This window comes from Chelon labrosus, assembly GCF_963514085.1.
Source record: "Chelon labrosus genome assembly, chromosome: 12".
NCBI lineage: Eukaryota > Metazoa > Chordata > Actinopteri > Mugiliformes > Mugilidae > Chelon > Chelon labrosus.
In genome coordinates, this window is record NC_140345.1 from 9,758,001 (window position 1) to 9,899,627 (window position 141,627).

At 41.8% G+C, this 141,627-nt stretch overlaps 10 protein-coding genes across 11 annotated transcripts; 2 read left to right on the forward strand and 8 right to left on the reverse strand.

The window, feature by feature from the left end:
* Positions 1 to 11,412: 11,412 nt before the first annotated feature.
* On the forward strand, positions 11,413 to 12,546 carry uts2r3 (urotensin-2 receptor 3; the record flags this gene model as incomplete). Its single annotated transcript, XM_084556688.1, has 1 exon — positions 11,413 to 12,546. The coding sequence occupies one exon, from the start codon at positions 11,413 to 11,415 to the stop codon at positions 12,544 to 12,546; it is 1,134 nt and encodes a 377-aa protein (XP_084412814.1).
* Positions 12,547 to 19,596: 7,050 nt separating this feature from the next.
* On the forward strand, positions 19,597 to 27,257 carry khdc4 (KH domain containing 4, pre-mRNA splicing factor). The gene is made up of 14 exons (XM_084557489.1): positions 19,597 to 19,725; positions 20,136 to 20,331; positions 21,494 to 21,622; positions 21,719 to 21,798; positions 21,891 to 21,943; positions 22,040 to 22,218; positions 22,700 to 22,911; positions 23,032 to 23,092; positions 23,798 to 23,858; positions 24,026 to 24,300; positions 24,638 to 24,781; positions 25,281 to 25,390; positions 25,487 to 25,572; positions 26,466 to 27,257. Exons 1-14 carry the CDS (start codon positions 19,697 to 19,699, stop codon positions 26,696 to 26,698), a joined length of 1,848 nt encoding a protein of 615 aa, XP_084413615.1. The 5' UTR covers positions 19,597 to 19,696; the 3' UTR covers positions 26,699 to 27,257.
* A 265-nt stretch (positions 27,258 to 27,522) lies between these two features.
* LOC311496729 (NADH dehydrogenase [ubiquinone] flavoprotein 1, mitochondrial-like) lies at positions 27,523 to 31,555 on the reverse strand. Its single transcript, XM_084556689.1, has 10 exons — positions 31,123 to 31,555; positions 30,373 to 30,455; positions 30,125 to 30,295; positions 29,861 to 30,044; positions 29,581 to 29,770; positions 29,247 to 29,459; positions 28,986 to 29,152; positions 28,815 to 28,896; positions 27,749 to 27,894; positions 27,523 to 27,661 (listed from the first exon to the last, which is right to left on the reverse strand). The coding sequence occupies exons 1-10, from the start codon at positions 31,204 to 31,206 to the stop codon at positions 27,566 to 27,568; spliced, it is 1,416 nt and encodes a 471-aa protein (XP_084412815.1). The 5' UTR covers positions 31,207 to 31,555; the 3' UTR covers positions 27,523 to 27,565.
* Positions 31,556 to 32,380: 825 nt separating this feature from the next.
* zbtb7b (zinc finger and BTB domain containing 7B) lies at positions 32,381 to 64,314 on the reverse strand. 2 transcript variants are annotated; one of them, XM_084557937.1, is made up of 4 exons: positions 63,946 to 64,314; positions 62,097 to 62,195; positions 35,557 to 36,635; positions 32,381 to 35,447 (listed from the first exon to the last, which is right to left on the reverse strand). In XM_084557937.1, the coding sequence occupies exons 3-4, from the start codon at positions 36,627 to 36,629 to the stop codon at positions 34,817 to 34,819; spliced, it is 1,704 nt and encodes a 567-aa protein (XP_084414063.1). In that variant the 5' UTR covers positions 36,630 to 36,635; positions 62,097 to 62,195; positions 63,946 to 64,314; the 3' UTR covers positions 32,381 to 34,816. The 2 variants fall into 2 exon arrangements, with proteins under 2 accessions (XP_084414063.1, XP_084414064.1); XM_084557938.1 differs by lacking the exons at positions 62,097 to 62,195; positions 63,946 to 64,314 and adding an exon at positions 38,134 to 38,640.
* A 5,154-nt stretch (positions 64,315 to 69,468) lies between these two features.
* Positions 69,469 to 82,707, reverse strand: LOC311497257 (potassium/sodium hyperpolarization-activated cyclic nucleotide-gated channel 4; the record flags this gene model as incomplete). The annotated part of the gene is made up of 9 exons (XM_084557490.1): positions 69,469 to 71,966; positions 72,357 to 72,521; positions 72,732 to 72,972; positions 73,149 to 73,295; positions 74,088 to 74,306; positions 75,248 to 75,409; positions 75,588 to 75,801; positions 76,155 to 76,361; positions 82,034 to 82,707. 9 exons carry the CDS (start codon positions 82,705 to 82,707, stop codon positions 69,469 to 69,471), a joined length of 4,527 nt encoding a protein of 1,508 aa, XP_084413616.1.
* Positions 82,708 to 85,799: 3,092 nt separating this feature from the next.
* On the reverse strand, positions 85,800 to 93,765 carry pklr (pyruvate kinase L/R; the record flags this gene model as incomplete). The annotated part of the gene is made up of 11 exons (XM_084556690.1): positions 93,290 to 93,765; positions 92,304 to 92,395; positions 92,077 to 92,208; positions 91,224 to 91,410; positions 90,558 to 90,831; positions 89,685 to 89,835; positions 88,735 to 88,887; positions 88,459 to 88,625; positions 87,403 to 87,469; positions 86,025 to 86,139; positions 85,800 to 85,906 (listed from the first exon to the last, which is right to left on the reverse strand). The coding sequence occupies exons 1-11, from the start codon at positions 93,447 to 93,449 to the stop codon at positions 85,800 to 85,802; spliced, it is 1,605 nt and encodes a 534-aa protein (XP_084412816.1). The 5' UTR covers positions 93,450 to 93,765.
* Positions 93,766 to 100,336: 6,571 nt separating this feature from the next.
* cyp11c1 (cytochrome P450, family 11, subfamily C, polypeptide 1) lies at positions 100,337 to 108,894 on the reverse strand (the record flags this gene model as incomplete). The annotated part of the gene is given in 13 exon segments (XM_084557857.1): positions 100,337 to 100,447; positions 100,450 to 100,557; positions 101,360 to 101,572; positions 101,682 to 101,760; positions 102,808 to 102,974; positions 103,063 to 103,244; positions 103,341 to 103,544; positions 104,755 to 104,963; positions 105,488 to 105,643; positions 105,748 to 105,964; positions 107,086 to 107,296; positions 107,848 to 107,935; positions 108,659 to 108,894. Coding segments are annotated over 13 exon segments (2,181 nt in total).
* A 5,419-nt stretch (positions 108,895 to 114,313) lies between these two features.
* Positions 114,314 to 120,102, reverse strand: clk2b (CDC-like kinase 2b). The gene is made up of 11 exons (XM_084557403.1): positions 119,909 to 120,102; positions 119,243 to 119,333; positions 119,102 to 119,168; positions 118,899 to 119,015; positions 118,643 to 118,809; positions 117,354 to 117,448; positions 115,431 to 115,560; positions 115,256 to 115,338; positions 115,090 to 115,169; positions 114,917 to 115,007; positions 114,314 to 114,843 (listed from the first exon to the last, which is right to left on the reverse strand). Exons 1-11 carry the CDS (start codon positions 119,972 to 119,974, stop codon positions 114,661 to 114,663), a joined length of 1,170 nt encoding a protein of 389 aa, XP_084413529.1. The 5' UTR covers positions 119,975 to 120,102; the 3' UTR covers positions 114,314 to 114,660.
* Positions 120,103 to 120,759: 657 nt separating this feature from the next.
* LOC311497455 (meiotic recombination protein REC8 homolog) lies at positions 120,760 to 127,186 on the reverse strand (the record flags this gene model as incomplete). Its single annotated transcript, XM_084557778.1, has 17 exons — positions 120,760 to 121,129; positions 121,388 to 121,601; positions 121,705 to 121,794; positions 121,869 to 121,953; positions 122,231 to 122,273; positions 122,377 to 122,558; positions 122,976 to 123,174; positions 123,601 to 123,772; positions 123,862 to 123,988; positions 124,072 to 124,150; positions 124,241 to 124,308; positions 125,104 to 125,209; positions 125,300 to 125,420; positions 125,509 to 125,584; positions 125,660 to 125,802; positions 125,874 to 125,942; positions 127,131 to 127,186. 17 exons carry the CDS (start codon positions 127,184 to 127,186, stop codon positions 121,034 to 121,036), a joined length of 1,926 nt encoding a protein of 641 aa, XP_084413904.1. The 3' UTR covers positions 120,760 to 121,033.
* Positions 127,187 to 127,754: 568 nt separating this feature from the next.
* setdb1b (SET domain bifurcated histone lysine methyltransferase 1b) lies at positions 127,755 to 138,560 on the reverse strand (the record flags this gene model as incomplete). The annotated part of the gene is made up of 24 exons (XM_084556752.1): positions 127,755 to 128,119; positions 128,674 to 128,762; positions 128,863 to 129,119; positions 129,217 to 129,335; positions 129,416 to 129,435; positions 129,693 to 129,817; positions 130,348 to 130,518; positions 130,636 to 130,860; positions 130,995 to 131,164; positions 131,349 to 131,465; positions 131,565 to 131,655; positions 131,858 to 132,119; positions 132,207 to 132,534; positions 132,638 to 132,751; positions 134,414 to 134,630; positions 134,805 to 134,934; positions 135,309 to 135,499; positions 135,587 to 135,660; positions 135,731 to 135,932; positions 136,022 to 136,192; positions 136,893 to 137,019; positions 137,696 to 137,739; positions 137,832 to 137,998; positions 138,358 to 138,560. The coding sequence occupies 24 exons, from the start codon at positions 138,558 to 138,560 to the stop codon at positions 128,002 to 128,004; spliced, it is 3,732 nt and encodes a 1,243-aa protein (XP_084412878.1). The 3' UTR covers positions 127,755 to 128,001.
* Positions 138,561 to 141,627: the final 3,067 nt, after the last annotated feature.

Sequence of the window (141,627 nt, forward strand, 5' to 3'; positions counted from 1 at the left end):
AGTAAAACTGATGTGGTCATTATCTGATGAACACACTCTAACACACCCACATGCACTCTGATCTCACGATAAGCACAAGTGCAGAGTCATCTTGGCACCCGGCCTTATTCCATCTAATTGAAACTTTTCTGCGCCATCCCTGCTTCGGCTCTGTGCAATGATAGAGGTCATTGTGTGATGACGACTAAATGTTAATCTGGGGAGTTAAGATGGTGCAGTCTGCAATGTGCTGGTCTCACGACACTTTTCTAAATAAGGAAATTCTCAGAACTCAGCACTTAGACACAACTAGTAAGGTTTGACCCAACGTAAATATATTTACCACATGGTTATTGTGTACATTATGTATACAATTATAGTTAAACTTCTCTGAAACAGCATGCCCATTTACAGCCTCTCTGTGAAATGTTATAGTATAGAGAAGTTTCCATTTTTCTAGTATGTTTAAACTTTGGGGGGATAAAATCCAACATTAGTAGTCCACCCCCCGCCTGACTTCATCAGCTTCTTTTTACTCAATCTGTTCAGAAAATACAGCACAAACTACACAGCTGAGTTAGGCGATATGCAAATATTTGAACCTGAAAATAAAGCCAATCAAGAAGAATTACAGGTCAACTCATGATGAGACGTTAGCCATGACAACAATCACACCATGACACACTCGGCGTTGTGGGATTTTTGTGGTATAGCGCAGTCATTTAAAAACATGTATAACCAAAATATTCTTATACATGCTTTTCCCGTTCTGTTTTAGAGATTTATAGTTTTGTAAAAAAGTCTTTGTCAAACGCAGAAATCAGAGTCTGTACTGTGACAAAAGGACACATCGTCAAATACATAATATTATGTATTTCACATCTTTTGCAAGTCTGAAGTTAAAGCGGCTTGACTGGACAAAGAAAATAATGTAAGAACTTGCTTACATTGCAGGTCTTAATGATATGTTTTAATCTACTTCTGAAATTTAAATCAATCGGATCAAATCAAATCAAAGGGGACTGGAGATTAAAATACGTGGGCGTTTATAGGAGGTATAATATCTTGACCCATATCGGGGCATTATTAAGCTATAGAGTGCTTCATTGTTTTTAATGTCCCTTTAATGTCCAATATCTTCATTAAAGTAAAAGGAGTACCTAGCCTTTAATAAAAGCACTTATCCATGACAATTACTAGCTTAATTCAAAAATTAAACTAGTAATTGTCTTGGATAAGTGTTTTTGAGTGTATGAATTAGTCAAATAACTTATTTCAGACTACAGAACTGACTTGAACTGATTGAGACTCCATTTACAATACAAATTAAGGCTTACTAAATTCCATGAAAAAAAAAAAACGAGTCAGTTGGGAAAGAAACTGTTGTCATCTTATAATCCGGTACTTTGATGCAACCTCTTTGCCCCATATGCCTTCTTAAAAAAATACTAAGCAATGCCTTCCGCTTGATTTAAAGTCGCTCTATCCATCAGTGCTGACACAACTCCAGTAGATGCTAGAAACATACCTTGGCACGACAAAGAGCATTCAAATTTTAAGATATGCTGTAGCCTAAACGTGTATCACAGCTTTTCCCGTACTGTTGAGAATCATTATATCACTTTAAAGCCCATTTCAAAATACAGCTGTGTTTTCAGTCAAGTCACAGCTCACAAAACAAAAAAGGATTAACGTTCAAATCATCAAATCACACCAATCTCCCTGGCCTATCTGTTCAGTTCTCTCCCTCCGACTTTGTTTCATTGCTCGCTGTTCCCCCAAATGTTTTATTCTTTCTTCATCCTTCAGTCCTGCACAGCTGGGAAAATTTACCAGAAGCTAACACAATACTTTCCCAGATATGCCTTTAAAAACATCTGGTGGCACAACAGTTTAAGAATGCCCTTGGTTAAGGAGAATTAATTTGGCCAGCAACACATCTGGTTTGACATGTTTCAAACCTGAGTTTTTTTTTTAATTTATTATTATTTATACTTTTTAAGAAAAATATTATCAAGCCAGCAGTAGCTCTAGAAATAAAAATTCACAAGCTGGCAACAATATTTCAACAGTTACTGCTGTGAGTCAGCAAACCTGTATTTAAAACTGCACAACTTTTGGCTAATAACAAAATGTTGAAGTCCAATGATGAAGCGAACTGCATTTAAAACCAATTCACAGGCTGTTTACAGAGAAAAACAGGCATTTGAGTGGCGATAATAACAATTACTATTATTAATATTATTATTATCTATAAAAACAAAAGTAGTGTATGACCAACTTCCTTCGCAGTAAAATTCATTCAACACTTACCTTGCGTTTACTTTTTCCTCGCGTTAAATCAGCGCGACGTCCCTTTAGTTTATTTCCTTATTAATATGATATCAAATTTATTAATATTTGTTTGTTTTTTTCCAAAAAAAAAAAGCACTGCGCGAGCTGTCCCGTACAATCGGTCTGTTCGCGAGCCCTCAGGTCGTGAACGAGCGCGCTCCCGCCGCGATGTTATCTGTCCCCAATGAGAGACGAGCACGCGCCTCTCCGGAATGCCACAGTGACCTTGTCTCAGTAGTTTCTAATTCACTAGATCTTCATTATTTATCTTTTCTGTTAGATAGCGGCTCATAAGCTAACTAATATGTTTAAATATATATATTGTGAGTCTACAAACACAGCTTACGCTTTGTGTACTCTGTACCTCACTCCCTTCCCAATTCATTAGGTACACTGATGAAAACCAATGCTTCTAATTTAGCAGTCCTGCATTAAATCTTAGCTTCATCAAAGTTATAGTACTCTGCATTTATTTAAAATAATAGACTTATTGATTTAACTGTGTTTTCATTGTAGAGGCTCCGTTTAACAGCACCACAAACTACATCCTCCAAAATGATCAAACAGTTGAACAAGCACCTTTCTGAAGTTGTCTCAACATAAACAGGACATGACAACAATCGTGAAGCTAAGATTTAGTGCAGGACAGTTTTATTAGAATGTATTTGTTTCTTCTAGCATGCATAAAATCTAGTGTACCTATTTCTCATCGAAATGATCCTGTAATCTAAGACCGTATCTGTTAGCGCACTGCATCACTATTGAGCTATACTGATGTTAATTCTGTTTTATAAAATACTGCCTTCATAAACCAAGTATTCAATGCTATGATTAATTACAACCATGCCAATAAAGATCAAATAGATTTCACTTGAATCTGAAAGACAGACAAAAATAAACCATGTCAGAGCTAGATTGTGACTGTGTGTGAGAGAGACAGACAGCAACAGTGTATGTGTGTGTGTGTGTGTGTGTGTTTACTAATACTTAATCTGATTTAATCTCCGTCAAGGAGCCCAAGAGGTGACCTATGATGTCATTCTATGGAAACAGGAATCGGATGATGACTGAGGTCAAATAGTGAAAAAGCAGCGCAACGGCGCAGCCGTAACAATCAGCCGAGCCAGGAATCGACGCAGAGGGTAATCTTACTTTTCTCTGCATAAAAAGCCTGTTTACAGTACATGGGTATGAACATAACCAGTGTATCGTACAGTAAAATACAAATGCATCTGGGCGGAATGGTCAGTTTAAATTGCATAAGTGTTTGTGTAAAACATTGGTGGCATTGTAATTGACCCATGGAAAACTGTCTGGGAGGAGGGGGACGAGAGACACACAGGAACACAGGGACATGGGAAGGCATGATGATGTCAGACTGAATGATCACAAAGACATTAGCTTTAGAAAGAAGCACGTTATTAATTAAGATCATGTTTAAGAAAAGTACAGAACCTACAAAAAACACCGGATGTTTTCCACTTTTGTTGTTTTTATAGGCAAAAAAAATATATATGTCATTGTTTAAGCAAATGCAGATTTACATACATAAGTAATGTCAAGTATTTATAACATACTAAAAGTAAAATAAGTGATTGCATAAGTATTTACCTCATTCAAGTTGGCTGCAGTGACAGTCAGTGAATAGGTTTCAGTCAAGCTTTCACATCTGGACACTGCAATTTTACACTAAAAAAAAAAAAAATACTGCTCAAGCTCTGTCTTGCACAGGGGATCAGGCGTGAACAGCCTTTTTCATGTCCAGCCACAAATTCTTTATTGGACTGAGGTCTTGGTTTTGCCTCAACCACTCCAGTACATTCACCTCGTTGTCTTTAAACAATGTCTGCGCGGAGTTTGTTGTATGCTTTGGTCATTGTCTTAATAAATATTCACCCAAGCTGTGGTTCTCAGGTGTTCGTTATCCATTTATATATATCCTTATAAGCGGTAAACGAGGAAAACATTCTGCACAAATAAAAAATGTATGTAATCAGTAACGCTTTGGTCCCTTTTGTATGAGCTGTGCATGATTACATGACACATTAACTGAGAATCTGCTCGTTTCACTTCAGAAACTAAAAAATCAGTTTGATTCTCCTAGTTTCTATGAGAGTTTATTATGAGTTTATTTTTTAACATGGTTACTGTGGTTATGGGTTTAAAGGCACTTGCCATAAATTGCGATGCCACTAGTTTATATGCAGCCACAGACCTTTGAAATCAAATTCAAGCAAGCTTTATTGGTTATGAGTGTTATATTTGCTTTACTGCCATCACTTTCTCCTGTCTTCTCTCTTCCATTTCCAAATGAAATGCATTCAAAATACCTTAAAATGCTTGTGTACATCTGATTTGATGCTGGTGAACTGCTGCATCAGTTGTGGCCTAAAACAAACAACGAAAAATATGTACATCTGGGACCGAACTTTCCCTTTTACTCGTTTGGCAAGTAATGAAGCATGAAACCACCAGCGGCACTCGTTTCTGACCACTAAACACTGAGCCAGCGTTTCCACTGTTTAGCTTCAACTATGGCTTATTTTCACAGAGCCGTATTTACAATGACAAATTTAATGCACAACAGTAATATGGAAATTTGATATGATGCTTGCTTGACTTTGGTTTTAAGACTTTGGAGGGAAATATCTGTAGCTGGCTTTTAGCGTGAGGACAGGGGGGTCTTCCTTATTTTGGAGGGTCTTGTCTTGGCAGTTGTGTGTCCTCACTGAGGTATCGCGCAATTAGTCCATTATTATTACTGGACGTCTATGCGGGGCATGTAATACTGATTCTAAGCCACCAGTGGGCAGATTGAAACTATTTTTGCATCCATCATTGAGCCTGCAGTTAAAAGGACTTCAAAGCTTTTCATTCTAAACTGGTGATTAGCTAATCAGACTGGATGGCTGAAAACTGACCAGGGGCAATACACCTGGTTCCTGGGCAGCTAATTACAAGTCAGGCTTTCAAATCAGCAGCTGTTCAGACACTAAAGGAAAAGCACTTCACACCCTAGGTGTTTTATGACCACAAAGATGCCAATAAAGAAAACAGAAGAGAGACGGTACCTGCTACACATTTGAATGCATAGAAATTGAAGTGAAGGGTTACTTAAGAGTCTGCAACATGTAGATTACTTATAATAGCGCTGTGTTCTAATAGCGTGACTGTACTCATCTTAAAGTTGATTTAATTTCTTATTTTCTTTACCTCTTCACTGCAAGTTCTGTGGATGGCATTACTAAACATTCTTGCTTTGTAAGCAAGACTTCAGCTCCCTGCTGGCTGGTCAGATGCTGTCTGCTATAACGCTCCACATGGGCCTGTGAAAGGCCGATCTGATTTCTGCAGATGGAGCAGCAAACTCAGGCTCAGTGTCATGAAACAAGTTCCAGATTTTGTCATGGTCACACCAGGTCCAAATCTAATGCTGGGTGATTTCAGGGGTAAGCTGATATTGGTTCAATGTGTGGTGTCTGCCCTCTGCAGATTTACTTTAGGTGCCAACACAGAAGACAGATCTGCGACTCCGCACTCACTAAAATCTATATAGATCCTTTTATGTCAAGAATACTAATGAATCAGTTTGAGGACAAATGGCAGTTATTGTTGCTTTTATCTAGTATTATTCACAATTTCAAATGCTACAGTCCATAAAGTAATAGTTTGGTCTATAATGCCAACAAAAAGGAAAACTCTCATCACAATATACCCACAACCCAGATGATGTATTAAAACGTCCCGTTTTGTTACAATAACAGTGTTTACCTAACAGTTATTTATTCCATTGACATTCAACTACTAAAAGAAACAAATACATTTATGTGAGTGAGTATTAATGATGCATCCTTTATCCAAAAAGCATATTTTTTTCTATCCGTCACTCATTTCTAACTCAAATCATGTGTCAAAGCCTCAAAGCCAGACTGATTACGCGTTGAATATTAGAAAGCAGGCTGATGTGGATGCATGACAATACTGAAGGTGCTCTCACTCAGGACAAACTCTTGGCTTGGTATTAAGTACAGGAGAGATTTGATGTGTAACAGCAAATACAGGCAGGAGGGAGATGTTGGCAGAGGGAAGTGGGGATCAATAACTCATCACAAGTTGTGAATCAGCCCGGTCCAACAACCATTTGTCACACGCGAAAAACGTCCGCCCATTTAATCAAGGCTCCAATCCTAAGGACGGTCAACCAGCAGGCAGTTTATCAGTTTGCTCAGAAATGGTTAAGCTAATTAACCAAATGAATAAAGACAGCAAGGACAGCCAGGAAAAGGTTAGGGACCTGTTACCGTAGGGTTTTTGTCTTACTGGGACTATGTACTGATTGGACACGTTACAGCCCCTTTCGTTTGGGTGTGCTGCGTAAATAGATCAAGATATACAGAATAATAAAGGCTGTTTTTCCAAGGGAGTGTGCGAATGTGATCTCAAGCTCCGTTTTGTTTTTACACGTTCAACCTCTTGTGAACTCCCAGCAGCACAAAGACACCTCAGGGACCGTTTGGTCTCGTGATATCTTTGACACTGCAGAAACCGCTGAATATAATATGTGGCGGAGAACGTTTCTTATGTGACAAGCACGCAATTAGTATAATGAAACAAGTCAGTTTAGTGCAGTGGATAGACTCCAGTGTAATCCATTCACTGTCAGTCATCTCCTAACAGGTGATGAAGCAGCAGCCCTGAAGTTTCTCCTTCCGCTCAGAAGACGGTTATTACAGGAGGGACTCTATTAAGTGAATGTTGTAATATTAAGATTAATTGATTAGTTAATTGGTAGAAAAATGATTTAACTATTTTAACTATTTTAATAACAAAACCTTCCTTTGTTACACCAAATTCTTCGTCAAACTAAATTAGCTATTTACATTTTTCCACCATTTACTGACATTTTAAATGATTCATCGAGAAAATAATCAGCAAATGAATGATAACATAAATAATAGCAGCGTCTGTGGTGGAATTTGAAAAATAATATGTACTGCACTTGAACACAGCCCATATTAAATGACTCCTATTAGGAAATAATTATTTTACGGCCTAAATTACAAACTGAAAACACAGACAAATGCAGATTATGTTGGTACGACAGCCTCGTTCTATGTACGGAGCTACAATCACCGACACAGTCCTCATCTTGACTGCCTAATTTACAACAGCAACACAGAACATCGAATCAGCAGATGAGTTATCTTTGTGCGCTCTCACTTTCAGACCTTTCAGATTTGCATGCTAAAGATTGATGCACACTTATTAATGGGGAGAAACACATGCACTCCAGGTCAAAGCACTAGAGCAAAGCCCATAGCTCAGGGGAATTTAATTAAAAATGATATAATGTGTCTGCACAGACTGAGGTTGATGTGTTCTGACAAAGACAAATAAACAGCACACTGCTCAGACTCTGTCAGTCTCCTTTTTTCCATGTTTGCATGTTAAGTAATATCTGCTTCCAAACGCCTGATTTCACACCTAATAATCATCTTGATTCTTTTTCTCCACATCAAATCTGAGGCCTGCCGGCCACCTGATATCACTTCTTTAAAACTGCCTTGCCACCTTGGCACTCATGCCTCCTTATATTTCCATATAATAAACTTTTATACCTGTCCATCTCCATGTATGAGGGCTTCTCATGCTTCCATGGTTGTCTCCCCCCTCTCCCCTATTTTGGCATGCCTGTGCCAGGTATTTGTTCAAATTCCTCACACCCCGTGGGGATAGGTATGTCCCCCCTTCCCCTCCATCCCTCTTTCGTCTTTACTGCCTGTCTCTGTCTATCTTATGTACGCTAGCACATGTATGAAGCAGCCAGCGTGAGCTCCCCACCACCACTACCACGAGGTGTATACAGCCCACACACTTTACTGGGTAGTCACAACTAAATCATTTCCAAGTTGTTCAGACTCTGAAGCTGGCAAACCGCAGCTGTGGGTTCGACAGCTGCCGAGCCAAAAACAACTCAACGGGTAACAGGCAACTGTAAGTTGCTTTTGATAACTTCTGAAAGACCCGTTTATCCAGTGACGTTGTCAGAGCCTCTACCAGTTAAACTTCCACTCTGACATGGAAAAATGTTGGTGCAGGCGAGTATAGTGGATAATTAATTTCCTCTATGATTTAAGCATCACATAAAACCCTCAGGGGGGTGCGAGACACTTTGTTTGAATACGAGCTGATGTGGTATTGACATTGGGTCAGAGTTGAAGTGCATTAGTTATTGCTGTGCGTCATGAAATGACAGCAAATACCACTGATACTCTGGCTCAGTGTGTCCGTCTCTGCCTTTCCCACAGAGAGTCAAAACTCAGTTTCAGCTACGTGCTTATGTATTATTACATTTTCTAGGTACAGAGCAAGACCTATTCACCATCTGATATGGTTTTTGATTGAGTTGTTTCTGCTGCAGGACAGCTGTGTTTAGCTAAACATCCAGCGTATATGATGTCTAGTTATATTCCGTGTTCATTGTGCTCAGTTCTTCGGTCATTCTTCAAAGGAACCGTTCAGGTCTTAGCCTGTGTAATGCTCAATACTGATCGATGTATCAAGGTTAATTCTCAGGTAATGCTCAGTGGTGGATTGTTTCAGTGCCTTATTATGTGAACATTAAATGTATCATTTTGTTTTGACTGTAACAAGTTTAAAAATAGAAATAAAGTGTTAAATGATAAAATCCATGAACACTTTTATCTGGTTATTTATCTTCTTTACTACATTTATTTTTCTATCATTCATATTAAACAGAACCAACAGTTTAACTATAAAACATCCCAGTTTCATAAATCAACTGCAATAAATTTGTAGCTGTCACAACTTAATGCAGCGGCCATACCTGCGTCTTATACAACATTGGGATTATTTGCCAAAATATGATGCTATGCTACCATTTATGGTCAGATTCTTTGCTGCCATGGAAAGTCTTTGCAGCGGGTTCTCAGTGAGATTTATGTTTGGCTCAAAGGTACTGAAACCATTAGAGAGTCATCAAACCATGATCAAGCTTACGGTAAACCCCCTGAATGCGGCTATAAAATACAAGACACTAATATTAACTTTATTTGTGTTTTAAATTCTTAGACAACTATTCAGCACGGCTGGGCCATTCACTTATAATGCCTTTTAGTCATATTTCAGAGCAACTGAAACTGTAATTATCATACAGTTAATGTGTTTATGATAAAAACCTGTCAGGACATTTTAAATTGATTTCAACCACAAGTTAAAAAAACTATTATTATTATTTATTATTGTAGATTTCAGTCATAGGAAAGTCATTGCTTAGTATTCAGAGGTTGCTCTACCTTTAATCAATGAAAAAATAATACATATAATTCACCCCATGTGGGCTTCCTAGGGACCCCAATTCAGGCCAGCACAACTTCATACTCAGTCTGCAGGAAAGGCCCCCTCATTCAGCGTCCCATCCCACCCTCTTTTCCACTCACACCCACTCCTCTGGTTGACTCAGACACATCAATGACAGAGCGGCAGTGAGGACTGAACAGGACGCACAGCAGAGATCAGCTCAAGTTGGGATGAAGACCATCAGCCCGTAACACAATTAAACACACGTACTCCTGCTGAAGAAAATCCTACTTTTGTGCCTGGTCGAGGTCGAGGGGCTTTTAAGACTACAAAACAGGAGAGGGAGATTTCAAAATGGGAACTGAGTGTTTTCACCAAAGAGATCTGTGGAATATTATTTTTTCAACATCTGGGACTAAACAGTTCTAAAGTAAGTTTTAAAAAAAATAAATGAATGCAATCATTGAGTGCATGAGATTATAAATACTGTGGACATTATAAACCTATTGGCTTTTTCGTAAGCATTGACCAGGGCCCATTATGTGTCTTTTTACGCAATAATAGCCTATTAAATCTATTTAGATTGGTCCTATAGCTTAAAATGATTTTGGCATTATTTCTTTTTTTTTTTTTTTTCAAAATTAAATCTCCAAACTCTGTGGATGGCAAGGCTAACTGTTTTGATTGTCGCACAATTTAGTATTTTTAGTAATAGCTGCGCATTCTTGCACAGTTATTTTAGCTTTTGGGCCGTAATGATTTTATTTTTTACACTTCTCCTACCTTTGCGCATTTGCACAATATTTAAGCATGTGATATAATGGAAATTACCTACAGGACGAGGCCGTCTTGTCATTAATAGCTGTTATTTAAAGCGTGCCGGTAACGTATGGAGGCGCGGGGCAGCGCCAGGGCGCAGAGCACCGCGGGGCGTCTGGCTGTTCCTCCAGAGTTCAACAGTAGCTCTTAACCTCGGTGCTGCCCGGGTCACCATGTGTCATCCAGGCCGTTTCTGTCAGGCACCCCGCATCTGCTTTGATGTCGCTGCAGATTACGTTTCTGCAAAAAAAAAAAAAAAGAATCCTGTGACTCGGCACATTTTTATGCGCAGATCCACATCCAAACCACCAGTGCGCAAAAACGCAAGAAAAAGCAAACAAGAAAAATCAAACAAAAACCTGAAAATGTGGAACTGATTTACTAACTTCTAAGCCATGTCTTGCCTAATTCTTAAGTGCTGACCTTTCAACATACGGTTTGAGTCTAAGATTTAGTCTTCAGTTGGAGCCTTCTCGCTCTAAAAATCCAATTATTTTACTAAAACCATAACAACCTCACCCCGTTCCCTGTGAAACTATAACATTTTGGAGCCTGTGCCACCCAGAGCAGGTCGAAACGTAAACCATCCTGGTGTTTCTGACATTTTCATTTGTACATGTTTATATGAGTTTATTTACTCAAACTACTGTCACGATTTAAATATGCTAAATCCCACTGGAGCACCTGAGACCCAAACCATTCTCTAGATTTGTTGTTGCCGTCAACTTGTGTGTCTAACAAATAAATTCTCCTGTATCCAAAGAAGTATTCATAGAAACTAATAGATACTGTTTTGTTCTCTTCCCCACCTGTCTCTACCTTTTGAACCATCCATCTCATTTCTTTCCTCTGTGCCTCTACTGCATGTTTTTCTCAGCATTTGAAGCAAGCTGACATTTCAGCATTCCCTGGCTGCTACTCCTTCTAACAGATTTTTTTTATATATATATATTTCCCATTATGGACCCGTCCAGCTCTTTGCCCCCACCTTCTCCATTCACGTTCCCAATTATGCCCAATTTTTCTGTGCCTTCCTCATCTCCCTCCATCTCTCCATCACCCAGCTTGGCATCCACAGCACTTTTCTGCTCCTTCCTCTCCCTCCTCTCCTTGCTTGGTATCACAGGAAACCTTTACACTCTGGGCCTCCTCCTGAGGCGCAGGAGAAGTAGGAGAAGAGGTGGAGCTTCACTAGCCTGCTGCTTAACGAGAGTACCTTTACCGGCTTGCCTTGCAAACTCCACTTCGCCTACCTCCTCCCCTACCTCCTCTTCCTCCTCCTCTCTTCACCTCCAGGTGCTGAGCCTTGCTCTCGCCGACCTGCTCTACCTCTTCACCGCCCCCTTCATTGTGTACGACAGCCTGGCGTCCGGCTGGGCCTTTGGTGAGCTGGGTTGCCGCCTCCTGCTGAGCCTGGACCTCCTCACCATGCACGCCTCCATCTTCACTCTCAGCGCCATGAGTCTGGACCGTTATCGGGCAGTGGCCCACCCCCTGCACACCTCGTCCTCCAACTCATCTGGCCTGCTGCGTGTAGGCCTGGCCTGGGGGCTGGCAGTGGCTCTCAGCCTACCCATGATGATCACATTGCACCTGGAGGATGGTGAGAACCAGGAGGGCCAGCTGTGTGTCCCAGCATGGGACGAGCAGAGCTCCAAGGCCTATCTGAGTGTGTTGTTCTGCACCAGCATTCTTGGTCCTGGGTTGGCCATCGGAGCACTTTATGCCACTCTAGGCCGGCTTTACTGGGTGTCTCAAACTCGGCCAGCCTGGGCGATCGGTAGCAGCACCGCCTGTTCTCCTCGTGCACCCAAGCCCAAAGTCCTGCTCCTCATCCTGGGTATCGTCTTGGCCTTTTGGGCATGCTTCCTCCCTTTCTGGATCTGGCAGCTGCTGCCCCTCTACCAGCCCGACATGCTGCGAACAATACCAGTGGGGACACAGGTGACAGTGAATCGTATCCTCACGGGTCTGACTTATGGAAACTCTTGTGTGAATCCATTCTTCTACACACTATTGACAGGAAAGCGGAAACGCAACCGACAGACGCTGACGTCACCAAATCAGCTCTGCCGCAAAAGCAGTCCGCTGTAGTAGCGTCTATTCCCCTCCAACAGCAGAGACAATTGAGTGAGCGTACACGTGTGCATTTAACAGTATGCAAAGAAACTGTATGTGTGAACAGGTACTGTAGGTGAATGCTTTATAAGATAAATAAAAAGCACCAAAGAGCATTGACTCAGCCTTAGCCTGCAAGCTAAGGAAGTAGGAGAATACTTATCAAATGATAGCACTTTGTACAAATGCTTGTGAAAGATTTTCCTAGTTGGAGATGAACAGTTAAAAACATTCAAGTTTAACCAGCGCAAAGTGACAATCTCTGTAAGATGTGTTACCTAACAAAGTCTGTAACAGAAAAATATCCCGTTTGGTTTTAAAATATCTTTTGATATGGTTCTTGTAACAATTGCAAACCCATACAATGTCACTAAAAAAATAAATCTGTGAAGTCATTTACCCCCAGAATACAGAATACACTAATATTAGCAGACCAGACCTTATGACATATGTTACACATACACACGCATTTCCAGTAAAACCCTGATGCACTTCTCCTTGTTTTCAGAACTATCAAAGAAAATGTTTGTTTTTGAACAACTGGTTGCGTCTGGTCGGGACCGCAATGGGACATTTTTCGGAGACTTTGTTTGCTGACATAAAGAATTATGTTTAAGCGGGTGAACAGTCTTTTTGTTTTCTCCCCCTGAACCCTGACATATCGGAAAAATAATAACTTTTTATAATCTCGACCTGCATGTTTGGTTTGAAAACGTACCTATTGTTAAGAATCATGCAACGCTTTGCATGGCCTCAATTGATGTTTATAATATTGCGTAATATATAGCCTTGAATAAAGAGTATGCCTTCTGTAATTCACTGTGTCAGTGGATCTTTTACTGCTGTGTCCTTATAGCTCTGAAAAATAACACAACATATCACTGAAAATTACACCTAGTGGTATTTACGGTCATGACAGATGTGAACTAAAAAGGGGCGCAATATTTTAAAAGTTCTTCGTGGGGAGAAGTCCTTGAATTGCATTCATACTTTTGTTTGTGTATCTGTGTCAGCGACTCGGGAAGATCTTCCCTGTCTGACTCAAAGGCTGCACTGTACTGTAATACCAACCCTGCTGCTCTTTGACGCAGATGAGCAAATATTGTTTTTTGACAGAGAGGAGTGAGGGTGGGGATGGGACAATGGGAAAAAGCAGACAGAGTGGCATCACGTGATCGGGGTCAGAAACAGAGTGATTTTTGGTATCTTTAAGGCTGATTAAGTGAATACATGGATCCAAGTCTGCCAGTAGAGTTATTGTTGCGTACCCTCTCCCATCTGTTCCTGTATGTGATATACTGCATGCTCCTTTAAAAACAAAGAAACATTGCGGGGACTGCACAGGGTTCAGAAAATAAAGCCAGGCAACCTGTGAAAACTAAAATAGCCAGGACAGATTTGAGTGTCAGGTAAGATAATCCATCACATCTTCCAGAAAAAAACTAACATTGTCAAAACCATAAACATTATCAATTTCATGTCCAGTAAAAACCTGATACGACGTCATACAAAGTGAATCAAATACTGGAATCGATATATACAATTTAGACTATGGAAAAAACTATAAAAAACTATAAAAACTATTATAGTTAATATCAAAAGTCCTCAGTGTAAAGAGATTATCAACAACATACACATTAAGAAGTAACACAAGTCCGTAAAGTTTTTCATTTCATCGCTGATTGTCAAGTCACAAATCTTGGAAATGTTTTTCTTTGTCCGCTCAAATCACACAGACGGACCATTGAGATCTATTAACTGTGGTTTACTGTGTTTTGACTTGACATTCAATAACTTCTGAGAGTACATTATCCACAGGTAATGGATAGTTTGAGTGATTTCCTTTTAAATGCAGTGTAAAATGAGACTCCGATTATGAGCGGAAAGTCGAGCTAAAGTATGAGTTTATTTATTTGCACGTAAAGTGCGTAAATGTAAGAACGTTAACCGAGGGAGAGAAAACCTCGGGACAGCCCGAGAAGCTATGACGCCCTGCGGGGCTTTACAGCACTGCAAACAGCAGCAGGTTGAAGAGACACATACCATTAACATTTGTCAAGGGAGCTTGTGCCTTTCTCTGCACTGTGATGCATTATTTCTGAGGCTGTAAGGCCTCTTCTGTAGCCCGTGTTGCCTGCCATGTGTTTCCATTTACCTGGCTGGGCTACCTCTGAGCGTAACGTTCCCTCTGCAGTTATTATCCAGGGCCCTGTGCAGTCGCACCACGGGGGGCGCTTCTGTTGTGAAGTTAATGCAATATCCATCCACCTTTCACAGACAACTGAGACCTCACACCACATTTGTCCATTTAAATGGAATTTCTGGCCTACACAGAGCCAGCTCCGTGCACGTCTGAAATCAAGCGCCTTCATATGAGACGTGGTGATTTTTGAACCCCTGGGTCATACCAAAATGACAGAAGATGGAGGGTTTAGCTTAAGTAAGAGATGAAAAGTATCCAAAAAAGACACTTAGCAGCAGAGTGCATATTACAGAGCGCCACAGAGAGCTTGCAGTTCAATTTTTTAAGTCTGCATAGTGGACAGGTTCTGGGTGTCCAATTTATTCTAAAACTCCATATATCAGATGATTAAGTCCTCCCTCAGGTCTGCAGGGATGACTGAGTGTTTGATAAACTTCAAACACACGGGGTTTGGTCAACCCAACCAAATGAATGGAAAATATTGTCTCAGTTGGCAGGCTGGTCGATCTATAAACTCAGAGTTGTTTGTGTTGGTAGTTGCCAGCCCCGGCTGACTCGGTCCAATCATAACTTTTGTCCTCCCGTGCAGCAGCAGCTTTTGATTTCATCCTGAGATTACAGGCAGTGTCTTCCTCTCTAGGCCACAGGGAAAACACAAGGACAAATATTTTCTTTTGACAGGATTGCTCCGTTCTACCTGAGGATTTCATAAATCCAGCACATGTCAGTTTCCTGGAACTGGCAAGCATCTTTCCACCCCGGCACCCCTCACTCCGCCCATCGGGCTCTCCTCTTGACCAGTGTCTGAGGCTGCTGCAGGTGCCCCTCCCCTGGGCAACCCGCTCAGGAAAGCACCCCGCCGTGCAGACGAGACGAGGCCACAGCCCGGGCCAAATTCATGCTGTGAGGTGTATAAGAGGCTCCCATTTTCTCCAGACATACACAAAAAAGATTCCCTTCGCACTCCGCCTTCCCTCCTCCTCTAAAATTCAATCTCACCATCTGTTTTCCTTCTCTCAATCACTTCTTGCCCCCTCGACACTTTCTGCTTTACCTACACTGACAAAGACCAAGCTTTTGACTAATAATAAAAAATTGTATTTAAATATTTTTTTTAAAAATATTTATTAAAATCATTTGCTTTAAAAAAAGAATTACAACTTTTAACATCTGTAACATCACAGTAGTTGAAAGTCAAGTTTATGTTACACACACCCGCAAAATAAAAAAACTGCTTGTAATTGCTGGTTTGACAACAAACACTGAAACCTAGGCGCTCACAGAGTCTCTTTGTTCAACCCATGGCAGCCCCACCGTATGGCGCCCTCGTCCCATCACATCCCCTGACTTCACATCTCCGTGTCAGCCGCCAGGATCAGGCGAGGCCCAGGCTTGCGTACCTCAAGGGCCGGAGGTTACATCAACCGACATACACGTTACGGTTCGCACTTGGGCTCTTACTAGGAAAGACAGTAAACATGGCACGTCTGCCCCTCTCTCTCCTTCTCCCTCTCCCCGTGTGTCACAGTTTCTCTGTTCTCCCCCGCCTTCACCTCTCGCAGCACACTGCTGTAAACATCCTTGTCAACTCAGGCGTCAAAGCTCTGCCGACCTCTGACCTTTGGACACTTCACTCAGGTGAACCCCAGTTTGGTCATACGAGGAGATCACAGTTGAGGATGGACATTTTGCCTGTACACACTGTGAGCCATCTGTTATGTATCACAGCTGAAACTATAACTTTATTAATCGAAAGCCCATTTGACAGAAAATTAACCATTTTGAGAAAAGCGGAAGACTGTGGCCAGTTGGTCAAACAATGACGTATAAAGACATAACTTTGGACAAAAGGAAAAAGAAGATAAAAAGGCATTTTTTGGACCCTTAATTTAACCCATTTACTCCAGAGCATGGTGACTGAAAATAATATTTGTGTAGCTGACCAATAACAGACTGTTTTTAGGTTGGTGCCATCCTAAACATAGTCAAATGAAAAATAATTAAAACTTAAAACAGCTATGCCACATGAAATAAAAACAGCAGTGTCAAAATTAAAATTTATGGTGAAGGTGGTGAATTTAGGGCACTGACTAGAGGCAGGTTTGGGCAAACGGGTAAAAGCAGCTCACAGTATTTGAAGTAAACTCTGCTGCCTAAAGGTTAGAATTAGACCGCCACCTGCAGGTGGAATGAAAGAAAAACCCAGACTGGTAGTTTGCATCATCAAGTTTACTAAACCCTTTTAAGTAGGGCACAATTCAGGCATTAGTCACATTTCTCCTGATTTACTCTTTACAGCCGCTACAAAAAAAAAAAAAACATGTCTTAATAATATATACCAGTTTTCAATTCAACGTTTAGAAAATGTTAATCACTTTATTAATTTGAATGCGTTGGTAGAGTATATTGTATAAAAAGAAATTACCGTAACCAAAGACGGAAGGTGGTCAGTAGCCATTATGTTTTACTTGTATTAACATTAAGTGATAGCAGGTAATTGGATATCCATTGTCCAGACTGACAACAGTTTCTTCTGGGCGCCATCAGTGAATCAAAGTTAATCTCTTTCCAGTTTGTTCCATCATTCACAGTGTTCCTTTACCTGTACCCCGTCATGTACTTCAGCTCTGCATCGACTTCCTTGCTCTACACCAAACATTCACCTTGTCAGTACTTGGGTCTCTGTTGCCGTGCTACAGGTAACAGCTTGTTGCTCGTTACGCAACTTGTTCTTCTGCTCGCCTGTCTTTGCACCGGCTGAACTTCCAGCTCAGGTGGCTCAGTAACTGAACCATGCTACCAACTGTGTCCCCCGTGAGGACACATCACGTCCTGAAGGCTCAGCACTACGCAACAACCTCTGTTCAGAGAGCAAATATCTCGAAAAGTACTATGATTTATTCCTGAAGGTGAAGGTAAAGGTACAGTGGGTAGGATCTAGAGGGGTCAATTAATGGAAATGGAATTTATTATTTTCATCAGCCTATAATCACCTCATAATCTTACGGATTGTTGTTTTCATTAGCAATTTCAATGTTCAATCTCATCAATGCCTGACATTGGTACTGTGCAATCTATTTCTCTTTATAGTGTGTTTTTATAACCCCTCACAGGAGAAGCGGTTACAGAAGATGAATGAATGAGTATGTTTTTATACTCGTTTTTCGCTCTTAACCAGAACCACAGAGGAGATTACTTTAATTCCCGCGTGTGAGGACAATAAAGGCATTCTGATTCTGATTCTGAATGAGCACTTTATGTCTATTGTACAAATGGAGCGAGTTCTCCTCCACTGCGCCTCCCAAGTTGTGCTGCCATGTTTCTGCTGTAGCCCAGAAAGGACAAAGCAATCTGTGGCTATAGAAATTACCTTTTGTGTGTTTTACTGTGAAGTGGCTCCTATTACCTCATCGCCATGCAGTATGCAACAAAATCAAACAAACTGATCCCTTAAAAGTCTTTCAGCCCCTTGTCCTAACAGTTCAGATGTGGGTTCTGATGTGATAGTGATCAAATAAAGCTTTTGTTAAAGGTGTAAAGTTACACAGTAGAAGTAAAGCTCACTGCAATTGCACATTTGCAGACTGTTCGGTTATCAAATCAAATGCATCAAGGCAGTTACGGTATAAAACATAACTGCAAACCTTTAAAGCTCCACTGAATAACCAGATTAATTGCTGTAAAAACAACTGAAAATACGCTACGAATTACACCATTAAGAAAATAAAAATGATTATAATGACAACTAGTCAGAACTATTAGATGAGCATAAATCAAAGCAGAGCTGTGAGTAGAAACTAATACCTATAAAACAAGCGGTTTCCGTTTATGCACACATGACACACCTTGATCCTAATCAAGCTCAAGAAAATTGAGATTTCAAGACATCTTTCAACGTTCCGTAATGGAGAACAAAAGAAATTCAACCAGGGCAGCAGTATGTTCAATCTGTTGATCCATGTCGCCCCCACACAGTGTTCTCGCCTTCCACAGTAACCTGCACCTCCTGTCCATGTCTCCTGGGTGGTGAGTAACTGAACACCTGGACACCTGGACTTGCCAGAGTGACTCTTAATAACCCAGTTCATTAGCACAGCCCGGGGGACGGCAGGCATGGTGCAGTGGTGTAGTTCTGGACTGGCTACTGGACACTGACCTCATCGTGCATCAGCCTTTAGGACCAAACTGGGTCTGAATGTCCTCACAGAGCAGACTGAGGGTGTACACTTGTAATAACCTTCAGACAAGTTTGAAAGATTTAGCTTGTAGTGTCCTTACAAAAGACAACACTGTAAACTATAAAGGGCCTTATAAACTGTCCATGTTTGCAGAAATATGATATCTTTGCTAATTAGTTAAACACTTAAGTATCTATCTGCAATACAGTGGAATTCAGGTCACCTTTAAAATAGATTATTTTAACAGAATCAATCTAATTTCGTTCATAAGGATTTCTGTAAACTCTTAAGATGACAAGCCGGAGTTCGGCAAAACATCTTCTATCAAAAACTAATCCAGCAATAAATCAATGCACGAACAAAATCCTATTATTTATATGAGGCATTTTAAGAAGTGGTTCAACTGCTCAGACCTACCTTGGTCATGAAGCATGTCCGGCGGCTCAAGGCTTCCTCCTCCACTGGAAACCTTGACGTCGTCTCTGGACAAACTCACCAAGGGTGGCACGACGTGGTGGGATGGCAGGACAGGTGATGCTTCTTTTCACCTGGAGTTTTACTCAAACACGTGCTGGTGTCTGGCGCCCTCTTGTGGCCTCATTGTTGCAACAACACCGGAAACGGAAATGGTGAGAAACAGTGAACTACATGTAGCAACCAGCAGTCGTTTGTGTAGAAGTCAAGGGAGCTTTTTTCCACATTTATTTCTTGCACACGTAGGAAACTTGCTCTTGACAGAATATTGATGTCATTTTGTGGAACACAGAACAGCGGGTGAGTGTGTCAAACCGGACTGTTTTTGTGTTTGTAATGTGTTATTTGACCCTCCGTCCAGCTAGTTTCAGTTAGCCGGCTAGCTAGCTAATGTTAGCCACCTTATGTAATGATGGCGGTGTTATCAGGCTAGTGGTGCTAGCTGCTGGTCCATGCTAGTTATCTTACTACAGCATATTTTCAAAGAATACGTGCGGGTTTGTTGTTAGCTTGTACTTCCGCGTTATACTACACACGGGTGATCAAAACAAGCCAGAATCTTTGGAAAGAAATGGATCATAGACACCATAGTCTCACTGCTTGGACAGTTTCCAAACAACAACAACAGTGTCGCTTCTCCTAGCTTGTCAGCCGAGTTAAAATCAGCTTCCCCCTTCATTATGTGTTTCCTGTATTTTTGTCCTTCCTAGCCGCCGCAGCAAATGGGACCAGCCTGGTCCGGGCTCGGGCTCTGGCTCTGGCTCTGGTGGGATGAGGGAGGCTGAAGCTGCGCCCACTGGAGCTCTGGATGCTGCAGCAGCTGTGGCTGCCAAGATTAATGCGATGCTGGTAGCCAAAGGCAAACTGAAACCGTCACAAATAGGCATCCCTGGACCACCTGACAAGGTAATGAACAGCATGTATGGACTCAACAGAAGGAGTAAAACATAATCATAATCAGTGTGACAGCTCTCAGCAATCTAGGTCATTGTATATCTAAAAACAAAGTTAAAACAGTGGTAGTTCTGTTTCTTGAAGACATTTCAACACTCATTCAAGTGGCTCCCTCAACTCAAGAACATAACCCGTCTCCCTAAACAGGACTTAAGTCACATCTAACCAAATATCCGTTTGAATTTGCAGAAGCCACTTAGATGCTTAATGACAAGTCCAGTGGTCTTAGTTTTAGGTTCGTTTTAAGTATAACTGGTCATATTAGGGGTCTGCAGGCAATATTGCAGAGATGAGTGAATAACAGTGTTGTATATGTAAGGCTTACGGGACAGATTTGTTCCATCAGTGTTTCGTACATGCATGACAATGTATCCTGATGTTATGATATACACTGATGTTTTTTCATTGTCATTCAAAGCTTTACACCAGCAGTGCATATAAAGATGAAATTACTTTACATTAGATGCATTAATATAGTATAAAATAGCCCTGCATTAAAATTAAATCTCCCTTCATAATCTTTTGATCTCTAGTTAGTGTTGAAACATTGCACGGGGAAGGGAAGTAATTCAACTGTATGACCGTTTTTGGAGGATGTGGTTTGTGATGCTGTTAAACTGTATTGAGTTAAACACAAAGGTGTTCTCTTATTTAGCCTAGTCCACTGACTCTAAAATGGGGTCGTTAAAATAGAAAATTGTGTCAGTACAATACAATTCAACAGTACAACTCCCCCCCCCCCCCCAAAAAAAATAAAATAAAAACGCAGTTGAATCAACAGCTCTATCAGTTATTTGAAACAAATGTTGAATACCATAACCTTAAAGAAACTAAGATTTAGTGCAGGACTGTTATATTAGAATGCACCTTAAACAATAAGAAAGCTTATCTTCTTTTAAAGACTGCACTTGGTTTCATTCATAAGAGCAGATTTTATCACCACATAGAGGGAAAGCTAATATTGCTGAAGTTGCTGTCTGAGATTTTCTTTTTTTACCATTGCTATGATATTTTTTTTAAGTATCCAGTGTGAAAATATATATTTTTTTATATAGTCCTCCAGCTATATTTGACATGGGGTGATGCATGTTCTTTGTTGCCCCTCCTCACTCAGATTATGAGTGGTGGTAAGCCTCCAGTGCCGACAAAAGCCAAAGACGACCTGGTGGTAGCTGAAGTTGAGATCAATGATGTTCCAATCACCTGTCGAAATCTCCTGACACGTGGGCAAACACAGGACGAGGTGAGCAGCAATGTAGACAAGCGTGTTTCACAGAGTTAAGTTCATGACTCGGTGTGAGGATTATTCTCTGATATGTGTTTTACTTGTCACATGCAGATCAGTAAAGTGAGCGGTGCTGCAGTGTCAACTAGGGGGCGTTACATGACAGCAGAGGAGAAGGGAAAAGCACTGCCAGGGTAACCTTTCTCATCTCTCACTTTTAGAAAGTGATGATAATCTAGGAGATATTAACATTTAACACTGCTTTGTTTCCTCTCATTCCACATAGGGATCGGCCTCTGTATCTGCACGTACAAGGACAAACAAGAGAGCTCGTGGACAGTCAGTCCTCTTTCTAACTCGTTCTCAGTCACTTGTGAAAGTACCTTTGCACTCATCTTGTGATTCTACTGATGGTTTACCTTCATCCTTCCCCAGGAGCAGTTAATAGAATCAAGGAGATCATCACCAACGGTGTGGTGAAAGCTGCAACTGCTTCATCATCTGCTTCGTCTTTCTCCCCGAGTGGAGCTTCAGTCACGGTTTACCATCAGCAAAACCCTCCTCAACCCTCACTGTCGCCTATGACCCACCACAAACCACACTTTCAGTCAGGGGTATGACAGTTACTGAATGAACTAACTAAATACGCTTTCCTTATGTCATTTCCCTTGCGGTTAAATCTGTAAGCTAAGCTTTGTGCAGAGCATATCATTCAAGAGATGTTGGAGAGTCAGACTTTAATGTATGTATACTCAGCAATTTTGGACGCCCTCAGAGGAATAATAAATAAGTTCTTTAGCTTTAAACTAACTGGAAGATGTCAAAGGTTTGATTGGATAGATTACTATGTTTCAACTTTCCCTACATCATTTACAATCAGTTAAAATATTTTTGGCTTTGAAGTTAAAAGACCCCGATTCAGAACTCTGAACAACTTGTTTGACCATGAACTTAATTTAATGTAAAGACATTATCTTTTAGCAAATGGGCACAAATGAGTAGAGATATCCCACCAATGACTCTTCTGTCTCTTCAAATGAAGTCATATTGATTTTTTTTCCCGTTTTTTTTTATTTTTTTTACGTTGTTTCTCAGATGCATTACGTTCAAGATAAGGTCTTTGTTGGCCTGGAGCACGCTATCCCAGGCTTTGTGGTTAAAGAGCGCGTCGAGGGCCCCGGCTGTTCATACCTGCAGCACATCCAGGCTGAGACTGGGGCTAAAGTCTTCCTCAGAGGAAAAGGATCCGGCTGTTTAGAGCCTGCATCTGGACGAGAGGCCTTTGAACCCATGTACATTTATATCAGGTGGGTGTTGAAACAGTAGCAATCATTAATTTTTAGAGACTATACTTGATCACGCACTGTTATGAATTAAAGCAGCAATGTGGACTCAAAAGAACTAAATGCAGATGTTATCCTCTCCAGTCATCCTAAACCAGAAGGACTTGCAGCTGCAAAGACCTTGTGTGAAAATCTGCTTCAGACTGTGAGTAGTTTCCTGTTATTGTAAAAAAATAATGCTCTGTCCGCATATATGTTCTCCCTTTCCAACAACAATTGATATTAAATCGTTAAGACTCACATAAGTAGTAGCCTCCAGAGATGCAAAATTTACAGTTTTATGATAATTAATCAATTTATTATTAATTAAAGATAGTCTATCTATCTATCTATCTATCTATCTAGTGTAATAGTAGATAGAATGAATCCATCAGGGACACATGTCAGTTAAATTATTAAGTTACTTGTGAATGATCAAATAACCAAAAATGATCTTTGACTATCAGTGACACTGGCATTTCTAAACTGCGTATTTCGTGAGAAATAAAGCTATTGTTATTGCCGCCCAAGTGAGGCAAACAAACCCAAGAAGTCGGTGTCTTTGGGGAAAAAAAAACTCTTTCTTGTGGTATTGATGGAATCACTGATCTCAGCCTCTGCGGATGTGCTATTGAGATAATAGCATGTACACATTTGCTACAAGACTGCACATAGTTGTGAAAGTATTATCTTTATTTTGTACCACAAGCAAGTATTTTATGCAACATTAAGATAGAGTTTCAAAGGGAATGTGCGCTGTTGTCACAACTGCATTAATCCTAATGGGTGTAGTTGTTATACAGTCAGTTTATTGTGGGCTCATCACTAGAAACCTTAACATGCCTTATATAGAATATTTTTCCTTTTCTAGGTCCATGCAGAATATTCTCGCTTCCTTAATCAAATGAGCACGATGATGCCAACACAACAAGGTATACAACAATCTGTAGTCTTTTTGTGATTTATATTATTTATATTGTTATTATTTTCACTGTATTTTGCACTGTTCTTTTTCCTCAGTTAACATCTGTTATGTTGTCAATGAAACATATGCATGTAGACGTCACTAAGATCTGGTTTGATCCTCTTCCTACCCCAGGTTTCTCACAGCCTCCAGCAGTGAATGGGATTCTTCCCCAGCCTCCTTACTATCCCCCTGCTGGATACCAGCCAGGCTACACAGTGCCTGTGCCCCCACCTCAGCCCCAGCCCGTCCCTCCACCTTACACTGTCCCACCTCCAGTACCACTAGTGGCACCTGCAGGTGTACCTTCTCAATACCCTCTCCGCCCAGCTCCTGCCCCTGTTCCTGCCCCCGCACCGACTCCAGCTCCAGCACCTGTTCCTGCTCCTGCTACAGAAGCTCTGCCACAGGTAGGGTTCATTGAAGCCTTAGTTATTGTATGATCAGAAATGCACAGTGCAAAAATGTAAATATTTAAAGCACAACAAAAGTAAGAATGCTTTCAGAAATAACGGCACTAATAGTTTCTATTACTTATTTATTATTAAATGTTTGATAACTTAAGATAAAGTGCATTCAAGAGAAATAAAAACTAAATCAAATCTACTGGTTGCCTTTGAGATAACAGTAATTCTAGTGTATTTTAGGGTCTTCATGCAGTTGAGTATGTAATCTACAATCTCTATACGTGGGCTTGTTGAAGTGCAAAGCAATACCCGCTTCATGTGGTTTCTCTCCTCTGTGCAGACTCTTCCCCCTGTACGTTTTGCTCCTACTGCTGCCGTGCCACCTAGAGTGTCAACTCCAGCCGCCCCGGCCAACCCACCACAGAAAAGACGCTTCACAGAGGAGGTACCAGACGAGAGGGACAGCGGTCTACTCGGATACCAGGTGATAACTAGCTCTTCCACATTTACAGCTCCTCTTTATTCTCTGGTGGTTTCTCTTTTTTCACCCTCCCTTTCTTTTCTCTCCTCTGCTGCCCCCATGTTTTTTTTTGTATGCGTGGGGTTTTACCTAAGGTCTGTTTGTGCCAATTACTTCCATTAGTCAAGCGCTTGCTTTACTATCTGTGATTTATCTACTGCCGCCTCGTACATCCTTTCTTCCTGGAAGAAAGGAAGGATGTACCTAGGCTGAGATAGCATGGTCTGCTGTTTCCTCTTGGTGTTCACTTACAGTTTACCCATGTGTTTCTACGGGTGAAATGGAAGTTTCAGAAAAAGGTATTATATCAGATAAGATACAATCTTATGATCATCTTATGAGCTGTGGTAAGCTAGATGTTTTTCTCTTTGGTGTAGGGATAGGTATATTATTATTAAATTGTCAGGACAGGGCTTAGTAGAGGATGTGTGCTAATCGTGCCTGTGTGTTTTTCTGCTCATAGCATGGACCCATTCATATGACTAATTTAGGTGCAGGCTTCCCAGTGGGCAGCCCAGAGACTACAGGACCACAACCTCCGAGTTCCTCCGGCCCGCCGAGTGAGAGGGACAGGTACACAAAGTTTTATTTAAATTAATAGTGTACATGTGTCAGTAGGCACGGTTCATAAACACTCTCTTTCTCTCTCTCTCTCTTTGTGTTCTGCAGTAGGCAGCTAATGCCTCCACCACCCCTGCCTGTGAACGGAGTGAGACCCAAGATGGAAGAGAGAAGGGCACCGCCAGGCCCTGTGGGTAAGGGTGTTATCCTGTGGATCAACTTAACCCTGCCCAAATCCACATTCACAGTTCATGACTGTGGACTATGGCCTTTATAGGCTTTCCCTCAGTTTATTCACAGCCTTAAGTTAGAGCTGCACCGAGTAAAATATAAATCCACTCCCAGGCCAATAGACTGGAGATTGTTGAAGCGGGAAATGTGTTACATAAAACCGCAACAAATGTAGAAAGACACACATGCACTATCTATTAGTTAGTATTAGATAGATGCCCAGTTCATATGGCAGATGTCATAGAAGCTGCATTACACATTCAGCTACACTCAAACCAGCCTTTATGCTTCTCATGATTCTTCCAGGATTTGCTGTGACTAGAAATCTTCATATATAGAGGTGGAGCTATGACTCGACATCTTTTGTGCATTTTTCAATCCTGTGTAAAGGATAAGTCGAGTCCGCCTTACGGTCCCATTCTGATGACATCATCAGTCTGGATTTCCTGTAGTTTGTTTACTTTCCTTACTAACGAGAATCTCTCCTGTTTTTGTGTTTTTCTCTTTTTCTCTGTGTTTTTCTTCTCTTCCATGTGTCTCTGGGGTGATGCTGGATACTGATTGGGGGTGGGGCACGACTCGTCCTGTGATGCCGTCCTGCCGCTCGATTGGACGGCCCTTACGCTGTCGCTCCCCACCAACCAATGGCTGTTCCCTCCTCTACTGTGCTGACATAAACGTTGATTTAAATCTATTAACTATTTGCTTCTCCCAAAATGTGTGTGGAATAATCCACTTGTGGTATTTGAAACGTGTTGTTGTATTTTTTTGTGTTTTTTTTTTTTCTCTCCCTTCTTTTCCAATTGTGCTGCCTGTCTCTTCTTTCTTCTGTTTGCTCCCACTCTTTTTTTTTCAGAGCCCGCAGTGAAAAGATTGAAAACAGGTTTGGTAGCGTACACCGGCGACTCCTCGGATGAAGAGGAAGAACACCCCACCTCCAAAGCCTCAGGGCCAGGTAACCCTGGAGCAGTCCCCCCCTCCTCCGCCTCCTCAGGCTGGACACAGGGTTACCGTTGTCCTCCTCCACCAACCTCCCGTGCCAAAACACAGCCACAGCAGCAGTCTATGCCTTTCTGGATGGCACCCTAAGGCTCAATCTTTTTTTTAAAATTTGTTTTTTAAAGGATATGCACCCAACCTGAGCCTGTCTTTTCCCAGCACCAATCACCCATTCATCACATGGATGACTCTTTAACAGCTGTGTGTTGGTTCCTGGGTCCAAATGGACGTACTAATATTTTGTAAAACTCCCATTTGTTGTTTTTTGTGCACACATTATAGTTTGAAGAAGACCACTTGCAGGACTGATACCTCAACCTATTTTGTGTATGTACAGACAGACAGTCCAGTTTTATTTAGAAGTGAAAGAAAACCCCACACCAGGCAAAGTGTTTGAATATAGTGTCTTTATAAAGATATCAATGGTGTTGTACATCACAGATCAGTTCTCATTTGATTCCAGCACAGCTTTTCCTACCTTTCCAATCATCATCCCTTTTTATTTTCCTTTAATCTGTTGGTCAGGGACGTCATTCTTTCATCTGCTCCTTTTTTTGTATAGATCCTGTTGGACTTATGTGAATAGTAAATCTAAAGAACTTATTTCATTCTTTTATGGAATAAACTTAATTTATTGCTGTGTTTGAAAGGTTGTGTTTCATTGCGTTGTGATATTTGCCTTGTTAAAGTCTGTTTTATCATATTTGACAAATTAATCATTAGAAACAAAGTCAGTCACACCTTCCAGTTGGGTCTGCTTGCCAAAATAAATAGTGGATAAAGCACTGGCTTTGTACGACATAAATATATAACTTTTCCACACATGAAAAACCTGTTGACTGCAACTGCAGGGGTTTTGTAATGTAAAGTTACTCCACTAGAAGTATTTTCATATTTTTTTAACAGTAGTCTAAGATAATGAGCTATCTTGCTCTTGACTGAGAGCGACTGCTGGTTTCAGATCATTTCAATCTCTGGTACTCGTGGGGGACTTCTCTTGTTGTACTGAGTGATGCGGCTCTCCATTACGGGCCGGAAGTGGCGGATCAGACCCTGCAAATGAAAAGGAGAGAGAGAAAAAATTACATGCCGAGCTTCATTTGTTTAAATTAATAAACAAAACTGTCGAAGAAATGTCACCTGCACGGGCCAGGCGGCTCCATCCCCCAGGGCACAGATGGTATGTCCCTCTATCTGTTTGCTGAGCTCCCATATCATGTCAATCTCTGAAACGGCTGCCTCTCCTTGGACAAACCTCCACATCATTCTGTCCATCCAGTCCACTCCTGAGGTGAACAGAAATGTACCAACACTCGTTAGGGCAGTCTTTTAGAAAAGTTTTGTCCTGGCATAGTCCTTTATATGTAAGGATATATAGGATCTTTAAGCTAGGGGAATATACCTATCAAGTTTCTACTGAATTCAATCTTAATCTGAGTCAAAGCTGATGAGCTACAAACATCTACAGTACTTCTGTATACTTCTGTATTTAGACATCTCTACAGAAACTGATATAGTTACTGTTACAGTAGAAATTAACAGGTAGGGCGATGGGATCACCTTTACAAATAAAGAGGAAATGCCATAAAATATTTTTTTAATGTTTTTGTATTCTTTGTGAGTTATGGGCTAACTAAAAAGCACCTTTAGCAGATGCTGGGGCCCTGCTTTGAGAGGCTTTTGGGGCCGTAGCGACACCAGCCGCTTCAATTGCCTGTTTGCAGTAATATTAATCTGACAAATGGAAATTTTGTTTGATGACATTGTACTATTTTGTACTTTTAATTTTCAGAAAGCTCTTTATTCTTCCTTTTGATCCATAAAAAGTATGCTTTATAATGTTGAACATGCACTTTAAGTAGGTTTCTCTTCAAGCTAATCAAAAGTCCTGCCTCATATACAGGTTATCTCTACAAATGAGAAACAAAACAAGGATATACACCGAAACCCTAATAACTAAATGTTTATTTCACTTAAATCCTACTGTCACCCCAGTTTTGACTGACTTTAAGTGTTTAAGTGGGATTCTGGCGAAGTCATACTTGTTCTCTGATGTGTTCAGGGTGACATTTTTTGGTATCCTGACTATCTCACTGAAGCCTTGCAGATGAAATGATTATACACTTGGAGAAAAATACCAAAGCAAATGTAAAAGCCAAGTGCTCTGCCTGTCTCACTGATCTCAGTGCTGAAAGCAGTTCCTTACCCTCTCTGCAGGGGGTGCACTGGCCACAGCTCTCATGTTTGTAGAACTCAACCAAACGTGCAATAGCTCGAATCACGTCAGTCTAGAGGAAAAAAAACTCATTACACAGATTTCATTTTCATTGTCGCTGAATATGCTGTGCTTCGTGTGACCATTCACATGACTGTTTACCGATTTATCCATGACTATGACGGCTGCAGTTCCCAGGGCAGTATCAGCGCGGACCAGGTCATCAAAATCCATCAAAACATCATCGCACACGTGCCGAGGGATGATGGGAGTGGAGGACCCCCCTGGGATCACCCCTAATAGATTGTCCCAGCCGCCCCTCACTCCCCCTGTGCCAGTTGCATGAGAAGAAAGACGGGAAGTCATGTCAACATCTCATAAAGCAAACAAACACCAACACAGAGGTGGTCCGTAAACACACACCTGCGTGTCTCTCTATTAGCTCTCTCAGAGGGATAGACATCTCTTCCTCCACTGTGCATGGGTTGTTCACGTGACCAGAGATGTTGAACAGCTTCGTCCCAGAGTTCCTCTCCCTCCCAAAGCTGGCAAACCAAGCTCCGCCTCGACGACAGATCGCGGGAGCCACGGCAACCGTCTCCACGTTGGACACTGTTGTTGGGCACCCAAACACCCCTTAAGGGAGACACACATGCAACAGCAGTGAATAACTGTAATTACAATATAACCAACCATATTTTACAGTTTCCTAAACCCTAATTAACAGCTGGAGGAGGTTGCGGAGATTCTTCCTCACCTATGTCTGCTGGGAAAGGTGGCTTGAGTCGGGGTTTCCCTTGTTTGCCCTCAAGAGACTCGATGAGGGCCGTCTCCTCTCCGCAGATGTAGGCTCCGGCCCCCCGCATCACAAACACGTCAAAGTTATACCCTGAGCCGCAGGCGTTCTTCCCAATCAGCCCTGCTCTGTATGCCTCATTAATGGCTACCTGTTCGAACAAAGAAAAACAGACAAACTATAACAAACAACACACTGCAGGATACACGTCTGTTCATCATTTATCTTTTAATTTGCGTACCTGTAGGTTTGATGACTCGTTGTAAAACTCTCCTCTGATGTAGATGTATGCAGCGCGAGCTCCCATGGCCTTCCCAGCCACCAGACAGCCTTCTATCAACTTATGGGGGTCGTGACGCATTATCTCACGGTCTTTACAAGTCCCAGGCTCCCCCTCATCAGCATTCACCACCAGATACTTAGGCCTGTCACACAGAGGCGGCAAACACGTCAACAGAGTCCCATTACTGCTGTGGACAGGGATGCCGGCCCTTCTGGCTCCTACCTGCCATCACTGGGTTTGTTCATGAAACTCCACTTCATGCCAGTGGGAAATCCCGCTCCACCTCTGCCCCGAAGCCCTGAGATTTTCACCTCATTCAGGATCCAGTCCTTTCCCTTCAGGACGATCTCCTTAGTCTTATACCAGTCTCCTCTTTTGAGTGCTCCTTTGAGTCTATGGGAAGGAGATCAGAAAGGTTTATCTACTGAATTTTTTTTCATTGGAGAAAGTACCACTATCACCATTTTTACCTCCAGTCATGCCGGCCATATAAATTGGTGAATATCCGGTCTTGGTCACTCAGAGGCCCAAATGTGGTCTTTTTTGGCTTCACCTTCCAAGAGAGGGAGGTTAAAAATAAAGATGACAAAGCTGCCATGTGGAATAATGTCACCGAATGGACAGATACAATAAATACTATAGTGGGCAATGCTTATAAACTGACACGAAAACTGGAAGGGATTGTGTGAAAAGTAATTTGAATGCAAAGAAGGCGTCACATGCAGGTGTGTTCTTTTGCATAGGCTCAGAGTTTGCAAGTTTGCACTCCTGAATTATATTACGAGATGTCCCTAAACCGTTTTGGTGTGTGTCTCTGTGTCAGGCTGCATCCTGGTAGGAATGGCTTCTGCCATCAAGGAGTGTAATTGCTATGAGGTGGGGGTGCCTGGTCTGGTCTATGTGGGTGCTACATGTCCAAGTAACATCCACATGAACGCCAGGTCCAAAAGTTTGGTTCAGCAGAACACTGAATTGTCACAAGAAGGTCACTGTTATTTACTTCTCCTGTCAGTGGTTTTAATGTTGTGGCTGATCAGTATAACAATGTGAATAAGACATATTATAAAATCAAATGCCACAAACTCATTAAAGGATTAAAACCTAATTTAAAGTGTTCTCGTGTCACTTATCTTTCAAAATATCGCTGGAAAATCTTTCCTACACTAAACGGTGCCATCTTTACACTGCATTGTGTTTGTCTGTGTGAACACCAGGCCTACCTGTGGCTGTGCTGCGGTGCTGTAGGTGAGACGCGGAGCGACTTGACGCGCCACAGCGCCCCACAGCATCCGCGGAGGCAGCATTCTGCAGGAGGCCGAGGACAACCAAGCACCCCCACTCACTCTAGACTGTTTTACACTCCAACGCTGTTCCTTTCAAGCTTACTTCTCATACAGTGTAATCGACACTGAAACTTCTTCTGCAGAAACAGCTTCTGCGCTTTAGCTTAATTCAATTAAGAGGATTGGATGAATACGTCACATCCTGTTTCAGTTGACCGTGCGTAACCTGACAGATATTTAATCTTTTACGCACACGCATTCCTGCACACACAGAAACAATTAATCAATCAGTGTATGACCTTATTTTAATTATGTGTGCAGTTTAGAGAGTTGTAAGGGTAAACGATCTTCCACACATTCATCCACACATTTATACTGATGTGCTCAAGGACAATTAATTCAGCTTAAAAACTGAAAAACTGAATTCAGCATGTGGTCCATAACCCTCCGGTTCGTGGACAACACTTGTTAGATACTTGTCAAAAAGGAGAATGCAGAGATCATATTAAAGATGGCTGGCATCTATTCAAGCATCATTTCAGTGAGACAGCAGAGACAATGCTAAAAGAGAAGCAGCTAAGCACTATTCATTTTATTATTCACACGTGTCAGAAGGCCTGTGAAAAAACAATTTTTGCTCACTCCGTTGATTGTCTCTATTAATGTCCATCTTTATGTACATTTACACTAATGTTTTTAAGAGTAATTACATATGAGTTTCATTCTCCTTCAGCTGCATGAGAATGTGAACACATGAGCACATTAATGTCTTCTACTCCTAGATTTAAATACCATGCTGTTGGATACACTATTAAATAATAAATTAAATGACATCTGGAGTTTGACTCATAAATCTGTATTTCACAATATTATAATTACACAATGATCAATGAGTAAGAAGAAGGAATTGTACAGTATGGGAAGTTAAGGAGGAACTGTGTCATTTTATCACTGTCTCCATTACATAGTTTGTCCACCAGAGAGCACAAGCCAGTTTTCAGCTGTAAAATTATCTTGGGCAGAACTCTTTAGCAACCAAATGTAGGGCTCTCTTAATAAAACTACTCAGCTAAAATAAAAAAATGAAAACAAATTGGTTAGATTCTTAATAGCATCAGCCTCAAAGATCATTGAGCCTCTAGTTACTAGTAACAGTAAAACAACAGAGATGACAGTAACACACACAAAAAAAAGGCAAGCTTAGATATCTTTATTTATTTCCTTTACATTAACTGAAACAAATCATGGGAAAATGAATTTGTATCTCTGAGAAGGTCCACTAAAAACTGAAAGACAAAAATGTATCCCTGATAGCGTGGTCTCTACTCAGACCGTACCCCATGTCCCTTCACCATAGCCAAGAAAAAAAACAGCTCACATAGAAAGACACACTTCACAGCTGGCATCAGTTAACCCTCATTCATTCACAGAGCTCTGAGTGGGAGTACCAACACCCTTCATGCACAGGACCAACTGTCACACTGCCATTCCAGTAGGACTGGTTCCAGTAAGGCCAGTAGTTTACTTTCAATGCTATTATTTCCCAATCTCCTGTTTTAACCATCAAATGAAACAATACAAAACGTATAAAATCTAATACTTTGAAACTACTGGCATTACACTTGCATGAAGAGCATCAGTCTCCCTACAGCACCAGTTTCTTCCCACTTATATTTTGTATAATCACTTAGTGCATTGCTCAAGATTTCCTGAGAATAGTTGCAGCACAAAAAATAACCCAAAACTAAGGCAACTTCATCCCAATATATATATAGATATATATATTATATCTGACTATAACTCTGTATTAATATGCAGGAGGAAAAGTATGTATGTGGGTTTCAAAGAAGTATCATCTATTTCAATCACAATTTTAAATGGTACTGAGTGAGTTAATGGACGAGATATTGAAGGTCAGACCAAAAAATAAAAAATAAAGAAGAAGAAGAAGCTTGAAGCGCTCAAATCTCATAGTGCAAATAATCTGGAAATAATAAAAAAAGATTTATTACAAGGACAGGACAGTGCATAAGCCCAGACCAGAACGACTGATACAGCAGGTTCTGACTATGCAGACATTAATAGAACGGGAAATAAAAATACAGCTGCTGTCATTTAAAGCCATGAATTGACACATCAGCAGGGCTTTAATGTGCTGGTCCGGTGAAAGCAAGATGAAATTAGAAAGTTTTTGGTCAAAGATGATGGCCCCTTTAGACACAGCGGTGGCCGACCTATAAGAACTGGCATGTAATGACATGTCATACAGTACAATACATGTTAAAAACAGAAAAGCATGCTGAAAGGTGCTTTAGCATTCCAGTTACATGGAAGGTTTGAGATCCCTTACTTCTTTGCTCTGCTCTGCTCCCACCTCTCTACCTCGAAGGAAGGAATGTGCCTGTGTTATTGCAGAACCTGATGCGGTTAAATGTGCAAAGAATGCATTTGAGGAAGAATCGCCAAAAGAAGACACTCAGCCCGTAAAAAAGGCGTTTAGGTATTTAGAAAGCAAAATGATTTAGCGCAATGCAGCTATCTGGTAAGACTTAGATGATGAGTTGATCATGTCCAACCCCGGATTTGGTCTCACAAAAGACTTTCAGCAGAAGAGCCATAATAAATATAAATAAATAAATAAATATAGAAAAAGGGGGCACATCCATCTCATTCATCCCCTCAGCTTGTCCCCTTTATCTTATTATTATTTTTTTTTTTCCAAAGAACCCAAATGGAAGTCATTGGAAGACTGAAATCCACAGTTTCCAGGAAAAAAAAAAAAGAAGAATCGTCTTCAACAACAATCACCATCAACTCAATGACCTAGACTTTGTCTCTTTTGGTCAGGCATTTAACACAGAGCTCCGTGGCTCTGAAACACTCAAATATGGAAGCAGATTCTTTCTCATGGCTATCAAAACAGTTGGGAAGAGTCTTCTCTTCAAACCCAACATTGGCTACAATTCACCTGTCTTCTCTCCTGTTAACCTAAGATTCAAGAAAAAAATAAAATAAAATCTTTGGTTTAAGCACCAAAACAAAGCAAAGATTCAACCACTAACAAAAACAGAGAGGATTATTGCTTACAATGCACAGAACAAGTTTGATCGATCAGACGGCGTTTCCACTGATCACCACCAGAGGACAGCGGGCACACAAACTCATTCTTGCAATCTGGCTGATATGATTTCTGAATTGCATCTGATTCAGCATATGTTGTAACGAAAATATATATCTTCAAATATCCCTCCATACCGCAGCCCTGGATTTTAGTTTGCATAGAGAAAAGCATCCCTGTAACCACACACACTCAAAACACACCAACTAGACAACATGAAATCAAACCATAAGAAACAGCTCAAAGCTAAAATACTTAAAATAAAACAGCAAACGAGAAATAAAATTTAAACAATGAGAAGACAAACATTTAAAACGTCTCAGAAAACCCGTTTTCCATTTTTTTTCTTTTAATATCATTTACTTTTTTTAAGCGCTCTCTATATGGGAGCTGCAGGTCATTAGTCCAGCCACCTGAGTGATTTTTTTTTACTGTGGATGCTGTACCACACATGCACACGTAGGCCTACTCACACACACATTTACACACACACGCAAACACACACTCTTTTCACTATTCCTCTTCATCCGCTTCCTTTTCTGCAATTTCCTCTTCCCCTTCATCAGCCCATCGGTTGTGCTGCACAGACGGTGAGTGGGTTCTTCCTGGATCTTCTCCCTCCGCCTCTCTGGCTCCTCGCATTTCTAGCCCTCGCAAGAAAAGCTCAGGGTAGCTGGCCAAACCTTGAGACCCGAGTTGGGCCAGAGCCTGAAGGGCGAGAGACCGCTCCCTCTCGACCTCACCTGCAAATATTAGCTGAGGGCCAGAGCTTGACCCACTTCCACCTTCCAGAACCGAGCGAGGGAGAAATGAGGAGGAGTGGGCATGTAGAGACAGAGCCTCCAGCGGGTTGGACTGCTCCCTCCTGCCTCCATCCCCTCTCCCGTCCTCCACCAGCTCAGGCCCGCGTCTGGGCCGGCGTGGGCGCTGCTCTAGGCAGCTGTGGCCCTTGCGGTGGCGCTGCAGGTGATCCTCTCGGGCGAAGGCCTTGTGGCAGAGTGGGCACTCGAAAGGCCGAGCCCCACTGTGGAGGGACAGGTGGTTTTTGAGGTCATATGAGTGGAGAAACCGGGCATGGCAGTGGGGGCAGGGGTACGGGCGTTCGCCTGTGTGTTTCCTCATGTGTATCTTCAGCTTGTCATTGCTAATAAAAAGAGAGGAGGAGAAGATAAAAAATGAGGAAGCAGAAATAGAAAATTGCAATTAAAACAAAACAAGATACACACATACATTTTTGAGCATATTTGCCTTACCGGGTGAAGCGAACTCCGCAGGCAGTGCACTGGAAGGGTTTCTCGCCAGTGTGCGTCCTCATGTGTCGTGGCAGTTTTCCTGCTCCATGGATGATCTTCTGGCAGACAGGACACTGCTGAGGGGTCTGAGACTTCCTCTTCCTCCCCCCTCCCCCCACTGACGCTGTTGCACCTCGATCAGCTACAGAGGTAGGTATGGAACTACTTCCCATCATCCCACCATCATCGCCAAAACCCTCCATCTCGTCATCCTCTGACAGCTTGTCACTGAGGGGTGTGACCGGGGGTTTGTGGGCGATGCGGGGGCGCTCTGGCATCCAGTGAAGAAGCCCTCCATTTAGTGTGGCCCCTCTCCCTGGCTCTCTGATCAACCTGGGATCCCCGTTCTGCCAGGGTTTGAGCTGCATCTCCTCTTGCTCGGGGCTGGGAGGCTGGGTGGAGGGCAGGGATCGGAGGCTGTCAGATCCGGTGGAAGGGTGCGAGACAGGAGAAGCGGGCATTGTGTTCAAAGGTGAGGAGGTGATGTGATGTGGCCCCAGTTTTTTCACCTTCTTTCTGTCTGTTTTTCTTCTGGATCCTCTAATCTCTATGCCCCTCTCTTCCACCACCATTCTCTCAGTAGTTGTGTGTAGGTCTTTCTGTTCCTCTGCTGTCTCCCCTTCTGCCTCCGCTGTCTCCCCCAGGATGTCTCTGCAGGCATCAGCCACACACTGGATGCCAAGAAGTTGAGCCCCTCGCAGCACATCCCTCATCCCTGAGCTGGGAATGGTCAGGGTAGCAGTGTAGGCAAACTCCAGCAGGGCATCCAAGGCGTCGGGTGCCACGCAGTCCAGCTGGCAAACGCTGAAGCCTCCTCCCCCCTCGCCTCCCCCCGCCTCTGCTCCAAACAACCGGCGAAAGTAGAGACTAACAGCAGCCATGACGGAGCGGTGCGTTGGGTAGCGCGCCCCATGGGAGGTTAGGGTGAGGTCACACAGGAGCCCTGTCCTCCTCTGGTCATTGAGGTGGGACAAGAGCTCGTTGCTGTGCTCCGGGAAGGGGATCCCAATCAGACCGTCCTCTCCTGGAGACATTGCCACCTACATTAAAGAAAGGTAAGATCAGATATGTGGAGGAGTGGGGGGCTTAGCAAATTACAGCTTGGTACCTTATTTAAGTAAAAATCTCTCTTTGTTATCATAAATTCCCCAAAAGAAAGAAATTTGCAAATGATGGCATTATTATGTCTTTGCCGTTTTTAAGAAGAAGAGCTTGCCCTTGACCCTAGCCCTAACCCTAACCCTCGACCTAACCCTAAAATCTTTTATAGCCTTGTCCCAAAACTAAATATTCAGTGGTGTGACAGACAGGGAGTGGTTTCTTTCATCAGAGCGATAATACAAGGGAGCTGACAGAGCAAAAGGAGGGAGTGAATCAAAAAAGCAAGAAGAAGTAGAAATAATGATCAGAGAAGGGGAGACTTAGACCAAAATGATTGGACGACGCAGAAAGAACGCAGGGTTATATAATGCACTGTAGGTGTTCTAGCCAAAGGGCAGCAGGTTAATTCGTGTGTGCAAGCTTTATAGCATTAGCCGATTGATTGACATACCTGGAGATAGAAAGAGACCAATGGAAGAGGAAGAGAAGGAAGAAAAGCAAGCAAGGGAGAGGGAGGAAGTGACAGGTTGGAGTGGGTGAAAGGGGGGAGTACCAGTGAAAGAATGAGGAAGGAAAAAACAGCATGAGATGAATTACAACCTTTATGAGGACTGAAATGAGTGTTTCTCGCAGCACTACAGCTTATTAGATGTCACCTACTACAACACACACTTTGTCTTTTTTCAGTCAGATGAAAAATTTTATCAGGAAGTTTTTCAACAAGCAGTACGAGCACTGGGTTGAGGGAAAATCTCGTATTGAAAGTCAAGTAAGGACAACTTTCTTTATTTCTCTTTGTGTGATGTATCGAGGCCTGGCGGTAATAAGACCCAGCAACTCCCTACTTTGGATCCCTAAGCTCGCACCTCACCCTGTCCACACCATACCTGGTCGACAATATCTCCCACACACCTGAGCAGACCTGATTTTCCACAAACAACTCGCCCTCTCGATTCCCCCTCCCTACCCTTCATCTCCCTCCCATAGCAACTGGCAGCCCCCTGGCCATCCAATAACAGTGTTCACACAGTGCCCAGAGGGCTCTGCACAACAACAGTACATCCACCTGACTAACCTGCTCCAAAACACACCCTATTAAACACACACGCACAGGTACAGGTGCAGGTACACACATACACGTATATAAATCCGCATGCACACATTGCGTGCCAGTCTGTGGTTCCCCCCACCCACCATTGTTAGATTTAACCTGTTATGTGACGATCTTAACGACAGTCTATTTAAGACACATACAAACACACTCCACCCATACAACAACGAAAGAAAAAAGTCAAAGTACAGACTATTAAATAAATACTTCTCATGTACTTGCCACTACGCTTGAGTAAACTTTTTGATCCTTCCTCCCCTCAAAGCAACATCACACCATTCCGAGGACGAGATGACACACCGAGAGGTGTAAAACGTTAATACTACCTTCTCCATCTTTATGGGCATGGGCACAGTCAGCTGGAGACGAGGCAGCGGTTGTCTCATGGCATCCATTTTTTTCGCTCTTTACAAGTCTTCTCCCTCCCTTTCCTTCTCGCTCTCTTTCAAAACCACTTTCTTTTCCTATTTCCCTTCAACCCTTAGATGCGTAACTTAAAGGTCTGATCTCTTTGTCACAAGTCGGGGTAAAGCGCTCGTCCTTGGGGATGTCTACCTCTTTCGAACATACTGTCACTCTCCTTCCTGTTGTATCAAAAGAGGGTGCACGTTGACGAAGACAGATTCGCAGATACCCCTCCCCCCCGGAGTCGCCTACGCGCCCCCTCTCTCCAAAACCCAACGGCCCATTTTCCGAACACTTTCCGATAAACATGATCTCCTTGTCGTCCTCTCCCTGCTCAGAAGGAGGCCGACAGGTAGATGGATATTTGCGTTGCTAAGGTTACGGCAGAATTGTCGGTGCCGTAGATTAAAAAGGTTTCAGACCACGCAACTTTAGTTCAGCAGGAAGGAAATCAACGCAAGCAGACAGAACACACTAGAAATAACCAAAAAAGAAAATGTAGTCAACTCAAAGAATGCCAAAGTTGAATAACCATGTAAGAACCAAAATCATATTACAAATATGAGTCATATTACACCCAGGAACAAACATTCAGGTAGGTGCAATATGAGAGTCAAACCATATCACATCATACCACTGAGACAAACTAGTGCAAAAAGCTCTTCCTTTGAACCCGAGGCACTAAGTGCTTGTCATAAAATAACACTACAGCCTTTAAAACAAATATTTAACATTATTTTTAATGCCACAGCTTTTTAATAAGAGCCATCTCTTCAACTTGAGGCGACAAGGAGGCCATGTGTTCGGGGCAAGCACGCTGCTGCCGAAAAGTGAGGAAGTTAGGGGGATATGTTTCGTTTATGACACATTTCTTTAAATTCACACCACATTAGAGCAACAGTTTTGCTGGAGAAGCTATTTGAGATGCCAAACTTTTTCAGGCTCTCAAACGTGGCGTTTTCTTATTGTTAACTGAACCCCTCTGAGACCAAATGAAGATGTGAACTTCAGAAAATTGCAACAATACATTTTCACCATTTTCTGATATTTAATAGACAACTGATTAATTCAGAAAATTATCTGTACATTAAGCTATAATTTAAATAATACAGACATATAATAATGTAGGGAAAAAAACACAGTGGGTGGAAAGGAAATGGCCAAGGAGCAAATGCATCAGTTGACCTTGCCTGTGTACAGTTTGTCTCATTGTAGATATGACAACAGACCAGAATGTCCCATTTAAGACTCCCCGTCATTTGTAATCATTGTTTAAATACACAAACCAGATTGCTGCCAATAGTTATTATGTGCATAAACACACAATGTAGGATATTACGTTCTGAAATACCCCTCAACGAGCGAAAGCACAAAAAAACTGAAGCCGTGCAGACAAGCGAGGCACAAAAGGGGTTTTAAGAGGAGCACACAACAACGCACGTTAAATTTCCGGCGCAGGGGAGAGAAGAAAAAAAAAAAAAACACATCATGGGTGGTTGGTGGCTTGAGCTTGTTATTTTGGGCATATTCCTTCGAACACACAGACGTCTTCGGAAAATAATAAGATCACAAGAAGTTGCAATGATTCCCATCAATTTTCAGTCGGTACGTGAGTCACTTAATACTGACACATCATGACCTGCACAACCACACACACATACAAACTGATCACTCTTCATACACCCCCCCCCCCCGCCGCCACCACCCCCCCTTCCTTGTCAGTTTCTCTTTTTTCGTGTGTTGCTTACCAAGGACACGTCTGCATAAGTTGCTGAATCTTGCAACACATGGTAACTAATGTTAAAAACAGCCAAAATGCAGACACCACAAGGACATCTCGTCATGCACACAGAATAATGTTAATTCACGAGCAAGTGTTCAACCATTATAAATCCTAATTAGTGTCATTGTGAGTTTATTCATGTTAATTTGGGTTTAGTATCGTAAAGTCAAATATCTCCGTTTGCCTCGAGGTGAGTCATCTAATGTCAGTCCTACTCGTGCCAAAGTACACACACACAGAAACACAAAAACGCTCGTCAATAAGTACTTCAACTGTCAAGATTCAGCCATTTATTTTTTTTTAATGCTAAAGATGTTGAGATGTTATCTTTCCAACAATTGCTTAACATCTCTCTCTTCATTTATGTTCTCACCTCCCACTACTTTTGTCGACTGTGGAGGATTTCACCTCCTCTGCAACTCTACGGTTTCCTCATCCTTTGGTTTCATTATGCACACGCTCTTCCTCTCTATTAAAAACAAAGATGTATTTGTTTCTTTAAAAAATAAAACCGATATTGCTTGAAAAAAATTTAAATTTTTTATTTTTTTTAATCTAACTTCCTGCTTGGCTGTTATAAACCTACAGTACGGCTTCTACCGAGGTGCACAACCAAAGCATAAAATAAAGCAAACAATTTTCATTCTGCACAAATCTCCCAAGGATTTGCTTTTACTGAAGAGGAAATGGAAACTTAAATCCACCATTACTGTCCAGTGCCACAACTCAAAAGAGAGTGCAAAAGAGAAAGAGACTAGTTTGTGTGTAGGCCAGGAAACTGACAGCTGCAGGATTGACCGAGTCTGCACACAAAGATTTATTCTTTGGTGCAAAAAATAAAAAATAAAAAAAGCCGGTCACAGCATCCATCGTCTATATCATGAAATCCCACTAAGAGTGTGTGTCAACTGGAACAAGAACTGTTAGTATTATTTTTATGGCTCTTTTTTTCCGTTAAAGACTGTAACTTTTCCCAGTCCACCTCAATTATATCAGGCTGCAGCACTAAGGGGGAAAATATGACTTTATACTATTCACAGAAAACTGGGGCTGAGAGGGAGAGGGGGAAACGCGTTTATGAATTCTGATGTCAGATGTTTTCCAAAGCGCCTGCTCAAGTGTGTGTGTGTGTGTGTGTGTGTGTGTGTGTGTGTGTTTATGACTATATATGTGTGTTTGTGTCTGTGCTGGTTAATGTGAGCACATATGGTTGTTTGGATGAGATGTGACCGTTTTCTCAGAAGAACAAGAACATGCCCAGTTCTGATCAATCAAAGTAGATGTGAATTGTAAAAGATTTTCAAAGCAGACTTGGCAAATGTTATTATGTCCAAAATATTGTGAAGGAAAGTAGCTACGAGGATGCTATAAAAAACAAAACTGTAGCAGCTCAAGTGAATATAAAATATACTGACTACACTAAACTGGTGACAAATGGAGTTGTTGTCGTCCATTCTGTAAATGAAACCCTCCTCTACGCTGACACAATTACTCACACACACACACACACCCACACACACCCACACACACACACACACACGAGTGTTCTCATTCAGATGAAACCTCATATTTAGAACAAAGTTACACAAAACCCAACATCGTGATGCTGAACCACAGCTCCAAAAAACAACAAAGCAGCCAAACGCATGGAAAGTAAGATTCGAGTTCATACCGTTTCTCCTCCACACACTCGTCTTCCTCACGCCGCTTTTCCTCTCTGTGTGACAGATTTTAAAGGGCTCAGACAGACAAACAGAAAGAGTTCACCCTCTTTACACCTCACTTATTTGGGGTAGTGTGTAGAGTGTGGCGCTGGGACACCTTCTCTGAGGAAGAGTAGGGGAGGAGGAAACAGGGGGATGAGAAGAGATGAGAGTACACGTACAGTATGCTTCCAGACCAGAGCTGTTTCTTTCAGTCTTGAGAATCACTCTCACAGGACTAACAACAAACACGACTGAACACAAAACCTTCACATTTATGCAACGATCAAGTCCCAAACCGCACAAAGTGCAAACTGACACGACACATGCAGGTCTTCTAATAATATGGCTCATCTCTGCTCAGGGCTAAAAGACAAACTCCACCTGCTCTGAGTCCCAACAGTTCCCTCTGGACTCAACATTTGCATCTGCCAAGAGATATTAAAACAGACACAACCATAGAGAATTTGAATCTGCATTTGAATTTGTCAAAGACAAGACTTGAGACACCAGCTTGGTAATTATAGCGATTGCACCCTGCAATGACTGGACTGAAGGGGAATTAAAAAAAAGAGAAGTCCACCGAGATGATGTTACTCAGCAGAAGTTTGTTCTTTCTTTTATTCAAGAGAGCCCCTGCAACCGAGCCCTCCTCTGTCCTTACTGTAACTGGGGCATTATGTGTGTGTGCACTTGTTTTTCTATCATGGTGGGGACCCTAACATGATATTTGACTCACCCCGTGGGGACCAATTTTACCCGTGGGGACCAAATCGTGGTCCCCACAGGCACAAGCATTGGAACGCATAGAAGACCCCCTAGTGGTATGCCTGGTGAAGTTTTTTAGTAAAAAAAATTGGTCCCCAGAAAGTTGGGTTTCATGACTTTCGAGTGTAAGTGTGTGACCCCAGTGGTCATATTGAGGCACTGCAGTGTGTGAACTTGCACTATGGGGACCTTTTCCTGACAAAGTGTGTAGATGTGTATAGCATTTTTATTCATATTTCATACAAAATATCTAAGTCTGTGCATTTGTATCTAATTAAATCGCTTTTATTTAATTATTTTTATTTAAAAAATGGCACATTTTGGTTGTTGAGGTATAAGACATAAATATTTACATTTACTTTAAATCTGAATTGAGTTACCACCAGATAAAACACAAATCTAAGTGCACAGCTAAATTTAATGTACCTTCAAATAATATTTAAAATCGATATGCAAATAAATAAATATGCAATTAAGAAGAATAAGAAGACGAAAAACTTTTTTTATGCTCGTAATAGGGAAATTGCAGTTTACAACAGCTTACAGAAAAGGCAGAATAAAAAATAACAAGAGCAAGAAGAGTAGCTTATAAAAGCTCTGTCCTTTCCTGTAGACTGGCTCAGTGTGGTGAGTCCAGTCCAGGTTGGTGTTGAGGTGAACACCCAGGTACTTATAGGAGTCCACTTGCTCAGTGTCCATTCCCTGGATGTTCACTGGTGAGCAGAACCACGTCTACGGAAATCCACCAGCATCTCCTTGGTTTGATCAGGAGGTGGTTTCACTGACACCAGTCCACAAAGTTCCCCGTCAGGCCTCTGTACTCTGCATCATCATCATCATCATCTCTGATGAGGCCAACAATCACAGAGTCATCAGAGAACACAGCTGTCTGTGTTGTGTCTGAAGTCTGCTGTGTAGAGGCTGAAATGAAAGGGGACCAGGACAGTCTCCTGGGGGACACCATGCTGTTGATGAGCAGGTCAGACACACAGTTCCTATTTCTCACAAACTGTGGTGGGTCTGTGAGGTAGTCCAGGATCCATGCAGACAGCTGGTGGTCCACACCCATCCTCTCCAGTTTGTCCCTCAGAATCAGCAGCTGGATGGTGTTGAACGCACTGGAGAAATCAAACAAGGTGATTGTCACAGTGCTGCCGGGCTCTTCCAGGTGAGAGAGAACTCAGTGTAGCAGGAAGATAACGGCGTCCTCCACTCCAACATTAGGATGGTAGGAGAACTGTAGTGGGTCCATGAAGGAGCCCACCTCAGAGCGGAGATGTCCCAGTATCAGTCTCTCCAGTGTCTTCATCAGTTGGGATGTTAGAGCCACTGGTCTGTAGCTGCTGAGGTCTTTAGGGCGGCATGTTTTAGGCACCGGTACCAAGCACAAGGTCTTCTAAATCTGTGGTACCACTCTCAGCTCAAGGCTCAGGTTGAAGACATGCTCCAAAACTCCACACAGTTCATCTGCACAGGACTTAAGGAGCCTGGAGCTGATACCATCCGGTCCAGCTGCTTTCCTCTCTTTTATCTTCCTGAGCTCTTTTCTCACCTGGTCTGCTGTGAAGGACAATGGTGGGGGGTGGGGGGCTCCATCTTGATGTGAAGATGTGAGTACATGGTCTGGTGAGCCAAAGGTGAGTGAGGAGGGCATAAGCCAGGTGTCTGCAAGTGAGGGAGCGGCTGCATGAGGGGAGGAGTGGGTGCTTGATCAAACCTATTGATTTAGATCGTTGACCCACTGTCGCTCTCCCTCAACCTGTTCATGGGCCGTTTTGTAGTCCAAAATGGTTTCCAGGCTTCTCCACACCCCTCTGATGTTCTGTCTCTGCAGCTGCTCCTCCGTCTTCTTCCTGTAGCTGGCCTTTCCCTCTCATTATTGTGGCATTTAGCAAATAGAAATAATGTTGGTAATCCTAACTGACCCAAAACAGGAGGGATTTAGTCTGATTTAACTTCAGACAGTGGTTCAAACATGGTTTATGTGTCTTTTAACACAGTGTATGTAAACATCTGGATTCAACTGTATATATTTGTCATGTCATGCCAGAATATTACTTCTTGAGCAGCACGTGATGACAGTGGGAAGGATACGCTCTATTAATAATAAGGGACCATCCAGAGGCAGACTTTGGGTGAACAGCTGTAAGTTTCAACTAGTTGCAACAGGACATTGATATGTATTTTGTGGTAAATGTATGAACCTATCCTACCAAAAATAGATATTACTGTAGGCTATTGCACTCAATAGTGTATATTATAGTGAAAACATAGCACATTAAATGATATTTTTGGAAACCAGAATAATTAGTTTCCTAATTATAATAAAAAGTAAAATTAAATATAGTAACTGCCCATTACCTATTACAAGCAAATCTCACATTAACAGAAACTTGTAGACAGATAAACTAGCCCAATAAAGCCAAAGCAAGTGAAAAGTGTTAATACATACAAATTGTAAAAATAAATAAAAATACGATTAGTACCGATTCTAATTAAGTCTAATATCCATATGTGCCAGCAATGCTGTTAGCTTTGCTGAGAAACTCACACTTAACTTCCACCATCTGAAAAAAAAATGCATTTAAATTAAAGCAGCAGCAATTAAAGCTCACAACTTCTGTAACACTTCCATTAAAGTGCACTGGTAGCAATATTTGTCCACTGTGCAAATCAAGTTTCTGAAGTATCTCTTCTGTCAAGCTAGCTTAAGAAATTTGTGCTCTCACACACCCTTGCTTCAATCTCCAATGTTCTCCCGCCCTCCAGCCAATCAGAAGTCAAAGAGATTGACATGACTTTCATACTGACTAATAAGAGGTAGAATGCCATGGCGGGATATTAAAACAAAGAAGCTAAGTTTAACACATCATCACCTGTTAACTGCCCATTTCAAATGAACTACTGCTGCTTTTATTGATCAAATAGCACTAATATAAAGTAAACTAGAAATAAAAGAGTAATTTGTCATTTTGCAGAGGTAGTGGAAAGTTGAAAACTGGACTCTAGATTTTCAAATAAAAGATCCCATCCCAGAATACCAGAAATATGTTATGAGTTCTTAAAACTGTCATGCACGTAAACTTAAAAACTCCCAGTGTAGTTAAAGTGAATCCACATTTGGAGAGGGACACCCCCAAACCAGAGATGATTCATTTAATCCTCACTAATTCTAAGTTATAGAATCTGAATACCTGAAGAGAACTTTATCAGAGGACTCCCCGTTAATCCTATCCATTGTGCTGCTCCTATTAGTTCCTTTAAGTGGGGCCTGTAAAATATGAAGGAACAAAATATTTTATCTATGTTGTTTCCACAGCTGGAATTCTAGGCACAATATGATGGTGGATATTTTAAGACAAATGGGTGCCATAGAGTGAGATGTTAAAGATGTGTGCTAGCCCCGTAGCCTGGCTAGCAAGCCGGTCCACTTGCCACTTTCTTTTGTCTCTGTGCGCACTGCTTCCTCTTTCACCTAAACCGCTGTATATTGCTCCTCCTGTTCACTGTCCTCAAGATCTGCAGTCTGCCTGATGCTGCTTTTAGCTCTGGCAAAAGAAGTTCAGTCGAACTGTATCTCAAAATAGATTTTCCCAAGTCAGTCTGAGGCTCTGTCTCTGCACCCTGAGACAATAAAAGCACTTTGCTATACAGTAGCAGGACCCTCTGCATCCCTTTAATCAGCTTGGCCTGCAAGCCCTGTCTGTAGTATGAAGGCCATGTCAAATTGCAGAGCTCAACCCTGGCTAGCCTCCCCAGCATAGTCTTTGTCAGCACAATAAGGCTATGATGATGGAGCTGAGCTGGAATGGTACGGGAACACACTGTAAGGCTTGTAGGACATCTCTACTGAGTCTGCTACTACTACTGATGATGTTGCTGGAGCAGGTGAGCTCACCAGCTCCAAAGCCTTCTTTGCTTCAAAGCCTTCTTTGCCGCCACCAGAGTAACTACTAGAGGTGTCTGTAACCCATGGGTTACAGCTTCCTTCACTTTAGTACCAGTGTAGTTAAAGTGAATACACATTTGGAGAGGGACGCCCCCCAAACCAGAGGGGTCAAGCCCACCCAGGTGGGACAGGAGCTGATATCGGCTTGTGACACCAATGCAGACAGTAGTTTTTGTGGTGTACATCGTCTAAAACTGCTGAAGCTATATTATTCTTGAATTTACTGTTCTATTCATTCTCTTTCGTGATGGGTGAAGAAAGCCTTTTTTACTTCAGGGTGCCAAGTCGGCGCCTTGTAAGGTTAAATCAAAGCAAAGCCTATTAATGTGTGCAGCACATTTGCAATAGAACCAAACAGAACAGTTTGTAAGGGATACCAGCCAGTGAACCTTTCTTAAGAAGATAGCTGTGTAACAGCAGCATGTCGAGTATCAATGCCACAACTACTATAACCATCATAAGTGACTTCAACTTTCTTTTTACTGCCCCTGCAACTACTGTTTTCAGAACCTAATACTAATATTGAGTCAGTGAAATATTTATCTCATTCCTAGTTTCAACTTAACAGTTTTATCTTTTATTACAATTACAGTTTATTACAATTACTTTAACTAATCTTAGAAAATGTGGTTAATATTTAACAAATAAGTTTTGTCAAAATCTATTTCAAGTGTACATATTGAGTAATCGTGAATAAGAACCCAAAGATTAATCAACAATGATAACTGCAGTCATTTCCCGCTCTTCGGTCTGGTCTTGGAGTCAAACCCAGAAAAGCAGGGTTCACACTTTTCCTGACTTTTGTGGTCCCCACTGTGACTATTCCCCTCCCCCCACACGGTGACTAGTCCCGCCCCTTACTGCGAGAGAGTGAACCTGAACGTGACCGAGGAGACAGAAGAACCACTGGCAGCCATGAGAGCGAGAGGAGATCGTGCACGACGGAGAAAGGAGAAAAAAGAGATGGAATCACGGTAAGAACTTGAAGCAATGCTTTCCATTTATAATTGGACAAAGTTTCGAAATTTCAAAATAGCTTTTTTAGCTAACGCTAACGTTAATAACGTAAGCTAATGCTAACTTTAGCGACGTAAGCTAATGCTAACTTTAGCGACGTAAGCTAATGTTAACGTTAGCGACGTAAGCTAATGCTAACGTTAGCAACGTAAGCTAATGTTAATGATACCTAGCATGTCGCTGTTGATTGTTACACTAGCAAACTACTCGGTTATTAGTTGGTATTTAGCTAGTATTATTTATTTAATGGAGTGCATTTTATCCACATTTTATCTCTTGACTTTGTTAACTTCACATAGCTGGCTTTGAATAAAGTTTAAAGGGCTTTAAAGGTTTAAAGGCCGAATGCTTTGGTCATAGGGTGTGGACATGATTAGTGAAGGAGCATGCTTCACCTGCTCCAGACAAAATCTGCAGGAGCTTCTTGTAATGTGCATTTTATTAAATTATTGTAGTAGTCTGAGTTCTTAATTAAATTATTCAAGATTTATGCATGTAAGTTAACAACTATGAAACTGATTTTGAAGTAATATTTTTTATTTGAAAGAGGAAAATATTAATTAATAGGCCCTGCGACAGCTTAATCAACTTGATTTGTGTCATCATCTCTAAAACAGCTGCATGAGAAAGTGAGATTTATTTTGTTTTCCCCTGAATGCATTTGGGCGTGGCCATGTCCTGTAGGATGGTCAATTCTAACATTCAAGATACTTTTATTAGGAGTTTGAAGGATGCATTTCTAATTCTACAAGTGTTATATTAGTCATAAATTCATTGTTTTGTTTTAATTCTTGCAGAAACAGTAAACAAACCACCAGGTTTAAAAAACGATTACAACGCCTGAGGGAGCATCACAATGAATGCTTATTGAAGAACATGCCGGACTTACAACATGGAACACAGGTAATAACGCAGAGCTGCAGTATATCACTTTTTAAGACGTAATACAACATTCATACTTAGACTGAAAAGTCTGCCTTAATATAATAAAGATATCTGGACTTCAGAATTGTTTACTAGTCTGTTGAAATGTGGCAAATCTATGTGAATAGTTGATATTGAAGCCAAATGTGGGATTTATAGTTTAAAGTAATTAAACTCCCTAATAGATTGTAAATAAAATTACATTTACCAGTTTTGTTACATTTAATAGACAATTAAACTTAAAAAATACAATAGGAAAATACCTGGCTGGCCTTAGGCAGATGGGTCTCTCCATATGAGCTGGATTCTGATTAAGGTTTCTTCCTGTTGAAATGTTTTTCCTGCCACTGTTGCCGGGTTTCAGACCAGATGTTGAAAAGCCTCTTGAGACAATTGGTATTGTTATTGACACGATATAAATCAAATTTAATTGAAATTATTTTATATGATTTATGTGTTGGTGCTGATTTGAAGCCACAGAATGCATTTGGGTAAAACTAGTCTTAAGTGACTGCAACAAGATTTCTAATGAGAGGATCTTGTTTAGTCCTCAGGAAGTCCAAACCAGGGGGAGACCTCTTCAGAACCTTCAAAGGAGAGACATGCAGCCTCAAACATTTGTGTAAGTATTGACCTGTATGACAAACGTTCTAGTTTAGGTCATCTTTACTTTTATGTCTTTCATGTTATTTATTTTCAATTTATTTTGAAATTTAAACATCAAAATGTTGTGTAAGTAATGAGTTTGCATATTTAACTAGCTTGCTTCGACACTTGTCTGCATGTAAACTGAACACTGAAGGAGACATTTTCATAGCAAATAGTGAAAAGTGTAGTTGTAAAGGCGAGAAGGACAGACACTAAATAGTTGATGTAGCTGCTTATGCTGAAAACAGGATATTTGACAAGATAAAGATAGTAGTCAGAAAATTCTAATCAAGAAGGAGGGACCTCACCACCATCAGACCTTTCAACTGAAAAACATGAAGCTTCTAACATTTTGGTATGTTGTGAACAACAATTGTTGCCTGTTGTTGTTATAAATAAGTCCACCACCCAGACTAAAACTACATCTGCTTGACTGCAACACCTTCACTTTTAATGATCCTCAGGTTTGTGTCAGTGAGTTGAGCTTTCTTCAAAGATGCTGTTCCAACACACATAATACCATAAACATGGGCTCAACCATACATTCACTGCAGTGTTGTCAGCTCACATCACTTTTACATGACCAAGATTCTCAAGCAGTCTTTAACACACAAGCAAGATGGGAATAATTTGATTTAGCATTGTTGGAAAATCAGTTTGGACAGATGATGGATAAAACCTTGTTTGATATCTATATTTGTCATTCTATTTCTACTAAGTACTAAGTTGTATTTTTCCCTCCATAGGAAGCAAGCCTGGATACAGGCGAGGAGCCAGATGTGCCACCACTGATGAGAACTGACAGTGTAATTGTAAGTTGGCATAATTTAATCAGCAGGACACTTAAATAAAATAAGACAACATTTGTTCCATAAACATATATAACCGTTATTACTTTAGCTATTAACACAATGACAGTGCTTTTCATAACCATACCTTACTCTAACCATGTATGGTCTGCAATGTTGGTGTAGTTTCTCAGGTTTCTTTATTTATTTTTCTTTTTTTGCTTGTTGATAATTTAGTGATGGTTCTCATGTCTATTTTCCAGCTTACCAAAGAATACCTTAAACAAATCTCAAAGGTGGTTGATGATTCAGAAGCCTCTGTAAGCTGCATCGAAAGTAGTGGTGATGAATATATTCCACCAAAAGAATCAGGACATGACAGCTGTTCAGAGGGCTCTGACAATCCTAAGAGAAAAGTTCCACTGATAAAACTGAAGAAGTCACAGAGGACTTATAGGAAAAAGACACAACGGGGGTCAGATGCTATCAGACAGACTGCGAGGGAATGTGGTGCGAAACATCCTGAAACTTTGTCCTCAACGAAGCTCAGAAAGCAGGTGTCCACACTTTCTACAGTCCTAAATCTTAAGGATAATGAGATGGACACACTGGCAAATTTTCTCGGCCATGACATCCGGGTCCATCGGCAGTATTACAGACTACCCGAAGGAACACTGCAGTTAGCCAAAGTCAGCAAAGTGCTGATTGCCCTTGAACAAGGCCGGTTGTCAGAATTTAAAGGAATGACCATGGACCAAATACAGCTAGATCCTGAAGGTAAAGGACATACACATGACACATTTAGTTTTATATTATGAGTAAATGTAATATCTGTATTAAGCAGAGTTTTGTTAATCTTCTTGGTTTTCAGAGGAAGTCCCTGAAGTTGTAGAGAGTGATCTCTCAGAGACAGAGATGGATTCAACACTGTGCTCCCCATCATCGGGTAGGTAATACCATTTTCTGTTTTCACCTTCCAAGTGTATGCCTATTTATTAACTTTATTGTCTTTGGTTTCACCAAGGATCTTCAAGATCAAAAAGTAGAGAGCCAGTCCCTGATGACTCTGATGATGAATGTACAGCTATTGGTATCCCAGTTTGCTAAATATCAGATTTCACAAACACTGAGCAATTATACAGACTTATTATTATTCTATATTCCAACAGTATCCTCAATACAACAAAGAACGACGCAAACAGCTGAGACAGACAGTGATGATCCTGAACCAGGTATTTGACATATCAAAAAATAATGTAATGTGCTGCAATGAAATCTCAGACTCAGTCTAGTAACATAACAATATAATAACCTGTAAATAATGACTCCAAATGTTTCCCTTTGTTTTGGTGCAAAGAAGAACAAGTATTATGAAAATATTTTATTGCTGTCTGCCATTTAGTTCTTTGGGTTCATACTCTATTGAAAATGAATGCATTCTAATGCAACAGTCCTCCTCTAAATCTTGTCGTCTTGAAGGTTCACGTTGGCTTCAAATAACAGATGTTGATTCAACTGTGTTTTCATGTTGGAGGCTGTGGTTTGTAGTACTATTGAACTATTTTGCATTGACCCAATATTTTTGTATTATATTAACAACCCTATTGTAGTAATTGGCTAAATAAGAGACACATTTTGTGTTCAATTCACTCCAGCCAACAGCACTACAAACAGACTAAAATGGTCTTACAGTTACCATCTTACTGATGCTGTTTCTACATCAAGTGAACATTAGAAGGAAGGAGGGTTAAGTGCAGGACTGTGATATAATCTCTGGCAAGTGAGTTTATGTCATCATTAACATGTTGTATTAATAAACTCACTGTTCATTATTTGAACAGGACCCTCAGCACTTCAAATGAGACAGGACACTGATGAGTCTGACAGCGACGCCCCTAAACCAGGTATTTGACATCAAAAATGACAGAAGAGGCGACTTAGATTTGCCAAAGCAAATGTAGCTGACATTCACATAATGATTTCTTTCAGAATGTGTGGAAAATGGCATATTTTTGACTATAGTTTAAACAGTCTTAAACCACTCACGAATAATGAATATTGCAGTGTAGGCATGTTATTAATTTGATCTGGATGAACCGGATAAATACAGTAGTCTAGAAGTCATGTCATGCCATTATGGGATATTAAAAGGTACAAGATCTTCCAGTCACTTGCTATTTCTGTGATAATAGTGTCAGTGTAGATGGCTTCTATGTGAAGATATGTTGACACTTACCTGTGAATTCCTTGTATTAAAATACTGATTTTTATTATTTTAACAGGACCATCAACATATAAGAAAAGAAAGAAAGCCACTGAGCCTGACATCGCTAAACCAGGTATCTCAAACACTAAATACTTTATGTGATATTTGTTAGTTTCCGGTTGTGGAAACAATAGAATGAATTTAACACCCTAATTTACTACCTTCACCTCTGTACAAACTTAGTAAATCTGCTAACAGTATATGGTTGTATTCAGTTCAACACTGGCACATATTTAAGCTGATGCTATTTACGTGTTTGATGACTTTTAAGTTTCATATTGTTAGCAGTATTATCAGTAAATCAAATGCCCAATTTCAAACATTTCCACCCCTTCCTGGTTTTTGCACGTGCTTGTCGAAAAATAGCTTTTAGTAAACCTGTATGTGAAGGGTTGAACAAATGAACAGTGCAGATTGAAATGACACAAGGTAGATGACATGACGTTTTAAGAGTCTGTTGTATTAATTAGGTTGATTGATCACTAAATTATCTTTTAAATTGCCAATCTAAATTCCTGTTATTTTCCGATTTTCATAGAAACCGCAAAGAGAAGGAGCTGGTCAGCTGTAGAGGTCCGTGCCGTGGAAAAAACCCTGAATTCCTTCATCCAGTCTGCTAAAGTTCCTGGGAAGTCAGAGTGCATGGCCTGTATTGAGGCTTCACCAGAGGCGCTTCAAAGCAGAACCTGGACGGCGGTAAAGTTTTATGTAAAAAATCGTATCACTGCCATCCAGCGTGAAAGTGCCAGAAGAGGTCGTTGAATAACTCGGCATGTAGTACTTCTTTACTTCTTTTCATGAGTTCATACGCTGTTTTGCACTGATTACTTCTATACTGAAGATGTTTTTGAATAACTCAGTATGTAGTACTTCTTTATGAGTTCATTAAATGCTCTTTTTCACTGATTACTCTTATACTGGCAGAGAGTAACAGCTCTGTGGGTACTTCCATAACTGGTGACTACTTGTGACACGTCACTGCCAGTGACTGCCACTCAGTCAATAGAGACTTGTTGTGGAGCACCGTGTGGCTCGGTGAAGCATGCGTGGCAGTCTGTGTGGCACATTGGTAGGCATGAGTGGCATTGGCCCTGCTTGCCAGTGTGTCTAGGAGAGAGAGTGGCTGTCTGTGTTGACAGAGTGACAGTCACTGGCAGTAAAGCGTCACAAGTAGTCACCAGTTCTAGAAGTACCCACAGAGTCGTTACTCTCTGTCAGTACCACCAGGAGGATCGTGGCCTTACCAGTGTTTTTGGTACTATGTTAGAAGTTATGTTACTCTGCACTAAACATATTTTTATGTTACATGGGTTACTCTGAAAGGACCAGTACATTTCTGAGCAAGAAACACAGTGACAGATTTGATGGTCCTTCTCTTCTTTATTCAGCATCATGAGAACGTTTCTCCTGCTGTGTTCTGAATACACATAAATAAATGTGTAAAACATATGAGCTTTATTCGTGTCTCGTCTTGTACAACTGGTCTAGTTTTTCCTAGAAACAGCATTTTAGAAGTCTCAATTACATGCTGTCTAGGATAAAACATTTCGGATGCTGGGTATTTATTTAAAAAAAGTTTGAGATCAACTTAGAAACAACTAAATAAAATACTAAGTATAACATAAGTATAATAAATATTGAAAAAGCAAAAAATTGAAAATAGATATTGAAAAAACAATATGCTCTACTTTATCAAAGAAACTCAAAGGTAGATGGTACTGTGGCATAAATGATAAAGTCACAAAGGTAACAGTGCTGGGGTGGAGAACCACTGTGACTGCTTAAGTGGTACAGTAACCTTTATTTCTTACAGAGGCATGGTAAATTACCAATCGCCATCTTTCACTGTATTATATATTTGTTCAACATACATTTTAGAATCTGATGGTTTGGTTTAGAAGACAAAATATAGCTCACAGTCTATTGTTAGATTCAATACTGCAACCTGATATTACTTTTTAAGTCCAGTGTTTTATTTTATTAGATATTCTGTGTTTTAAGAGTGGTGTTGATCATACAGTAATAGAGTCAACATGACAGGGTCCCCATGGGTCAGCTGAAGTCAGGAAAAAATTTAAAGATGGAATTTTTGATGTTTCAAGTCATTTTTGTCTTAACAAAAATTAAATATGATTTTAGCAGTTAAAATCATGTCTCTAGACCATTCAGAAAGGGTGGATCCCACCAGGAGCCTCTATGTTAGGGGACCCCACCAGGTAATAAAAACCCGTATGTGTATGTGTGTGTGTGTGTGTGTGTGTGTGTGTGTGTAAGGTGTGACGCATGCGCACACTGTGGTCTTAGTTCCAAGAACACATTACATTATTCATTTGGCTGGCAGAGCGGAGGCCCTTATCCCCTCGCCCTCCCACACCACAACTCTCATGCTGCGAGCTACAACAGCAGCCAGTTTGCATGCCAGCCCTGAACACCAATGTGAATCTGCTGGAGGATTATCAGCTTATCAGCGCGCAGGGCAAGACATTTGGGTGCATGTACATACAGCACATACGCTCTATCCCTTAATAGCCACCACCTTCTAACCAGAAATGAATGTGAATAAAGGGTTTTTTTTTTACAGCTAGCATGTACATTTGAAAGTCGGGCAACACTGACAGTGTTTTTGTGGACAAATGTGTTGCTTTGGAGAACGTTTGTCATCATTTTATTGACACAGATGAGTGAAATCACTTCAAGTAAAATAGTATTTTGCAGTCTCCAACATCCTCAATATCGTCTATGTGGCGCTCACTCTTCAACCAATCGATACCAATTTTTTATTAATTTATTGAAGGCATGACAACTCAAATTAAACCAATAAACATTTCTGCATTATAGAGGTGTAGAAGAGTGGTGTTTATTATTATTTATTTTTTTACTGTGCTACCAATTGCGTATTGCAGTACTGCATTCAGCTGTGTTGAAGTACTGCAAGAAAAACTGCACTTGTGTTTGCCTCAAACTGCCTTTTAAAAGAAGAAATAATATTTTGAAAAGAATACACTTATATATCGAGAAGACAGCTGCCATTATTTTGGAAATATTTTTAACAGAATAAATAAATGTCTAAAATATAATATATATAAATTGACAATATTAATTTTCTCTCTAGGACATTTCTTAACAGGAAAAAACCAAACACTACTGTAAAATATAAAATACAATATGAAGCCGTTTCATCTTCACAGCTTTCTGATTCTGGAATGAATTTCTGCAAAATCTCTGGTTCAGTATAGCTCTAAAATGATTTACACACAAAAGTGAAAACACGGGTATGTATTTGTGATTATTTTTTCTGAAATCAGTGTCATGACGTCTGCTCAGTTTGCCACAGTGAAAGAAGGGAAGAGCAGAGGCAGGAAAGGGAATCAATCTGAGGTTGGAAAGCGCAAAATGATCTGAGATTTGAGATGAGACAACAAAGGGAAAATGAACATGAGGGTGGCATGTTTTCTAAAAACACACATATTCTTAGAAATCACACAAGAATAAGGAGGGTATGGGGGAGGAGAAACACATGAGTGTGAGTGAATGAGGAGTGGGTGTAGAGATACTCTGAAAGATAAAGCAGACAAAAGTTAAGACAGGAAAATCTAGTCCCAGCCTCGAACAATCTGTGTGAGCGAAGAGACATGAAACAAGAGCAGAGAGAGTTAAGTTACAGGGGGAGAGGAAGGGGGAGACAGAAAAAGAGAAGGGAGAGGAGCCATGACATGACGACTGGGAGAGAAACAGAGCGACCGAGCAAGAGGTGAACACATGCACGCAGCCACAGGAAGTAGCAAGAGTCCTTGCAGGTGTATTCGGTGGTAGTGTGTGTGTGTGGGTGCGTGTGTGTGTGCAGATGTCTGAGGGAGAAATGTGGTAGCAGCCAGCTCTATCATTAGCATCACCAAAAGGGAGTTTCACCCTAAGATGGAGAACATGCACATATGTAAGAGAGAAAGAAGGCATGCTGACGGAGTGGTTTCACACTTTCCTCTCCCCCCCCTTTTAGCTCCTTATCTGGTCAGCAGTTTCTACCCCCAGCACTCCACAGCTGTGTGTGTGAACATCAAGGTGTGTGGGCGAATAACGCTGCGCACCCTGCAACAATTAATACGCAAAAGCAGGAGAGAAACGTCTTCCTTTTACGTGTGGTTTTTATTACGTTTTTTAAATCCCACAAGCCCATTTGAGTCGATCGCGTTGTTTCCTCTGAGAACGAGTTAAGTGTTTGTGAAAACAAAAAGAAATCAACGAACGAGAGATTATAGTAAAAAAATATGGTAATTTATCGGGAAATGAAGTGCATGGGTGTAATAGTGGAGTGGCACACCAAGGTCAGCAGCTTGGGTCGAAGTCACAATCCAAAGTAGTTGAGACTGCAAGTTTACATTTACATGAAGAGTGCATGCAATGATTTTTAAAAACATTTCTTGTACGTACATGTGTTACTTTCTTTCTTTTTTTTTACGGTGAGAATAATTGCAGAATATGTACATGAGATACAGTTGCACGGTTCACTACAGCAACGTGAAAGTAGCTTTTCAGTCACACTTTCCATAGAGGCCACCTCTTCAAAACCTACGCTAAGGAAGCTGTTATAGTAAATTATCATCTGTATTTTCAAATAAAATTTTTGTAGTATTTTTCTCAAATTTGTGAATGTATGTAAACTGAAAATACGGCCAAAGAGGAACATTTGGCTTTTCATAATCATCGGAAACAATAAAATAATATTTGGTCCTTTAAAAGCAATGTTTGTGCATGAAAATAAAAATGTGGTCAATACGTATCTCACCTGAAAGTGTATAATTAATAGCACACTTGGAAAGCAGATGCGTAATTGCCTCTGGGGACAATCCAACTGGAGTTATGAAATATGGAAATAATAGAAATATCTGTGATTGACTAAACAACACCAGTTCTGTCCAGAAGCTGAATTTCCCCCCGTCGATATCCATAAAAACGCCACTAAGAGTTCACTGCATTCTTCATGTTCACATATATTCAAAATACTCACATATAAAATTACATTTATGAGACTGGTGGAGATGTACTGACTGCATTTATTTATTTTTTTTGGTGCATCATTTTATCTTGGGGACAAAAGTCTTTTCATTGTAGGGCTGAATCAATAAGATTCAGGAAATGGCTTAAACACCAATTTTTTATTTATTTTTATTTTTTTCAGGTGCATGTGTAAATGTAGATATATACGGTTGCTGTGGCCAGTGGCGTAGGTAAGTTGGTTTTGGTTAAAAAAAGTGATGCGTAGTTACAGTATGAGGTAAACGGTTTAGCATTTCGTGTGGTACTTTTTGATCTGCACACGTATGTGTTGATAAAAACACTAATGTTTAACAGCGCCACTGTGCATGTCTGTAGCTGTGCGTCCATTACATTTAGTTGCCAAATCTCTGGGAAGGTCTCAACAGCTGCTGTTCTCCTACATAAATGACCTCCCACTTCAGGGGAAGATATTGCAAAAGCACTGGACACACACACACGCACACACACACACACACACACTCAAATGTCGCAAAACTAACTGATCCTGATCAGTTTCCTCTTCCCGTGCTCAGCAAAGATGGTCGACCACTAAAACAGATGAAGAGATAACTGAAAGAAATTCAGATAGAATAAAAAAAAAAGGTGCAAAAACAGCTCAGAGAGAGATGAAGCAAAAAAAATTTTCAGATCGGTGGAAACAAAAAGAAACAATTAGAGGGCATAAGTGAAAGATGTGTCACCTTCCTGACGAATCATCTTAACAGCCTGGGAAGGGGTGGAGACTGATTGTTTTTACTGTAAGTAGGATCCATGAATTAAATCAGAAGTTCAGAATAACTTCTGGGAGGGCTTAACAGTTGAGCTGACTGGTGCACGGCTGCATCACACGCTGCAGTGGTGTCAGGAAAGTCAGAAACTAGACAAGTGCGTCAGTGCAAGCGGACTGGTGGACGTTATCAACGTTCCGCTTTCAAACCTGATGTCAGATGAAAAGTTGACCATGAAATGTGGTCCAGGAGTAATACATGTGCCCTTCCCCGAGCAATAGTGTCTGTGTTTTTGACTATCTACAAAAGTGAGGTTATTTTTCCAAAAGGGATGATTTGCAGTCTCTTGGATTAAGAGTCTGCATTTGTTGTTGGAGTTCCCCTTTGAACAGCACACATGAACGGGGTCAGTTTCAGCAGCAGTGACTCCCCCTTTGCCTGCTCATGTTTGGGTGTTTATTCTCACTTTCCCTGAAGCGTTGTCTCACTGTACCTATTTATGATAACCGCCCGCTCACTGTGTACAGAAACAATTGCACCGTTACTAGAAGAGCTGAATCACGATCACTCCTTCAGCATGTAGCTTTTTCTCAAGCCTTTTTTTTTCCTCCACTTTCTTTTCTGCCTATTTACAAGAACAAGAGTCACGGCCACCTGCTTGCTGGTTAACGACAGCGTGGCGTGGGCTGCATGGTGGTCGAGAGCAAGGGAGGGCTGTCAAATGCTACAGAAACTCATGACTGAAAAGAGGAAATGGCAGATACATAACTTCCTCTATTGACACAGATCGAGTGGGGGCAAGACTCAACTGTAGTAGCAGCGGCAGACTGGATTACGGACACCGTGTAGTCACCCCTGTGCCATAACTGATTCAATGTGGAGAAACAACTGCCATATATGGTGAAAACACATTGTTTGTCCAGAGGACAAAGTGCTTGGTTTAAGTGCATTTTTAAATAAAAAGGAACTTCCAGTCACAAATCTGATCGGTGAAGTTGCATCAGTGAATTCATGCTTGTAAGGTAGTCATGAAAATACGCCACTGATTGAAGCGTCTGACTGCAGTAGTGTTGGTTTTCCTTATTTCAGAACTCCCAAGAAAGAACGCGGAGAATTCCTCGGAATTATTGACGTTGTATGGAAGAGAAGAAGGCATAAGAAAAGGGGAGATCCACCTTCAAATTTTAAGGGGCGAAGAGGGGAACACTGACTTCTTTTTACTCCCATTCTCCCTCCCCCATTCTCTCTTTCTCTCCCCACCTTCCTCCCACTCAGTCGGTTCGCATGAAACTGAAAGACCCATGTCTGAAAAGGGGGAATTTATATGGGCGCACATGCCCTAATTAAAGCATTTCCTGGAACTGTGTACATGAATGTACATATGTGTGTCTTTATGCATGTGTACGTGTGTGTGTGTGTGTTGTGTGTGTGTGTGTGTGGGTGTCTGTGTGCGTGTGTGTTTGTGTGTGTGTTCCTCGCCTGACAGACCACTCAATGTCACTTCCCTTTACCCAGAAGTTCACGGACACATGGTAGTCACCAGTCATACTCCAGCAAAGCGGTGGTCACATGATTTATCACACAAGTTCACCCACCACACTCCCAAACATGCAAACGCACACGCACACCATAATCACAAACAAATTCAAACTTGTCTCAAATTAAACTTGAATGTAAATAGCCATTTATAAATAACTCTATACACAACAGGCCTTTTCTTTGCGCTAACACGTCGGTGAAAGAGAGGACAATGCGTGACTACCTGATTCTGTAAGATTAAGATGTCAAGTTATCTTGTGGCATTTCACTACAGGCTACAGCAGGAAAGACAACATTACTTTGCTTTTTCTAACAATCATCATCGCTAAGAGGAAGAAGGCAGACCTGCGGTTGTTGTAAAAGATGAAATCTGTATTGATTTAATGAATACATCATTATCAAAGTCATCTGCATGATGCATTGTTCTGAAACACTACAAAGGTGCAGAGAATGTGGGTGGAAATGCTAAAGTTCAGTTGCGTTTGTAGGGTCTTGCTGACATCGGCAAAGACATTGAAATTCGTCACTTCAATAAATAATATCGACATCAGTGATCTGGATATTCTTAAAGCTGTTTATGTAGGGTTCAGCAATGGGTATAAGAGATGTTTAATCATTACCTAGACCAGGAAGGTAATTTTAACATACAAAGAATTAAAAGCCATATTTTTTTTTAATTGTCATGTAGGGTAAAATAAATAAATACAAATCACTTGAACATGACTTTTCATGTTCTTTTAGGCTTGACAGTAAATTATTTATTACAGAAATCAGAAATTTGGCTTTAGGTTTAAGGTAGATTTTCTAATTTTTGAATTTCTTGTTGCATTTTAATTGCATTTGTTTTTCTAAATTGGTCAGCATATTGTTGCCTGAAGCTCAGTAGGTAGAGCGGGTTGTCCACAAACCTGAGGGGTTAGCGGTTCAATCCCTGGAATGCGCCACATGCCGAAGTGTCCTTGAGCAAGACACTGAACCCCCAGTTGCTCCCAGTGCGTGGCACTGGTGTGTGAATGTGTGTGTGCTTTTGTGAGCGAATGGGTGGGTGTTTGTGACTGTATATAAAAACAAGGCCATTTACAATTTACCATTCATCTAGTGTAATGTAGCCTTGTATTTCTGTTATAAGATTGTAAATTAGGCATTAAAACTCCCCATAAGCTCCTTTGTGTTTCAACAAATAATCATCCGCCTGTTTTACATTTTTGGCACTATTCCTGGGGCATCTTTATAAGCCAGTTTGGAGTTATAGAGTGTCTGCAGCCAACAACCCACAGAGGAGTTAACTTCCAGGTTGCCTATAAAATATTTAACTGCTTGACCACTTTATTCAGCTCATATTTTTTTTTCCGAGGATGGGGATATCCGTCTTAGCAGATCCGGATGGCTGATATCAGGAAAATTAGACAAGCACTATTCTAAGCACATCTAATGCACTGGGCCTCATAGATGAGTGTTAATGGATCTTAAAATTATCTCAGTCTGTTTACAACCATTTACAATGTGTTTCATTTGGGATATGAAGCCCTGATTGGTTGGAATTAAATGCATTGTTGTTATCTAATTCAGTATTTTGATACACTAAAACAGCATCTTAGCATATTCACATTTACGTTATGATACGTGTTTTTTTTTAAGTTAGCATTACTGAGGTGGAAAAACTTAAAACAACTTGTAAGTAAGCGGTACCTGACACCATCCTGACATTTTCTTTGCTGCAATTTGACCGTGAGAAAAGTAACGTCAATATCCAATCCCTCTCTGTGCCTGCAGAGGGCGCTACGTAACATAACTGAATGTAATACATGCCATAAATATAACTTATTTATATCAGAGTGATATTATTATTTCTATTTCCCAAAATAGATCTGTGCAAAGGAAGTTGGCACAGCCTTCACGTGAAAAGTCTTAAACGTAAACCTAAAACTGCAATCCTTCTCAGGGACAGCAGGGGTCGACACCACGGGTGGCAAAAATATAGTTGACGCTCTTTTGACGCTATGGTTGACACAGCATTTTTTACTTCAGTAAACATCGTCCCAATACGTTTTCGGTCTCATTTGCAACTGTGAACTCTTCTTCAATTGAGGGGGACGTTAATCTAGTAAATAATGGTGACATTGAGAGTAAAACAGACGGGTAAGTTTAAGGGCGTGGCTACTGTGTATGTACGTAGTCTGTGAATAGTATGAGTCACTGCTCACTCCACCCGCTCATCCAAATATGGTCACGTCTGGCCAAAACAATAAGACGTCGGCGGCACAAATGCTAAATTTGAGGTTTTAAAATGTCAGGCAGCCCAGAGATGGCTGACATCAACTTTTTTCTTTTGTTTTTCAAAGTGAAAACCTCACATTTTAATATGAAACAGGTTTCCCCCGACACAGCTTTGGATATTGGTATGAAAAAATCTGGGTCCAAGAATGATTGTGGTGTAATCACAGTTAACACAATTGAAATTCTTATCTCATTTTTCACTTGGTTACTGTTGCGACTTCAAATTATAAAATTATGAATCATTTTAAAAAGCTGTGTCATAAGTCTCCACTTGTACAGTTACACTCTGTCTAGTTCTTCATTACAGGCTTCCCACTCCATCTACAAATGCAGCTGCTTTCGAAGATACTAACAAACTATTTCATAAAAACTTGCTGAGCCTTTAAAATAATCTCATCCCATTACACATCAGACTTATGGCACAACATACCATATATTTATTATAATGTAAGAGTCCTACCTCCAGTCCATAAACCCAGGAGAAGATGGGTGCCTGCTCTTTCTCTATTTTCCCTCTCCTCTTTGGTTCTTGGCTCAGAGGTCGGCGGAGGTCATAAACCTGAAGGCAAGGGAAGGAAAATTAATCAGACTCATTTTAAGACTCACTTACACCAAAAGGCGCCTGAACAAAGATGGAAGACAAGATCAACTGTTAAAGTGTCAACCAACTGAGACACTTGTTTCCCTTTTGGTTTGTAAAGCAGCTTGCATGTCTTTAAAAACCCACATAAGCAATCATATGATTGATCAGATGTAGTTTGGGTGGAGTAGGGGGATGTTGTTAAAAAAACAGAAGGAAAAAAAGACGTCGATTGAAACTGACTGCTTCCTACTTTGACTTCTTTGGAAAAGACGTTGTCCAACAGTATGTAAGGTTGGGAAAGCCCACACATATGCACACACCCATGAACACACACACACACACACACACACACACACTTCAAGATGAACATGATAATCAACATATCAATCAGATAGAGACTAACCCTCTCTTAATAAATATTTAAAATATGAGACTCAGTTAAAGCATTGTGTCTGCAGACGAAACACACGAAGATGAAGTGTCAGAGGGAAACTTATCAGCTACAACAAGCTGGTGTGTAGACAGCAGTGCAGGATGGAGGTCATGTCAGGACAGCGGGAACGAGGGATGAAGCACAGATGTCTAATTATGCTGCAGACAAAGTCAGGGCAAACAGAGCTGGCATTAAGAATTTATTCCAAACCCCGGATTGCTCTTCTAAAAGGGGGGAGCCATCAGGGTGTGAGAGAGCATTAGAAATGTTCAGATGGTGTTCACAGAGAAAAGAATTAAAACAGAACGGTGCATGCCTTCTGTTCTTCAAACATTTTCCCCTAGGGGCCACAACCGGAGGCCAGAGATGATTTCTCAGCAGCCTCCGTCAGAAACTGAGGTGAGCCCAAAAAAAGGGAAAAGTTTAGACAACACTTGAACCTAGAAGACATGAGGCTTTAACTGTCTGAACAGACGCCTAAAGATTTAACCAAACAAGCTGTGCCCAAGACAGGGAAACCAAACCCTAGCCAGTTGAGCTTGTTAGGCCGGTCTGTCAGAGGGGCGAGTCAGCAGCAACACATCTACCTCTGTAATCACACGCACACAAGCCCACTGGCATGACAGCCCTCCCCACCCATGATGCAGGCAGAAGCCTTAACCTAACATTACAGCTTGAGCACATCCTATTGTAACACAGAATAGGGACAGGATTAAAATAAAACACTGGGTGCGCCATGGGGAGGAGGAGGAGGATGATGATGATGATGATGATAATGATGATTAACAGACCACTGAAGGGAGATCCACTGAACTGCGTGCCCATGAGCAGCGCAGAGGCAGGTGAAGTGCGTGAGAGCAGGTTAGGTTTTGGATGTCAGCCGGTGTTCTCGGCTATAATTAGCAGCCGAGTCTCCAGAAATGTACCCGCCGACCCTGCTCTCTCTCGCTCACCTGGCCGCCGCCGCCGCCGCGCACAGGCGCACAGGCGCACATATCAAACAGCGGCTGCAGCACCTGCTTTACACAAAAATAAAAAACTACCCCTACAGTCTAGCTTCCGTTTAGTGCGCATAGAAGTCAAGCGCTCAGTAAACGTCTATACGGGAGTTACCGAATACCCGTGACGTGGAGTCCTCCCGTGACCCCGATCAGAACCGAGAAGGAGGGAGGAGGGAGATAGAGGTTGATGCAAGCCGGCGCTGTCATGGCTAACAGACGTGTCGCTTAAATCACATTTAACTTCTCTTCTAGTTCCCTGTCATTTCCAGAGGTGTCAGGTGAAGCAGTTTACCTGTGTGCCGGTGTGTCACCTGTCCTGACTCGTCGCCTCCCACCTGACCGGCCTCCACACTTCCTGGATTATTCCGTCCCACCCTGCCGACTTCTTCTACTTCTTCTATTTCTTTTTTTTTTTTTTTTTAATCCTCCCGGGTCTTGTCTTCGTTTCTGCCGGGGGGTCACCACTTCTGTCGTCTTCAGCTCGACAACACGGCAGATTTTAGAAGTTGTCCAAATCGTACGTCGGCGTTTTTTTGTTTGTTTGTTTTTTTTTTTCTCTCGTTGGTGCTCTCTGTTCCTCTCTGTGCAGACCGCCGGCTCTCTGGGCTGTTCTGACCCCCCGTCTGCTGCCTCCGCTGGCCCACTCCGACTCCCAGCTCCTCCTTTCTGAGAACCAGGAAGCGGCTTGCCCTACTTACACCCAGTCGCGGATTGGCTCTGGCAGGGCTGGAGAGGAGACCGCCGGGGTGGGCAGGGCACAGGGGAGGGAGGAAGGGAGTGAGAGGACGGAGAGGGGTCCGGCTCTGGTGCAATAGGCCAGCAGCCTTGTCCGTCGTACTTTTCGGCGGGGGGGGGGGGGGGTGGGAGGGAGGAGAGGTGGGCAGGGTGGGGGACCCCGCTCCTCCTCCTTTCTCGTCTGGGCATCATCGCGCAAAGGTGGGTAGAGCGGCGGGCTGCGAAAGCGGATTGAAGGATATGTGCCTCTTGCTTACCTGTCAGGTGCAAAAGCATCTTCAGGGGGAGAAGACTTAGCGCCCCTTCCCCCGCCTCATGACTCAGCAATAACCCCCCAGAAGCCATTTGGAGGTGACCACGCGTGGAGAAGTGGAAGCTAGACACTGGACGGAGGTTGACAGATGATTCAAGTTAAATAGAAACCAGAGTGATAAATGAAACTCGCACAGAGGATGTGCCGCATCCAATGTGGTGAAGGCAAAGGGCAAATCTATTGGGGACTTTTCAAAAATCACTTTTGGTGAATCGGTGAATCAGCCAGGAGACACAGATACAGATTATAGTTTGAAGTACAAAACACAGTAGCTTATTTATGAGCATTTGTTTCCAGACTGAGAACAGTCAGGTACATTTTCTTTTTTGTGACACACTCATAGACACGAAACAGCAGCCTTTACTTTGAACACAAGGCCTATGCCTCCTGTTTGAAGTGGTTATGGGAATCACCTCGCTCTTTCAAGGCTTGAATCTCATTCTCCTCTGCTGCAGCTCCCGGAGTGTAAGTTGGTGGGTTTTGTCGTGAGGGTGCAGGAAGTCTATATATAATTTTGCGGTGAGCTCAGCCAGCCCACCTTTTACCACCCCCCTAACCTTAAATCTGTGCTTCTTCTGCGGTTGTGCTACCAGGATAAGGACTTAAGCTACACATGCACCATAACTGCAGTTAGATTTTAAAACGCTTGTTTCCAGTCTGGGGGTTGGAAACTCAAAAAAAAAAGAAAAAAAAAAGCTTTAAACTCATCCCAAGATGATCAGGAAATAAAAGAAACCCACTGTTCTCTTTTCTTTTTCTTTTCTTTTTATCAGCAGATATTGTTCAGATCCAATATTACAAAATACTTAATCACAAATAAAGAGTTTTATCATTATTCAAATTACTAACAAAATGTCCTCAAAGTGTCAAAAGTAAAAGTAATGAACACTGTCTTATGTTATCATATTATATAATGTTATAATATAACTGAATATTTTAAGTTTGGGGTTTAAAACCTTTATTTTTCAGTCCAGAGTCGCAATAGCTGTCCAATAAATGTAGTGGTGTAAAATGTAATATTTTCTTATGAAACATAGTTTAGTTTATAAAGGATGCCACTGTATGTACTTTAAAAAGTACTCACATTTAGATGGGGGGTTAGGGTTAGGGGATATTCTGTATTGTACTTCAGAATACAGAATATCTCGATCATGCCACTGCAATTTATTGTGAATTTCATACTTTTATCTGGCTTTTATGATGTGGATAAAGCAGTCCTTTAGTTGAACAGGCAGCATCACATGATCAGCATGTAAGACAAGAGAGCTTGAACTGCACTGAACTGCTTTTATGTTTGTGGACTGCCCATTATTACCTAATAATCCAATACTGTATTATGAATAAGGATAAAATACTTTGCCATAATTGAATCTCCCAAACTGCTCAGTATTCCAGTTTGTTTCCTGCTAGAAGACTTCCCTCTGAGTCTATTTCAAGTCCTGTTTATCCCCCCCACCCCCCACCACCACCTCTATTCACGGCTGGTAATCCAGGCTGGTCTGCCATCAGTTAACCTCTTCCACATTGGCTCCTCTCCTCTTCACTTCACCAATTCCTTCTCTGTATTGGCCCTCCTTTATCTCATATAAGTGCAAAAATACATATTTAAGCAATGTAAATGCTGCTATAGTACACCCTACTCCTTCTTCCTGCTGTGTTGATCTGATTATTAAAGTGTTATTGCCACCTAGTGGTCACTGCAACCGGGCAAGCCTGCCTCTCAGAGTGTCTGCTCCACTGAGACCTCCACTGCTTACTCTTCTCTATATGTGCTCTGCGGAAGTGTAGAAACATGGTTAGAAATGCAGCATGTGTTTCTCCCTTCCTCAGCATCGTAACTAACTCACAAACTCAGAACAACATAGATGAAAACCCTCACATATTTACAGCTGCAAAGCAATCATGCTTTTACTGACAAATGTAGGCAGCTTTGTGAGACTCAGCAGGGGTTAATCAAGTACAACGTACACAACAGAGACTGTAAATGCAATGCGTTAAAGACTCTTAACTCGTAGATGTGTAAAATAATGCTCTCCTCGACGCCCAGAAGGGCTGTTGAAAACCTCTCGGACACTAATAAGTGAGGAGGGAAAAATAAATGTGTCAAACAGAAAATTATATGAAGGGAATGCAGGTGAGACCGTAATCCTCCCTTATGAAGGCGGATATTCATTGAGTTCCTTGGAAGAGCAGCGGAGATTTAAGTGTCCCCATATTCACAAGCTTAACCTTGATCTGAGTGTGCCTGCCCTCTGCTGAGAGGTACAGGATTAGGGTTGGGGATCCAGGAGCAGCAGCAGCAGCAGCAGCAGCAGCAGCCGCAGAGACATGGCAGGAGGCTGAGGAGACACAGCTCTCAAGCATTCAGACCGTTCAACTCACGCAGGAAGTTGTTTTACTGCACAACAGTGCTGAAGTTGTATCACGGACGAGTCCAAGTCTGAGTCACCAGGGTCTACATTGAGTCTCAAGTGGCACTCGGTGAGCTGACAGTCCATCCTTGTAATCCTTTCAAAGTAAAATGAAAATATGCAAACTAAATCTTAATTTTTCTACAGAAATATATATTCCCATTAGGTAGTAGATCCATTACTTGCCTATGTACTTTTGCAGTACTTGTGTAATTTCCTATAATATTATAATTCTACAGCATATAATCTCTTTATATTTAGAGTATTTATTATAATTTATTTATTACAACATTTTCTGCACTATCTGACAGCTACAAAAGATTTTACACTGACAAACGTGTGATAGGTTTATGAAATAATATGTTTTAAAAATAAATCTGTGACTAATAAATAGGCAACACCCAAAACAGTCCATAATCTGGTGAAAAAGAGCTGAGTAAACAAAAGATAATGCATGCAGATGTGCACTTAGAAGTAAAGGATTTGTGTGATTTATCTTCTGCTACTGATTTATCCAAGATTTTTGCATCCAGTCTGTGTTAAATTTTATTTATTTGGTGGTCTATTCCTCCTATGACGCTGAGAAAACACAGTTCGTAGCCTAGTTTACAGTTAAAGGTTTGCACATAATAGTATTTTATTAGACTGGACTGGACTGGACTGGACTTTGCCATAATTTTCTTTCTGGGAGCATGGAGGAGGATTTGAGACAACAGGAACAAAATTTCATGTTAAAAAGTAAAACTGAACCTTCAGATGAGGAAATATATGTAAGATCTAAAAATATATATATATTTAGCTTGTTGGTCGTTTTAAATGGCCACTTAATTATTTGCATATGAAGGCCTCTGAAGTTAAATTACAATTCAAAGTTTCGTCTACTGTCCGTGCTGTTTCCTTCACAGACACACACATGCATGTACACGAATAACCTCATGTCTCAACACACTCAACAAGATGATATCTAAATCCCCTTTATTCTTACATCCAGATATACACCATCATCATCTTCTTATCATCATCACAGTCATAATCATCACCTTCAGTGCCACACACAGATCATCATTTTGACAGCATTATTAGCTATGTTTTTGTTCTTTTCAAAGCTAAAGCTGTGATAAATAAAAAATAAAACATTTGGTCCTTAAATATAAGTCTAGGCAACATGGTATCAGGGGTTAAGACAGAAATGCTTTGTTGCTACCCACGGAAAACATCAAACATCGCTGGAAATGGTGCTGAAACTGTGTCATAGGGCGACAGAAGGATGAGGCCGACAATTGAACGTCAGGATGATGGCCACAGAGAGCAAAGTGTGGGGCAAACAGAGAGAAAGGGCGTGAATCTGAGAGCGTCAAAGAAACAGTTAGTGACCAGAGCTGTGAAATCAGATGAAAGGCAGCTAGACAGACAAGAGATGAAAGACACGGAGGCTGGGGAGTGAGGAAGCATACAACAGACCCACAGAGAGGCACGTATTTACAGTACAGGGAGCTGGGTGAAACAAAATTGAGTGAACCACAGTGTACAGCCAAGCAGTATTGTGTGTCACGCACACACACACACAAACACGATTTACAGAAGTTGTCAGAGTGAACATGTAGGTTAAAAAGTTTTGTATTTTTCAAAAACTAAACACCACACACCTGGGACAACAAAACTACCAGTGGACTGCTCCTAATTATTCAAATTCATATGAGTATTGACTTTACAGTGATTTTTAAACGCTATATCATAATAATTATTATTATTTTGATGAGAAAATTTTACACTTTGGTGAAGAATGGGAGACAAGAGGGAGTTGGAGCTGGAAACCAGGAAGCGTCTGCGCTATTGCCTGCATTTCATCATGTTAGGCTTTCTTCCCAACAGCAGAAAGATTATCTTCTCACATTTATAATAATTGTTGAGGTCATTTTCTGTCACAGAGTGAGTAAAATGCTTTACAAGTATTGCTGTTTTCATTGACTTTTTACAGTATTTTTCAGACTTCAGTCATTGCTTTCATCCAGTTTTTCTGTGAATGTATATTGCAGCGTATTTCCACTTCAGCTCCCCTGCTTGCTCCAACAATCACTAACACAGATATGTATGTATACATTTGGATGTTTTCAGACTCTACTTTAGCCAGAACCAACCACTCAACAGACCCACAAAGTCTCTCTCCTCGATCATTGACTGGGTTGAGAGTCACATGAACACCTGATGCTCTAAGACAATCACATCCTAGAGTGAATATGTACCTGTCCACATAAGATCATTGGCTGCCTGGTGCCAACTCTGAAACAAATGTACATCCAGTGTATATCCATGGCTCTGATAATCAGCACTGGCCACCGTCATATGAGATTCCTTCTTACATGTTGGCGGGCAATTTGTGTCTTAGTCCCTCTGAGTCCTTTCTGGTGAGTGACAGCTGAGGGTCCTTTTTCCCACCTTTAGGTGAAGTGGAGTTGGATGAAGTGGCTGCATGTGCTGGTTGGGTGGGTGCAGTGGTCGATGCCTGAGTGGTCTGAACGGGGGCAGAGGGTGTATTGAGTTTTGAGGAGTGAGTAGGACCTGCTGTGGTGGTTGGCGTTTGTTTTGTGAGGTGAGCAGAGGCAGATTGGATACCGGGAGAGGTGGCAGGAGAGGTGGTGAAAACGGAGGAGGGGTTGATGGAGCTCTGGTTTGGGCATAAAGCTGTTGAGGATTGGGTTGTTGATGGGGCTTGTTTGATGCTACGGTTCAAGCCTGAAGTAGGGCTTGGAGTGAGGACAGGAGAAGTTTGCTTTACAGGATGAACTGAGAAAGTTACTTTAGTTGGAGAGCTAGTGCTAGCAGGTGTTGGGGCAGGTGTTTGAGTTGGGGTAAGAGGTGAGACTTGTTTTGGAATCTGGCTTGAGGCGGGGCCCCTGGCTGGGCTAGAGAGAGAAGGCTGGAGACAAGGTGTTGAACTTTGGGATTTATTTAAAGGTGGAACAGATGTAACAGGTGTCGGAGATGGGGAGGATGTAGGGGTAAAGGTCTGGGCAGGAGTGACCAGTGTGGTGGTTTGAGTAGGAGTTTGAGAGGGGGTAGGAGTTCGGGTCCGGGTTGTCTGAGTGGGAGTCGGTATCGGAGAAGGGTTTGGGGTCAGGGCAGGGCTGGGGCCAGACAATGGAGAAGCAGAAGGAGGTGTGTTTGATGCCTTGCCCCTGGGACTCTGGGGTGGCGTGGATGAAGAGAACAAAGAGGAAGGGGGAGAAGAGGATGTAAGTGGTGACTTGGTCCCATGAGGCTGAGGTAGTGGAACAGGGGTAGAAACTGAGGATGGAGGCGGTGTGGAGGATGGAGAGGGAGAAGAAGAGCGGGGAGAAGGCGTAGGGATTGGTTTGGGACGAGGAGTTGAAGAGAGTGACAGTGGGCTTGTACCCGCAGAAGGAGGGGTGGAGCAGGGAGGAGGAGAGGAGGAGCGAGAAGGGGTCATTGTGATTGGTTTTGGCCGGGATGTGTGGGCGAGCATAGGTGTAGGTGATGAAGGAGTGGGTGTAGGTGAGGGGGTGGCAGAAGAGAGTGGGGTCTGCTTTGGAGGGGAGGAAGATGGTAAAGAAGCCATAGAAGGCAGGTGTGCAACTGCAGGTATAGAGGCAGTGTGAGCTACAGGTTGTGTGTATGTGGCCATGTTTGCAGAGACAGCCTGTGCTATAGTGGGCTGAATAGGAACTGTGGCGTGTGCTTGGGTTTGTGCATTAAATGGAATATTTGTTAACAGCTGTACTGGAGGGTTAGAGGTCAGCATGCCTGCACTGCCTCCTCTGGCTAACTGCCCTGCCAGGAAAGGAGCCGCTAACAAATTCCCACCAGAGGCCTTCCGATGGAGAGGCGGGTGAGGTTGCACGCCGGCCCAAGATCGGTGAGGCAGAGTGGGCTGTGAGGCCGACAGCAGCCTGGCCTCTTGTGTGAGCCTGCCCAGTGCTGGCAGACCCTGAAAGCTATTTCCTCCATGACGCAACAGAGCTTCTTTTGCACCCTGCTGACTCATAACTGAAGTATTGCCATCCAACTGGCCACCAGAGGCAGTGGGTGGGTTGGTGCTGGGTACCTTGTGAAGTGGTGGAGCTGGAACTCCTCCAGCTGGGGTTCCCAGTGATCCAGCAATCACTGAGGGATGATCAGCCTGAGGGCGCAGGCTGTAATGGAGAGGCCTTCCTTGCTGGACAGAAGTTGGGACAGAAGAGGCTGGAGTTGGTGGAGTCTTAGCAATAGGAGGCGACGTCACTCCACCAACCCCACCGGGAGGACCCATGGTTGAGGGTGATGCAGGAAATCCTCTTGGAGATAAACCACCCATTCCTCCCATCGTCATCATTCCGATGAGAGAGCTCACAGAAGGGCGAAGGGGCTGCAACACGGGAGCACGAGGAGGAGAAAGAGGGAAAGAGGAAGACGGAGAAGGGGAGATAAGAGGAGATGGCAGGAAGAAAGCTCCACTGAGAGCGTGCTGTTGCTGCAATTGCTGGAGCTGCTGCTGCTGCTGTTGCTGCTGGTGCATGAGAGCAATGGCTACATTACTGGTGGCGGCTGCAGTTTGCAAAGGAGCGTGGACCAGCGGTGCCCAGATGACCGGGCGCGGCCGAGGAGACACTGTGCCGCTTCCTCCCATGACTCCGCTTCTTCCTGCAGCGGCTGCCGCGATGGCATCCTGCATGGCTGGCATGCTGTCATGTTTGACAATCTGCTGCACCAGCATGCTGTCACAGGAACCCATGCTGCCTGCCGTCATGCCACCTCCAGCTCCCGGACCCCCTCCACCCCGACCTCCACCTCGACCCATACTGCCCCCCAGAGAACCACCCTGGGATGACTTCCGCATGAGCATAGAGTTCTTCCTGCCTGTAGAGGGGAAAAATTTGATAAAATAAGAATTAGAAATCCAGAAAGATTATTTCTTGAGATATTAGGTGTTAAATCAAGCTCCAAAAACTGGAGGCATGAAAGAATGAAAAGATGTGTAGAACATTGTGTGCTGAACAATAAATAAACCAGACAGCTGGGATTTTAGCCTCAAGGTTTTTTTGTTTTTCGCTAAGAACATTGCTCATTCCTTATTATTTCAACTTTCATCTCTTGTTTCTAACCTTTCAGCTGAAGACAAAGGACTTGGGAAATTTAGGAGAAAGTGTTTGGCAAGGTCATTGCTGAAGCCAAATGAAAAATAGAAAGTCACTGAGCAGATAAGATGATGAGACAAATGTACGTCACGATCAGAAATCCACACATTACCAATGCGGTCCAGTCTGTCAACAGCAACCGTTTCAAAGGCACGCCTCATCATCGGGTGCTCCTCCAGAACCTCGTTAAAGCTGTCCACACTGAGAGAGTACAGACGGCAATATGTGTCTGCTCGTACGCTGGCTGTCCTCCGTCCACGAGTCAACAAACAGATCTCTGGTAACAGGAGGAGAGATGATGGTGGAAAGAGAACAGGGAAAGGACACAAGTAGATAGTTAACTTTGAAAGGGTCTGTGAGACAGAGACCCCACAGTATACTTGCACAAAAGAAACCAACGAATGAACTAACATAAATTAGATCTTTCTCCTTCTCAATCAAGTACTTTCTCTTTCCTGTTTAAGTACTGACACTTTAACCTCCTCACCCCCAAAGTAAGACCCGTCGCTCAGCTTGGTTTCCTTGTTGCCACGGGTCAGTATACTGACTCGTCCATGCTGGATGAAATACATCTTCCGACCAACTGTGCCCTCGCGGATGATGAAGTCTGAGGGCTGAAACACCTCAAAGCGGAGCTTGGTCAGCACAGCGGTCACGAAGTTGGGATCAGCATTGGCGAACAGCGGCATGTTAGCCACCAGGCTCCGGCAGTTAAAGCTGACTATCTCCTGAACAAAGAGAAAGAAATGATGAAGAGAGAAAAGAAAAGGAAGTCAGCAGGATTTGTTGGAGGCATGAACAAAGCATTTGTGGATTGTATGTGTAACTACACCCTCCAGAGGACAAGCAGTCACAGAAAATAAACGACTGAATGAATAAATAACTATGTGGGTGAATTTATTACCTCTTTAAGTGGCTCACTAAGTTCTCCCAAGATGTTCTCCTCGTCGAACATTTTCCCCTGGAAGCGGTGCTCATAGTACTCGTGGATCTTTTGACGAACATCTGCAGGAAGCTTATGGAACGACATGTACTGCTCCACCTGCTTGTACTGCAATCACACACAAGAATAGACGTGTTCACCAAAAGACAAGACCACACTGGACTGGACGATTACTACAGTTATTTGTGGAACTACAATTAATTGTTTAGTCCTCCTATTCTCTGCACCTTCTCTGCATGACACAGGTTTAATGTGGCTGTGTCTGATATCACTTCCCCATCCGCTCATTCACTATTTAATAGAAACCTAATAGTTTACTCAACAGTGAGCAGTATAAAATGACAGTAATCTGTCATCATCGTTTTGCACAGTCAGAGCCAGGTGTAATGTTCAACAGCTGTAATGTTCCTACCCATAAATGTGACTCACTGCGTCAGTAGAGAGGAAGCTGAAAGCTGGTACACATTACATGACTGGATCACTTTTTTTTTTGTATTGTGCAAATTTTCAGGGCCATTAGTAAGGGCAGAGTCTCCCTTCTCTAATTGTTTAGAGAGAAGTGGTCCTAATTATTAGGACGATATCTTTTCATAAGTGGTCCTCGTAATCACCTTTAGACCCCTTTTAGTTTAACTTGCAATAGTTCTTTCATAGCAAAATTTTAACAATGTTTCAGTCATTTAGTCACGAAACTACCAGACTTGCAACCTTTCTGTTTCCCCCTCGGCATTAGCTTCAAGAACTTGATATGACTGATAAACTGATTCAGCCTGCTCATACAGTACTAGTGGTTAGTTGCAGGCCTAGACAGAAATAGACCCAGTAATAGTTTAATACTTAGTTTAAACTACTGAAGTAAGAAACAGCTGCAGTAACAGATGGATGAGCGTCATGTTTCACCTTTTCCTGATACTGTCGTCGTGAGGAGTCCAGCGACTGGATGAGAGCGGTGGCGTGGCCGATGAACATGGCGTAGCAGGTGGCGCCTACGATCATGCTGAGCATGGTGAGCCACACATCAGTCATCCCCTCTGGAGCCTGGGCCCCGTACCCGATACACAACATGTGGCTCATGGCTTTGAAAAGAGCATAGGAGTACTGCACGCCCCATGTGTCGTTCTGTGTGTGCGGGAGCCAGACAGAAAGGGTGACAGAGGAGTAAAAGAAGTTTCAAGTGTTAATTACCAAGGCGCTGCAATGTCGAACTGTTCTTATTTTAGTCAGGCTACGGGAGACTTTTCCCCTCAGAGGGACTCAGCACCACCACTTCAAAAAATACGTCAGAGATGATAAAATATAACCGCAGAGCAATTTAATTGTGACGACCTACTCTACAAATCCAAACCATAAAACCTGAACATACACACAAACAATGAACATCATAAGGCCTTATTAAACAAAATACTAAAGACAAAGCACAAAAAGAAAAAAAGGCTTTTATTTGTGTATGTGCCTCTGTTTCAAGTTGTGTGTAAGTCCAATTATACTAAGATGTTAATGGTCCAATGGATGAGGGTATTTTCTCAGGGGAAAATCCCAGCATCTGCCTGCTTAGCAACCATCACTCAGGCAACCAGTGAGACATAAGTCAGCTATTCATACAGCTGTGTATCGCCCGTAAGCCTGCACGCACGTGATAAAATCTCCAGCAGGTCCCCAGGCCTCCTGCTGTTTGCCTGCCTTGACACCTCCACCTGATCTCTGCTGAGGTTTTTTAATTAGAGAATCCTGTTTTATTTTTGCAGTGACGATAGTCAGTCTTATTCCAACTGGACATGTCGCTGCATGAATCAATTAATTAAGAGTAAACCATGTCAAATCTGATAAACAGTTCCACTCTGTACACACACAGATAACCCTCCAAAACAGGCCTTTTCAGAATCTGCGGTTCGAAATAAATATTGTGCACGCTGTTCAAACAAGCTGTGATAGCGCTGTGTGTGATTCATTCTGCACAGTCTGAACATCATGTCCTTCTTTGTTCACATGACAATAAAATCATTCCCCGAAACATATGAAAAATAACACACTTGCATTCAGGCTGCCGGATAGAGACTTACCACCATCAGGTTCTTGGAAACCCAACAGTCTGGAGGGAAGTCCTGCAGCATGGGGACCAAAAACTGGAGACAGCCGTCCCAGTGGCACAGAAGCAGCATCATACCAATCAGATTCACTATCCTCACCATGGCACTCGCAAGGTCATAGGTCATATGGAAGATCTGAGAGGAGAGTGAGAATAAAGTGTTAAAGAAGGGTCATGTTTTACCCTCAAAACAAACTGTTCAATAAGAAGATTGTCAGGAGCCATGCCTTAAATGTTAAACATCTCATACAAATATTATTTTCCATTTGACGTTTTCTCTGTTTCCAGCCTCTGTTTCCCAGTCTGTTCCTCACCTCCTCCCACTGGTGGATGTAACGGATTAGTCTGGACAGACGAAGCAGCCGTAGCAGGCTCAGGATTTTAGTGAAGCGGACTATGCGCAGCGCCCTAGCTGTCCTGTAGACCTCAGAATCCAAACTGTCCACCATCAGAAAGATGTAGTCCACTGGGATGGACGAAACAAAGTCCACTAGGAACCAGGTCTTCAGGTATTTCTGTCGGATCGCCCTGAGTTAGACAAAGATCGAAGTGACATTTCTCATTTGGCAATCTGGCTACGTGAAAGTGGTTCCAACATTTGCCTGGCATGAAACACCCGTCATCAATATTCAACAGAGACACACTGGAACTTGAACAAAGCTCTGTCACTGGCCACACGTCACCTTTTCACATATCACATAAAATTGTTTGAACACAAACCCAGCAGATGGCTGGAAGAGCACATTTGAATTCATGTCAACAGGCCAGCTGTACTGATATTCCAGACCACACACTCAGACACACACACACACGCACACACACACACACACATCCCTCTGGTCCTTGACATATTAGATCAATGCACAAATGCTCCAACTGACCTGGGGTCTAGCAATATCTCCGTGCTGTCTTCCTTCACGATGCCCGTCCTGAAGTTGAGAACCAAGTCGACCATGAAGAGAGTGTCAGAGACCACATTGAAGATTATCCATGAGGCCGTGTTCTCGTCTCGAAAGAACGTGATGCCCACGGGCAGGACGATTAAGTTGCCCATCATCAACAACAGCATCAACAGGTCCCAGTAAAATCTAGAAAGACGAAGATAGAGGAAATATTTGCTCTGTTCTTTTCCGCTAGTCTAAACTGTCCATCTAATGTATTCTTTCCACAAAGTTTAGAGAGTTGAGTTTACTCAAAGTGGCCTCTTATAGCCTTGTCAGCGTTGCACATTATTGGCAATGGTATTGAACATGCTGACTCACTGTCATTAGGCAGGTCCCAAATCCATTTTACATCTTAATTCTGCGCAAGGTTTTAGTGCAAAGTCTATTAACACTGAAAAAGCTGCAAAATTACACAATCTTGTCCATAAAGTTGGAATAATTTTGTTTTCAGACACATATCCCTCTTTAATTCCTTTTTATATAAATCACATTGTCCCAATCATTTCCTGAGAGGAGGTGATTTTTTTTATTCCAACTTTATGTGCAACAGTGTACACTGTTTTTGTAAGTAGTACACATACATATCAACATACCTTTATCATTATATAATACCAGCCACTGGCACATCTTTTTTCGAGCTGTGAGCAGCTCCTCCATTTCCTCTCTGCATTGCATTGTGGGAGAATAATGTGCATAAACAGCACACACAAAAGGCAACAGTATTTACCATTGATTGGGTCTGATTCTGTACTAACAATAAAACACACCAAGACATCAATGTTATGACAAGTCAAGAAGCCTGCTGTTGTATTGTATTTATACTGTATGCACTAAATACTTGGCAATAATAGATCCTCCATTTACAGACACCAGTCAAGCAAGTTTCTGATGGGTTACACCCACAGATGTGGTGAAATGTCTTCAAGAAACTCTCCAAGTCCAGCTGCCTTTCTTTAACGTTTTTGGATCCCCCATTTTCATGACAATAAACCTTGTTTAACTGATTTGAAAAATAAATTATAGAGGCTGCTTCTCTTCTATGATTCAGTATCATATTTCCATAAAGTTCAAAGAGGCTTAGCAGAACCAGAACAGTCAGAGATGACGTAGCAGAGGCCAAGATGCCGTGACTCACTTTGGATCAAGTTCCAAAAACACAAGAGACCTCCCATAGAAGAGAAAGCACTGGTGTATTAATGACGGCTGTATTCCACTTAGGGGAGGTGATACTAATAGAGCTGAGCCATTATTAATACACCTGTGCTTTCACTACGGTAACAAGGAAAAAGTCTATCCCCATAATGTGATTTGACGTGCCTTTTTTACTATGCTGCCTTCAGACTTGTGTGCTTGTGGTTATGACATGTACATGACTTGTCAACTTGGACTGAACATTTCCACTGAAGAGGCTGTGAATGCCACAAGAAGGAGCCATTCACTCACGATCCCAGTAAACACACAACCCCACTTGAAAGCAGGATTAGACCCTCCCTAATAAATGTCCTTAACTGTCAAAGACCACAACCTTTCTTTGAAAAACAGATTTGTTTATAGTGTTTAGAAAGCTCATCCAGAGCCAAAGAGCCACTGATACAGTTGTTCTGCGCTGCCTTTTTGTAGTGTTCTCCATCAATATACCTAAACAAAACTTTATGTATATATATTTTTATAATATTGGTGATATTTCTCCACAGAACATTCTCCCTGTTATTCAGGCTCTGAGCCAGGCAGCAGCATCTTGGGGATCATCCAGGACACTGAGATGTGCAAATTGTGAAACATGAGCCCGGTACTGTTGCATATAAATGTTTCCCTCAAGGCTGGATCATCCCTTGCAAATGCTTTACCGAAATAAACTACATCCTCTATGTCTCCTACCAATAAAACAAAGTAGAACTTAATTGAATCAAGAAATTGGGACAGACGGCGAGGAACAGAGAGATGCAAATGACTGTTCACATTGGAAGGCCTCATCAATCTGTATTTCATGTTAGAGGACATTTCTCTTCTCTGCACGGAAAATGCACAGAATCGACCACATCATTAGGATATTGAATATGACTAAAGTACGACCCAAAAGCCGATCCAGTCGTCTGGAGACGATCTCTATCATCGCTCTGTCTCTTTCTCCTGATGCCTTAATTCATCACCTTAATCCACATCAGTGACTTGCTTATTCTTGCATCCTCTCTCGGTTTCCCTCATTTACTTGTGCACTCTTTCTTTTTCCCCGAGAAAGCACACTGAAGCTCTCTGGTCGATCGCTACTGAGTGCTAATTTAGTAACACAACCTCATGGCGTGATGCTACCACTAGACTGATGAAGATTAAGCATGCATGAGTCATCACTCTGCCACACACACACACATACTTCTCTCTGACTTATTGCTGTCACTTATACTGACAGATGTATCACTTCATAATCACTGGCAATAAATACAGGGATTATTTACAGCAACACACACCCAGTGGCTCTGTAGTTGTTGTTGCAGTGAGATTTATTCCTGACCTTGTAAACACGATTTGTTAACTCACAGGAAACAAATGTATGATTCACATCACACTACGCTGAGTATTTATGTTTATATACTATCCATATACATAATATGAACACAAATCCTGTTCTATGATGAAAGACCCTACACTGCACCGACACAATAATCATGTAAAGTCTTTTCCAATTTTGCTTGTTTTCACAGTCACCCTCTCAAACTGGATATTTTGATGGGGTTTCCATGGTTGCTTTGCTAAAATACGCAACTTGAATGTCAACTTCAGCACATTTCATTTCTAAAACAATGAACTGAGAAAACAAATAAATGAATAATGAAAATGATTGTTTGTTGTAGCCCTGTGTTAGTGGTGGAAAGTAACAGCACATGTACAGCGCAAGCATATTTATATAAGTACTGTAGTTTTGTATTGTGCTGATGTGCCACTATGTTAATGTGATCACTATAGTTACGTTTTACTTTAGTTAAAAACTGTAAAGTTTTTCCGTCTCAGAAAATTGTCAAACAATTACACATTTCGATAGCAGTTTTTATCAATCTCCACCAGTTATAACAAGAAAAAGCTATGCACCATCGAATGTAAGTAATGACAATATATCAGTGGCATCTTTCTTACTGAGTTAATTGTATTGTACTTCTTAACAGTAGTCAGTCATTTTCTGGAAATCTAAAAATGACTCATCCCACAATCGGGCGATGTATAGAATATTTTGCGTCCATTTAAATGAGCTGATCAGAGCATACTGGGCTTTTCAGAAGTGGGATGGCCTCCCTAGCTTCTTATTTTTACAAAACATGTAAATACTCCCAATCAGTACAGTACGTTGTCATCCTTTTATGATGTCTTTCTCTTCTTTAGAACATACGTGTTGTTATGTCTATCTACCAGAGAACTTGCACATACTTAAATAAGGGTGAATCAAACTTCCACTGTGTTTGTTGAGCTTTGGTGCACTTGAGTTGTCTCTTCTCACTGAGATGAGGCAGCTGATTCAAGGTTGAACCCATCAAACAGACAAGAAGAACCCAAAAACCCAAACTACAGATGAATTTGTTATGCCAGTCATAACATTGCACACAACACGTTCACGCAGGACTATACGAATGTGCATCTGTGTGTTGTTGTATGCTGCAAACACACGCTACCACACACACACACACATAAGAATTGCAAATGCAATCAAAGCTGCTCTCCATGGGCTCATCAGTATTCCATTTTGAACGTGAACAGGTGCTGGAGGATAACTGACCTGCATCTACCTGCTCAGCTGCTGTCAAACCAAACACTAATTTTACTGTAATTGAGGCCAAGTGTCTCCTGAGTGTCCTGTGATTGGTTCTGTGCTCACAGTGGGCTAGATGTCAGTTTCTCGCAAGTTTCTACCCGTCATCCAGCCAGACAAACAGCAACTGGCCAATATATAATAAATGTTGCTATATGTGTGGTGCCGCCAGCCGTTGCCTTTCTATTTTCATCCCTCCTCATTTATCTCCTACTTTGTATGCCAGAGTATGACTTCTCTCCTTCACCTCGCCTGCCTGTCATTAAGTATTCTTATAGGTGCTGCAGCAACACATCTTTACTTAAAAGAGGTGAAAGGTGTGAGAGCTTATCAGTCCACTCAGTAATGACAAATCCACACATACTGTCATGCATATTACTATGCTTATACTCGCAAGCCTTTGTGCTCAAGTTTGGTGCCAAGACAAAAAAAAACATAATATTACTTATATGACAGAGGCAATCTGTCTTCTCTTCTCGCTCAGCCTCACAAATTTCCACTTGAGGTGTCACTCCAGGCTACAGGTACTTAACTGAAAAGTTAGATGTCTGAATTATGCATAGCGAATACTTAACTTGCATAATTCAGAGCATCATACATAATTTATTGAAATTCAATTGTAATTCCGCAAAGGAATAATTAGAACTATTAACGTCTTTACATATCTTGAATACGAATAAATGCAGGAGGGTGTGGAGTTCAATTAGATATAGATCCATCCACGACCCTTCATCCCTCCTTTCCTCTATTCCTCAGTGACCTCATTCATCATATCACCTGTGAGCAGCCCCATACGCAGCACTTGTGAGTGATCATCAAATTGACAATATAAAATGACACGGCCTACGTGTGTCTGTGTGTGGTTGATGAGACAAAAGTGGGCCAGAGCCTTGGGGATCAAGTCATCCATTGTTGGTGCAGTCTGTCTGGAGATTATGAATGCTGCCTGTCTCTGTGCTGTCCACCCGGACACATTTTAGGAGTGGGTTAGGTAAGGTCTCTAAAAACATCTTTAAGTATCTAAAGATCCAGTTAGTAAGAAAAAACAGGATTAAGTTTGCATGCAATTAGACCTGGGGTGTTGACGGCATGCAGACATTCATGAAATGTTGCTCCCATTCAAAAGATTGGAAAAGAAAACTTCTTTGTCTTAAAAATGTTTACCTTAAAGTCCTTTCCTTCACACAAAACAAATTGTGTCAGCCTCAACAGTCATTTTCTCTCCAGGGGTTATTCGTGAATATATTGGTGTGTGAAGTCACCAGCAGGGAGTGCTGTGTTGGGTTCATGCACTGTTCGCATATTTAAATTTTACCTCAATATGGAAGTCATCTTGCACCGTTTGACTTGATTTGTCCTCCCAATTTGCATCTACTCATCTCTGTGTGTGAAACTGTTGTTTTTATTTTCATGAAACAACAGGCAGCAGTCACCATTTTTGTCTTAATGTCCCACAAATGGAGAACTGCCTTGTGTTGCATTGTGTCTGTCACTGAGGTCTGTTCACCTACTCACTGCCCTTTCCATGAGCACTGTTCCCTGCTCTTTTGCTGTCACCTCTAAGGACTTTTACCTTATCTATGCCTCTCTCACATTCTGCCTTTCACCTTTCATACATCTGCTTCTACACAACCTGCTTCCTCCAGACACTCCCATGTTTCTACTCTCCTCCAGCCCCCACATCACTTTTTATACACTACTGCTGGGCTCCCAGGAATTTATATTTAGTCTCCTGCATGTCTTTCTCCACTCCCAGTTGTCCTCCTCCCCAGTGAGAGACTTAAGAGGCTGCTGAATGCATGATCTGTTTTCCTTTTCCTGTTCCTCCCTCCACTTAAGTGTCTGTCAACATGGTACAAGTGTGCTCTGTCAAGTGAGAGAACAATTCCAACTTGCTTTGATCCGTATTTCAACCAAAAGAACATTATGTGTCTTTAATATGCTACAAATGGCATTGGTTTTACGAACCAACATAAATACAATAGCTGCATGCTGCATGTGGAGGTGTGTGTGTGTGTACCTGAAGTCACTGTAAGGGTGTATAATCCAAGATCCTGCTGATTTCAGTCTTTCCTGCTCCAGTGCCACGGCTTTGTGGGATCCGAACATGCGCAGGCTGAACTTGTTGACCCCTGGCTGAAGCATGGCTCCAAACTGTCTCTGGATGAAGGTGCTCTGGTTGGAGTTGCTGTAGTCCTCCCCGTCCAGCCCCATACCAAACCCACCCAGACCAGACTGAGCTATCATCTCAGGGCTTCCTGCTGCAGTGGTGGTGGTGGTCTCTGCGCCGGTGGCCACCACCATAACTCCAGTCCCAGTGGAGGAGGTGGAAGTCAGGGCGGCACGGGACGCAAAGCCCACAGAGCGCGGAGGAGGATGTGCTGTGCCAGAGGGTGGTGGAGGAGGCAGGGGCACCGGGGTGGTTGGGGTGCCTGCAGTTCGGAAGGGAAGACCATCCCTAGTGGAAGAGCTCATGATGGAGAGTCTACGTCCACGGCCACCTGAGGAAGTGCTGTCTGCTCCAAAGGAACCCTTCTCTCCCTCCAGAGAGGCCTGGGACAGCCTGTAACCTGGAGAGGGCAGGCTACCCTTACTACGCCGCTTTGAGTCCCCTCCGTTACGTCTGGGCAAACTGTCCGCCCCAGATCCCCCAGCGCTACCTGGGGTGCCCACACCTCCAGCCACCCCATCCATCCCAACTCAGGGAAGAGTGTGACTATAACTTGTAACTCCCACCTCCTCTGGAAAACCACAGTATAGTATTGTCGACTTGTCTAGATTACATATGTGAGAATGACAATGTCAGTCTGAATGTTAAATTGAAGAAGCTAAAGAAAAGTGCTCTGAGTCTTCAGTCATTCTCTTTGAGCCGAGAGCTCACACCTCCGCCCTCTCTTCACCGAGGTGGTCATCCTTACCTCAGTGCCCTTGGAAAAAGCCCCATCCAGACATTAAATCCTTCATCCTGCCAGTGTGACGCCAGCAGCTTCACTTTTCCTCTTTTCTCAATGAGTCACGTTTGTCCTTACAGATGTTTCTGTATCATTCCTCCTTCCGCGTCCTTGAAACGTTGCTCTCCGCCCGAGGCCCTCCCTCTCCTCTCCACAGCCGCCCTCAATGCTCCGACGCCGGTCATATTGGCACCGGATTCCCGGTCTGTTGTAGATAACGGCGCTCGACGCTCATTGGCCGTCGGTGTCCTGTCTATGTAGCCTATATGCTCAGTCACTTTAGGTCTTTTTCAACATATGTCATCATGTAAGAGATGTTTTTTGCGGTAAGGTGGTAGAGTGGAGAACATTCACCCGAGGATGTATGACAAGGACACTTGATCCTCTGTCAGGAGGGATGCGTTTGTTAATGGACAGAAAGGACGCACATTACAGGCAACACGGGCGCTCACACTCCGAGGCGCACTGATTCATTCTGACACTCAAACATAGAAACAGACGGTCAGGGAAACACACGGCGGCGGAAAGAAGTCAGATTAGCCCAAATCTAGCCCATGCTTTCACGAGGTCCGCGACACGCTGTCATAATCAGAATCCGAGCGGAAAACCCACCTCATCGTGATGGAAGGCGCACCGAAATATTGTCTCCCCGTGGCTGAAGCGCTCAGACTGACTGAGGAGAGGTAATCGACTCTAAAACAACGCTATTTTGTGAAGCTGATGCCGGAATTAAGTTGGTGGGGTGTTCACAGTCTGACGCTCGAAATCTCTCTCGTCTGCAGGCGCTTCAACACATCCCCACTTCTGCCGACTTTCAATGACATTGTGTCCAGACTACGGGGACACGGCGTGTCCTTTACACTCCTGTGGCACCGACAATAAAAAAGGTTTCTATCTTAAATGAAGAAAGGCGCTCTAGTTAAGCTCGGAGGAATTCATAAGTCTCACGTAAATATCAAGTCAAAAATAAAACAACTTGTTGAGCATTTAAGGTGTTTGGTCCTTCGCTGACTTCTCAGATCGGATTAAGTCCAGTTTGCTGAATTCAATTATTTCCCAAAACTCAGAGGTCGAGCAGGCACGTCCACAGATGAGCGCGGCGCATGCACATGAAATATAAAATAAATAAATAAAAATAAATGTGCACGTAAAGGTCTGGATCTAAACGGCCTGTTGCCATGGCATCAGCATCCTCATCATCCGTCCCTCAAGGCCGCATGCCCGGCCGGCGCAAGACGCACGCATGCCTCGCAGGTACAGGTCGCGCGTCATCCCTTCTCACCAATGCAGTGAGGGAGAGCGTGATGGAGAGAGCGATGATGAAACTTTATTTAAATCCAGGGGGAAAAAAACGGGGCAAGCCTTTCTCGACAATGGTGAGGAGTCACAGATTAAGAAGCGACATTAAAGATGAATCATACACTGTCCGATCAAGTCCATTAGAAGCTGCGTCGTCCGAAGTAAATAAAGCAGATAAAAGCTTGTATCTCTTATTAGAGTAACAAAGGTTAATTCTGCAGTTGAAACATGGTGATGATGATGGGAGTTAATTTGTTGATACACCTAGTTTTAGATGTGCAGTTTCACAGCAGTATACACATAACAGTATACAGTCATTACTAGATGTACATATAAATATCTGTTTTTATTGTGTGTGGTAGATGTAGTTATAGTAGTAAAAAAAGACAAAAAAAGAAGTTGTTGTAGTCTGCATACTGTACATGTATCGCAGTAAAAAGAGTAGAAACAGTACTTTGTACCTTGCTATGTTCTTATTAAGATAAACTTCAGGAGAGAATATGATATTCTTAACTGTGAGTAATCTGTATGTATAATAGATAGATCCGCAAATAAGTAGTTGGCATACAAACATTAAATTGCTTCATACAAGTATAAATTGTAATAAAAAATACACTAATATGTATTAAAAAAGTACCACCCTTTATAAGAAATACCCATACTTCTATATTTAGCAAGTAATAGTTTTTATTGTGTACTACTTTGGGATCTGAATTCATCTACACACTTTGCATTCCTGCAGGCTTTTGGAAATCACTAATTGGAAATATGAAGATAGAGCTTTCTAAATGCTTTCATTGTGCATTGTGATTAAGCTAACTGTAAATATATTTTCAGTGGTTCTGTCTCTGTGAAAGTGGCTATTAGAGGCAGAGAGAGAACGAGGCAAACTGGGGGAGGAGGAGGATTCAGGGCACATTAGAGCTGGAAAGGAAACGCCAGAGAAGGAGGAGGAGGAGGAGGAGGAGGAGAAGGAGGAGGAAGCCTGTGGAAGAAAAAGGCAAGGATGTCACATCAGACATGAGATAGCCCCACACAGGATAATTACTTCATGGGAGAACAATATGCAGATGTGGACATCTGGGTCATCTCAGAGGACAAGGAGGGTGTAGACCAACACATTCATCTTTACATCTGCTTCTTGCTTCTCATAGCCAAGGAATTGTGCCACCACAGAGATAAGCTCAGGACTATGGACAGCAATGAAAGCCTTATCTCAAATATGCTTGAACAATGGCAGCCGCAGGGAAAGTATTTAATTTCATATCAGAGATGAGGAGAAAAGAAGAGACGGGACAGCTCAGTTAGTGAATTAGTGAACAGGAGAACATTTTGCGTTGATGGTTCAAGTTTTATTTGAGGGGAGTTACAGTTTTTTTTAATAAACACAAATTTAACATTCACGTTACCAGTTCCAGAAGCAAGTGTTTCCCTTGAGTTTAAATAAAACTGACTAATTTAGAGGCTGCTTCATCACATTTATCCATGATAAGATTTAAAAGCCTGCTACACTTAGAGTCCAGAAAGGCTGCAGGGTTAGGGGACATTCACCGCCCTCATGATGTTGGTGTGACCAGACCCTGGGATCCAGCCCGTCACAACAATCACCATGTCGCCTGTCTTGAAGAAACCTCTTGCTTTCCCTGTAGAGGTGGAGGTGATCAGAGAAGCTTAAGTGAGTGATATGTTTTTTTATTATTATTACTATAATATAATCATAGGCCAATAGATGCATACAAAGAGACAAAAGCAAACACTGACCTATGTCCATGCCAAAATTGACCCTGTTGTCCACATCATCGGCCCAGACCGGAGCAGGCAGAGGGTGGAAGAGGGCAGGAAACACACCTCTTAAGAGCTGGGACTGACGGGCCCCCTGAGACAGGAAGGTTTACGTGTGTTAAATAACTACAGTACAAAATGTTTGCCATATTTTTTAATCAGTCAGTCCATTCAAGAGTTTGACACCCATGATGCCTCTCTTTCAAATGTGATGCAGTGATTTACAATGATTTTTCTTCATTAGAAGTTTTAGCCTTAGTAGTGATTGTTTTATTTGAATGTGTTTTAACTTTCTATAGAGGTAACCAGTATTTCACAATCAGTATTTCAGTATTTATTCATTATTTTGTGTTACAGTAGTACCTCTGGGCATCACGGGATGACACTGTTATTTCCCTCACTGACAACTTGGCCCATGAGAGGTTTATATCGTAAACGTTTTAGTTTGCTGAGCATATTCCTTATCATAATTGTAGTGTTGGCTGCCCTTCATCTAGATTAAAAGATCGTAAAGAAATGAATAGATCTAACTGGAACCACCATCAGACAAAACTCTTGTATAAACAGGCAGAATATAGTGGTTCTTGGTCTCAGGGGGAGTAACCCCTTGTATCTGAAAGACCTTGTGATCTGTAGTCACACAAAGGACAATGACCTTGTTTTATCATATGTCGTTTTGTTAAAATCATAACATGGTTCAGTGGTGTTTATGTCAAAACATTTAGAGAGAAATTCATTTACAAATATTAGAACATCTCTCCTTGTATATGTGTTAAGTTTGACACATCATTAAGGTATATGAGATCTGAAATTACAGCGCCGCGTCTTTATTTAACTGGTCTGGCTGACTGATATCGTATCATAAAAAATGATAAAGGACCTTTGACTTGACACAGTATAGGTGCAGGGATGAGTGTGGAGTGTCCAGATGTGCTTCCCTGCATGTAGCTCTGACCCCTGACTTTCACGTGGAGAATTTGAAGGCTTCTTGGGATTAACTATGGGATTAGCATTGCATATAGAAATTATAGGTAACCATGACCTAATTTGAAACTGTTTGGAACAGATTTTGCGCTCTGGCCACAGCTCTCTCAGAACAAAAATGTCTGTGGTAAACTCTATGAAACAGAAATATACTCACTAAAAAATACTCTTTGGTCAGTGATTCCAATCTGTCAACACTGTCACTATCAGTCACACTACCAGACAGTGAGAGTAAATACTGAGTACATCACACATTGTTCAGTTTTGAAAAGCTTGAGTCATCGACAGTTAAGTCGTGTTTATGGCAAGACAAATGCACTGCTATTCAGCACGGAGAGACTTATATAGCTGATAGGAGCAGAATGTACTGTACCTGCGGGCTTCTGGTAACTGCAATGATAGGGCAGCGAGGGCGGTACCTGGACAGGTAATGTGCTGATCTGGAGAAAAGAAGAAGAAAATGTATTTATCATTGTCAGCATTTACAAGGATGGGTGAGCTGTTGGGGGATAAATCAGCGTCAATGCTCTTGATGGCATGATCAACTGTAGTACAACTGTAATCATAAGTCTTCATGCTTCTGCATATCTATTCCTTTTGGGTGGTCATTTAGGTGTATATATATATACTGTAAGTGTATACAAGACATGTCATTGTGGGCATGTGTCTAGATGTGTGCGGGAAGATGAGTATTTGTTGCATGAGGCAGTGGAGTTTAACTCACAGCAGGAAATACAAAAAAAAAACATGAAGGAAACACAATAAAGGATTAAAGCAGCAACATAAAACTCTCCCTCAGAGGATGCACAAACAGGCAACAGTACAGCAATATTCAATGTGTAGCTTTGCTTTGGGATAAAAGACTAACATCTGCAGCTGCAACCTTTAAAGAGTCACTGTATGTTTGCAGAGAGGAAAGGAGAAGAACGGTGTTTACTCAGGTCTAACACAGGAACAAATGTCTAAAGTGTGTGCAGAGTGTATACCCAGCATCCGTGGATTAACATTTACAATGGATATTTCAGCACCTAAACCAAAACTAGTAGGAAAATAAAATAGTAAAAACAATGACATGATGTTTCAGGTGGGGTTAAGCACTGTTAAAAAATTTTCGTGGAAAACCCGCTTCAAGGCAAATTGCATAACTCCAATGAATTCAGTGCTCATCCAAGAACATGACATGTAACCCAGACGTAAAACTCTGAATTGTGGTTTATTTAAGATAAATTTACAGGTGGCACTACACAAAATCTATCACATTCAGACAGAACTAGGGAAGCAATTAGTCAACCTGTTTCCAGTCTTCATGTTGTGCTAAGATAACCAGCTGGATGAGAGCAGGAAGAAAGCAAATAAACGGATTTTCCCCGCTGTTACAAAATCATCCAGTACTGATGCTCTTGTCTGACTGCATGGGCGGGATACGCACTTGCCGCTGGTGGTGAGGACTATGATGGCCCCAGCACAGCATTTGAAGGAGGACTCCACGGCTCCGATGGCCGTGACCTCTGTGGGGTCAGAGGACAGAGGAGTGAGGCGACGCAACTCCTCGAACAGCTGCTGGTGGAAAATGGCTGCCTCTGCCTCCCTGCAGATCTGAGAGGGTGAGAGAGGGTGCCAGATGGGAGGGATAAAGAGTTATCGGGGGGAACTAAGTCAAATGTAACCGAACGGACAGCATGCTCACAAGGAAACACACACATACCGAGTGCATCATGGCAACTGCCTCCACAGGAAATAGTCCCTTGGCGGTCTCCCCAGACAACATTACACAGTCTGCTCCATCCAGCACGGCGTTGGCAACGTCACTGCCCTCCGCTCTCGTTGGCCGTGGGTGGGCCACCATGCTCTCAAGCATCTACAAAAAATACACACACATAATACACTGGTCTTTCAACACAAACAAAATGTCTCCATGAGACACTATAAAGGGATTTATATCAATTCATCCATCAAAAATAAGCACTAGCTGTACCTGTCTGAGTTGATAAAGTGATGTGAGGCATGTGGGATTTAGAGAGAGAACAAAGAGAGGACATAATGGTCTTGTGGATGGAAGAAGAGTAGCGGAGGATGAATGAGAGATCATTTACACTGAGGCCAGCAAGTATGACTTTGGGAGATTGTTATTGGTATGCTGGAAACTCTGTATAATGAGTCAATAAGCAAGACGGGCAGTTGGAAAATGAGATAGCTTGCGCCATTGCCTGAGAGGCTTCATTTTTGTAGTAGTTAAGAAGCAGCAGCTAATGCTGATTAGCGTGTGGGTGTTGTTTGTGGGCTCAAGTCTCGAGTAGCAAACCTGCTATAACACTGTCACTCCGAGTCAAGAGCTGCAGCACAAACAAGACACAGCACTGTGACTCAACATGGCTGCAGGAGTGTGGTGCACGTCTCTCAGTGTGTGCAACGGCAGAGGGGCGTGAAAGAGGGGAAATGTGTGCATCTTTGAAAATGAATTAATTGGACAAGTGAATGTGCGTTATGCACATCATACAGGAGCGTATAGCTAATGTGAGCCTGTTGGGTTTTAATGTTAGTTTACACCAACCATTTGACACCGTCTCAAACTGCAGCACCACTCTAAATGTGCATGTCTTATCATTTCCGCATCGTTTTTGTCCGGGTGTTTTTGCGCATGTGCTCGCCTCTGACCTGTGTGGCGCAGATGACGGGCTTCCCGGCAGAGTTGCAGCGCCCAATCATCATCTTCTGGGCAATGAAGACTTTCTCCGCGGGGATCTCTATCCCCAGGTCACCCCTGGCAACCATCACACCATCACTCTCAGCCAGGATCTCTTCAAAACTGACAGACAGATTAGGGAGATGACAAGACGAAGGATTGAATGGGAACAGGAATGAGATGTTCAGAAAAAAGCACAAATGGAGGAATGAGGAAGCAGGGCGTAGAAAACACTGTCACACTGATGCCATTTGTTTCTGTGCATTACACAGCAGGGTTTTGCAAACGGCTGTTGAATTGTGATCTAAATCCTAAATTACATGGACAAAATCCAAATCCATATGTGAGAAATGTAAATGAGAAGCAGCAGGAAGCCAAGTCGTTGGTGCAGATTAAAAAAAGTATAGCTGCAACAGATGTTAAACAAGGCTTTTCATGTAAGCACCATAACTGTGTAAAATCTGATCTTTACGATCCAATTGAGAAAATGCCATTTCTTCAAAACGATAGTTAAACTCAGTCAGCAGCCAGCGAGGAGCAGGACAAAGCATGAGACGGAGTAATGGAGGTAAGAGAGCAGTGGTGTAAACTGTATCCGATAAATTAAATGGTCGCTATAACTCATACAGACAGCTTCACAGATTGCTTGTCATAGATGTGCAAAATGCAGAACTAACATATGTCATTTCTTCACTAACAGCTGGCTGTCCACAGGAGGGGCAGATCCCCATCAGCTGTGAATTTATAAGTCCTCATTAAGAAGGACACACTGCCTTCAGCCACAGCATCGCTAATAAGAACTCGAAGAAGATGGTTTTAATCAAGGAGCGCTTTCCTCGACTCACTTCTGAACGCCTTGCCGACTTTCCACTTTGCTGATCACTTTGATGTCTCGTCCGTGGGCCCCCAGAGCTCGGCGCACGTCCCTGACGTCCTGGGCTGAGCGGATGAAGCTGGCAAACACCATGTCTACACCCTGCGCCACCCCAAACCTCAGGTCAGCCTCGTCCCGCTCGCTGACGGCCTGCAGGCCAATCAGGTCGCAGCCGGGGAGGTTAACACCTTTGCGACTGCAGAGAAGCCCTCCTGCTTCCACCACCGTGTCCACCCAGTCGGGGCCTGCAGAGACCAGACCAGAAGAAATTGTTCTGCAAGAGGGAAACTTTTGCCAGGAAATTATTCTGCGACCTTCAAAGGTATATCAATGCTATTAACTGATTTAGTTACAGCAATAATATGGTGCACAGGACATGGAGTAGTTTGTACAGGACAATATTTGTGAGGGAAAGTACGAAACATGTAAACTGATGTGTATGCATATTGTAATGTTTGCAGAAAAGGATACAGTAATTCTTTATAATTTGGAGATTGTATGTACATTGTTATATCGTAAAATAAGATCCAAGCTGTTGCTACTAGTTACAAACTGGTTAAAAAGTCATGTGTGTGCATCATCAACAAGACAGACATGCTTCCTACGGGTTTGTTAACGTCAACAACATGTGTGTTACCTGTTTCCAACACTTTGAGCCCAATAAGGCCATCATCAATGTAGATCTTTCCTCCCTTGTTGAGGACTTGGGGCAGGCTGGGATAGTCCACCCAGATGATCTTGCCGTCTGTCTTGTCTTTGTCACTCTCTGCCGTCACCACACGCACATGGCTGCCCTTTTTCAGTTCCACCTCTTCTTCCACTTTCTATGCAAACACACACAAAGAAAGCGCATACCACCAGACATTGGGAACACATTTTTAAAAGCGAAGAGCACTTGAGAGACAACTCGCGACTTAATTAAATCCATTTAAACTGAGTAATTCTGTAAACAACATTTTCACGTCAATGCACTTGACCTCACAAACCCATGGATGCTCCAAGCTGTTTCCTGGAAATGTGTTTAAAAGAAAACCTCTGTAGGAGAAACCTGTGGTGAAAGCACTAAAAGAAGGTTAGTGTTACATCCCTCTAAGAGCTGATATTTTCATCTATTTTCTACTTTCTTGATTCGTCTCAAATGTACACTCTTCCTCTGTTTGCTGTTGCAAAACCACAACCTGCGTGTGTTAGAGATGGCAAGACTCTGTGCGCATTTTGTACTCTAATCAAGGCATGAAGAGGTTTCCAGCAGCTCAGAGTTAATTGTTCAGCAAACCAGACGGCGTGAAGCAGCACAACACAAAAAACAGCAAAATAAGATGATGAAGAAAAGCCGAAGGAGCCCACAGCTGTTGTCTTTCCAAGAAAAGCAAAAACCTGTAACAAATTACTCACTGTACAAAGGAGTCGACGTATTTTCTGCACCTCTTACACCTGACTACACATGACTGGTTGATTAGGTTTAGACTGATGAAGCATAACATGCTCACCCCTTTCACTAATCCGGTGCGGATCTCTGGACCCTTCGTATCCAAAGCGATGGCAACGGGTCGATAATACAAGGGGTCGGAAGTTATTGTCTCCACCGCCTCTCTGATGTTTTTGATGGTTTCACCGTGGTACTGAAAGACATAGACAGAGAATCAATACGTGACTGAGTGACAAACCGCGGAGTGCTCACATAAGTAACTGAGAGATATTAATGAGCTGTGCGTACTTCATGTGAGCCGTGAGAGAAATTAAGACGAGCAATATTCATTCCAGCCTTGACCATCTCTTGGAGTTTGGGGATCGATCGAGATGCAGGTCCTGAGAGACAAAAGAGGAACATGAAGGACACTTTACATTAAAATATGAATAGTTGTGTGATATAAAAGTAAAAATCTTATTAATATCTTATTAATAAAACGGTCTCTTATTCCAAAGGTTTTTCTTTATTTTCACTGGCGGTAAGCTAGGTTTCAGACTGCTGATCAGACATAGAAAAGCAATCTGAATGTCAGCTTGGACCTTTTCACTAGTTCTACATATTGTTTTTTTTTTTTCAGATTTTATTGTCCAAGAAAATAATGGAAATGACTGTAGATCAGGTCACCTGAATTGAGTAATTATAACCTACATTCAGACACGAAGACTATGTCTCATGTCATGTCTCTTTCTGTTTGTCTCAAACCCACGCTCCCCATCTCACTCTTTTCTTTGCTTCCTCTTCCATTTCATTCATTTCATTAAAGGAACCAGGAACAAAAGGGGCCAAAGTTTCTCTGGGCTCCTGCATGTCTGAAAACAATCTTCCATCACCGCATTCAACCATAGTCCCTTCCCCACAACCTGTCACATCCCTACATTGATTCCTTCAGGTCCTGTCAATTAATAAACTTCCTTTCATCAATTAAAACTCATAGTCTTTGTTAGAGGACAGTCACTTTATGACTTTGAACTTGTGATCTCAAGAAGAATCAAAATCACTATCTAAAGAGTCAGAGCTCTGGACGACTAAGAGGCATTTTGTATGTTGTATTTTTTTCCTTCTCTTTTTTTCTGGGAACAAATAAATACAGTAAGAACATGAATGGGCCCAGCCAAGAATCAAACCCTGCCAACACACCGAAGGCCACTGACAGCCTCAACAACAGTTGCCCAGTTGCCAGAGAACAAACTTGAAACTGAGACTCATTGTCTGCGCTGAGTTGTCACACTCACCGATGGTGCAGATTATGCTGGTGTTGCGCGCTGTGATTGGCTCCTGGTCGATGTCCAGTAGACAGAGATGTTCCAGGAAGGTGTCAGCCATGCTGGCATCCAGCTGCTGGCGCTGGATGAAAGAGTCCGGCAGTGCCATCACCTCTGAGTAGCGCCTCATTCTTGCTGTAGTGACAGAGAGATGTTGTCAGCGTGGGGGAAAGCAGTCATGACACTTTGCTGCCAACTCCACCTGTGAAAACAAATGATCTGAACACCTCCTAGAGAAAACAGTGTGAAGATTCAGGATTAATGACGGACAACAGAGATACTGAGATAAAAAAGGCAGCTCACAACGACAGAGTCTCAATGTACAGTCAGACACAAAAAGACAAAACACACCAGGCGCTGCTGACCTGACATTAAGCACCGCCTGGAGGGGTGACAGGGATTTACATGCTGACATTCAGCTGTCATGCGAGTCGGTAATATGAAAACAATACACTGCTGTTGTGCACGCGTCACTGACAAGTAATAAGACGCTGTTTGAAAAATGAGAAGAAGGCTGATAATAAGGAGGGAATATGGAGATGACATTTGAAATAAATGAAAACAGGAGATACACTCAGGACTGTTGAGAAGATATGTCACATACAGTTTAACAAAATATTATTTCTATTAAATATTGCATATTGCCTTTCAAGAGACACTCAAACTGTTGCATTGCTTCTGTCGTTCTGTTTATCAGCCTAGGAGCTGCACATTGCCGTTGTTCATTCAAAGGAAAATAGAGGAGCAAGAAAACAAAAAATTAAATGAACAACGAAAAACATATAACACCAAAATTAAAGCGCTGATTGTTAAACATTCATTTATCTCATCACACTGTAATGCAACTGTGACATATTTAATGCAGTTAGGCCGTAATGGTGTCGAGCAGCTGTGGTGCAACATTAGCATTCATCCGACGTTATGTTTCCGTTCATCTGACAAACAACATTCGCTTTCCTTTCTGATATGTTTTTGCTTTCCACCAAATCCTGAGAGAAATATCTGCCGGTCTGACAGCTGCTGCTGCTGCTGCTGCTGCTGGAAATGAAACTGTGAGAGTTGTGAGAACCCAAATATTAAAGTTTTTGGAGCTAAAAGCAAAACAATTAAATAAAAAGTGCTGAAATGCTGGGTAGATTTGAGAGAAACCACTGTTGGGTTTTTACTTTCAGTGGTTTCATATGATAGGACAGCTGTCAGATAAATCTGCTCAGTCATCTGAGAGTAGATTATTTTTTGCCAGCTTGTAAATCATCTACCCAAACAGTTCATCACTATAGTCACCGTTCATCTCATGAATCTTAAACGCATGGTTCAAACTGGTCTGATACCAGCAGGTAAAGCCTTTCTGCACCCAGTGACTCGGCCAGCACCTGCCATTATGGCCACGCTGAACGTGCAAACCAGGAAATGGAGCCTATATCTTTAAGCAAAGCTTTGTTGTACCTGACTGGGCTTTGAGCCAGTACAATGGCATCCATTTTAAAGGATGTCACAGTCAGTCAAGCCTAAAATTTCCGCCACCACAGGGTGGAGGGAATAATGACCATGAAGACGAGAGGAGAGCCTGACAGACAAGGTCGGCACAAATGGCACAACGGGAGTAAAGAGGTGAAGATGAAGAATGGAGGAAGAATGAGGAATGGGATGAAGAAAGGAATAATGACAAGGTAGATTTATGTATAAAAATGAAAGTGAATTTTTAAAATGATTTTTAAAATAATTTTCTCCTAATTTTGTGCATTGGTTGTCTTGTCATGTCTTCTACAGTAAATAGACACACTGGAACAAAAAAGGATGAAACTTCCCAGACGAGGTTTTGCAGAACGATGTGAAATTGCAAAACTCCTCCATCCTGTCGATTCAGAATCTGTCAGGTTTTTCTCTGTATTTCACTTTGTGTCTTTCTCTCCCTCTCTCCACCTCCCTGTGACCCAGTTCTGCCGCACTGCTGCACACATCATTACGTGTCCCACTGTGATCCTCCACTGACACATCCCAGCGTGTACACATGGAAACACACATACAGGTACCTGTTACTGGAAGGCCGACTATAAATAAATCACACTTTGGGTCAAAGACAGTAAAGTTGCAAAATCTCCGTCAATGCAGAGCTTTTGAGGCTGATAAGGGAGGTGAACCAGGTGATGGGTGTGGCCGCAGTATACCAGGAATAAACTGTTTGCGGTGGGTCACATTCTGACATGAACGCAGGTCAGCGCGTGCATGTGTGTCATCGATCTGTGCACCTTAGGTAAGAGGGCAGATTATTATCCAACTATGACTCTGCACTAAAAACTTCAGAGGCATTTGACAAATTAAATGTGGGGCCAAGAACTACATAATTAGGAAATAGGAAATAGAAATTGATTATAATCTAAATCCTCAAAATTACTGAAATGGGAAAATTAAAAATAATTAACCACAAAGATGCAACATATTAACTGCACACTAAACTGCTTTGCCGTGGCAGTTCAAATGAACTATTTACCCATGTAAAACATTCACCAAAAGGTGATCTGGGGATTTTAAATCACACTAAAGTTGCATAAAAACCTGAAAAATTGGTCAGCATCAACAACCAATGACTAAAAAATTATTGGCCCACTTACCCATTTTGAATAAACTTTCCATTATCTAATGCAAATCGTCAAGCCTCTTCTTCGGTGGTTTATTTTTTTCCCCCCAGTCTTTATCCTTCCCTGCGCCTACGTTGCGCACTCGTCTTTTACTGAGTCTTCTGTCACCTGAACAAACCCAGTTCAGGCTCTTGCATACATTATTACCCTCTAACCCCTCGGCTGCCCTCTCGTCTCCCCTCCCACTCTCACCATTTGAAGTGTGTCCACAGCTTGCAACAGTCGAATGAAACTGTTGATTTAGCGTAGGTCGTGTAGTGTAACTTGGCCACAATGATGCTAAAAATGGAACAACTTTGTGTCAATAGACTGTAAATGACACTAACATGCAAGAGTGCACCATAGCACACTCAATATTAAGCCCAAACAGAGGACTTACCCCAATCAGAGGACATTTGCTCTTACTACAAGTGAATATATTCTAGTTTTAGACTTCAGTTAAACAAAACAAATCATCTGAAGACGTTGGAGGAATATATTTAGTGGTTAGTGGTTTTATATCAAAAAAGTTATTTTGATTTGTCAGTAATGAAACATCGTACAGGTATGACCTGAACTCAGATGTTGAGTAGATGTTTCAGTGGCACATACATCCACTAAACTGTCCAAACCAATTCCACATTGTAACTGATGTGTCACCAAAACAGGCAGAGGGTTCACAGAGGAGTTTCCCAGGTCTGGTATTGGTTTTATTATTATTTTCCTTTTCACATTCTCCTCTTGAGGCCTCTCACACATTATATCATTTTAATACAGTGTGCATCAAGTAACATGAGACTGTCCCTCTTTAACTAGACTCCCTCTAGGCTTAACACCAACCATGACTTGGCAAACCAACAGAAGTTCATGGTAATAGAAAAGTAATTTTTACATTATGACAGAGGTGTTATTACACCTCCAGCAGCTGCGAAGCAACAATGCAGCCATGCTTCTGTTCATCTAACAAACAATAATCTCTTTCCTTTTAGTTCCATTTTTGATTTTCCACCAACTCCTGAGAGACATACTTGCTAGCCTGACAGCTAGCAAGTACGCTGCTGGAAGAGAAAGTTTGAAAGTTGAGAGAGTGAAACTAAAATGTTACAATTTGGGCTCAAAGCCGAAACAACCAGTTGAAACTTGCAGACATGCTCAGTAGATCCAACAGAAGGAACAATGATTGATGATGATGACCATAAGTAATCTATAAGGCCTTCATGAATAATTTACCAGTAACAAGCGCACACACAACATAAAAAAAAGCTTATATAAGGAGTGAGTAGTTAGAAAGTAGAGTGGCACCTTTAATGATTGTGCTTACTGTTCATGAGTCTTTGCCTAGCACTGTTTGTATTCACTCACTATAACAGGTTTCTGTTTCACTGGAAAACACTAAGACACATCCTGTCTCAGAAAGCTGTGTCTGATAACAGCTGATGTTACATGTCCTCCACTCACAGGCGAGGTTTACTCAAAGTTAAATGAAGGCCTAGGCCCTAGGGAGACAGTTTGAGTATGAAGAGCCACGAATGAACCCGGTGAGAAGGCAGAGGTGTAAATCGTTAGCCAAAGACAAACAGACCTTTGTACATGAGTAGACTGGAGAAAAGCAAGCCTGCAGCCCCCTATTCTGTAAAGCACATACCTTGCATAATATGTATAATATAATGTGGCACTTAATTATCAGAATTGATTAAAGGTCACTTTTACACACAGAGACCAAAGTGCAAAAAAAAATAAATAAAAAAATGCATTCAGCATAAATTTGCAGCACTTGAAATATGAAAGTTTAGGCTACAACATCACTAACACTGCTACATAACTTTATCTCAGCTGACTTTCTCTTCGGGCCTATTTAACCTGTGGCATACAAAAATAATGTTCTAAAGTCTCAAACAAAACTACTGAAACAAGGGAAACATGTAAAGATCAATATTTGGTGGAGCGACTTGAATAAACAGCAGGAAAGAGTTTCACCTGAAAGACCAACAATCTAATGACAGCAGGGTTCAAACAGAAACATTAATTATATTGTAAAGAAATTACCCAGCCTACATAATAAACACAGAGTGTGATGTCAGGCTGTAAAAGTTTAGTAGAAGGGAAATGACCAACCTGTTGTGTGGTGCGTGTAGCAGCTTAAGAGAATGAACTGCAAGGAGGGAGGGAGGCCAGGATCCTCCTAGTGGCACTGGCAGGTACTGTCACCTTTGTGGCAGCTAGAGGGGCTCAGAGGCAACTTATAAAATGTCTCTCGTGAGTTGACAGAATTGCTGCAAAGTTGGTTTGTTATAAATGGTCTGCTATAAATCTTCTTTATGTGTGCTATTAATTATTAACTACGTGGGCTAGGTCTGTACACATATGGATACAGATCAGCAAACTTTCTTTATTACTTTATTTAATTACATCTGCCAAAGAAGTTATGCTTTTGCCCATTTGTCACATTTGACTTTTCTAATAATTTTTCATTCTTCATTCTTATAGTGTTTTACAGTAATCAGCAATCATAAAACAATCCTGTGTTTTATTATGGAAAGAGTGTAACTGCATGAATATGGATTTAAGTCATTTATGGACTTTGCAAGTTTATTAAATAATTAGTCATTTCATTACCAGCTACTGCACTTTAACGTTCTAATGTGTGCAGCATTTCAGCAGCTTATTTATGAGCCTCTTTACTTAGAGAAATGTTTCCTGTCGTTGTTTATGGTGGGACTGTTTGCTTGCTACTGAGGATGGAATAAAGCAGCGAGCATACTGTCCTGCCCTGTTGGTGTTTATTAAAGAAGATGGCTCAGCTAGAGCCCAGACATCAGCCACAAGTGTTCAGTAAACAGTAAGGAACATATTCAGTTCTTTACATCAGAAACAAGATAGATGATGGCATTTACTCTGCACATACTCAGTAGGACTCTCTTTCTGCTGATGGAAAAAAACTGCATCACTGCATCTTGAAATCAGTTTTCAATGAAAAAATAAATAAATAAATAAAATAAACAATTTTGAGGAATGAAAATTATTTTTGGGGTTGTTCAACATTTTTCCTCTGCCGTTTAAACTTCATCTTCTGTAACCGCTTGTTCCTGTTAAGCGTCATGGGGGGAGTGGAGTCTATCCCAGCTGTCAATGGGCGAGAGGCTGGGTACACCCTGGACAGGTCGCCAGTCTATCGCAGGCCTAACACAGAGAGACAGACAACCATTTACACTCACACTCTCACCTACGGCCAATTTAGAATCACCAGTGAACCTAACCAGCATGTCTTTGGAAGGTGGGAGGAAGCCGGAGTACCCGGAGAGAACCCACGCAGACACAGGGAGAACATGCAAACTCCACACAGAAAGGCCCAGTCGGCCCATGGATTCGACCCTCTTGCTGTGAGGTATCAGTGCTAACCACCTCGCCACTGTGCCACCCCGCCGTTTAAACTTTAAATTACAAATTAAAACTTAACATCAATTTCATCTCTAGGTTATTAGTTTAAAACAAAAATGGACAGCCTATACTGACATAGCTGTTGCTAGGTAGAAAACAATCATGGCTAACACCATCGGCTATATGGTAACGCTGTATTTCCACATAATGTCGTTATGGTACTCTTGACCATTTTTGGCTGATCATTATATCTGAGTAAAATACATAAATCATTCAAATCCAGTTACCATTAGAACAACTCAATTGTGAGTACAGTTGTAACACTCTGACCTTTTACATTAACTTTTTATAGTCTTGTCCTTATTAGCGAAAACATATTAAAAATTACTGTCACACACACACACACACACACGCACACACACACACACACACACACACACACACACACACGCACACACACACATATATATATATATATCTTATATCAAAACATGGCCAGTGTATTTGGGGTTGTTTATGAGTTATGAAGGATCATATAAAAGGAAAAAGGGTCAGAGTTGAGACCCAGCCTCAGGCAGTGCAAACTCTCAGATCCAAGCAGCTCTGAGTGCCCCCTTAAGCTGGTCGCTGCTCCTGGACTGAATATCATCCAGTCTGGTTTAATCATCCTTTTTTAAAGTGATTTATTTCAAGGTGTATTGAGTTAAATCAAGGATTGCTTTTCGTATTCAGACTTTTCCAACAATCAAGTTTATAAATAGAAATGTGAACCAAAAAAAACAAAAAAAAACTCATAGCCAACCATTTGAGAATTGATTTTTTTTATTAAGTGGCATAGCACAATGGCACGGCGGTGACAGTACCTACCAGTGCCACTAGGGGGATCCTCGCCTCATCAGATGGGGAGTTTTAGCGCCATCTACTGGACAACAGTGTTAACGCTGCTTTTGCGAGATGAGTTACAATGAAGAGAACAGGAGAGGGAAATTATTTATTTGTCTCCATGATGATAATGCAACTTTTATAAGATCTTGAGTGTAATCAGGGATGAGTAATGTTGGCATGTTGACAAAGAATAAACCGAGCGATTAAACATGCGATTCCAGGACTCTGTTTGTGTGTGTGTGTGTGTCACAGCTTGCTGAACGTGATCCTTGGTGGAGTTGCAGGCTGGAGGATCAGTGTGACCCTGGTTTTGGGGTCCTCTGAGGACGATACGCTGAGATGGAAGTTCAGCAGGATCTAGACAGAGAGGGGGGAGGAGGTGATGAGGCATAAAGACAGGGTGGAAGAGAAGATGAGATGAGATAAATTTTTTACTCCGCAGTACTACAGCTTTTAGTTCACAAAAATATACATTCATAAAATAATTATTACACACTGAGATGTTGGTACTAGTCCAAAAAAGAATCTGCCCTAAAGATAAGAGAATATCAATCAATATCATATTTAACTCATCTGACAGTGTAAATGTGAGACAGTAAGGGCTTTTATACACCAAGCTGACCAGTCGGCTGTTTGTCAGGCCATCAATGAGCGTTTGTGGATAGAGTGATCACTCTGACTGGCTGACTGTAAGCAAAAAATAATGTCAAGAGGGAAGGCTCTTCTTGTATTACAGCTCCATCTTTACTCAACATTGAAAAAAAAATTTCACAACAACATGATCATCTAGAATTAATAAACCATACATCAACTGATTGATTCGAGGGAGGAAGCTCTGTAGGTTCATAGCTTCCTAACCTCCAAGCTGATTCTTTCACACAGGCCATGTTAAAGCACTATTTTTTGATCTAGACACAGGCAAAGTCAGCCTTTATTGCTGGCGGTTCCTAGATGCGGTGGCTTTGGTGTGCGTCAGTACCTTTACTTGTATTTTGTTTTACTTTGTGCTGTTTTTACGTTTACTTATTTTTACCTAAAGGACCTGGGTACTGCTCACCAGACACTGGTTGATTTAGTCAACCAGATTCAGCCTTAAATTATATACCAGCCTTTCCATTGTCCTTATTTTGTTCATCATCAAGTGTCTACTATCACTCACATGCATGAGCAAAAGCTGCATCTCGTTCTCTGCAATCCTTCTCCCGACACACTGCCTCGCCCCGAACCCAAACGCCAGGGAGCGAAACCCTGCAGTTTCTGCTTTTTGGCCTTCCCTTCTGTTGCTGCTCCATCGGCTGGGATCAAAACTCAGTGGATCCTCAAACACCTCTGCATTCCTTCCCATTGGATAAAGACAGGCCTGGACCATTGTCTGAGGGAGAGTCAACACTCAAATACAGTCAAAATGCATGTTCACGGATGTGTTTATGTAAGAACTGGGGTGAAATTAAAAAAAACAGGCTCACAGTCTGAACACTCACCCCAGCAGGTATGTGATAATTCTGGAGAACGATGTCTTTGACTGGATACCGCTGCACAGTGATTCCCACTGGGTATAACCTGACACAAACCAAAATAACACCAGTCACACACAGAGACACAGATTCATGTTTTCCAGATGTTTATCACAGCCTTCTCAATCAATTCCTGACACATACTCAGGATTACTGGGAATCAATTTCCATTTCAGGTACTTAGGGGGAACACAGTTTCCCCCAAGCTCTTAACATGACTCTTTTCATACTCTGTATTGATCTGGAGGAAAAGTTTGTTTTATCTTCCCCTCATGTTGAGCCTGTTTTGAGGTAAAGGGTGAGGTTCCTGTAGGCGTAAAGAAAATAACTCATATGTTATGAACATGGATTTAACATATAATATGTATACAATGATATCATGTATAGGTATTACGGTTTACTTAGGACTATCTACTGGTGACAACAAGGTGAAGAAGAGATCAAGAGAGGTTTTTCATGCTTAGATTTTTAGGCAACGCAGATGTAAACTGGTCTGTCTCCATGGCAACTGAAAAAACTGAAATGCACAGGAAAGGTCTCAGTTTCAGGAGTTGCAATCTAATGTGTGACACGCCCTGTGTACTTGATAAAAATGCTGATCCAGCAGGTCAGACACAAAATTCAGAGATGCACTGTACACCGACATTATGACCACTGATAGGATAGGTAAAGAACAGTGACCACCTTGTGACCACCACTTAGGCATGTACCACCCACCTAGACCAGACCAGACACCCCCACCCCATAGCAATGACATTCCTTGATGGCAGCAGACATCCCCAGCAGGATGCAGCCTGACACAGGCACACACACAAAAACGGTTTAGGGACAACTAAAAAAACATGAAGAACAGCACAAGGTGTTGACCTGGCCTCCAAATTTACTAGATCCCAAACTGATGAAGTATCTCTGGGATGATCCACAGAGGCCCCTCTCCTCAACCCATAGGACCCAAAGGCCCCCACTAACAACATTCTATTGCCATAATGTTATGCCTGATTAGTGCATGTGTGAGTGTGAGTGTATGTGTTTGTTGAAGAGAAAAACCCAGGTACAACAGATCATGTGGAGATAGTATAGAGTTTTTAAGTACCTGAGGACCTCTTTGACTGTGCCCTTCAGTAGTGGTGCCCCATGCAGGGCTTTCTGAAGGTCACCGCCAGCCTTTGCCCATGATTCTCTCACCTGCTGCCTAACCCTCTCCTGCACCTCTGGGTTGCGTCCCAGCTCAAAAAAAGCAAACTGCAGGGGCACCGCTGTCTGCAGAGAGGATGGGATGAGAGGTGAAATAGAGTCAGGTGCACAGACACACAGCAAATAAGACAATAACACATATAAACACACACACCGTGTCGACCCCTCCAGCCATAAGCTCAGTAACGTTGGCTTTGATGAGGTCCAAAGATAGCTGTCCCTTCTCCATGAGTTGCCCCAGAACCCCAGTGTACTGGCATTCAGCTGCCCCAGCTGTGGACCCTCGACCATGAGAGGAAGACAGGCGCTGGTAGGCCTTCTGGATCCTTGCCTCCGCTGGAAGCAGGATAACAAAGTCAGGTAAGAACGAAAATGAAAGACACTTAGCCTAGATGAACCAGGGTTTCAGTCGATGCTTGCAGCTCTTCTTACCATGACTGAAGATATGGTCCCATGCAGTTGCATGTTGGGTCCACAGGGGAGCGCGGATGCGGGATAGCAGGCGAGGGGGCAAGTAGAGGAGAAGGGGGGTGGTTGACAGCATTCGCTCCACTGCACAGATAAACTTCTGAGACTCCAGGGAGGGGGATGAGGAGAAGAGGCCAATACGCTCCCCATAGATCACATGGCAACTGGCTGCATGGTGGGAGGGAAGGAGGGAGGGTGGGTGAGGGTAAGAGGCAACTACTGCAAACAAAAATGAATCGAACAAAATGGCTTTAGAGTTTAATGAATTAAATGTTGGCAGTTTTCAAGTAGATAATTAAACCTCCTGACTCATCTTTTTGTTGATTGTGAATTTCTGCTTTGAAGGGGTTTTGAGCCCTGTGGACTGAAAATAATCTCTGAGTCTCTGAGAATTTATTAATTTCTTCCAAAAAGACAATCTTTTCTTCTTAGGAACCATAACAAATAATATTTTTCATATCCATATCCATGCAGAGAGACGATTTTGTTATCCGACTGCGTCTGATATCTCAGAGGAGCTGTCTCCACTCCACCAGACATCCATCACCTATCAGACATGCTATATTAACAACACGTCAGCGACTGGAATAGAGTTTCGTGCAAATCTATTCCTACTCTGGCTTAGCACCTGGTTTCATGTGCTGCAGCCCATTAAGTACAGAGCAACATGACTCAAAGTCATCAGCTCTCCCCCTTCACGCTCATGCTCACACACATGCAAACAAGTGAACAGCACACTGAGTCACACAAGCATTCACACTTGTGAATGTAGCATGTTGCAAAGAGGGACATGAAAGGAGCAGACCTGCTGAAAGAATGCAGGAGCTTTGATCATCTTTGTTGGTCTATCTATTCTTAAAGGTTTGTGTTCTCCTTGACCTCCTACGTCCACAATATGTTGGCGGCAGATATTCCTCGGGCGAGAATGAGGTTAGGTTCTCATCCAAGGTGCGAATGTCTTACAATTAAAGCAGAGCGAACAGAAGCAGTAAGAGGTTCGCAAGGGGAAAGCCTTTTGAAGATTTTGAAAAGGTGATGTCCCTGCAGATTATATAATTCTTCTGACGTCAGAAGCTGCGTCAGCATTTGTGACTCAATGCAAAGAGCTGAATGGAAGAGTGTCAAAAGAGGGAGGCTATGTTAATCCATACGATGCCCTCCGCCAGGGCTTCAAGGTCGATCAGTGCTCCATGAAAATGAGACATGACAGCTAAAGGGCTGAACATTTCCATCAGACACCAATCCTTTTACACATTTTTTCACACTAAAGTCATTTCTCCTAGACAGAAAAATGTGGCCTCATTCAGCTGTACAGTCACACATAGAAACATTTAAAGAAACGTCATGTCTCAAATCACTAAGGATGGCAATCTCTGACCTTCCAGTGCGAAGCGGAAGAGGTCAGGACTTGGATCGATGGCAAGACTGCCATCCCCTCGTCTTCCCTCCCGCTCCACTCTCCGTTCCAGCATTCGACAGAAATCCTTCGCCACCTCATCAAGGAGGGGGAGAAAGCGCTTTACGGACGCAGTCATCATCACCTCCTTGTTGAGCTGTAGACGGTCAGCTCTCCACTCCTCACCGTTCCTGTGGATAGAAGAGTTGGAGAGAGGCATTAAAATGGACCCATTTCATTTCTCTATCAATCTTTTATTTTGATCATTTTGATTTGTCTCCCAAGAGTAAAGGTGCAATTCTAAGTCACTGGAGAGATATTCTAACTTTGTCACTTTTCAACAATAAAATAAAAAAGGCTTAGAGGCAGACAGCAGTGTACTGGCAACACAGACGGCATCTATTTTTACTCAACTAGGCTACTTCAACTGCAAGCAAAGACTTACACAGTCAGATAATTTTTAATTATGAACACATACCTTCCACAGCTGCAAATGACTTGAGCAAAATGATAATTCGAGCAATAAAAACATCTTTCTAAAACTCAAAGGAATGCTGCATTGAATTAATCAAGTCTTTACCCCAAAATCGTAAAATAATAATGGGGATGAATTTTCCCCACAGCAGGGAGGTTTGACTGCATGAGTGAAGCTGCAGGCAACTTTACATGAGAAAATGGATGCATGAGTAATGCACATAACAGACGTGGCACTGACTTGAGGAATACTCCCTTGCTGTGCTTGCGTATCTCACGATGTGTTGCCCAAGGCTGCACAGTCATCCGTCGGGGGTTCGGGCCTTCCGACCGAAACAGCTCACTTATGTCAGATGGCAATATGATGTTCACGCTGCTCATGGTGCCCATATTCTCCCTGCACACATACATACACAGAAAGCCAGAAGAGTAAACACACAAGCACAGGCGCTACATTAACATTCTGAGGAACAATTTGTAAAGAGTTACTCTTTCCTGTACCTGTAGATGGGGCCGAGGGCGTTGAAGGTCCTCTCCATGTGCATGTGGAGATGTTTGAAACTATCATCTCTCCAGAACTTCACCAGGTTGACCCAGCCGTTTCTCCCAGTGTGAGGGATCTCCTCAAAGCTCCTCACCCGTCCATCCACACCCCTTTTTCTTAAATATTTAACAGCTCCTTTACCCCCTTCTAACTTTCCACTCTCCACTGTCTCTGCTGCAGTCATACAAAAGCCCCTTTGGGGCGCGACACCAACAGACACATTTCTGGACCCAAAAGCGCCCTGTGCTCTGGCACACACAGTCACCCGTGTAGACATGCTCCTCATGGCCCAAACAAGATGCGTCCGTCGGTCTCATCCAGAGTGTGTGACGCCGTGTGTTGCCGTCGTCCCTCCAAGACTGATAATTTCCTCCCTCAAACACCAACTTCATACACATCCTTGAATGTGCTTTATCGCTGTGATGAACTGATACGAGGGAATGATTTATGAAAGTGGGTGTCAATGTTCAAGAGAAACACAACAGGGCCAGAATGTCAGGATGACACGCACACACAGAAAAAAGAGTGAGTCCAGCTGGCCCAAACAGTCTTTATTAAAAGTTAACATTTTTGCTAATAAACAAAAATATGTGTCTACGTGTTGGTTACAAAGTTCTTTGGTGAGTTTTTTGTTTCAGATTCAAGTTGTAAAAAAAATCCTCAGCAGTATGAGACTATTTATACACACCAATCAACACAAACAAAGTACTCATTACGGGAAAACTAGAATCTTAACATTTGGCTCACATACGGTACATTTGGCTCAAACACAAACTGTAGATGTAACACAAATGACTGAGTGAACAGAAACAGCAAGAGACGTTTTTTCTCATGATCATCAACAAAAATATTCAACAACAATCAAAAATAAGCACATTTTATGTTCTTCCATGACTTGTGTGAATGTGTGTAGAAATGTGAACGTGTGACCCTGAGATTCCTTCCTTGTGTATAGATCCCACAGTTGGATCTATATAGTTTTAGAGAGCTGTGACAGCCCTGTAAACTTGCTACAGTAGCTTCTATTATATATAAATGAAGTGTCTTAGTTATAAGAGCTTCCCTGTTCGACTGATTCTATGATATATTATATTATAATTTAAGAGCATTATATTAAAACGTAATGAAATGACTAAAAGAGTGAAACCTTGAAATCATGTCTCACATTATATACTGACCCATAATGTAAGTGTGCCTGTGTGAGCAGCAATCATGTACATTTCCTCTCCTTCCTAACAATCGGAGAAAAGTGAAACGATCACCTCCGTGATTACGCATTAATCACATGATTTTACAAGAGTTCCCCTTTCCTGGTATAGGTGTGGGCGTCCCGCTGTGTTTCCTCCCTGTGAGCAGCGCAGTGCTGAAGCTGAGGCCTTGAAAGGCGCTCAGCAGGTTGAAGCCGTCGTCCTTGGATTTGGTTTCAGGATGAATCATCTTGGAAAGCTTGTGGGGGAGCGACACTTTGCCTCCAGCAGACCTCAGGTGGTTTGTGTCTTTGGAGTTCTTAATGGAGAAACAGATGAGGTGGACTGAGGGGCCAAGCATGTGACAAGAAAATTTGAACTTGATTGTCCAAAATTAACTGTATTTGTCTGCATTAGTCATGCCAGCACAGAAATAAACCTGTAAATGTTTTGTACAGATGGGACAGGCTCCAAAGTAAAACCTAAATGTATTTAATTTGGACATTTTTAGAAAAACAATTAAATTTTCAGCCTACATCTGAATCTGACACTGCAAACAAAACAAAAGGACGTTATTGTAAAAGAGATTTTTAACCTCAATGAGAATTTCTCCTGGTTAAATAAACGCTATAAATATGTTGGACTAGCACAAAATGCACACAAAACCAAACTACTACTACTGTGGTCATTTAAATTAGGTGTAATAATAATGGAATTTGAAATGTGTTCGAATATGTGTGGAATTTGTTGTTGGGTAAATAGTTACACAAAGAAAAGCATACGGTGGTATGATCACAGTGCTGCATGTCTGCAAAGAGACATCTGGCTGACTTATACTCTGCATTTCGTTGCTCTCTTACGAACACATACCTCAGACAGCTGGTATTTTCTCCTGAAGTGAGCTCTCATAGTTGCTCTCTCTGCGTTCTTCTGAGCATTCATTGCTTCCCGCAGCTTCCTGTAAACACAGCAGACGAATATAAATACACCTGAATCATCGCAGACAGGAATCAGCTAAACCAACATCAGAGCAGGTGAGGTGAATCAATACATTTGAGCTGCCTCCTCTTAATGGCACTTTAGAAAATCATATGAACTTAAATAGTCATAAATGGTTGTCAGGTTGCAGGTAGTCATCGGTAATCCGTTTCCATCTCCACTCGGGAATTATAAAACTACACATGCAAACAACAGATGTCCAATAAGCACCCCTGATCTGATTAAACATAAATTCAACAAGGGGAAATATGATTATATTACTTAGACACTCTACATGTTTGTGGTACATGTATTGAACTTGAATACTTCCATATAATTTTACATCATTTACACCCCTTTTTGCAATTGAGAGGTAAGTATTGTACCTTCTCCTTTTAACATTTGAAAACTACATTCTCCCAACAACTTTAGTAACAAGCTATTTTACAGATTTTCATATAAAATGTCTGAATATCTAAAATATAGAGAGACTGTGTTACATTACAGTTTAATAATGTTGTTAAAATATGTTTAATCTTGACTTAATAATAAATATAATGCCATGAAAGTATTTCTCTTTGGATACATTTTATGCACTTCAATGATATTTTGACCACAACTCCGCTTCCAGTACTATGTGTTGCTATATTGACTGAACTTTCTGTGCATGTTTGTTTCTGCTTCATGAACAGCGTCAACTTGCCTCTCCTTCTCCAGGTCCGCCTGGTACGAGCGAATGACTGACGGGTCTCTGTGATGTGCACCTCGGAGGGGAGGTGTCTTCCCCAACCTGTTGCACCCTCCTCGGCCTCCCCCACCTCTGCCCCTCTTGTTCCTGCGTTTGGCACACAACTTCCTCTCCCTCACCCCCGACACGCAGCGGGTCAGCTTCCTGATGGGCGTCCTCAACGACTTTTTTACTCTCACCACAGACTCCATGACGAACAGCAGCTCTTGGGATCAGAGGGCTCAACCCCACCCCTACTTCCTATACAGTTGATGGGCGGATATGTAATGGTTTTCTCCTTCGCTCATGTTGTATTGCTCTGACAGAACAAATTCGGGAGGCACAGCCTCATGTCTCACAGAAATAACTCAGGTTGAGACCTGTCAAGGACAAGGACGGCAGTCAGACAAGGCTCAGACACACAGACTTAGTAAACACACACACCTGCTGACAAAGGTTACATACACAGATGAAGAGTTTATCATCTAGATGGGGTTAAGGAGGTCACTAAGAGAGAAAGATGGAAACCACACAAGGACAAACATTGGCAAATGTCACATTAAACGTGTTGGACAGGCTATTTTTCATGTCATCTGTTACTATCTATTCACACACAAAATTAACTTCCTGTTGACAGTTTTCTTACCCATGCAGGTGGCCACAGTTGGCCAAAGCCTCACTGCATAAAATCCCGATAAAGCAGCGAGCCACCAGACAATCCCCAAAGCTTTCAAACAAGTTGGAGAAAACAAGAAGAGAAAACTGGAAATTCTCCTTGAGATGTTGTTCCTGTGATCCCCAGCCCTCACAGGACAAAATTACTGTTTGCTGTTCAGGTTTCAGCCTCTTCTTCCTTCTTTCTCTCCTCCAGCCTTGCTCCACACTCCACCACCCCCAACTCTCCTATACAGATTACCACTCAGGGCTTAATGAGGGGAATCTCGTTAGCCGCGGCAGGGAACGCACCCAATGACTCACGTGTATGTGAAGATTTAGAGGCGCTAGCTGATGTCATGTTGAGTGACACACGCATGCATTCACCCGCATGACACCAGCTCTGTTTTTATACTGTTGTGCTCTTAAATAGCTGCATTTCCTGCAGTGTTTACTTCAGTGAAAAGAATAGACAAGTAAAGGAGGCCGCAGAATGAAAGTGTGTTGCCCTCCCAAAATCCCCTTTATGAAGACCACAGTTAGTAGACAGTTCACTGAATGTTCACAGATAAAAAAAGAAGTGCAACGATGTGCAGAGGAAATGAAACAAAGAGACACCTGGGTGGAGAGAGTCTGGCCTTAAACAGCAGCATGTAAGGTCACTGAGAGATAAGAGAAAAGTATTGACAACTGAAAAGCTGTTCAGAAGACAGTGAGACAGAGTGGGCAAACTCATCAAATTAAAAAAAACTGAAAATAGAACTGAAGTTTATTCAAATGCTCATCATGTTTCTATGCACCAGAGGACTTGTCCATCTTTTCGACTCGTTGCCTGCAACTTCAAATGTGTGCTGCATAAACAACAAAATCTGCGTAATTCAGTAAATCATCTGTGTGTTATATTTAAGAAGAAAACTTGCACAGCTGCTCACACACTAGATATGTAGTCTTAAAAACACATAATAAATAAAGCATAAGTAAAGTCATAAGACGCCTGTTGAGGAAATTAACAAGCACCAGATGAAATCATCTGTCATGAAGCCAATTGTCTCCATTCCCCAAGTGTAATTTGCTTGAGTGTATGTTGATATGTAAAACTGAGAGGAAGATACACATTCCTCTGGCTCAGTTATCAACATTTATGTGACCCATGGACTGATGACAGTTGGTAAATGCCTTTTTGCCTACACAGGTGTTGTGTAGGAGGTCTTGAAGTCCCTTAGCTGCCTGTCCCTATAAAAGGAGTGCATTTCTTCAAACAAAATGTTGTCCTGAATGGTGGAATGCTTGCATGTCGACTAGCTTTGCTACTAAAATTGATATTTTGATCATGCAAATTTGTATACTGGCCTTCTGATTGGTATGCTGACCACCGACCAGAGGACTCCTGCACTTTGTCAAGTCCTGACTAGCTATGTTACTGTTGCTAGGTTAGTCAAACAACAGCCATTCCCTTAGGAACACGTTCACATAACTTCCTGTTGTCAAGTGTGACAGTCACACATATTGTTTTGTTTCATGGGAATGTTTTCCAACTTTTATTCTATTTATCAGTCTTTATTTTCCTTTTCTATCAGTCATTAAAAACATTCTGCAAACACATTGCATAGCTTTCCTTTTTTAAATGGCTACATATTGCAGATAGTATTTGTCTGTTATCACAAAGAGAAACTGTATGAATGAGAAATGAATGAAAATGTGTGGAGAACATTTGAGCTCTTATCTATAATGTAGTGTGTTATTAATTATTTATAAAATGCTTACTGCATGTACTGCTGATAAATGTAAAGGAAGGGAACAAATCTGTGTCCTTTGCTCTGAGAATATGCTCCTATACTTCTTTTCTCTTCTCTTCTGGCACATTTCTGTGTTTGAATGACTCCCCACGGTGAGTTTTAAGCTCTAGGGCCTACTCTCATGTCCCAGTTAACATTAACAGAACATACATACACCTTATCCAACCCATTTAAATTCCCTTTCTCCTTTTTGCCCTCGTGTTCTACCCCTCTGCTGGTCAGACCACTTCGACTTCTGGCAGGTGAGGAAGCTTTAATGCTTTAACAGGATCTCAGAGAAAAGCCACGCCCCCATGAGCTCATGTTCAGCAACTGATCTGGGATCAGTTTATTAATCCAATGTGCAAGAGTTTACCACTGGATGGAGGTAAGAATCAGTGACAGGAAGAAGGAAGAACCGGGCACTGACTGATGTGTTCATATTCTGAAATTCATGACATGTTTAGAAAAAATCTATTTAGCAATTTATAATAATTGAAATCTAATTGTGTGTGTGTGTGTGTGTGTGTGTGTTTGATTGTGTGTCATAGAGCTTACCTTTTGCGTGACTTCCTGCATGACAATATGTGTGCATGTCTGTGTTAAAGTGATGGTCTGTCACGTGCTGGACACTGATCCAACTGAGAATCCTTTAAGTGGCTCTTTTTGGTGGGCTTGCATGAAAGCTCTGGTTCACACAAACACACACTCACACACAATATCCAGCTGACTAACTGCAGCGGTCAGAGACTGTGTTGAGGTCACAGCCGAGTGAGGATTTCAGAGCAAAAAGGGCAACACGCTCATGTTAAAGAGTGAGTTACCATTATCCAGGGTCCAAGGACATGTGATCATGCACGAGCCTGCAGTGTTAGTGACATACACACACAAACACCCATAAAGATGCAGTTGGCCATACACAGATCAGCCACAATATTAAAACCACTTTCCTAATATTATGTAGGTCTCCCTTGTGCCTCCAAAGCAGTTGTGACTCATCAGAGAATAGACACCGGCCTTCTGAGGGTGTCCTGTGGTGTCTGGCAACAAGATGTTGTTAGTGGGGGCCTTTGGGTCCTATGAGTTGAGGGGATCGTCCTCTGTGGATCATCCCACAGATACTTGATCAGTTATGGATTAGGTCAAAATCTTGTGCTGGTATGGTGGTTCAAATTTGACTAATTTGTGACATAACTAGATCGCCCTGCCCTGTCAGTCAACTACATGGCTTCCAACAGCCTCCTCCTTCTGTGTAAACAGGTAGTGACAACGTTTGCGAAGCGAAGTCACATTCATTTTCACAAGCATCAGATGTACATCAACAATGAAGCGGTCCTGGCATGTAAACTGCTCTTTGCTCGGTTGTAAAGGCTCACAAGCAAAAACTTGCAGTTGTGTTCCTGGTGCCTTTCTGTGTGGAGTTTGCATGTTCTCCTTGTGTCTGCGTGGGTTCTCTCCGGGTACTCCGGCTTCCTTCCACTATCCACTGTTAGCCCTGCGATAGACTGGCGAAATGTCCAGGGTGTACCCTGTCTCTTGCCCGATGACAGCTAGGACAGGCTCCAGCCCCCACCCCCCACCCCCCGACCATTCACAGGACAAGCGGTTACAAAAGATGAATGACTGAATGAATAATGTATTTTTGACAATAATGTTACTTCACTGCGTTTAATGTGAATACGTCAGTACAGCTTAATGCATTGACATTAATTATTATTAATTAATTGATAAAATTCTTAAATATATGGCCGATTACCATAATGGCCTAAATACATAAATTATAGCTTTAAATAAAGCCAATATGGCCACCAAAGGATTCACTGTTACACTCCGTGAATGTGAAATATTTTAATACTTCAAATGCTCAAACCTAAAGAGACATTTAATCAGCAAGTAGCCCAAAATACTATCCTTCAGACATTTCATTGAGATGTTTTTAAACGCATGAAGACTTCATTCTTTCAATAAATTAATCTTAGTTTTTTTCTGGTCATATTATACTTTATATCTATATTAAAAGTCTAAGTGCACATAAAATGTTGCTTCCTTGTAAATTTAGTCCATGGCCATCAAAAGTCAAAACATAGTTTTAGGATATGAGAGGAAAAGGAACATATGATTTAATATCCTCACTAATACGCACACACCTGCTTCAGGAGTAAGGTTTCATTCAGTTGGACACCCAACTCTAAGTCTCTCTCAGCTCTCCCAAGGCTGAAGAGAAAAACTAACAAGCGCACACTCTCGATCAGCCTTGTGACCGTGCTCTCTGCTGAGCTGCACTCAATCAAGATACCAGGGGTGGGCTGTCAATGGCATTTACACGAAGAGTGTGCATGTGTGTTTGTGTGTGTGTTGTGCACTGGACTGGAACTCAGAGGCCAGAGGAACACGAGGAACACGAGAATTGAAGAAACTGGATTTAATAAATGACTGAAGATGATATTCGATACAAAATGTATTAGAAAAAACACCCAAATTATTGCTATAAAGTGACAGAAAAAGATCACATAATTCCAGTTTTTGTATTTATATCCTCTAAATTTTAGAGACAAATTTTGATTTATATTTTCCTTTTGAAGCGGATATGTGTCTGAACCACACTTTTTGCACCTATTCATATTTATTTACTAGATAGAAACATTTTAGTCTATTTTTTTTTTTTTGGTGGAAATCCATTAGCAGACTTTAATATCGGCTACAGTTATATTATTGCTATGGTATCACACAGTTTATCAGTTTTAATTCAACTGCACTAAGATCCAGCTTTTTTTTGGCAAACATTTCTCCTAAATGAATATTAAGTAACATTACAAAGACTTTTGTTTATAATTAAATGTACAATATAAATAATCCTTGATTTACCTTATCACTTTCATTTTCCTTTCCCACGTCAAACTCAATCAACTGGAGGCAGATGTACAGGTCCATTATGATAGATCTCCATCTGCCCAAAGTGAAGGATCATGGGAAATCAACCACAATGGAAATTACAGAAGTGAGCTTATGAGCAGTCAATATCGCGGCCAGCTGACAGCACGTTGCCCCCGGCACAGCTAGGCATGGGTCAAATGTTGATATGTTGATTGGTTGAAAGGTTGCCTTGAACCAGAAAAGGTTCGACCAGAAGTGGAAGCAAACCACAAATAAACGTTTGCTCAAACACAGACAAGAGTAGCCCACTGTGCATTTCCTGTTGTACCACTTCCATTTTTTGACATTGCAGACAGCAACAATAGGTAGACGTGCATCTGCAAAGCTCCTCAGCTGAGGTTGTTCAAACCTTTCAGTTCAATCAGTAAAATCTGTTCCTTCTCCTCCACTACCTCCACTGACTGAAACTAACCACGGCCACCTCATTCATCCTGAGTTTCAAAGCCTCCTCAGAGTCTCTTCAGCTTTTCCTTTTGAACATACAATATCAAATAAATTAATTTCCAACTAACTAATTAGTCTCTCCGGATTAAAATATACATGATTCATTGTAACAGAGCTAAAACTTGCAAATATACCCATATGGTCCACATAGGGTCAAGTGACTATTCAGGGTCATCTGCCCATGTCACGGCTGTTCCTCCAGACTTGACTCTTTGCTGGATGATGGAGCGGCAGGAAGAAGGGATGACACAGAGCAGAGGAAAGACAGATGCGTTTTGAAGGCTCATACTCCAGCATCTTCTCCAAGAGGTCGAAAAACTGGTGGTGTTCTGTCCCATGTGACAACAAGTACTTCTGGGAAACGGAAACATATCATTTAAGGGGTGAATATAGCTTATTTTCACATCTTTGCAGCGCCTCAACTCACCCTTAATGGTTTGCACTTGGATTTAACGTAGCGTCCAGCCTTGGAGCACTCGTTCCAATCTAGGCGGCCACGATGAAAATACCTCTGCTTTCTGATAAGAAATATGAGGTGGTGTCAGATATGAAGAAAATTGTTTCAGTGTTTGTTACAGGTTTGTTATAAGTGTGTGACACCTGCTGCGCTGAATCATTCTCTGAGGAAGTGGTCCCTGTATTCTTTCCATCATTGCAAGATGCTCCGTATTGTCATGAGTCTGCAAGTAAATAAATGAACCAGTGAAGACCATGTCAACAAGCTCAGGCTCTATCACATTTAACCTGTTGTATACATGTATATGACCTGAAATAGTGTGAAGCCTTCGTAGTATTCAAACAGGATGCAGCCAATACTCCACACATCACACGGGTGACTCCAGCCCAACTCTGTTGGAGAGGGGAGAGGGAAGAGTTTCATAAGCAATCAAACAAGACTGACAGCTCCTGGTCACTCTCCAGGTTAAATCAACATCTCTCACCCAGTATGACCTCTGGGGCTCGGTAGTGACGTGTAGAGATGACGACCGAGTGGTGCTCATGGTCGAAGGTGGCGCTGCCAAAGTCAACAAGACGCACTGTGGTGTCGTTTATTCTCCTCTCATTGCACTTCTAAATGGAAGAGAAACACAAACACGGAAAAGTCTCTCCTAATTATCTCTTCCTAATGAAAGGATAGTGTCATTTTTCATCTTGTTGTTCTGACAGATATTTCCATTGGTCACACCAACACTGTCAGTCAAAATGTAATGGCTGGGAAACACAGAAACGCAACTAAATGAAATCTGACTGAGAGGAAAAACTGAGCAGTCCAGCAGCCAGATGTGTTGTGAACAAGCCAACTCTTTAGTCAGGTCTGTACAATAGGCTGTATAAAGATATGTATTTATATGTCTTTATACAGTCTATGGTCTGTACTATTCTAGAGGTAAAATTGATACTTGGTATGTGGGTAAAAAAAATACTCTTCATTTTCACCAGGAAACTGTGGTAACGCCGCTGCTAAGCAACTGCTGACGTCAGTATTTTACTCACCAATACTCATTATAAAATTACAAAGATGTTTCACAACTAAATAACAATATATTAATTTACAATCTACCTCCCTGATTTCTGACAAATATCGGCAAAAAAACATCACAACACAGGCCCTATTGAATATTTCCAGTTATGAGGTCATAAATACCACAAGAGAGTAAATTTCTCCATAAAAACAACTACATTTGAAGGCAGCAACAACATACTGTAATGTAGTCGTAGGGTTTTCTTTTGAACTTTCTAAAATGTCTGATGAAAATGTTGATATCCCCAACAGCCTCATCATTTCATTATGCCTTTGCATTTCCTACAGTCGTTTGCATGCTAAACTGTTAGCTGGACAGCAACAGTTGTTATTCATTCATTCATTCATCTTCTGTACCCACTTATTCCTGTTAAGGGTCGTGGGGTCTGCTGAAGCCTATCCCAGCTGTCATCGGACGAGAGGCGGGGTACACCCTGGACAGGTTGCCAGCCTACACACACACGCACACCTACGGCCAATTTAGAATCACCAATTAACCTAATGAGCATGTCTTTGGACGGTGGGAGGAAGCCGGAGAGAACCCACGTAGACACAGGGAGAACATGCAAACTCCACACAGAAAGGCCCAGTCGGCCCATGGATTTGAACCCGGGACCTTCTCGCTGTGAGGCATCAGTGCTAACCACCTCGCCACTGTGCCGCCTGTCTGTGGTTTATAATCTAAAAATTATTTTTCAATGACTTTTTATTTGTTATTTGTTTGTTTTTTGTTATGGTGCTTTGAAAACGTCACATGATCTGATCATGCCAGATCATTGCTAAGCATTTTTTGTACACGACTTGTTGTAAGCACAAGCTCACGAGTTCCATTTGAATGCAGCAAAAGTACAGTGGTTCAAATTTGCACCAGTAACTCTGTCTGTTAATTGTAAAGGGTGTCAGACAGAGTGAGTACACATTTTACAGTTTGCCTTTGTTTCTCTTCCAGACAAACTTCCTCTTTAAATGATCTCAGTAGTTGCCCAAACTGCAAATATAAAATAACCAAATATAAAAAGAAGACACAAAATGGAATAAAGTGTGATATCCCATGAATAAACGTTTTTTTTTTAACATTATCACTTCAAAGATGCTACATATGGTCCCACCGAGGTCAACAAACACAGCCTACAGTCTTCCTGTATAAATATATGCATTCGAAGGGAACACAAGTGGGTGGCTGGCTCACAGTGCTGTTGAGACAAATTTGCATCAAAATAGACAACCACAAAACAAATCTCGCAGGTTGTTCTGTTGTCGTTAATCCCTGCTCATTTAACATCACGATTTCCTTTCACCCCGAAGGACCCAGCCTCCGTGCCTGCCTGCAGTCGTTCCTGACCTTCTCTGTGTTGTAAATGAGGGAGTAGTCTGAGTTGACAAAGAGGATGTTCTCAGGCTTCAGGTCGGTGTGAGTCAGCTTGTTGTCATGGAGAACTGCAGAAGAGACAGAGCGAGGGGGAGAGGGGAGAGAAAGTAAATTGAGATTCATCAGCAGTCGACGCCCTCCTCTGGTCAAATGTTATTTATCGGTAAAAGAGTTGGACGTCACGAAAGACAGGGACAAAATTAAATGTTGCTGAGAGAGATAGTGGAAAATTACACATATCAGAGACCTATAATGAAAACACTGGCTTAATTGAACAGCATGAAATCATTGTAATGTGTTGCTGCTTTAATGTTGCTTTTGTGTAGACTTCAGATAGGCTAGTTAAGAGTGGATATTAACAAAACGGTACCACGTTTACACTGAATGTTGGAAAATATTCTTATTATAGACTTCTAGACTCACTCTTCAGTCCCAAACACGTGTTGTTTCTGAAATCATTTCCTGGTCACGTTATAGTGTACTGCATTTACGGTCCACCATTTTCATTTGACTGTTCAAACTCTAAGTCTGTTTGTTTACGTGTTTATTCATTCATTTATGCTTCCCTCAAATGGAACTCGTGAGCTTGTGGTTATGACTTAGGAAATTGTGTCACTTGCTTTTCACGTGGTAACATCAGCCGTACGTCGTGAGGACACTGCTGCTCAGCAACTGTTGGTGTCTAGAGGCCATCGTTAAAGGTTTAGCAAGCTTGCAACTCAGTAAGTTGATGTAGGAAATGTATAGGTATAGCTAAAGGATGAGACCGTTGGAGGCTATGAAAATGTTCCTCAGAACAGTTATGAAATTAAAACTCTATACAACTTATTTACAATATATTACCTAACCATTTATATCCACCATTTCTATTAATGTCAGTAAACACTTTAAGGAATTGAATAGATGTGTTTTTGTTCTACTAATGGAGTCAGAGTAAAGCTGACATCTGACCTTTTGGATATGAAATGTCATCACTTCGTCATTTTATCGTACTAGACATCTGTGTAGAATTCTGTTATTATTTCCAAGAACATGTTGTGTCAGGCCACAATGACCTTTGACCTTTCTTTCTAGGACAGACAGATGACCTGAAAATGTCACACCTTCAGGTAAAAGGCACCTTCTAAATCTCTTGTTTGCTCTACCGTCAGTGGGACAGCTGTGAATAATCTGCTTAATGTCGTCATTGACACTGCTTCAGAGGCACATGAGAAAAAAAGGCAGTGGCGCTGCATAGCTGGTGTGATGCACACTGGACTCACAGCTGACGGCGTGGCAGATCTGGTGGGCCATGTGTCGGATCTGGCTAATTGGATAAGGCAGGAAGTTGTTTGATTTCAAGAAATCAAAGGTGCTGAGAGACAGCAGCTCGAAAGAGATGCACACGTGGCCGTAGTAGTTAAACCAGTCGAGCATCTGCACGCAGGAACTGATGCGGAGACAAACACAGAGGTGAAATGTTACATAAATCAGGAAACAAGTACACTTCAAAACTGACCAGAATCCCAAACGACTCACTGCTTGTTGTGGGGATCTTTCTCACCGATCTTCTCCAACACTTGGATTTCTAGTTTGGCTGCTTCTCTGTATTTCTCCAGATTCTTGATGATCTTCAGCGCAATATGACTTCCTCCCCTGTGGGTTAAGTTACGGTGTTTAAAAGTAACAACACATACATCTTGCATATTAGTGCAGCTGTCATTTTTAGATGAAATAATTACCTGCTGTGGTCCAAACACTGCACCACTTTCCCAAAAGTCCCTTCTCCTAAAGTGTCGACTATCTCGTCTATAAGACAGATTGAGATCAAATTAAAGCTGGAGCGCTTTACGGAGGATTCTCGCTCTTCCAGGTGTACTCACATCTGTCCTCGAGGACATCCCCGCTTTGGTAGATGAGGTGACCATTTTCAGTATCCCTCTCTTGGTCGCCTGCAGCCTCACTGCTGCCACGCTGTAAACAAAGTCAACCACATTCACGATGGGTGGAGCGAAAAAAAAAAGAAAAAAGAACCTGCCTCTTTCAGTGTCATCACACTCCAACTAAAAACAGATTGAGTAACGTCTGACCTCTAGACCTAAAAGGGCAAAGTTCACCAGCTGAAGACATACACCTGACTGAGACTGATGCATTTAAACTTGTTATAAATGCACACACGGTTTCATGTCTTTCCACAAACCTGCAAAATGCAGCCACGATTAAAGCGTTACGGTAGATCACAGTGACCTGAGAGTGTTGTAAAGGAGCTTAATAAGAAATGTCAAGTGACTTCTGGCCTCTTTGGAGCTGAGGCTCTATTTCCATCCACTGTTATTAATATCAGAAGCACAGCATGTGTGTAAGTGAAGAGATACTTGCAGGACACGGGGCCACAAAATCAGCACTGACACATATAAACAAATCTGCACGTACAGGAATGAAAAACGAAACATTCAACACAGTGCAGCTGCAGAACAAAGGGGAATCATGCAGATGCAGAAGAGACAGCATGACCGGCGAATGCATGCACAGAACCTGCAGATACTCACAGAGAGGCAGAGGCAAATACAATCCAGAAAACCTTTATAAAGAGAACACAGCTCTGTCTTCCCCATTATATAGTATAGTGCAGATCTACTCAGAGGAAGGACGAGCTTGAGTGGAAGAGAAGTGGATGGAGAGATGTTGCGCTGAGGTGAAGGAGAGAGGCAGGTGAAGCAGCGCCAGAAGTACTAGACTACAAGGAGTGTAGCGCACTGAGGATGGGACAATAAATGTTAAAGCAATGGCACACACACAAAAATAGAGCATGTGGAGTTGAAACAAAAAAAAAATAGCCTGCGGTGTTGTCAGCAGAAACCAAGAGCTGAAAGACACACACAAAAAAAAAACAAAGTAAAAAAATGCAGAAAAATCAAAGAGTGGAAAAGTGAAGGGGACAGCTGAAACACAGACAAACACAGAGAGCGACGGACAGAAGTGAGACGAAGAGACAGAGAGTGAGCTGAGACAGACGCTAATAATAAACTTTGGTCACAACCCCCTGAGAAAGTCTTTAGAGGAGAATCAAGATGTGGGTGAGAGGAGAAGGAGTAGGCCGAGGAGGAGGAGGAGGAGGGGGAGAGAGAGAGGGAGAGAGAGGGAGATCCAGTTTCACTCAACTTACTTGCTCTCCTCCTTGCACCTCCTTAACCCCTGTAGTATGTTTTGCCACACCTGTCCTGCCCTGCATGCTACGGATACCTTCCAATATACAGTGCACGCTTTCATTACAGAAATAACCGACAGAGCTCATTTAAAGTTTTTATTCTGCAGCTCAGGTACAAAAGAACGCGCTACAAAACAGAGGCTGTGCAGAATAACATGAGGGGAGTTCATTAAAAACGACTATAAAATATTAATTTGAAGTGTTATGAAGTTCATATAACTTACTGGTCACAATAAGACACAAGGAACAATGATGCAAACACTGTTTAAATTAGTAAAAAACGCCATAAAATGTCTTAAAAACAGATCATTTCTAACAAGTCAACTACACAGACTAATAGCAAATCTTATGAAATGATTTCTGACAAAACATTTAACTTCTATAACTGTTTTGTGTTTGAATGCAGAATTAGTCTATCTAGCAGTGAACATAGAAAGGCTTCAATTATTGTGTAGGTGTTACACAGTCAGTTACACGTCTTCATAGTTGGAACCAGGAAGTATGAAGATGTCACCATAAGGTACGTCCTGCTCCACGCGCACCTTCCTGGCCGATAAACACTCTAAACATACAAAGACAAAGTTAGAAGTCAGTAACTTAAAATAAGAAATGTGAAGAAAAATGTAATAGTCTACTTTTGTCTAAGTTTTAAATAATGAATGTTTCTGTTGTACATGAGCCTCCAGTGTGTTATTGGTCAGCGCTGCCACTCATCTCCTACATCCTCATTATTAAAGGAGTGACGCTGATAGTATTTTTTTTCAGACTTAATTCAGGCTCTTTTTAAACTCAATGTCAGACGTCATTACTCAGGGTCCACATATTGATTTAAGAGCTTCCCCCGGTGTTGATGCTGTAACATTAGCACGATTTCAGCATGAGCGATGGGGCGATTAGATGAGGAGTGAAGCTGCAGCCTCTCACCCAGCAGCCTCTGAAAAATGTTGCTGACAGTTCGGCTGTCTGCGTCAGGCGGCAAAAGAGACCGAAAAATAACAGGCGCCGCCTCGCCCTCGTCCAGCTCTGGCAGCAACCTAGTGACACACAAACACATGACTGTGTGCTCCAATCGGCAAATTCAAAACACATGCAAAAACACGGAAAAGCTCCATTTTAATGTCTGAGCTTCCCGGTTACCCAGGAGCCTCTGCTGCTGCTTGCCCAAGCAGCTCATCCAGCACCTCTGGGATGTCATGCAGAGTAGAGACAGACCTGGAGACAGTGGACCTGCAAGCAAACACATGTGCACAAGCATTAAAGTGTGACCTACAAATTCACAGACATATTTCCCTGTTACCCACCCTTCTCTCTCAGATGTTGGCATGGGGGAGATCTCTTGAGACACCTCCTTTTGGTCAGAGACCTCCAGTGGCAGTGTACCGTGGGCTGGATGAACGCACATATAGAGGACTTTAGAGGACATTGTATTTTCTTGTATTCATTCCCTGGAGGATCGCCCTGACCCTTAACCACAAGTGAAACATGCCTGAACCGACCTCTGACCTCAGTGAATGCTTTGGGTTGTGCCAACTGCAACTGCAGCGCAAATGCATTAATGAAGAGTCTTAAACACCAACAAGCAGCTTCCTGTTTAAATCCAAACTTTCTTTGTGTTTGTTTTGCGCATTTGAATCATCAGCTTTATAGTTTGCAGACATTTTACCTGAAATATCAAACATCTCTTCTTCTACCATTTCTCTCGGGACCTGTATTCACACACAGACAAAAGAAATCAGTTTCCTCTGCCTCCAGGAAAAAGGCGTCACAGACATCACCCTCATCACAGAACTAACAAACACTTCCCCACACCTCCTTGGGGCTGAGCTGGAGTCTCTCCTCCTCTCTGTCAGCCACCTCCATCATCTCTCGCTCTCTTTCCCTCTCAGAGTCAGTGGACTCGGACCCCCTGACCCCGGCCTGCAGGTCCGAGCCTGAGAGAGGTGTGATGGTTGTGGCCCGTCCCCATAGAGACCGAACCTCTTCAGACAAGACTGCGGGGGAAAATAGCTTTGTGGTTTATTTTTGAAAAGGTTACTCCGGTGCCATCTTTTAATAGAGCAGCGGCTGCAGCTGAATATGAGAAGTGTCGGGGAAAAAATACAATTTGTGTTGCACTGCATACAGTCATTAGTCACTGCAACAATTTAGACAGCATGAAAAAAGAAATACTACAAAAGATGAGAAGCTTCTAATCATTCATAAGACTAGGATGAATTTCACAGGAAGTCAAAGAGAAGAAGAATGCAGCTCTGCATTTATTAGAAAACAGGCTTAATAGAAAAACAATTGATGCAGAGGTCCAGCTAATTTCAACCTCCCAACACCAGAAAACACCAGAGCTTCAACTGGTGTTTTCTGTGGGATGTGATGGCACACTGGCATATAAATTTAACAGGTGTGTTACTGACAGTTGCAGGGGTTGTTGAAGAGATCGGCAGCAGGACGAAGCCTTTGAGGAGAAGACAGGGTGAGGGGCGGGCGCCTGGTCTCAGTCAGAGGGTTGTTTATCTGTTGCTGCAGAAACTCCTGGGAGAGCTGCGTCTCCGGGTCAAAGAAGACCAGCTGCCTCCCCCTTCTCCTTCTCCTCACCCCTGGAGAAGGAATATCCTGGTGGTAAAAAGAGTGTGGAAAATAAATATGTTTTCGCGTTTGCAAATTGTAACTGAAACATTTATGAAATCCTTATATGCCGTTAGAGAACACATCTTCAGACATTTAGGGGACATTCTTTGGGCATTTGAAGAAACAGAGGAAACAAATGGCTTAAAGGATTAAAAAAGTTATTCATAATTTATGAATTATTTCTAGAAATGCATTACAAAGTCAAAATCCTAGACCTTACTAATGGGATTTTGATTTTAAGTGTTTAATGTATGGTCTTGTATTTTCACAGTTGTTAAGATTGGCAAATGTGGGATGGTTAGATATACGTACAGTTTATTTATCACTTCATGGTGTCATAAAACCTATGCAATCTTTCTATAGTTTTAAAATGCGTTTTATTAGATTAAATATTCTTTTAATGCCACAAACACGTCTTGGACGTCTTTCACGTTCCTCTGCGACAGAGGGCGGGGAGGGGAGGCCGGGGCTGAAGACGGGGGTGAGCTGCTCTGTCGGGGTTCCGGCCGTCTCTGTGGGAAGTCCTGACTCTTCCTGTGGCAACAACGTGGCATCTTCAGTGGAAGCAGCAGTGGGCTGCAATCTGCCACAGGTAAAAACAAAAAACCATAGTCAGTTGACGTGTGCCTGTTTGTGTTGGTGTTTCGGTGGACATGAGTGTGGCTGAGGTACTCCAGAGTGGATCCTGTGAGCTCCTTTGTTCTCTCCTCTTGCTCCAGGTCCGGCTCTCTTCTTTCCATTTCCAGCTCTCTCTCTGGCTCTGCTGGTGTCACTTCTTCTCTCTGCATCTCCAGATCTCCTGTGAGAAAAGGTTAAACGTATGCGTTTGTCCTCTCTTACTGTTGGCCATGTGGATAAGAGGCTCTTGGTTTTACCACACACCTTCAGGAAAGTGATCTGTTTGGGCCATGAGGAAGTCAATAATATCTGGATGCTGCTCAACAAGCTCTTCGCCCTCAAACTAGCAGTCGGAAAAAAAACAAAGAATGGCTAGAAGGATGAGAAACTGGATTAAAATTTTCTTCACACGTGTTTCTTTCTGCAGATGTACCTCTGCAGCAGGGATGGCAACAGGCTCCGTCTCTCTCAGAGTGATGGTGTCTGGAGATGCAGTTATGCCTGTGGAAAATAAAACGGATGACATTAATAAAAAAGCATCCAGTCGAATGAGGTCAACCAGAGAGCATATGACTAATCAAGCAGAAATTAAAGTGCTTTCTTCTGCCTACACTTCCCGACTCTGTGGTATCAGCCTCTGCCAATTAAGAGGATGTTGTTGAAGGCGGTCTGCTCTGCCCTGACCCGACCAATGCTTTCTTTCCACTCCGTGTTTCTGCATGGATTTGCAATCTGAGCTCTGTTCTCTTGATACTTCTGTGCTTATCATTATACACAGTGACATAATGTACATTTTAATGGCTTATTTGAACTACTGTGTATCTCCAAACATTTAAAGATGCAGATTTTATAAATGAACTAAGTGACAAGTCAGACTCACAGTTTGTGCTGCCAGGATGATACCATTCATTCATTCATTCATTCATTCATTTATTCGCTCATTCATTTTCATCCGCTTATCCGACATCCCTCTCCCCAACAACACAGTCCAGCTCTTCTCGAATATAAAATAATATCTTGTGGGCTGGATACAGTTGTCTGGTGGGCCACATCCAGCCTGCGGGCCTTGAGTTTGACATGGTTTGAACGGTGCTACAAGTGTTATCAGGATTTATTTATTTCAAATTTTTAAGTGCATTTTATTACATATATTAATATGTCTGAGAGTTAGATCTTCTTTTCAGGAGTTCGGTGTATTATTGTTTCTACAGTGCACTCTATTTCACTGCTGCATTGACCCAGTGGCCTGAAGAGATCATTATTTTCATGTCATCACAGCACGTTAAGCTGTCTTACTGCTTTCTAGCCCAGCAGCAGCATCAGCATCAGCATCAGCAGAGGCGGCTGGACTGGTCAGTTCAGGATGCTCAGGAGAGGCCTCTCTCAGATACTCCCGACTCATCTGAGAAACAAGGAACAGACAACTGTTTAGATAGTTTCCAGCTTCATCTTTGCTCAGATACCTCTGGGGTCATCCCTGGTTATTTGTCACCTCTATTAGGGTAGTAGGGCTGGGCATGGTTTCCTGAAGGGGCATCAGTCCAAAGAAAGGGTCAGGAGCTCCCTCTGCCTCCTCCTGTAGAGACAGAGCATCTGGCAGGACTGGAGCTTGTCTGGAAGAAAACAGGAGGCTCAGCAGCTGGAAACTGTGTTATTATGTGCTAGTACATGCAGGTGAATGTGTTGAGCACCTGTTCTCACCTGCTCGGGACATCCATATCAATTTTCTGCGAAGTCCTCTGTTTCACCAGCTGGCCCACGATGGACTGAAGTTCCTCTGGAGGGAGACAAGTTCAGCATCAGGACCAACACTCTTGTCTCACCTTTGTCGAGTCTGTGAAAGCTTTCTTACCTAGGAGAATAACACACTGGCGGTGGTAGACCACGATGACGCCATACTGGAGCTGAGAGGACAGGTAGAGAGAGAAGCGGGGCCGTGGCAGACCTGGCAGAGGTGGCGGGACCTGCTCCAGCACGTAGTTCATGATGTCGTCGCTGTACAAGGATTGGATTTATTGTAACAAATAAAAAATTATGATAAAATGATGACTCAAATAGCTGCTTACCAGGTGCTTTTAACGTTGACTTTCAGGAAATCCCGTCGAGGGACTCTGATGCCTTTTGTAGCCACCAGCCTGAAACGGGCAAAGAGCACGGAGGCAGGTGTGTTTTATTGAGTTTCAGACTAAAGAAGGGCTGGAGAATTTATGACCTTCTCAACTGAACAAGTGAAGAATGAAATAAACTAGCATGGTGCAAATCAACCCCACAAATCACACCTCTTATGTCAGTGAATTCCTGTTATTCACACTTTTAAAACTGCAGTAAAACTGAACAACTATCCCACATAAATATCTGAATATCTAAAATATTCTGTTAGATCACTTTTCTGTGGCTTGTTTATGGTTAAGATCTAGGTCCTTAAGCATTTTTGGTAACGTGACTGTTTTAACAATTACATGAGCACATACATAACAGACTTCCATAGCAGCGACCTGACATTATAGCAGTATCCCATTATGATACAATTCTGAGTCAGTCAGTGGTATCTGGATCTGTGCTGAAAGTGAGTGTGTGCTTTTTTTTTTTAAATTTTTCTTTAAAAAAAAATAAAAAATATATATATATATATATATATATATATATATTTTTTTTTTTATGTATTTAATGACCATAAAACACCACGTGGAGACATTTATCTTCAAAGCTGTTGTCTTTTACAAACAGGGTTTCAAAGCTTCAAACTTTTTGTTTTGGCTCCAGTGTTTTTAGTCATCTGGTGCACCTGCACTTCGTGTCATGTTTTTTTTTTTTTTTTCATATTGAACCACGTCTTTAAATGGTGGAGGATTTATTTATTTTTTTTAAAAAAAAGATAAAAATAGAATCTGAAAAAGTAGCTTGAACACATTTAAAACATTAACACGTAACTTTAACAGGTAAACAGGAACATTGCGCACCGCTACCAGACTAGAATAATACATGTGACTAATTAAAATGCTTTTCAACGACTCAAACGATGTTCCGTGATTTTAAGGGGACAAAACACGTGAATAAATGTCACCACTTGAGCCTGGATGTCTTCTTAGCGGATATGTGAATACTGAGAAGACGATTTTTTTTTTTTTTTTTTTTTTTAATGATTTTAATGTAACAAACCAACCGTATTGAAGTCGAGTCTCTAAATAAAGGTCTAAGAAACGTTTAGAATAAATTACCAACGCTATGTAAGATTAAGTAAGGGCAGCCACCGCTGACAATAAAATTAATTAGCAACTAAACCATCCGTTGATTTATAGATTAAAAAGTTGTTTTTTACTCACCAGATAGTAGAAAAACATCCTGTGTGACGCTTTAAAACTTGCGGGTAGTAAAACATGTGAGCAAATGATCGGAAAACCAAAAAAATAGCTAATAAAGTATGATAAATGAGAGATTCTCGTCTACCCCAGAGCCAGTTTAATCCACTGTATGACTGTGGATGAATGTTTATGTTTGTAAGAGGGAGAAGCTGATTGGTCAGTCCCACTCGGAGCAAATACAAACGTCACATATTTTAAATGAAGTGCAAAACACTTCGCAGTAAATTAATTACTATAAAAGATAGATAGATAGATAGATAGATAGATAGATAGATAGATAGATAGGTAGATTTTGTGACAGAAATTCGTCTTCCGACAGGCTCATAAAAACATTTAAAAGACAACTTTATAAATTAAATATATAACTATTATTAACAGCAGCACGTGTCTGTTTCTGTTTGTTCAGGGCAGTTATTGCAGAGGGGATGAAAGCTTTTCAAAGATGTTTTTGGGGCCAGTGGAACCTTATAAAGCAGTGGCGGAGGAAGTGAGACGGGTCTCACGGGATGGGATGGGGGGGATGGCTTTCCTGGTCAAAGGAGATAAGCAATAAATAAACTTTCAATCCAGAGATAAAAACTGCTTATACTTTATTGGTTTGATTGACACTGATTTGTCTTTTCCCAGATGTTTGGTCGAGTCAAAGAAATTAAACTTCATTCATGTGAAGACACAGTGCGTAACACAAATCATGAAACAAGCTCATATAAAATAAATGCAAACAAAACAACTGTAATAAAATGTATAGTACAACTTAAAAAAAAAAAACAAAGGTACAGTGTTGAAAGAGCTATTTGTAATTTCCTACAGATACAGCAGAGGTCCCGCCGGCTCACAGCAGTCTTCCTCTGCACTCGGTGGATCCGCAGCAGCAGAGTAAAACTTTACCCTCCACGCTGCCCACCTCGTAGTTGTAGTCCCAGGTCAGCTCTGTGCCGGCCCGTATCCGCCTTCACAAAGACAAGCAGGTAAATCAATGCAAGAACACGTTAACATAAAGACAATCTAGAGACATTAATCAGTGCGTAAAGCTTATCCTCTCCTGGAAAAGCAACTGCACACAAAAGTGGCATGTAAAAGGGATTGATGTTGTGATTATAGACTTCATCAAGTGTTTTGATGTAGAGAATCAATAAGTTGTGGGCCTAAGCAGGTGAGACAAGTCAAGAAAGCTTCCAATAAATTCACCACCTTAGTAACCTTGTCTATACTAATGAGGTGTACTACAGGCTACACCAATCCCTTAACAAGTGGACTTGTTTCAGGTTTTCATGTTGCCTTTGTTTTAGATAATCTTCTCTACTATAAATCACTGTGCTGGTTTTTAAAAACAGATAATCCATAAACTCTCGCATGTGTGATTGAATATGCGTCTCCCTGGACCATATCTTTTTTTGTCCTCGCCACTGGAAACAACACATACTCACAAATGCAGCCTGTTGCACTTATTCTCCTGAGATGGACAACAACACAAAAGATGATGTCAAAAGATCTGTGAACTCACTTGCTAGCAAAGAAAGCAACCCATGGGAACCTCAGGTCGTGTGTGTCCACAAACACATTCTGGACAAAAAGGTTAGGACTACAGCTATGCTGTATCAGAGAAATCAGAGGAGATAATATAAGAACAAAATAACAGCATTTCAGTGACATAAAACGGACACAGTGAAATATTCAGTACAGCATTTCTTACGTTGAGGTAACGGCCCAGATTTCCTTCCAACTTGGCATCAATGATGTAACAGGACTCTTCACCATCAAAGAACAGGCGGGTGTTTTTGTAAGTGTTTTCACCGCCTCCTCCACTCTGCCCCTGTGGTCCACTTTTTCCTCCCTGACCCCCCGGCCCCCCCATGCCTCCAGGTGCGCCTGTTTTCACCATCATGCCGTGGCTGGTTTTCAGGGCAATGCCACGAGTAGATTTCACTGCTACCTGCTTTTTAGTTACACCTGAGCCAGAAGCAAGGAAAAAAGAAAATAATGAGAAAAGTATGAAAACATCATGGTTATAATGAATGTGGTGTATTTTCTCTGCTACACGGTTTACCTGGAGTGACTTTCTCTCTCTCCTTGTTGTCTTCAGATCCTGAGCTAATGGTCTGAACATCATCACTGTCAGACAGAGTCATCACATCCTGCTTCTTCCCAGTTTCGGTCTTTGTTTGACTGCAAAAAAACACTAAATTAATCTTAAGAGCAATCTACTGTTTGGTGATGTTACTGATCTGTGAATATTTTCAACACACCTCTTAGTATCTCCAGTTTCCTGTGATGGAAAATAGACAAGTAAAGGTGATATGTCATTATTATCATCAAGACAAAAACAAAATCACCTCGAATAACAGTCACCTTTTATTATTTAGCCTCTTACAAAATATCATATATTTCAGATGAAAGTAATATTATGTTTTAATTCCTGTGTAAGACAGCTCGGTCACTCTAACCATGCTTTCTTCCCTGTATCTGTAATGAACGTCTCAGTGCTGTGAAACATTAGTCTTGCTTTGCGTTTTCTTTACTCACCTTCTTCAGCCCCTGGCTCGTTAGCCAGGAAGCCACTTTGCTTTTACCCGTCTCCTCTGGCATGGATGGCGGCTTCTCATCATCAGTTCGTGGGGCATTCAGTCCATCTTTACTATCCTGACTCCCTAAGGCAAGAGTGAGGAGACAAAACAATTTTTCAAACCAAGCTGAAAATTGTCACAAGCTCCCAGTGTCTTCAATGAAGCATAATAAAAGCTAATATAGTATAATCAAGCCAAAGAAAAAAACTCAACTAAGGCATATTCTCTAAAGTAACCTTGCATTAACATTTGCATTTACATTCACTATTTGACTTACTTTCCAAGAAGAAGAAATGTGTATGGGTCCACACATACAGACCATAATGGACTGTAAACGGACTGAAACTGCAAACTTACTGTTTTCTCTCTTTTTATCAGCTCTAAGCTGCTGCCATGTGAATGAACTAAACCTGTTAGCCCAAGTGTACAAGCCTGTGAGACAAAGCAGTAGCTTTCCTTCTTTTCTGTGCTGCTAGGATTTAGGGAGATGACCAAAAAAGACTTCTAACATTCAGACCATGACCACAGCTGATTTGTATTCCTTGTAAAGTGCTATAAATAAAAACAGTGAAACCACGACAATCTTTTTTTAGTTTGAATTGCAACCGCCTCACCTTCCTTGTTGCCCTTGACCTGCCCACGTGTCGTATAACTCCTCCACACAGAGCTGGAGCTGAAGTAGCTTTCCTTCACAAATGTGTCGTCTGAACTGTCGCTTTCATCGTCACTCTTAGAGTCTTTTTCCTCATCATCATTGCTGCCGCTTGATGAGCTTGAGCTTTGAGCTGTGAGATACAAAAGTAAGAAATATTGCTGAGAGGGAGAATATCAGCAGGCATGTGAGACCAAATACCAGAGAGAATCAACACAGGTCTGCCTCCCACCTTTGAGTTTGGACTCACCATTTTTGGACAATCGGCCCCCAGTGTTTGAAGAAACTAATGCAGACGGCTGGATTTTAATCCTGGATATGTCCACGCCGCTTCCCTCGCTATCTGAACAGTGAGCCTCACTCTCATAGCCCTCCTTGAAGTTCTCCACACTCTCTATGTGGTCCAGGTTAGCAAAATACTCATCTCCCATTTCTAGACCTTCTTTGTCAGCGAAATCATCAGTCAAGATTTTACCTGAAGAAGTGCCAGAAAAAAAAATCAGAAAGGAAGATGATGTCATTCCAAGAACAGCTTTTGAAGAGGTCTGCACCTCCCTGTTTTCCATCATATATGCCCTTGCTGAACATTATTCTAAGGTAGTTCCTCACCAGCATAAATACAGACAAACGAGCCCTTGGCCACATCATCCAGACATCGGATGCCCCAGCCTTTGTTCTGGGTTTTAAAAAGTTGAAGGCGGACCTGCAGGCCATGCTGCACCAGCCGGTTGGTGCACATTTGAGCACAACATTTGCACCTTTTATTACACTCATAGATCCTGGGAGAGAAACAGAAAAATTTAGACAGAGAGTGAGACAACCAAATCAGCTGCACTCAGTAGTCATTATCTTCTCATGAGGTTATTGGGAGTGATAATGAGTGAGCCTTTCTGAGTACATCATAAGTGGGAAGTGATTTGGTTCAGCGTGTGTGTGTGTGTGTGTGTGTGTACAATGTCTGACCCTGTGGGCAGGCACTCCTCTAATCGCTTGTGCAAATATCCTGCGTTCGGGTTGACCTGTGCTCCGGGTGTACAAGCTGTAGCCTGAAGAGTCAGCTGGTGGCAAGAACATTTGGACCTGTAATTTAGACATAAAACATATTAAGACCCCAAAGACACATCTCCAGATAACCAGCAATGGGAGAAATAAGAAAAAGGGTGAATTAGCTTCACTAACTTGTCTTGACAGCCATCAGTGCAATCACAGCCAACCAGGAAGTCTGAACTGGTATTGATAAATACTCCATCTTCAGGAATACGCTCTTTGCCTTGAAGAGAATAAAAGATCATTAGACTCTGAATAATCACTTACTCCACACCATTATTATTCCAAGTAGGAGCAGGTAGCAGACCAGTCAGTCGTATGTGGAGAAATAAATGATTAAAGGTTTATTAAGCAGCAACTACAGGACAAAATAAAAATGAAACTGTAAAACAATGAAGCCTGTGTTTCTCGTTCAAGCTACTTACTGTATGCTACTTTAGGCGGTGGAGTGGAATCAATCTCATTGACACAGGAAAGTGGGATGTCCTCCTTTCCACCAGTGATGTCTTGAATGTAATAGAACGGCCTTTGTGGCTGGAAGGGCCGATCCACGAGCACATAGGGGTCCAGACAAAACATCTCTAAGAATATAAAGTCACAGCGCGTTTGGAAAAGGTACTTCTGGATCTCCCCCATGTTACGCAGGCAAAGTCCACATGGAGCCTTGTAGATCACATGGAAAGACATCTAGGGGGTGGAAAAAGGAACGGTTATCCAAGAATAACATGATAAGATCATTTTAGGTTCCTGATTTATGCTGCTGTTCGTATTTACCTTGCGGTTGACTTTACGTCGTCCTGTCATACGTCTAAAGTCATACAGCAAAGGCGTGAGGAGGGGGTTCTTTCCTCTGTGAATGTCTGGTTTTGGCGGTCGGACGCGATTCAAACAAGCAGGCTGACATGCGTGCGCCAGGTAGAAGATGCGATCTGTCGGTGCACGGTATGAGGGGTGATGAGGGACGGTGGCCATGGTGTGGGTTATAGGAGGAGGAGGAGGAGGAGGAGGAGGAGGAGGGGCAGGAGCCAGAGGGGGCATCTGTCTCTGATACGGTTGTGTCAAAGTGGATGTAGGAGTATTTGGGGGATTCAAAATTCTTGCACTATGTAGGATAAACAAAGCGGAAATGACAAAGAGTGAGATTAATACAGTCTAAAATATGATTTAGTCCATTAGACTTTTGAAGTAGCACAATATAAACTCACGCCGGGAGGTTGCTGGGACTGGAGGAAAGTGACTGCATGACTTTGGAGGCATGTGTACCTCCCACTCCGGGAATAAATGGGGATGTACTCTTCTTTGCCATTTGATGCTTATTCCTTAAAGAAAGCAAAGTAAAAGAACAAAGTACAGTAGATACCAAAAGTATCAAACCGCCACCAAACATCTAGGTTTTTACGTATCACCAGATTTCTTTTTGTTTATGGTATATTATATGCCTCATTTTGAGCGTATTATATATAGGTGCATATGGTGACATATTTGAAGCACGATATCTACGAATAAAGAAACAAACTTACATAGTTATAGCGATAGTCGGTCATTAACTGGCATACACAGAATATGTTTAAATTTGAGTGACTTGTGCTGATTGTAATTGGAAACGCATCTGTATTGTCATGTATTGGGGTCACCATTCATACTAACACTGATGCTACATGGTCTCACAGGGAGACTCCACCTAGATAAAACCTCAGTACTATGATGATAACCTCAGCTAAAGGTTGCTTCCACCCACACAGAGGGGACCATTCATGGAAATGTATGTTGTTTAGTTGATTAGGTCTCTATGTGCAGAAATAATCTGCTTACAACTTGTGAATGTGCTCGAGTGTACATGCTAGCGATTAACATCGTGATTAGCATCTGCTCTTGAGTCTCTGTTCAAGATATTTTTTTTCAAAAACATCTGATGAGGACTCAACAACGACTCTGACCAACCAGGCTCTGACCACCAACCAACCATCAGTCTAAATTCAACGTAATGATCCAAATATTCAGGGGATTGGCTACAGTTGGGAGTCATTCCAGTTTTATTATTCGCCCTCTTCTTTTGGGATTTTGGCAGATTTGAGCTACAGGTCATGTTACTGCCCTCTACTGGATTAAAGTATTAACATCGAGAAACGTCTCTCAAGTGTCTGGTTCTCTGTTTAATGAATTTTGTACTTTTGACGTATGGATAAGGGCTTTTCTATAGTAAACACTGACTGTAAATAGTGAAGCCAAAGCAAGTAGAGCTCCCCCTGGTGGCTGGCTGCAGCATAGGTCATAAGCTCCACCCCCTCCATGATAGTGGATGGGACCTGGGTCAAACTACAACGCTAAAGTTAAACATATGGCCCGTGAGCCAAAAGTGGCCCACCAGACGGTCTAATCTGGCCCGCAGCATGAATTTGCAAAATGCAAAAATTAAATAGAATTTTCAGTGACAATAACTGCTTTCCCTAATTTGTCCACTGTTTTAGTAAGAGAAGTGGACAGAGCACAACACTGAGACCCAGGACTAAACAGCAGACGGCAACGTGCCCAAATTGCACTTACTGTTAAGAAATTTCATTTTTGTTTTTTGAAGAATAGTTAATTAAATGTGAACATTCTCCTAATTTACTTGTTCTTCTTTCCACTAAAACAAATGGAAAAAATCTGGAGTTGTTGTTACTTATAGGTTATTATGCTATTATCTTACTGGTCCAGCCTGCTTGAGATCAGATTGGCCTGTATGTGGCCCTCAAACTAAAATGGGTTTGACACCCCTGTTTTAGGTTGTTAATATGATGCTGATACATGTTCAAGTGTCTGATAAGTTTTGTTTGAGTTACTTATTTGACGCTATAGAAACAGGATGTCACATCATGATGACTACCGGTTGCCATGACAACTGCTCTGTGAAGTGGCTTCAGCGTTTTTTTGCAGAGTATACACCTTTGAACAATGCAACATTAGTAGTGTCAGTAGCATGTTTACTACGCTTCACTCACTCAACACGTGGAGCCTGTGGAAGATGTGTGGGCTGAGAGGTTTGTTGGGGCTGCTGAGGCTGTTGAGGCTGTTGAGGATGTTGAGGATGTTGAAGATGTTCCTGTTGTAGTGTAGGTGAAGGCTGGCTGGGCAGGGGCTGTGGCGTTTTGGCCGGAGAGGCTCCAATATGTCCGTCACTAGTGTATTGTACTACTGGGCCTTTACTCCTCAACGCCCCTAGAGTTTTAAAAAGATGCCAAGAAATAATGTCAACATGCATTCATTGCACACGTTAATGATGCATTAAAGATGTACTTAATTGTTTCTCTTACAACACTTAGAGGAACACTTTATACAGGGACTAATGTGCATCTGTGTGTGAATACAGGTATGCATGTTTTTGTTGGTTACCCATGTTAGGTCTTGTCCTCTGCTGGCCAGCCAGCTTCTTCTCCTGGGTGTTTGCTGTGGTCATCTTCAGATTGAACATCGGCTCCAGCCTGGTGGATCCTCTGTAGATCCACTCACTCCTCTTATCATCCTGAAAGAAGGACAGTTTATTTCTTTAGCTAGAATCTAGGCAACAAATTAAATGGAGTGCTGTTATTAACTGTGGAAGTTACTCCCTCCTTCTGACAGCAACTTAAAAGAAATGAACATTACTCATTTAACGGTTAACTTTTAATTAACGTCAGTACAGGTAACAGGTCAAACAGATAAATCCAATTCCAAACAATAAATATTATGGGCAACAGAAAACCTGTACTGAAACAGCGCATGATTCAACTGGTGTTGCAGGTCACTAAATGAGACTTTGATATTAAAACAGTATTTAGTTCTGTTTTTGTTTAGCTATTATCCATTGACAAAAATGTAAAACATTTCATTATATGTGTAAGGTATGTACAGACGTACCAAAAAGAGGATTTTGACCAAGCTGCCATCCACCTCCTCCACTTTGCTCTTCCACCATGTTCCCTCCCACTCTGTCTTGATTATCTGGCCGACCTTTAGCAACACCATCGGCCTGCTGGGATAGGCAGTGATGTACTCCTCGATGAAGTCTCGACATGACGCATCCTCTATGTCCTCCCAAGTACGCTTTACTGTGAAAACAGGAGTAACATCACACATTTTTAACCAATTTTCCTCATATAGATGTTCTTTTAACCACCTCAGAATTGGTCTCTTACATGGTCGGCAGACAGGGAAGAGCTCAGGTAGTGTGACATATGAAGCGTAGCCATCATCAAAGAAGATCAGAAACCTGAAAAACACACAAGGATGTTAATGAACGAACAGGCAGTCAGCACATCTCCACATTTTTGTCCACCCACCTCATGCGGTTCTTGTTGTTGGGCATCTCTGCTACCACTCCAGCATAGAGCCACACCAGGTTGCCGTCCTTGTACTTGGCGACTACACGAGCCCCGACATACAGACTCTCCAGCGTGGGGTTATAGTCAAACGCCACATGATTTCCAGACAGCAGACTCTTGCCTTTGTCAAACTTTACTTTATACTTGAAGACACCATTTCCTGGATATATGAAAGGGGTGTGTGGCATTAAAGACACAGCAGAGACCTTAAACCTAAAAGAGAATGAAGAAAATGCTCTGGTGACGTACCAATAGAGTTGATAGCAACCAGATCGCCTCTGTGCCAGGTCTTGGTGCGTTTCTTTCCCAGAATGCTCATCCCAACTTTAAGCTCATCTTCTGGTATTTTAGGGTTCGGCTGAGTCATTGATTGAGATGAAACTTGGGACACAAACACAGCAGGCGCTGAACCCTGAATACCTGGAGGGTAGAGAAGCAAAACACATGAGTATCAGTTATTCTCCTATGCCTATATAGAGTATTCACCTTGGATGTTTTCTCCTTTTGTTGCTTTTATAAATGCAATCATGGTGAATATAAATTTGCTATTTTCACAAGAATTTACAAAAAAAAAAAATTATTGTCTAAGTGAAAATGTATTTCTACAAAGTAATATTCCTTCATAAAAAATATATAATGTAAAATAAGTGATTGCCTGAGTACTTAGTCCTTTAAAATCAAAATTTGGTAACTGCACCTTTGTGATTCTAAGTGGATAGGTATGTGCCTACAGCTGCTGAAGTAGGTGTCTCAGTGGCTTTTCTTTTGTCTTCTTGGTGTAACTGTAGCCAGAAATACTAATTAACCAGTGACCGGACCTTCCAGAGACAGGTGTCTTTATACTACGGCCACTTGAGACACATTCAATGCACTCAGGTGATCTCCATTTCACTTATTATAAGACTAGCACTAGTTGACTAAATGTGGTGAATACTTACACAATGACTTGTTTTACATTTTATATATATTTTACATTCTTCTTTGTTTTACATTATATAACAATTGACATTACTTTGTCGTTGTCAGACTTAATATTTTTTTTCAGATTTGTTCCAATCCAAATATATTGACCAAGGGGGTGAAGTTTTCACAGGCACTGTAGCACGTAGCATGTGCTCACCTGACTGAGATGGAGACTGTGCTGGAGGACGGAGCAACGGACCACCTGGTGAAGACCTGCTGACAATTTGGACCAACTTGTGTACCTGCTGGGAGGTTTTCTGTAGAACTGCGGAGGCTTCTTTTAACTGCCATAACAAATATAAAACATATACATCATAGTCCTGTAATTGACAAGTTGTTGACAAGCCCCGATTGGACCCTGACACTCATGTCAGCTGAGACAGGATGAGTATAGATAAGGGAGTTGGTTCAGTCAGACAGGAGATAATGAATTTGTTCATCATGCTGAAAATCCTGTAAACTAATCAATTTGTATATTGGCAATATTTCAGTAAAACTAAATGTCAATGTTAATTTTGTTCCTCTCAATATGTCTTTGAGGAAATAAAGATGTTAATTGCTTGAAATCTTTAATATAATAACCTGTACTGCACACTTTCATTCATGAATGATCTTTTTATATTTATTTTATATGTTTGTATGTTTATGTATGAAATTCTCACTGTAAACAGGTAAAATGTGAGGCATAAACTTTTTCCAAACTGTTTTATCTCAACTGCTCTGCTATCACGCTTTCAGAAACTACACAATTTGGTGTAAAGTTGGATTTGGGTAAAACATTTACTCCCTCAATCTAATTTTTCCAGATACAGTTTTACATAACTGACCCAGAGGTCAATCAATGCAGACATTAACTTTTTCAGTTATTTTTTTTTAACATTAGTTAATTGACAGGCAATAAACACATTTCACAATGAAGAGGATTAATCGAACAGATGACGCTGTGTTTGTTGCCCTCACCACTGGATCTTTGCTCGGAGTAACAATCTTCTTTGGAGGAACCACTGAAGGTGAAGGACAGAAGAGAAACATGTGAATTTATTATAACTTCCACTGAATAGTAGCACTGAGCTGTAATTCTTCTTGTACAACTTACAACAGCCAACAGCAATGACGTCATCATCGTCGTCATCATCTATCTCAATGACTTCAGAAGACAACGGGCCTCCTCCGCCACTCTCATCCTCTGAGCTGCTCTCCCGGTACACAAGACCGTTCCTACGGTAAGTCGCCTTCACCAGCTTCTCACACTCTAATATGGACCTGAAGAAGAGTGCGGAGGACAGAGGTGAGCCTATGATCACAGTAGGTAGATTAGATATCAGACTTCTTCATTAATGTATAAAAATGCTGGCTGGCTGCCAGTTAGTAGCAATATAGTGAGATGAAGTCAAGGCTAGAGCTAACGCTGTCACATATTAACTGAGTATCTCTGCGTATGCCGTTGTTTCATAGTGTTTCCAGGTGTATCTTAACCAGTTCCCCCTCATACTGCCTCAACTCAAGCAAAAATAGATAGTGTACAGTTATAAAAATGTAGAACAGTGAACTACACAGTAGGTAATAACACATATAAAACTGAATAAAGGAGTTACAGCTCTATATAAACAAACACCACTCACTTGTTAGCGTCATTGAGAAGCATTTCTGTCTTCGCCTCCTCCTCCTCTTTCTCCTCCACCCATTCCTTAAGCTCTGTCAACTGAGCCTTCTTCTTCTGCACAATCTCGCTCTTCTCCACAGCCTCATCGATCCACTTCTTCAGCTCATCCAGAGAAATTCCCAGCTCTTCCTCCAGACTGGAGTCCCAGCCCTCCACCTCCATTCTGACAAGGCGACAGGGAAAACATGAAAGTGGCTTCATTTCATTTATGAGGCACCTTTTTTTCAATTTGCCTCTCAGTCAGCCATTTGCACACAAATGCAGCTGACCCCAATGCCGAACAGAGTCACTGTACATCTAAATAATTTGTCACTATTAAATGAATGTATCCTGCCCTCACTGATAAATGTGTGGACAAAATAACAGAGACAGCAACACAGTTATTCTGACAGGAGCACATTGGATCTAACATTGCTGTTCCATATGTAACAAGTTAGTTTTGACCACTTCATATTTCTATTCCTCCTTTGTGCACCTTGTAATAAATAATCAAAGTTGTGCAAACACAACTCACCACAATCTACAGCTGCCAGGATTATCATAAAGATGAAGGCATGAATGTAAGATTATTGCAAGACTGTATTGGAATACGTAAATCAGATTTTGGCTGAATGAGATAGCTTCCCGTCTGTTCCTTGATAAACACGTCAGACTCTCTTAGTAATTGGGGCCTATATGTTCTCTCTCTTGACCTCACCTTCTCAGACTCAACTCAGGGACTTTGTCATTGGAAGCTTCTCTAGACACTTTTACTAATAACACAGTCTGGCACGCTAACACACACATTCACACGATTTTTCTTTTCTCTGTTGATGGTTTCAAGTCCTGCACTGAATCTAAAATTCAATACAGTTTAGCAGCACCATAAACTACATCCTGATCACACAATGATCACACAGTTAAATGACCACCTTTCTGATGCTTTTTCAAAATAAACTGAACATTACAACAGTCATGAAGGGAGATTTAGAGGACGAGAGAGCAAGCGAGTATACTGTATAGTATAGTAGTATAGTGCATTGTATAGTCATATAATTATAAAGTTCAAAGTGCTCAACCTATCTATCTATCTATCTATCTATCTAAATATTAAACCACTGCATTTCCAATCGTGTCTACATGTGCAGAGTTGCAGCACACAGTGCATGTTCATCTGTGATGAAAATACCACATTTAAAAAAGCATAAATACATGCAAACTAGTGAGATGATCTACTGTTGAGTGGGACAGGACAGGACAGAGTGACACTTTCCCATTTTATCCTGACTGCATGTGTCGAGGGTGGCTTTGTTTACGGTGCACTCAAGAGCGGCAGACAGTGCAGTCCACCGGAAATAAACAAGGACATCAGTAGTTTGTGCTGATGAGATTTTTAACTATTATCTGCTTAATATGTATATATAACTATGAATCAATCTAAATAGCTGTGAAACAGCTGCCGGAGTGAAATCAATGATAGCCTTCTATCATTTAGCACAGTAAGGGACAACTTGAGTCAAAATTCATTTAGCACAGTAAGGGACAACTTGAGTCAAAATTCATTTGGGTTACTCTAGCAACAGCTAGTTTAATCTCAGCCGAAAAGGTGCCTGCTAATTTAATACCACTTTAAAATCAGAGGCCTTATTCTGGGGAATTAACAGACAACAAACTGTAGCTTGGTGTAAGTGAGAGCAGCCTAGCTCGTTAGCTTAGCAAGAGCATGGAAAATGTCTCCTCTACTGAATGACTGATGCGGACGGTGGGAAAACAAACAGCCTGGTATCGTCTGGAGTTCTTCTCACAAAAACAACACGCGGTGCGACGCAAACTTCTCACAGAAACAGCACTCACCCCTCATTGCTTTCCATCCTGCCCTGCTCGTAAATAAAAGGCTGGCTACCTAGCTAGCTAATGCTATAGGCTAACTACAAGGAGGAGTGCATGTTTTGCAGCCTAGGGTAACCGAAGTGGGCGGGTTTTATACATTGACTGTTGCGCTGTTGTATTCTGCGAGATGAAAGCCCCGCCCACCGGGGCGTTATTAAGGCTTTTAAAACATGTAGCTGAGGCGGAGGCGCCTTTCTGGTCATGCAAATTGGAGATGCCACGGTTTGAGGCAGCCCCTGCTGAAACTTTAAAAACATGAAAACAAACTGCTGCCGAACTGTTATGAATCTAATCTAATTAATAAATGATATTTAAGTAAATTAAAGTTTACTCAACCAAACTTTCAATTCTGTGTATGGGACAAAATCTATTAGATCTATCTATTGATTGTAGATGTGACTGCTTCCTGTTCATGGCTTTGAAAGTGCTTTATACAAACTACAAATGTTAAATTACTGTAGTAAGTAACTACACTGCCTGGCCAAAAAAAAGTTGCCACTAAGAAAAAAAAAAAAAAAGATTAAAAGGTCAATACTTCGTTGGACCGCCTTTAGCTTTGATTACAGCACGCATTCACTGTGGCGTTGTTTTGATAAGCTTCTGCAACATCACAATATTTATTTCCATCCAGTGTTGCATTAATTTTTCACCAAGATCTTGTATTGATGATGGGAGAGTCTCACCACTATGTAAAGCCTTCTCCAGCACATCCCAAAGATTCTCAATGGGGTTAATGTCTGGACCCTGTGGTGGCCAATCCATGTGTGAAAATTATGTCTCATGCTCCCTGAATCACTCTTTAATCTGAGCCCCATGAATCCTGTCATTGTCATCTTGGAATATGTCCGTGCCATCAGGGAAGAAAAATCAGTTGATGGAATAACCTGGTCATTCAGTATATTCAGGTAGTCAGCTGACCTCATTCTTTGGACACATAATGTTGCTGAACCTAGACCTGAGCAACTGCAGCAACCCCAGATCATAGCACTGTCCCCACAGGCTTGTACAGTAGGCACTAGGCATGATGGGTGTATCACTTCATCTGCCTCTCTTCTTACCCTGATGTGATGGCTCCTCACTATCCTTCCAGTTTTTAATAATGCATTGGACAGTTCTTAATCCAATTTTAGTAGTTTCTTCAATCTCCTTAGATGTTTTCTCTGCTTGATGGATACCAATGATTTGACCCTTCTCAGACTAACATCTTTTCCACGACCACAGGATGTGTCTTTCAACATGGTTGTTTAAGAAATGAGAAGCTACTCATTGCATCAGATGGGGTTAAATAAACTGTTGTCAGATGAAAGATAATCACCCATGCAGTAATTATCCAACAGGAGGCTCGTACCTATTTGCTTAG

Bases quoted from the DNA above. Each gene is read 5' to 3' on its own strand.
- khdc4 (XM_084557489.1), top strand. From the start codon at position 19,697: ATGTCATTTTGTGGAACACAGAACAGCGG. The intron at 21,623-21,718 runs GTGAGCAGCAAT...TGTCACATGCAG, and splicing joins GTGGGCAAACACAGGACGAG to ATCAGTAAAGTGAGCGGTGC. The intron at 24,301-24,637 runs GTAGGGTTCATT...TCCTCTGTGCAG, and splicing joins CTACAGAAGCTCTGCCACAG to ACTCTTCCCCCTGTACGTTT.
- LOC311496729 (XM_084556689.1), bottom strand. From the start codon at position 31,206: ATGCTGCCTCCGCGGATGCTGTGGGGCGCTGTGGCGCGTCAAGTCGCT. The intron at 29,153-29,246 runs GTGTGTGTTTAC...CAACTGGCACAG, and splicing joins GCTAATAGAGAGACACGCAG to GGGGAGTGAGGGGCGGCTGG. The intron at 27,895-28,814 runs GTAAGGAACTGC...TGTTCACCTCAG, and splicing joins GTGCACCCCCTGCAGAGAGG to GAGTGGACTGGATGGACAGA.
- zbtb7b (XM_084557938.1), bottom strand. From the start codon at position 38,202: ATGGATGCCATGAGACAACCGCTGCCTCGTCTCCAGCTGACTGTGCCC. The intron at 36,636-38,133 runs GTAGTATTAACG...TCTTTAATGTAG, and splicing joins TGCCCATAAAGATGGAGAAG to GTGGCAATGTCTCCAGGAGA. The intron at 35,448-35,556 runs GTAAGGCAAATA...TCTTTTTATTAG, and splicing joins TGCGGAGTTCGCTTCACCCG to CAATGACAAGCTGAAGATAC.
- clk2b (XM_084557403.1), bottom strand. From the start codon at position 119,974: ATGGGGAAGACAGAGCTGTGTTCTCTTTATAAAGGTTTTCTGGATTGT. The intron at 115,561-117,353 runs GTCAGGAACGAC...TCTTCCATTTAG, and splicing joins TCATTTACAACACAGAGAAG to AAGTGCAATGAGAGGAGAAT. The intron at 115,170-115,255 runs GTCATATACATG...ATTTACTTGCAG, and splicing joins AAGGCTTCACACTATTTCAG to ACTCATGACAATACGGAGCA.